General features: G+C 39.7%; 6 protein-coding genes, 1 non-coding gene and 4 pseudogenes across 25 annotated transcripts; 2 read left to right on the top strand and 9 right to left on the bottom strand.

The window, feature by feature from the left end:
* Positions 1–22708: 22708 nt before the first annotated feature.
* Positions 22709–26146, bottom strand: LOC112178866 (annotated as a pseudogene).
* Positions 26147–27017: 871 nt separating this feature from the next.
* On the bottom strand, positions 27018–32771 carry LOC112178865 (disease resistance protein RUN1). Of its 6 annotated transcripts, XR_005803211.1 has the most exons (8): positions 31922–32770; positions 30606–31707; positions 30034–30312; positions 29210–29920; positions 29059–29118; positions 28203–28273; positions 28037–28091; positions 27018–27105 (listed from the first exon to the last, which is right to left on the bottom strand). XR_005803211.1 is itself a non-coding variant. In XM_024317116.2 (6 exons), exons 1-5 carry the CDS (start codon positions 32440–32442, stop codon positions 29095–29097), a joined length of 2637 nt encoding a protein of 878 aa, XP_024172884.1. In that variant the 5' UTR covers positions 32443–32770; the 3' UTR covers positions 28202–28273; positions 29059–29094. The 6 variants fall into 6 exon arrangements, 4 of the variants coding, with proteins under 4 accessions (XP_024172884.1, XP_040366644.1, XP_024172885.1 ...); XR_005803212.1 differs by lacking the exon at positions 28037–28091; XM_024317116.2 differs by lacking the exons at positions 27018–27105; positions 28037–28091 and having other exon boundaries at positions 28202–28273.
* Positions 32772–36540: 3769 nt separating this feature from the next.
* Positions 36541–130795, bottom strand: LOC112176908 (alpha-glucan water dikinase 2). 14 transcript variants are annotated; one of them, XR_005803220.1, is made up of 12 exons: positions 52946–53648; positions 52729–52814; positions 51609–51777; positions 51380–51405; positions 51207–51298; positions 51010–51125; positions 48554–50553; positions 37865–38004; positions 37525–37709; positions 37168–37324; positions 36913–37061; positions 36541–36706 (listed from the first exon to the last, which is right to left on the bottom strand). XR_005803220.1 is itself a non-coding variant. In XM_040510711.1 (8 exons), the coding sequence occupies exons 2-8, from the start codon at positions 53053–53055 to the stop codon at positions 50349–50351; spliced, it is 804 nt and encodes a 267-aa protein (XP_040366645.1). In that variant the 5' UTR covers positions 53056–53095; positions 130673–130795; the 3' UTR covers positions 49188–50348. The 14 variants fall into 14 exon arrangements, 4 of the variants coding, with proteins under 4 accessions (XP_040366645.1, XP_040366647.1, XP_040366646.1 ...); XR_005803217.1 differs by lacking the exons at positions 36541–36706; positions 36913–37061; positions 37168–37324; positions 37525–37709; positions 37865–38004 and having other exon boundaries at positions 49188–49542; positions 49961–50044; positions 50175–50553; XR_005803218.1 differs by lacking the exons at positions 36541–36706; positions 36913–37061; positions 37168–37324; positions 37525–37709; positions 37865–38004 and having other exon boundaries at positions 49188–49542; positions 49961–50044; positions 50298–50553.
* On the bottom strand, positions 60494–61979 carry LOC112176907 (palmitoyl-monogalactosyldiacylglycerol delta-7 desaturase, chloroplastic). The gene is made up of 5 exons (XM_024315042.2): positions 61653–61979; positions 61396–61536; positions 61124–61267; positions 60908–61014; positions 60494–60805 (listed from the first exon to the last, which is right to left on the bottom strand). The coding sequence occupies exons 1-5, from the start codon at positions 61935–61937 to the stop codon at positions 60559–60561; spliced, it is 924 nt and encodes a 307-aa protein (XP_024170810.1). The 5' UTR covers positions 61938–61979; the 3' UTR covers positions 60494–60558.
* Positions 81661–81767, top strand: LOC112181099. Its single transcript, XR_002928704.1, has one exon. It is a non-coding gene; the product is annotated as a small nucleolar RNA R71 (small nucleolar RNA).
* Positions 83736–87911, top strand: LOC112176909 (annotated as a pseudogene).
* On the bottom strand, positions 108490–110038 carry LOC112178277 (annotated as a pseudogene).
* LOC121050686 (disease resistance protein RPV1-like) lies at positions 116441–118851 on the bottom strand. The gene is made up of 4 exons (XM_040511536.1): positions 118506–118851; positions 117934–118176; positions 116676–116758; positions 116441–116587 (listed from the first exon to the last, which is right to left on the bottom strand). The coding sequence occupies exons 1-4, from the start codon at positions 118849–118851 to the stop codon at positions 116441–116443; spliced, it is 819 nt and encodes a 272-aa protein (XP_040367470.1).
* On the bottom strand, positions 123534–124476 carry LOC112178276 (the record flags this gene model as incomplete). Its single annotated transcript, XM_024316441.2, has 3 exons — positions 123534–123815; positions 123900–124217; positions 124318–124476. Coding segments are annotated over 3 exons (585 nt in total), but the record flags the coding sequence as incomplete, so codon positions are not given.
* On the bottom strand, positions 124362–130390 carry LOC121050685. The gene is made up of 2 exons (XM_040511535.1): positions 130152–130390; positions 124362–125034 (listed from the first exon to the last, which is right to left on the bottom strand). The coding sequence occupies exons 1-2, from the start codon at positions 130388–130390 to the stop codon at positions 124893–124895; spliced, it is 381 nt and encodes a 126-aa protein (XP_040367469.1). The 3' UTR covers positions 124362–124892.
* Positions 130796–134341: 3546 nt separating the features above from the next.
* On the bottom strand, positions 134342–135706 carry LOC112178275 (annotated as a pseudogene).
* Between the last annotated feature and the right edge of the window lie 8473 nt (positions 135707–144179).

Genomic DNA, 144179 nt, shown 5'->3' with positions numbered 1-144179 from the left:
TCTGTTGTCCTAAATAAATTCCTCCGATTCCCCCAAATTTCTTTACGTTTTATTTACAGGCTTGTTGGTATAGACATGTTTACTAGATGCATGTATAGTACTGTATGTTATACAATTAGCTTTCCTTCATTCAAGCATGTCACGTTTTGTAGATCCTAGAAGGAGCCTAGAGGGGGGTGAATAGGCTCACAACCAATTTTTTTCGTTCAAAAACTTTCTCAGGGATTGCAACTGGATGATCAATGTTGAGTGCTGATATTGAATAGAATGTATTGAACAATAAACCAATCCAACTAAAGCAATAAAGAACACATATTTTGTTGGCGCAGTAAAACCCTATCAAGGGAAAACATCTGAGTGACCTTTACTCTTGAAAGACCAAAACCAAATTACTAATAAAACCAAATCACAAGATTACAACACAGAGGTTACACTGATCACGGCAACCTTTCTAGATTCACTCACTAGACTGTTTGTACTCAAATCTTGCTAATTCTTTACAGAAGTGAACATCTCAGAAATCTTACTAACACACAAGCTATGAACGCAGCAAGTCCTTCTTGAAGATTTTACCTTTGAAGTTTGCAATACCCAATTGACCTCATGGGATGCAAGAGATGAATATGCATGAATGGTTTTGTGTTTTTCAAATTGTTTTCAACATGGAACAAGACACTTTGAAAAGCAGAAAACCAAAGAGATAAACTCTTGATAAACAAAGGGACTGAAAAAACAAAAGTATTTTCAATACCAAGAATGAACAGAGTAACCAAGTATATATAGGAGGAAGAGGAAAATCAGTTCACTTAACAACCCCTTAAGCTTAGTTGGAGTAGGTAAACTGATACCCATAATTTCAGATTGCACATATATATAAACCTATGCTCCTAATTTCAATTAGGAATACCAATTCTAGAAGCCAAACACTCCAACTCTTTAATAAAAAATGACACCGGAATGAAACCCATGAAAAACCATTGACTTTTGTGAAAGAGATGCCATGTATGAGCTTCCTTGAGCCATGATGAAGAGGGGTCTTCTTTTGATATTCAAGTTTGAAGCTTGATCTTGGACAAGATAGCAAGATGAGATGGGATGGGGAAGCATGACAACAAGGCAGCAAAATGAGATGAGGTTGCAAGTTGCAATTGAACTATTTTTCAAACTTGGTCTTGGTCTTTGACAGCAAGGCAGCCCCCAAAGAGAAGAAGAGGCAAGTTGCAATTGAACTATCATGCTAAGATGGGAAGCTGACAGCAAACTGATCTTCAAGATGGTATTTCGACAGCAATACAACCACAAGGATAAGCATGACTTGGGCTCTCACACTTTGGGCTTAATTAATAAACACATGACTTGGGCTTCATCAGTAGTGTTTTGTTAAAAGAGGGAATGCCAATTATAAACTTATACTAACAATCTCCCCTTTGGCATTCCTAAACAAAACACTACTTTGCAACACAAGACTAGCCTAATACTTAGATAGCAGCTGCAAAACAAACCAACAACAATTGCACAAGAAATACCAAGTGAAGCATGGGCCATTAAGGCACAAGCAAAAACAATGTACCCAAGCATTTTAAGATCTCATGAAGCATTAGCAATAAGGAACAGCTACAAAAGCCACCAAAAACACCCTAACACTTCTTCCCCTTTTTGTGTAGGAATGACAAAGAGAAAACGCTATCAACAACAACAGATAACATCCATTCAAGAGCACAAGTCAGCAGAAAAATGCAAATGGCCAACTTGGATAATATTTTTGAACTAACAACCTTCAATTTTGAAGAACACAAGGAAAACTACATTTATTAATTACTACTCCTCCTCAATATATGCAGCGGATTATTGAGAATTTTAAAGATGCAAGCAAGCAAGAAGAGACATAGTCAATCCCAGATTTATCTTTAACAAGTTAGGCAAAGAGCCACAAAGGAATGCAGACCAGATTTGAATCCCTCCAGATCCCACAAAGAAACTCATGACACTTTGACAGTTCCTTTTTATAAACACAGCTCAAGGAAGACTTGTAGCATTTCATGATTCTTGAATTTTTTTTTAGAAACTTGAGCAAAACCATCCAAGGGAAAGAATTGATACACAAGAGATTATAAAGGAATGAGATGCAATCCTATTTGAGTTTATTGATCCTTATCACTCCAATATTTTTTTTTTAAATTTATTTAGCTCATAATCATTGACTTTGTTAAGCTTGAGCTTTCCGAAGTCATGGGTTCGAGTCACCATGGGGGCAGAAGTGGAACCCTTTGATCCTCTTTCGATAAAAGATAAAAATAAAAAGCTTGAGCTTTCCGAAATAAACCATATTTTTGACCCTTGTAACAAGTCTTATGTCAATGGCTATCAAACTAGTTGGTTTTAAGGCATTAAGTGTGACAAGGACACTCCTAAGGACATATCAACTAGAGTCAAAAAGAGGATATCAAACAAGAAAATACCACCGGGGTGACCAAACCATTTCCTTTTCTTCCCAATTCTCATATCATTCACCATGACCGAGGCCCATTTACTTTAGGAATAGCCTGGCCAAGCTTCTCTAAATATTTTCACGAAGAAGCATAAACTACTCATCTCAAACCATCATAAAAACTGAGCACAATATAAAACCCCACAAGAGATTTAGGTGCAAGAGTTTAAGATAATAGACTTTTCAAACAAAAAAGGATCAGTGAACAATAGAAAGCTGATGCAAAGAGTCTTGAGAACCTTGAGTGACCAAGGAAGAAGAAATTTTGAACGAACTGTTCTCTAATCTTAGGTCAAGACTGTTGGAACTTGTGGGTCCCACATGGAAGAAGGGTTAAAGGCTAATGGCCTTTATAGGGAGCTTCCCATATAAAGAAGTAAATGGATGACATGTATAGAAGTGGGCTTTGTGGGCTTTTCTAGTGGGTTTCCCATTGGATTATGCAAATATATATAAGTCAAAGATGGGCCTTGGGCCTTGGGGCTCTTGGGCTCGGTTTGACTAAATCTGATTTTATTTTTTGCTTAACTGTTCAATTTTCGGATAAAATCTAACAGTTGCAATAGATGGAATCAAACAACGTCAAACAACTGCCGACGCAACTGTTCATCTTGGCTTTTATATAAGGACGACCTTCGGTCGTCATTATCCATCGATTGATCTTCTTCTTCCTTTCCCCAAAAAGTTATTCTGAGAAACATAAAGTAGAATTCGTCAGGGTCAAGTTCTTGTGCAAGAACTTGTACCAGATAGTTGTATCCTCTAGATAGACGTCTGAAACTACAGCACAAGTAGGGGCGAATTTCTGTCTTAGGTCACTGCATTGCAGGCCTCTATCTGATCAAGTTAGTGATTCAATTTCGAATTAAAGTTATTTGATTTCAATTGATTATTATTATTATATATTCAATTTGTGATTTAGATTATATATATATATATATATATATATACGGTTACTGTTCGTATATACTGATTGGTTCTAACATTCTAAGACAGAAATTCATGGATCAATCGGTATCTACTACGAAGAATCATGTGGAGAAACCTGAGAAATTCAAGGGTTCGGATTTCAAACGTTGGCAACAGAAGATGTTGTTCTATTTGACAACTCTTCATGTGGCAGATGTTCTCACAACCGAGGCTCCAAAGGATCTTCCCGAAGGAGATGGAGAGAATGTTCCAACTGATGCTCAAAAGGCCGAAAATCAGAAGGCCATTGTTGCCTGGGCGAGCAATGAGTTTATGTGCAGGAATTATATCCTCAATGCCTTAGACGATTCCTTGTATGATATTTACTCATCATTCAAAACAGCAAAGGAATTATGGGAGTCGTTGGACAACAAATACAAGACTGAAGTTGCTTGTTCAAAGAAGTTTGTCATTGGCAAGTTTCTGAATTACAAGATGGTCGATGCCAAGTCTGTTGTCAAGCAAGTGGAGGAACTCCAAGTCATTGTTCATGAGTTAGATGAAGAAGGTATGGGACTGAACTCGAATTTTCTTGTTGGTTCTGTTATTGAAAAGTTACCTCCTTCATGGAAAGATTTCAAAGTATATCTGAAACATCTAACTGAGGACATGAATTTTGAGCAATTGGTTCTGAAACTTCGTGTTGAAGAGGATCACCGGAAGAATGAAAGGGCTGATGCTACTTCTATGGAGCCAAACGCAAACATGATTGGAGGAAGTCCATCAAAGGCCAAGTTTCAGAAAAACAAAGGCAAGAATGTTGCTGCCAAACCAAGTCTTGCTGCTGCCAAGAAGTCACTCGCCCCACAAAAGACCAAAGTTTTCAAAAAATCACAAATTGGTGGATGTTGGGTGTGTGGCAAACCAGGGCATAGAGCAAAAGAATGTCACTTCAAGAAAGATCAAGGAGGTGGTGGTTCTGGAAATTCCAACAAACAAGCTAACCTTGCTGAAACTGAAAATCAATTCATTGGAGTGGTTTCTGCAGTAAATCTGGTAACTAATACAACTGATTGGTGGATTGATACTGGTGCTTCAATGCACGTATGCTCTGCAAGGGAGATATTCACTTCATACCAGCCAATCAAGGAAGAAGAACCTTTGTTCATGGGGAATGCCACAACTGCCAAAGTTGAAGGAAAAGGGAAGGTGATTCTGAAATTCACTTCTGGAAAAGAACTTGTACTTACTAATGTACTTCATGTACCAGAAATATGTAAGAACCTAGTGTCTGGTCCTGTTCTAAGTAACAAGGGATTCAAACTAGTGTTCGAATCTAACAAATTTGTACTCACCAAGGGTGGGGTGTATGTAGGAAAGGGTTACCTTAGTGAAGGGCTCTTTAAACTTAATGCTGTACCTACTATGGCTGCAGCTATTAATAATAATAATGCAGGCACTAGCGCTGCTTCTATGTACATGGTTGAGTCCTCTTCCTTATGGCATTCTAGACTAGGCCATGTTAATTTTCGTTCTTTACAAAGAATGTTAAATTTAGGCATGCTGCCAAAGAGTTCAATGAATAAAATGACTAAGTGTGAAATCTGCATTGAATCAAAATATGCAGGTCACTCTCACAAATCTGTAGAGAAATCCAATGAAGTTCTTGGTTTAATCCATAGTGATTTGTGTGATTTTAAATCAACTCCAACTCGTGGGGGAAAGAATTATTATATATCATTCATAGATGATTGCAGTAAATATTGTTATGTATATTTGATACATAGCAAAGATGAGGCTTTAAATATGTTCAAAACATATAAAGCTGAAGTTGAAAATCAACTTGGGAAAAGAATAAAAATTCTAAGATCTGATAGAGGTGGAGAATATGAATCCAAAGACTTTGCAGAATTTTGTTCCTCTCATGGCATTGTGCATCAAACTACAGCTCCATATACTCCACAACAAAATGGAGTAGCCGAACGAAAGAATAGAACCTTGAAGAATATGATAAATTCAATGTTAATTAGTTCGGGAGCACCACATAATCTATGGGGAGAGGCTTTGCTTACTGCAAATATGATATTAAATAGGATTCCTCATAAACTAAGTGATCAATCTCCTTATGAACTATGGAAAGGAAGATTGCCTACTTATAAAACTATGAAAGTGTGGGGTTGTCTTGCTAAAGTTCAAGTTCCCTTTCCAAAGAGAACTAAACTTGGACCAAAAACAATAGATTGCATATATATTGGCCATGCCAATAATAGTGCTGCCTATAGATTTTTGGTTTACAAATCCGATATTGCTGATATAAGCATAAACACAATCATAGAATCTGCTGAAGCAGAATTTTTTGAAGACAATTTTCCTTACAAGGATAGAACAAATCCAAGGAAAAGAACGTATGAAGATAATACGCTGCCTCAAAGTGAGTTAAACAAAAGTATTGAAATTGGGGAAAATGATACTTCTACTGTTCAAGAAGAAATTCTAGAACCAAGGAGAAGTAAACGTGGAAAGATTGCTAAAGAGTTTGGACCCGAATTTATGACCTTTAATCTTGAAGGAGAACCTCAAACATATAAGGCTGCCATGGAATCCTCGGAAGCACCTTATTGGAAAGAGGCTATTCAAAATGAAGTGGAATCCATTATACAAAATAATACTTGGACATTGGTTGATTTGCCTCCTGGACATAAACCAATAGGCCATAAATGGATTTTTAAAAGAAAGATGAGACCTGATGGTACCATAGAAAAATATAAAGCTCGTATAGTAGCTAAAGGGTATCGTCAAAAAGAAGGTGTAGATTTTTTCGACACTTATTCGCCGGTGACAAGAATTACGTCCATACGAACTCTAATTGCTATAGCAGCTGTACACAATTTGGAAATACACCAAATGGATGTGAAAACCGCATTTCTAAATGGCGAACTAGATGAAGAAATCTACATGAAACAACCTGAAGGGTTTATTGTTAAAGGTCAAGAAAATAAAGTTTGTAAATTAGTTAAGTCTCTATACGGACTTAAACAAGCTCCCAAGCAATGGCATGAGAAATTTGATAATACACTATTATCAAATGGATTCAACATTAATGAATGTGACAAATGTGTCTATGTCAAAGAATGCAAAAACGCATTTGTCATTGTATGTTTATATGTGGACGACATGCTCATTATGGGAACGAGTAAGGATGTAATAAATCAAACAAAGAAAATGTTGCATTCCTCATTTGATATGAAAGATATGGGAATTGCGGACGTGATTCTTGGTATTCGAATTCAACGGCATTCGGATGGTTACATACTTACTCAATCTCATTATGTAGAAACAGTCCTTAGAAAATTTGGACACTATGATGATAGACCGGTGGTTACTCCATTTGATCCCTCTAGTCATCTTAAGAAAAATCAAGGTGATAGTGTGTCTCAATTGGAGTATACACAAGTTCTTGGAAGTTTAATGTACATAATGAATTGTACAAGACCGGATTTGGCATATAGTGTAAGTCGACTTAGTAGATACTCAAGCAATCCGGGAAAAGAACATTGGATTGCCTTAGTAAGAGTCTTACGATATCTAAAGCATACAATAGACTATGGGTTACATTATACCAAATATCCTCCCGTAATAGAAGGATATTGTGATGCAAATTGGATTTCCAATAATTCGGAAAGTAAGTCCACAAGTGGATACGTATTTACACTTGGAGGTGCAGCCGTATCTTGGAAATCATCAAAACAAACTGTGAATACACGCTCAACTATGGAAGCAGAATTTGTAGCCTTAGACAAAGCCGCCGAAGAAGCGGAATGGCTCAAAAATTTCCTAGAAGGTATTCCATTGTGGCCAAAGCCTGTTACGGCCATTTGCATACATTGTGATAGCATGGCTACTCTTACTAGAGCAAAGAACCAAATCTACAATGGCAAATCGAGGCATATAAGGCGACGTCACAAAACAATTAGAGACTTGCTCAAGAATGGAATTATTTCCATTGACTATGTAAAGTCAAAGGAGAATATAGCGGATCCTTTGACTAAAGGCCTTAATAGAGAGCAAGTCCTATTTACATCGAGGGGAATGGGCTTAAAGCCAATACAATGAGTCAATACTTGGCGGAAACCTAACCTAGCAACATTGGAGATCCCATGGTCTAGATTCAATAGGCAAACTAGTTGGGGAAGACTCAAGATATTTAACACACACATATATGCTCATTCCTAAGATAAAACAAAGTGTGTTTTCCGTTGACGATTGAGGGATGAATATTAATATATATTCTTAATAATGCTAATAGCTTTTAAGTGGGATAGTACGGACTATTCTTAATTGGCATTACCTATATGAGATTGATGTGGGGTCGCATCTATGAGAACCAACATGGCTAAGTTCTCTAAAACTCTCACGAAGTAAGGAGTTGTTCAGGACCAAAATGAACACAACCGTAAGAATTTGGACTATGTCTAGATATGATATGTGTGATACTTGTTGTCTCGGTTTACTACAAAACGTGAATAGTTCAAGACTTGAGTTCACTACTTCACAAAGTAAATCCGATAAGTATTCACTATGAAAGGTTCAAGTCCAAAAGACACCTTTTCCGATGCATATCCTATCAAAGTTCTCCGAAATAAACGATACGTTCCTAATTCGATCTCTTATTTTCTATTCAAATGTGGGGTATTGTTAGGGTTTGAATCGAAAATGTGGGGTATTGTTGGAACTTGTGGGACTTTAGTCCCACATGGAAGAAGGGTTAAAGGCTAATGGCCTTTATAGGGAGCTTCCCATGTAAAGAAGTAAATGGATGACATGTATAGAAGTGGGCTTTGTGGGATTTTCTAGTGGGTTTCCCATTGGATTATGCAAATATATATAAGTCAAAGATGGGCCTTGGGCCTTGGGGCTCTTGGGCTCGGTTTGACTAAATCTGATTTTATTTTTTGCTTAACTGTTCAATTTTCGGATAAAATCTAACAGTTGCAATAGATGGAATCAAACAACGTCAAACAACTGCCGACGCAACTGTTCATCTTGGCTTTTATATAAGGATGACCTTCGGTCGTCATTATCCATCGATTGATCTTCTTCTTCCTTTCCCTAAAAATTTATTCTGAGAAACATAAAGTAGAATTCGTCAGGGTCAAGTTCTTGTGCAAGAACTTGTACCAGATAGTTGTATCCTCTAGATAGACGTCTGAAACTACAGCACAAGTAGGGGCGAATTTCTGTCTTAGGTCACTGCATTGCAGGCCTCTATCTGATCAAGTTAGTGATTCAATTTCGAATTAAAGTTATTTGATTTCAATTGATTATTATTATTATATATTCAATTTGTGATTTAGATTATATATATATATATATATATATATATACGGTTACTGTTCGTATATACTGATTGGTTCTAACAAAGACTTAGTTAGTCCTTACCAGGATTGAAACTATCCATGCAATCCCAAACCAAAATAAAATACTTATTTTTTCACATCCTACACTAAATGCAGCATACATAATATATAACATATAGCCTGCATATATGAGTGAGAATATTCAAACAGTACAGCACACTCCAATAGACTTCCTAAGAGACTCAAAACGAAGGTTGTCTAAAGGTTTTGTAAACAAATTAGCCAATTGATTTTCAGTGGGAATGAATTCCAGCTTAAGGATATTTGTATCAACAAGATCACGAATGAAATGATATCGAATATCAATATGCTTTGTATTATCGTCGTCCTTAAGCCTTGCCGTGAGATCTGAGAAGGTTCTGCAATCTCCGTGAAGCTGTTGATCCTTAGAAGACGAAGATCTTTTGACGTGAAGTCGAGCACTTTTGAGCATACCAGAGTTTCTATCGTTGAGGTTGGTAGCCCCAAATCTCGTTCTTGTTTTATTGGTTTTTTTTGTTTATTTCTGTCGATTTCTGGTTTTCTACTTTCCGAAGTGATTTCTGGCACTCTCCGGTGTCTCTAAGGGTCTAGAGTTGTGTTTGCGGGTGGGTTTTGGGTGTTTGATAGGAGATTGAGGGTTCTTGCCCTGGTAGATGGTCGAATCTGGGTTGGAGTGAGTGCGTTTTGTTCATGTTCTTGGGCGACAACAGATAAGGGTGAGTTTAGATCTTGTTTGAACTGACTGGTTTGGGTTTTAGGGTTTGTGATGGCTACTGTCGTAGAGATCTCAAGCAGTGAGGATTCCGGGTCTGACGTGTCGTTCAGCATGGCAGATAGGGTATTTATATATTCGTTGCGTCCGTCTGCCCTTGCAGGAACCTCACTGTCCGAACCGCTAGACATCGAGCCGCTACAGACCATACCCTGGGAGGTGGCCATAGGTCGTGCCGGTAATGCGGAGAGCTCTAGGTTGGGGGAGGAAGCCGAGGCCCTCCATAGGCACGAAGAGCGGTTAGCGAGTAATAGCGCCGCTAGTGGTTCTGCTGATGGAGGAGAGACTGGCGGGGAGGAGATCGAGTCAGCATGGGTTCTCTGTGATAGTACCCCTATTGATGAGGCGGCGGCGGGGGGGGGGGGCGATGACCGTTTCCACCGTAAACCGGTTGAAGCGAGTGTTTCGACTGCCCGGCGTCATGAAGCTGCGTTCGCCGCTGAAGGACGAGAGATCGTCTATGCTGCCAGCAGGGCATGCCGCCGTTCATGAGGCTATCTTCCGCCAAGGAGTGACTTTTCCCCTCCTACCGAATCTCCAAATTTTGGTATGCGAGTTCGGCCTCGCCTTTGGGCAAATTTTCCCTAACATGTGGCGGTTGTTAATGGCGATCAACTCGTTGTGGCGCTTGTCCGGTTGCGAGGGTCTAACCGTGGCGGAGGTGCTGTACTTCTATGAGTTAGTGTATGTAAAGTGCCAGGGTTGCAGTGGGCAGGTGAACCTGAGTCGCTACCAGGGGCGCCCAAGTTGATCGAGAATCTGAAAGATTCCTTGTCCTACTGGTGGGGGGTCTTTTGTGTTGCCACCGCCGGATGGGAATACCAAGCGGGGTCGAATGAGGGGGAGCCAACGTTCAGGATTAAATCAAAGTTCCAACCTATCCGAGGTTGTCGCTGGACTCCACTGCTGTTGGTTTTGTTTGTATAATGATTCCTTGTGCTAATGAGTTTGGTTTTTTTTTTTTGTAGCGGGCTTGCGCTATAACCTGACTCGTGAGGAAGAGTGCCGCGTGGCAAGGATCCGGGGCTGTTGGTAGAATCGCAATCTGCTAGATCTCCGCCTACTCACTGGGTGGGAACTGTTGGTCGATATGCAGTTGACACGCTCCCTTGGTAAGTAACATCCACTGATCCCTGCCATAGCGTTGGTTTTGCATTATGCTAACCTTTTTTTTTTTTTTTTAGACTCTCTATCGGGTAACAAAGCGAGCCGCGACGCTTTCACCAAAGCAATGGACTGTGTCGAGATAAACAATTTTCTCGAGAGCATGACGCCGCCGGTCTGGCGACCCAGCAGACGGTGGTGGATCCACAGACGCTGGCGGTGAGCCAATCTGAAACCCCAGTGGTGCTGCCGATGCCTCATCACTCTTATCTCGGAGCCGACGGTCTGCTAGTTATTCAAGCTGGGGCTGGCGGTGAGCATCATGTTGCTGGCTGAAGCCAGGCTCCGACTACCCCTGCGCAGCGGAAAGAAAGAGTGCCCCCCACTCGGCGCGGGTCCCAGCCACCAGTTACCATTGAGGGGTTGGAGCCGCAAATGACGAGGCCTGTCGCCGCTGGCACTACCCAGGCGGTTTTGCAGAGGAAACGGTGGCAGAACGACGCCGATGAGGAGGGTGAAGCCACTTGTGCGGAGACCAAAGGGGTCCGCCAGCAGAAGAAGGCAAAAAAGGCTCCGCCCACGGTGACCGCGGCCGCCAGCAGGGAGGTGCAGACGAGCGACCTGGACTCTTTTGCTGCGTATGCTGAATTCCTGGGTGACCCAGAGCAAGAGTTTTTGTTCCACCACTACGAGAGGATGGGATTCGGTGGATTGGATGGGACAGTCCGCCTAACAGTGCTACAGCAGTCACTGTTTAGCTCGGCCTTTGGCCATCTATCCTTTGGGTTGCATGAGCTCTTCCTGGCGGTTTCGAAGCAGCCTGAGGTCGAGCGGCAGTTGCTGGAGGAGCTCGAAGTCATGCTAGGCGAATTGGCGGATGCGTAGGGCAGACTGGCGGATAAGGAGCGGTAGCTGACTAAGGCAGAATGCGATGCCTCGGATGCTCGTGGTAAGCTGAAAATCGCCATCGAGCAAAACCTTGAGCAGAACGATCACATCAACCAGCTCCAGCAGGATATAGTTCAACTGAAAGAGCAGATGGTGACCAAGGTTAAGAGGATTGACATTCTTCAGAAAGACTCTGCCGCTAATCCGCCAAGGTGAAGAGATTAGAGGGTGTGGCTGCCCAGCGAGAGGCTGAGAGGAGCGGTGTTGAGGCCGCCGCTGTGGATGCCTTCAAGCAATCAGTGGCATATAAGCAAGCTTTGAGGGAGGCGGCGAAGGCCGGTGCTGTTGCCAACGTAGAGCTTCTGAATAAGAAGGGCGTCATTGAATGGGCGAAGGCGTCAGAGTCCGCCAGCACACTTATCTAGCCGTCAGCCCTAGGGGGCGGGTCCTCGGCAGTTCAACTTAGCTTGCACTCATGTAGTGGGGAGAGTGGTGATGACCCGGCGGAAGCCTCCCAGCAGACTCCGGTGCCCACCCAGTCCGAGGTCTCTAGGGCCAATGTTCTGGCGACTCGTACCAGGCCGGACGGGACCATTATGACCCCGAGCCCGACTGCGCATGGCTCTGATCAGACAAGTCGCATGGGAGCGCAGCAACCGCCGGCCGAGGGTGAGGAGCAACCGCAGGTCGAGGGTGAATAGGGCGGTGTTGAAAATCGTTGAAGACGTTGCCCTCCACCATACTTTCGTATTGCAATGTCGCTAAGGCTTGCATATGTACTATTTGCTTTTATTTTTGTAATGACTATTTTTGGGCTGGGAGTCCTGACCCTGAATGGACGGAAGTGTGAATTTTTTCAGTGTCGTATGCCTTTCCATTATTTGTTGTTTGAATGTTGCCTTTACCGCCAGAGTTTTGACTTGTGCTTTTGTTAATCATCGAAACAATAAAGGAATTAAAATTATTCCAAGTGCACGATGTAGTGGAAGTGGTCCGCTGAATACTGTTGGCGTTGCCACTTGAACTTGTGCCTGGACTTGGTGACAATGGTTTGAATAATTCCTCGTTTCATTGATTAGCTGACTAATCAGCTTTTACAAAAGCGGGGTTGTACCCGTTGGGTAGCTTCCCTTAGCTAAATATTGGAAAAAAATTTAGCTAAGTCAAGATGCTCTAGGGTAGCGGCATGACTATTTGTAGTAATATCGAAGGTGCTAGGTATTCCAAGGGTGGGTCGTTGGGACGCCGTCCTTGTCCATTAAGTAGAATGTGCCGGGGCTAACGACTTCCACAATTTTGTATGGACCTTCCCAAGTTGGGCAGAGTGCCGTTGGTGGCGGATCGGAATAACTTCCTTTATTACCCAGTCCCCCAGTTGGAGGTTCCGAGCTTTGACTCTGGCATTGTAGAAACGTGATACCCGCTGCTTGTTTTGCAAATTGTGCAAATGGGCCTTGTATCATTTCTCCTCGAGGAGGTCCTTGTCGAGGTTGACGCCTTTACTTGGTCTTGCATCAACGACTCTTTCAATTTAATCTTTACAACCTTGCCACACAAAATATTAAGTACCACAAAAACTTAAAACTCAAGCTAACTAATCTAGCATAACTTTAACAGCTAGCACATCTATGCATCTTTTGATTTTTTCATTGCAACGCAGCATTAGGGTATGATGAGTTTCTACAAAAATGTTAACTGGAGTCCACAGTAGTGTGTCTCTTCCATTTCCTCATTGGAAAACTATAAACAACACACCAAACAATGTGAAACAAGAAAGTAACTTTTGGATTCTCGTCTGACCATAGCTTCAGGGTCGAGCTGATAGTAATGGTTTTCTGTTTTCTTTTGCCAGTGTATATCAGCTCTGTAGAAGTTATAGGTTTGCAATGATATGCAGCGCTACCACTAAAGGTATTTTAACTTTTGTTTAGAATATGCAATTCAAGAATTAATGGTCTTAACTAAAGGTCATTGCTTATCTCTATGTTTTCATTTATTAAAATTCAAGATTATAGTATTGGATGTGACTTGTAGTTGTGCAGATCCATCTTTAGTTCAGGTGCTGCAGTTTGTTTGTTTGATTTTTTTGTTTTTTTTGTTTTTGGTTAATTAAATATTAACTTGTTTACCCAATAATTGTGACTTATATGTTGGTTTATACAGTTCTAGAGGGCGGTAAAGACTCAAAAATCATATAGCCAATAGCGATGAGGTGCGCATTGAAGTGGCTGATTATATACAGACTTTGGTATAGAATTTTGACTACTAAAATGATTGAGTACAGCTAGTTTTTTGCTTTGAGGCAAAGTTTGTTGATAAAACTGATTGTAGCTTGTTATTCATATGTTTCTAGGCTAGCCTTTGTAGGCTTGGAGTTTTATGTTGGATCATGAATTTAGAAAGAAAATTAATGAAATGTCCCATTTTTGGATTATGTGCTTGAGTTAAGATGTTGAGATATGTCAATTTTATTCCAAGCAGCAGCTACAATTAAACTTCTCACATCATGCTCGTCAAAAGGAAGTGATGGATATAAATGTATAACAAAACAATAATGTCAAAGAAAACGATGTCAATTCAAAGATTAGAAATCAGTATCAAAATGAAAATCAATGTCTCATGATTATCGACATATAGAAATGTGACCCCAAAATCGATGTACACAAAATCAATGCACATCGATATCTAAACACCAAACCATAATCTATTGTCAACGTACAAATCAGTTGCTATAAAGTAAACCGATTTACCATGAAATACAGGACATTGATTTTGAAAAACTGAAGTGATGTCTACAACTAAATAACACATCATTCTTAATAGATTAACCGATGTTGCTTAAAGGCACATACATCGTTCTCAAGAGAATAAGGTGGCAAGATGCATGTAAAAATGGACACGAACAAACAAAATTTTTTGGAGACTGATGTCTATGAGAGTATTAGACATCATTTCTGAAATTGTAATCGATTTAAATGTTCACTTAGGTATTGTTCGAGATATACTTTATTAAGCATAAAATGTGAAAATATGAAGAATTAAATATAGTTAACATACAAAATTATGATGATTATAACGATTATACATCGATTTGTGTTTTAGAAGCGATGTTGGTCGTTGTCCGGGACATCGGTTTTTGACGCGTTTATACTGATGCCTGGATCTTTTACATCAGCCACTAAGAGGTCGGTCGAAAATTAGTTTTACATCGGTTCTGGACTGATGTCTAATGACATATTTCTAGTAGTGACATTTTGTGGAATAACTTCCCAATGTTTAAGGAAAACTGAAATTGGGAGAGAATTGAGTTGTCCTTTCATTAATAATAGGGGCCTCTTTATATAGACGATTACAAGACATAGAATCAGAGTTGTACAAGGACAGATAATCGTACAATTAATCGGATATCTATGAATATCTCTGAGAATATCTCTAATTATAAACCCTATTACAACTAGGTCAAGTAACCTAGAGTTTGAGCCAGACACATATTCTGGATTTACTTGAACACTCCCCCTTGTATCGCGCAAACGTGGTGCTCCTCTCGTTGCCTCATTAAAAACCTTGCCAAGTAACAAAAACCTAGTGGGACAAAAATAACCTCGGTCGAAGGGGAAAAAGAGCACAACACACCCTTCACGTTTCGAGACCATACATGTAGACATCTCCCCCTGATGTTTGCATCTCCCCCTGATGACTATGGTCATGGGAGTTCGGATAACTTCCACAAACGATGCTACCAACATGTTCCTCAAAAGTGGAATTTAGGCAATGACTTAGCAAGCAAGCCTGCCCCACTTCCTCAGATTGAACCTAGTTCATTTTGATCTTGAGGAGAGTTTATTGTTGCTGATTATCCTTGGTGTTGTCGCTTTTGATGTAGCCTTGCTTCATTTGTTCAAAACAAGCAGCATTACCCTAAATGCTAGTAGGCTCATCTGTGGTAGACTTCAAACCACAATTGTTCGAACATGCGTAACTATGGATCCAATCCATATACATTCACGAACCACTTCATGAAGAGCAATAATCTCTGCATTGTTCGAAGATATAGCGACTAGGGTCTATTATGTAGACCTCCAAGATATCACGGTCTTTACCTATGGTGAACACTTAACTAGCTTGGGAATGACCTATGTATGGGTCAGGGAGACACCCAATATCAGCAAAACCTTCCAAAACACATGTCGTTTTGGGATGGGGATAGTGGACGCAGGCCACTGTTGGCGGCGTTCCTGGTGTGTGATGGGTCTAAATCCATCATCTTTCTGTAGGGATAGAACAAGCCCATATCAATCGTACATCTCAAGTACTAAAAGATATCTTTCACACCAATCTAATTGCGTCGTGTTGGTGCAGAGCTATACCTTAGCTAACAAGTTTACTGCAAATGAGATGTCCAGTCTTGTGCATTGAGTTAAGTACAATAATGCACCTATTGTACTTAAGTAAGGCACTCCTACCGCTAGCACATCTTTGTCATCATCCTTTGGACGAAGAGGATCCTTTTCAGGATCAAGACTACGGACGATCATGGGGGTGCTTGAAGGTTTGACCTTGTCAAAATGTCTAAGCATCTATTAACACGATGCTCAAGTTTTAAACCGAGACATAATCGTGTTCTTCCAAAATCCTTCATCTCAAACTCGGATTTCAAGTGTTCAGCGGTTTCCCTTAACTTTTTAAGGGCTTCCTACGAAAATCATGTCCAACATGAACCGCGATAGAATCCGAAACTTGTTATGGAAACGCGCGGGCATATCCCTTCCTAATCAAGTAGTCACTTTAGTGAGCGTTTCAACCTTATTGCAAACGCGCTCCGTGGTCTAGAGCCACTTGACTTGGGTAAATGAAGTCCACCATGAACCTTCATGCATATTCTGTATCTAGATCCCCATAGAGATACGTAGTGACCACATTCGTAAGCTGCATGATCAGTTATTCAGAAACTACCAAACTGACAGGGTAGTGGAGTGCAATGACATCCATTACGAGAGAATATGTCTCATCGTAGTCGATTCCAGGGCGTTTTATGAGAAGCCTTGAACCATAAGGCGAGATTGCCATCTCTTTTTCTCATCACGCTTTCTAACGAAGACCCATTAGTCAATAGGTTTTATGTTAGGAGGTGTTGGCATCACTGGCTCAAAGACCTTCCTCTTCGTTAGAGAATCCAACTTAACATGGATCGCATCTTTCCATTTAGGCTAAATTTCTCTATGTTGGCATTCATTCATCAACGGAGCGTAGTTCGATATCTTCTTACTCAACAAACTCATGCGCAACTACATCATCAATTATGATGGAGTTTCTATCCCACGTCTCATGTACACTAGTGCAATTTTCATAGAGCTCTATATTCTCATGAATAGGTTCTGACGTTGAGGCGTCCCCCAACGATAACCATAACCCGGAAGATTCTCATGAGACGGATTTTGAGTCTTGATGATCAAAGGATTGGAATGTGCCATTGTATCATTCGAACCCACTGGCCTCCTACGTATCCTAGCTAGGGCCATGGACTGTAATGCCAGAGTGCCACTTTCTTTGGCGTTGGCGCCATGCCTATCTCCGTGTAAGATGGCACTACGTCTTCCTGTAGGGACGTCTTTCCTTCCAGGCATATTTGCAATAGATATGTGTGATCTCGTCACTTTATTGGGGATAGAGATGAGACATAGTAGGGATAGGCCACGACAATTTCTGTCGTTCCTACTGAACATCCGTGTTCTTATCTCCCCCTAATGATGGGAAGACTGTCTCATCAAAGTAACAACCTGCAAATTTAGCAGTAAGGAGATCGCCTTGCAAGGGCATTAAGTGGCAGACGATTGTTGGAGTCTCAAATCTAATGTAGTTTCACATTCGTCTATAAGGACCCATCATAGAGCACTGTGGCGGCGCAATTGGCATATAAATGGCACACTCAAAGATGCATAAGTACGATACTTGTACCCAGTCACTAGCTGTAACGCAGAGGTAGATTGAGTGGCAGTGGGTCGTAGACGAATTAGCATAACTGCATGCGATATTGCATCACCCCAAGAGGATATAAGGAGATTAGTGCGCATTACCAATGTCTGAGCTACCATCATAGTCGTTTCCGCCAGACCATTGGGCGTGTTCATGGGAATATGATGTCCAACATCAGTCTCAATGTAATAGCCATCGAAAGTCTTTGATGTAAACTCTCTAGCATTGTCAATTCCAATTGACTGAATAGGTTGATCCGGGGAGTGAGCCCGTTGTCATATGATATGTGTTAGGATTGTAGCATAAGCAGCATTACAAGTGGACAATGGCATAACACGTGACCAGCTTGTTTGCATGTCAACCAACATTATGAGATATTTAAACGTCCGCAAGTTGGTTGAATCAGTCCACAGAATCCCCATGGATTCTATGTAAGAACAGAATGAGTATTTTCATATCATTTGCATAAGATGGTCTTAGTACTAATTTCCCTACGGAGCAGGCTTTGTAAAATGAGCGAGGGGCCCTATAAGCAACCAATGAGGATTTTGGTTGGACCTGAGTGTCTGAAACGCTATTTGAAGCAAAGTTGGTGATTGCAGCATCACCTAGGGCGCCATCACCATGATGGCCACCATCCATGGAGTCATGGATAGGGACTGTGCCAGCCCTAGGCTGGTGGTGGACTGCGGCGGCGGTCACACTTAGTCCAGGAATCAACTTTTGATTCATGCTTCGTTTCGCTCGAGAGAAAGGATGTCCATGTGAAGTCTTTAGTAGACGGATCATCATATCATGACTAGGATGACCTATCCTATCGTGACAAAGCCAATATGTGTCTAAATTTAAGAGATCTTCTCTCATAACTTTATTGGATCTAATACCTCGAATAGTGACATAGAGTCCACTAGAGAGACACATAAACTTCTCTAAGATGCGCCTTTGTTCGCAATCGTTAGAGGCATTGCAAAGAAACTCATTTCCGTTCTCTACATGCGTTTTCACATGAAATCCGTTGGCTATTCTTAGGTGCGATTTGCCCTAGGAGTGTAGAGAGTTTTTGTGACAGTAATCAATGTGCCATTTGGGAACTTGGGCTATTTCATGTCCTTGAATTAATACTGATGACCCAGCCATCGTAGTCACAAAGTATTATGCTCAGAATCAAAATTGAGTCACAATGAAAAGAACTCGAAATTTTATTCATAAGCCAATGGAGTACATCATTGTCTCTTAACCATTAAGAGAATCTAATCCAAATGCTACCTAATGCAAAACAAAGGTAGTTGTTTGACTTCTTTCGGTAACTCCAAAATAAATATGACCAGGTGAGTAGAGAGATGTCGGTGGAGTAAAGCTCGCTTATGTACCACTTATCTCAAAACCTTCCTAGACATCATACTCATTTTGGATGAGCCTATGTAAAGAAAAACTAAACCAATGGCATTTACTACAAAGTATATGGCAATTGCCTATTACATCTCTTGGAAAAATAAAAACTTAGACAGAATTGGCGATCTATTGATCCCAGCCAGATTTGTAGTCTTCAACCCTTCACTGTAGATCATCTTCTTGATCTTCTTATTCCACATAGTGAGCATCTCTTGCTTCACAATATGCTTTGTAGGCGGTGACAATTTCTTCACGAGCTCTACAAATGTGTGCCCAATGACCAAATACTTCACATCGAGAACATACATCTCTTTGCTCAGACTCCATTGATTGAGGCACTTGAAAGCGTTATTTAGATGGCTCTTAGTGTTGGTTGGCCACCAACATGGCCAGAGGCGTTGCCTCCCTCTCTCTTTCCACGTTAACCTCTTCGGTTCCGTGATGGCCTATTTTGGCGGTTACCTTCCCAAGTAGAGCAATTATATGGACCAGAACATCCAGAAGTATCCCTAAGATTAGGGTTTTGCTCTTGGCGCCCTCTCTTAGGGGCGCGACTATAATTGGATTCCGGAATGTGCTCTGTTTCCACGGATCTCGAATTATAGTTATTCACAAGGATGTTGTCATGCTTTTCAGCGACATTCATAGCTCCAATGAGCTCATGAAATCTTGTGATCCGTCCTACAATAACATCAATTCGATAGTTCTTAGCAACCATCAATGCAGAGACGGGGAAGGTAGAGAGAGTCTTCTCAATCAGCATAGCATCTGTGATCTCTTTACCACAGAATTCCATTAAGGATTTAATACGAAGTGCTTCCGAGTTGTAGTCAAGAACTGACTTGAAATCACAGAAGCAGAGGCTATGCCATCTCACTTCTAGGTCAGGAAGCAGGGAGTCACGGACGTTGCCAAATCTTTCTTCGAGTGAGACCCACAGCCTTTCAGAGTCTTCTTTATTCATACACTCATACTGGAGCGAATCATCCATATGACGAGTCATTAGGATGATGACTTTCGCCTTATTTGCCTCTAAGGCTACTCTATGTGCTTCCAAAGCTTGCGCTTGCTCAACAGTTAGCACGTCCTAGCTAGGCTTGAGAATCGTATCCAAGATTTCATCGGCCTTGAGATGCTGGTGGAAATCACGAACCCACCTGTGATGTTAAGAGCTAGTTGTTCCCAATCGAGCAAAATCAAATTTGTTCAGGTTACTCATCCTTAAAGAGAACAAGAAAAATGGTTAGTTTCGGAGCGGAAAAAGCTACCACGAAAACATATAAAATTTATGAGCGTAGTCACTTCTAAGAAATTAGAAATTTTTGAGCATAATCGCTTCCAAGAAATTCAATTCCAAGGGGTATTGGATTAGATCGAAACAATGACGTAAGTGGTCGATTATAAATTCTCTACAAACTCTAAGCTTGGAGATCTCAACAAGCTCCAAGCTTGGAGTGAGCACGAACCCCCACAGTTCGGCTTTTGGTCTCCCCTATGAAGAAGAAAAGGGGGGGTAGAAGAATGGAGGTTGCAAGTCCCCGAGAAAAAGAAGAGAAATTGAATTTAAAAACTCTAAAAAACGGGAACTTTTAGTAAAAAAATACCTCGAAATAGGTCGCCGGAAAATTTGACAGGAAAAAATCGCCGGAAATCTGGCAGAAAAGTTGACAGGAAACGATCAACCGGCTTTGATCGTGCTGACGTGGATGCTGACGGCATGCTGATGTCAGTGGCTTGGGCTGCCTTTTTTTTTTTCTCTCTCTGTCGGTTTTTTTGCAGAAGGTTCAGTCGGCCGATTCACTGACTTTTAGGCCGGTTTTCACTGTTTTTCTTCCGGTTCAGGGATCAAATCGCTGCTACTGGAAAATTTTGGTAGCAATTGGAGGTCCAGAAGGTGGTGAACCGGTAGAGTATTTGCTGCGGGTGGTTTGGAGCTTCTGGTGGCCGGTTCGGTACGTTTCCGGCTTGTTCTGGTGGTTCTGCCGCCGGTTCTGGACTCCTGCTGTATAGGGCTTCAAGGTGTGATGTGGAGGTGGAAAATGATTCAAGGTTTTGTATTCGAATTTAGGATTTTTGCTTCTTGAATCAGAATTTGGCTATGAGTTTCAGAGTTAAACCTTCGTGCTGATAACGTGTTTAAGGAAAACTGAAATTTGGAGAGAATTGAATCGTCCTTTCATTGATACTAGGGGCTTCTTTATATAGAGGATTACACGGCATAGAATCAGAGTTGTACAAGGAAAGATAATCGTACAATTAATCGGATATCTATGAATGTCTCTAGAGATATCTAAACCCTATTACAACTAGGTCAAGTAACCTAGAGTTTGGGCCAGACACATATTCTGGATTTACTTGAACAACCAAGTAATTATCCACACCCATAGAAGGTGTGTTTGGAGTCTAGATTCATTTAAAGAAAGGGGGGAAAATTGTAGCTTTAAATTTGCCACGATGCTATCGCCAAACCTTCTGCCTTTGACACCACCACCTAGGGTTTGGATAAGTCGTGGGAACACATGTGTAATGACGTGCAAAGAGTTGATTACTAAATTTTAAAAAATAAAATAAAAGCAAGTGGAAGAGTAGAGGAAAATGGGTAACTATATATTATACAAGGCAATGTTCAAAAGAAAGAAATAAAAAGAGAATACAAGGTATATGTCATGGACCAGTAGCAGGAAGGGGACGCCACATATAAAATGCAATGGAAAATAGTGCCCATCCCAAATATAAGTGCTTTTTCTTCCTATCTCTTGTAGCTTTTCGTTTGTTTTGTATTGGTATTTTCTTGAACCGCTGAAAATTCGAAAAGTACAGCATTGCCAGCCTCCATAGGAAGATTGAAGAACCTGAAACTTTTCTCCACTTAGCCTTGAGAATAGTTGCAAATATTCTCCTCTGGCTTCCTTAAGAGCATTAATGTTTCCTGGCTGCAATTTAAATCATGATGCAATTCCTAAGGATCTTGAAAGTCTGTCTCAAGTAAAATTTTACATCTGCAAAGCAGTAGTTTTTAAAGCCTTTCCATGCCTCACCTGTTGAATAATTGCAAGAATTCATGCGGCCGGAGATTGATTACCAAGTAGTTTGAAGATTGAAGATAGAAGCGGATTACTGCAATATGCATCGGAAAGATTTATGCCAAACTTAACAGAAATGTCTAATATGTGATCCTTGCCCATAATCCGCTAAGAATGATGACCTTTATAATGCACCAAGGTGTTTCTTCTTCGATGCTGATATTTTTGTGTTTCTTCATTTAGTGGGGAAAAAGTCTTTCTAGTTTTGGGTGTGCTTCTCTCCCTATATTTCAACTTCTGCAAAAAGCCTTCTACAGGACTTTAGATTTCATTTTGTTTTCAATTTCATTTCGATTGGAGTTTCTCTATCTCTGGCTCTTTGGTATCATGTTGCTTCCAAAGTCGACGAGGTTAAGGGCTGGGTTAAAGGATATTCTGTGATTTCTATCCATCTACACTAATCCAATTTGTTTACAACAATCTAATCCAAAACCTTAAGAAGCTGTAAAAATCTAACCTAAGCTTTACAAGGAAAGGTTCATAACAGTCTTTGTAAAAACTTTTTTTTTTCTTTTTTTTTTTAATCAATGGTAGTTTTTTCGTAATCACAATTTCAACCAGCTCAATTATTTTAGGACATTTTTCTCCTTCAAATGTGATTATTTCAGTCCCAAGTTACCTACCCTGTAATTTTGGCCTAAATCATTGACCAAGTAAATCTAAAGTTGCTTGTGGCAGGGGATATATTACTAGCCAGCCATTAAATTGAAGAAAATACTATTCTAATCAATATTATGATAGCAAAACGATGTTGCTACTGATTCAGTAATTCTTGTACAATCAATAGACATGAGTCAGTGAACTGTTAGAACTACAAGAGCTGTAATAACCACATATCAGAAGCTGCTGAGAAGCAAAGTAGCTAAAAATGTGCATACCACCATATCCTCCTACTGCCTTAACATATCTTCTCTTCTTGTCAGACAAATCGGGCTGTGTATATACAAATTCAGAGTAAAAGCAGCTGCTCTCTGGTGCTCTAGTTTTGAATCAGCATCAAAACTCACATTTGTGAGAAAAGATCTACCGCCGAATTTTGTACCTCAACTTATCCACAACAAGAACAGGGTTAGTCATATCCAAAAAATAGCAAATCACTGGGTTTAGGTTTTCGATTTCGTTCAGTGACAGGAAACTTGTCTTCAGGTTGCTTTCGCCACATATAATTTGCTGCTTCAAGCAACAGAGGATGGACCAAAAACTTTTTCTGATTTAATGCCCAGTGAGACTTTTCTGTTCCTGCATCTAATGCAACAACATGGGTCACTGATGAATCCACTTCGGTTGAACATATGGCTCCCAGCTGCTCCGCCATCTTCCACAGGTGATGATTATCAGCCAGGACTTTTGAAGGAATTAAACGGCTGAACACAACTTTGCACCCCTTCAAGACTTCCTTCCTAACAGTTTTCAGAACCTACAAGAATACCGATATCCTATTAATATCATTGTCAGAACTGAAAGTAGTAGAGGCAAAGCTCCCCAATAATATATATCAAACATAAGAAAGAAAGGAAAGAGGTGAAGTTTTAGTCAACGCAATATTCACCTGCCTTACATCTCTATCTATAAGATTGCCTCCCAATTCCTACAAGATAGTTCACCAAAAATGGATTAGTACACAACAACACCACATACTTTAATCAATAGAGACAGCAAGATGTACTTACGTAGAAGAAAATCTTGTGGATTCGCTTAAGAAGGTCAAGAACATTTGCAAGAGCTCCTTCAGGCTCACTCTCATCACTCTTCAACTCTAAAAGAGACTCACAAGTGAACCCAAATTGGGAACAATTAAATCTAAAGAAATGATATCTTTCCATCAAAATTAGATTGTCCTTGTGCTTTATCCATGCCTACAATAACAGATAGAAACATCGAGAACCTATCAGAAGATTAACAAATTCACACATCATTAAAATGATAGCTAGTGTATCCAAAACATAATTTACTTGTATAAAATTCATTTTAACATATTCTATCATACGGCTCGAGAAAGAATTGTTTAAGATAAAACATGCAGAGATCATTAATTTGTGACTGTATCCAAACATAAAATCTATCATAAAAAGTTTATTTTCTAAACATTTCTTTTTTGAAAATATATATTGTTATAACTTTAAGAAGTTAAGTTATTTCAACGAGGTAATATGACTAGCTGGGCAACCCATGGGTGGAAGATGCTATTCTGACAATTTCAAACAAAGTTCTTCAAAGGAAATTTTGTTTAAACCACAAAAATTGGCTTCCCTGTAAGAAGGTTAACTGGTTATGAATGCACTTTAAAATTTGCAGTATTAACAAGGAAAAACTTACATTTTCTGTATCATACGGTATCAAAACAGCACTTTCTTGCCCAATAAGTACAATATCTAGACCCTTTTGATGTTTTAGGGTACCATCATCGCGTGATATCACCCTATCACCAAAGTACTCTTTTTTGGGATCAAGCAACTTGGCCGTTTCCAATGCCTAGGCTCGATCACCCATAGTGTACACGTACATTTCAAACATTTCACTGGCTTCCTTCAAAAATGTCCTAATGAAGGGCCTTAACTTGGTCATCATACGCATAAAGTCCAGTCTGAACAGGCTGCCTTTCAACTCATCTGAAAGTATCATATTGCAAGCAAAATCAAAAGATTCAAGTCAATAATCCTTGGGGTAAATATACAAGCATGCACCGAAGCAACCGAGATATGTGTAAACACTGAAAATGAAGCACTAAAGATGCTACAGGAGAAGAAAAACTTCAAAAGACTACATATAATACCTGGCAGAGAATCTGGTGGGCTCATCAAATATTCTTCTTCGGCCGTCATATGATTCAGCTGGGTGGAATTTAGCAGTGTATGATCAAGATCCAGTACCAAATAAAGTTTCTTATTATTTAGCGATTACTTAATGTCTGTGTTGCGTAACCGGTCGATTTCATCATTATTAAGTCTCAATCCCTGCACAAGAAAATGTTTCACACTGTATAACATCCTATATCTAATAATGCAAAATAAAGCTACAATATATGAAAATGGATACATGCTGGATAGGTATCTATTTCTATAGTAAATTTATAAATGCATCAGGCAATTAGTAAACGAATAACAACTTAACAAGTCAGACCTGACTGCGACAAATAATGAATGCATGCAATGGTTATGATTGTTTCCAAACAGTAAGTTTATTTTTTGCATGAGGGCTTCAGTAAATCATGAATTACAGGTGACAGCTAATGTGAAAGAATAGTGCTGTACAGACTAAATTATGGAAAACCACATGCATGTATACTTCCAGTAAACCAAAGCATTCAAACATTTCAAATTTCAACTGGTCATCCAGGGCAGTACCTTGTGTATGTACCCAAATGTCACACCAGACTGCTCAATCAACCTCTGGCCACAAAGAAAACACATATCTCCAAATGACCCAGGATGTGCACACATATCCTCCGTTGCAGATGCTTCTGCACATAATTGCAAGAAAAGTTCAAAAATAGGAGAAGAGTAACTATATTCTTTGAGGTGGAGAAAAGATCATATTTGAAATAATATCCTGGGTTCAAAGCAATTTAAAACTTGGATGTTTATTAGTTATAATATCCTGTGTCCAAAGCAATCAAAACTTGATGGTTATTAGACATGTACTCTCTAGATTTCTCAGCCACTCACACACACACACACACAACCAAACACACTCATTTCTGTGGGGGTTGAATCGCACACTAATACCTGAATACATGGTACATTCACTTTTCCCAAATAATCTGCTTGTCTCTTAGAGAGAAAAAATTACTAGTGGAAAAATTTCCCAATTGGAAAAACTTTTATGTTTTCTTAAACAGGAAAGACGTATCCTCCGGAACACTTTTGCCAGAAAATGAGCATTTCCTTGTTTTTTTTTTCCCCTGGCATTGTTATGAAATACTGTAAAACTTTTTCATCATCTTAACTGAAGCATAGTGAAAATAAAAATGTTCTAAAGTGTAAGTTTCAAAAATCTACCAAACAACATTTTTCATCAAAACAAACATGGCCAACATCAAAGCAGTTCATCAAGTCTTTAGACAAACAACCAATAAACTTGATTCATATTCGAACATCTGTTATACATCTGTTTATATACAGCCCACAATAACTGCACTTAACTTTTCAGCTTTCACCAATTTTTAATAGACAGTAAAATAGACCACTAGGTAGATACACATAACAAAAATGAGAGAATAGGAGCACTGTAGTAAGTCTTTGAACAAAAGCTCACTTACTAAGTAAGTTGGTCTTATGTATGTGTCATCTGAGACAGTTCAGAACACTTTGAACGGTATCAAGAAGTCCTCCAGTGTTTGGGGTTATAAAACAAAACACAACAGAATCCAAAAGATATCAATATGTTACCTGACTTTTGTTCTGGAAGTCCGTGTGAGGCCGACCCATTAGTTTCCTCTACGCTTTCCAAATTATCTCCCTTACGCCTTTTTATCCTGCAATGCAAGTCACAAATCATATCTAAATCACTTCAAATAGAACTTTGACTTATAGTTTTACACAAATTGTAGTATCTAATAGAAACTCCTACTGCATTAAACACAAAACAAAGAAAATCTCCACACTGCTTTCAACATCACTGCCATCACCATCACCATCAGCTTCTTTATCTTCTTCATCTTCTTCCTATGGTGATGACTCTGAAGAACCTTTCTCTAGTTCTCTCTCAAGCGACTCGGAAAAGTCATCACTGCTAGAAGAGTGTACTGGAGACTCGGCCAGACTCATCTAAATTGTACAGGGAATCAAATACCTTAACAAATGTTCACCTCAAAGTCGATGTAAATAGAAGATACACATAAAGTACCTCAAAAAAACACCCCACAGAGAAAGGATCAAGATTTCTACTATATTTAACCCCCCACAAAAAACAAAAGGACATAACTTCTCAACACTTATGGCCGCAAAAATACCAATATTTCTACTCGTAGAAAATAAGAACAATAAAGAATGTAGAAAGGTAGCAACTTACATACTTTCACAGCTGATCAAAGCATTATTGCACAATGCTCGAAGAGCAACTAGGTCATGAACAACCAAATTGGTACCAAACAAAGACCTAACAAGTGATAAGAAGCTAGCAATTAATACTACGAGAATGAAAGAAGTGTAGAAATCGATTTGGGTTAAAGAAAGCAGTACAGCGCGAAGGAAATAAACAAGCCTAGCATTTATTTTATGATTTACGTTGCATTTATTTTACGACACAATCAAATTTAAACAGAGTGATCTCAAATAAAGTTTAATGTCTCAACATACAGCCTGTCATTATCTAATTATTACAAAACTAATACTTTATAAGACATAGTTATTCCAGAGCTAATACTCCCCAGATCTATGCCTCAATTTCTATTTCATAATTGAAGCTGAAGCTGCATCAAAAACACACTTATAGTTATAAATAAGTATACAATACCGATTGTTCTTATATAGGTACAACAATGGTTTTGATAGGGAGGTTATATAAGCAGAGGCTAATTCTCAACTAATAACTGGTTCAGATTCTAGCAAGGCTATTTTAAAGTTCAGGGCTTCAAAAGAAATACTCTTTCAAAAACTTGGAAAACGTGATGCTCCTACTAGGCTAAACAAGACATAAGATCAACAAACAAGAGTTTAATTGAAAATGATCATGGAAGTAACTAATTAAACAGGAACAGTTAGGGAAAGAGCTGCAGAGTAGGAAATCATTGGAAAATGGGGTTTTGGGAAAAACTTGGTATGCATTCTTCCCAATCCCTCACACCTATAACTCCCTTTCCCTCACTCCTCACTCGAACAAAACCGGAAGAATAACAAGAAGAAAATGATTTGTATTGGATCAGCCTGGAATCAATTTCCTCTTGGTGCAGCAAATTTTGTTGAATAAATTCACAGAATTCCCAAATCTAAAAAAATTCTAATCAAATGTACACTTCAACACTAGAAAAAGTTACAAAATTTGCTGGAAATTGAAAATTTCTTTTACATGAAAGAACCCACATACTCACCTATTTATAAGATGAAAATCAAACCCACAAATGAAATGATCTATTGTTGATATTCCTAAAAAAAAAGGCACACAATGAAAAACTAATTAATCTGCAAAAAAAAAAAATTAAAAATTGAAATCTCAAAAACAAAATGTACCAGGAGAACCATGATTGATGAACTTACTGAGTTTTGAATGGCGTGGTGAGTAGTCACCGTTTGAGCTGAAATTTGAGAGTGAGATGAGTCGGCGAGATCTGTCGCGTAGGATATCACGAGAAGAAATGGATGAGAGAGTTGTAATTTTTCTAAGAGACTGAGGCTAGTATCTGGTAATTTTAAAGTCTCATTTAATTTGATTCGCTCCCAATGGCGGATCCGGATTGAAACCTTGGGCAGGCTTGGATTTCTTTTAAAAAAAAAAAATATATATATATATATATATATATATACACTCGAAGGTGCGAGAGAGATTTATAAATTTAAAAATCATTCACTTTGTGTTCGGTGTTCCAGTTCAGTTCCAATTCTCGTTCCCACCTTGTAGTATTTTGACTGATCTAAGCATCTAAGCATATAATGCAGCAGTTCAGTTCAAATTTGAATGGCTTGTTTTTAGTTCATTTTAGATAGGATCTTTTAGTTCTTCAAAGAATAACTCAATGCCTCAACTTAATAAGATAAAAGACTCATTTCCGGATCGAATTCAAAACAGCACCTTAATTATAAAATACAGCAGTTTCTCATAGAAGGTTGTAGCAAACTAAGAAAGACCAATATCCCCAGAAATCCTGGTTAAAGTCATAAATCTATTGAACAAGAAAAAAAAACAAAGGACAAGCATATCAGCCTTATTCTTGTGAAAATGATTTCTGGAAGCATAATAGTAGTACAATATCCTACAGTCAACACTTTTATTGAATTGTGCAATCAGTCAAGCATTAGATAGATACCAAAAACTGCAACACGAATCTTTCTCTTCAACTAAGTATTCAGTATTCACCATTTCAGTCGAAACAGAGAGAGAGAGAATGAGAGTTACCATGGTTGTGGATAGCACAGCAGCAGCTATCCCTCTTCATTCCACGAAATCTTCAATCCACTACAACATACGAAATTGAATTTCACATCAATCCTTAACCCTATAAATTGCCGCAGATTGGATTGATTCAATTAAACAAAATTGAACTTACATTGAATTCATTGCCCCAAATTGAAGAGGGAAAGTCAGAGAAGTAGATACGACTTGATCTCTGAGAGAAGTGGAGAAGGGCAGAGCCGCAGAAGCCGAGAGGAGGAGAGACGATTCTCGAGTTCGAATAGGCCGTAGTCGAGTTCTGGAGTCGGGAGTGGGGAGTACTTCGGGTGGAGCTACTGGGCTTCAATATGGACAATACCAAATACTGAACAACCAAAATAGCAAATTTTAAAAACCACAAACGAAATTTGTATAAAAACCGCCACAAACTCAGCCAAGGGCTTGATGTCTGATCACATCGTTCTAGTCCACTCAGGCCTTGTCGAGATGAAAAGTCCAGGTTCCGAAGGCAATCTACAGAGGATGGTATTTTACTTATGCCTGTACCAAATATAACAAGAGTTCTCAATGAAATCATATTTCCGATATCCTTGCTCAAATTCTCAAATCTCGAACAGCCAGAAAGAACAAGAGTCCTAAGAGAGAGCAACTTGTAAAAATCCTCCGGAAGGTTCTTAAGCATTGTGCAGCCTTTAAGATTTAGCAAGACAAGTCGAGAAAGAAGTCCAATGGACTTGTCAATCTTTGGCAAACTCACACAGTCTTTAAGGATCACATACTGTAGATTTGGGAGTTGCGAAAAGTCTGGTGATTGTCTTAGGTAATGTGAATGACTGAGATTAAGTATCTCCAATTTCCCAAGCCGCTGTTAGACAACACCAAAAGAAAATGAAATATCAAAATCCAAAAAGAAGAAAATCAGAGCGTGATGTAATATATTAAACCAGAGGGAAGATGTTTGAAAGTTTCTTAATGTACCCTGGAATTCTCCCAAACTCGTACGAGATTGCTGTACCGCAGGTCGATAGAAACCAGGTGTGGTTCATTAAGAAACTCATTTCGTATGACTTGTCGAGAGAATCCTCGCAGGCAGAGCCATCTTAACTTTTTCGAGAACTCGTTGCAGTCTCCTGTGAGTTGTACATAGTTGAGATGGAGCAATTTCAATCTCTTCATTTTTCTAAATGCTTCTGTACTGAAACTCATGTTATCAGATCTTTGCAAGTTTAGAGCGAGTCCTTCAGTCTCTTCAGTTCCCTGTTAACAGAAGGCACTAAATTAATAAAAAAAGGATTATTCGCATGTGAGAATATGATTTATCTACAGGCGTGCGGAAGAGCCATGAATGCATTTTAACTTTCTTACTACCACAATGTCACAATGAAATGACTGGATTACGGACACTAGAATATGAAATTAATGAAGCAGTACTATTAGAATTAGAGATAGGATGGCTTTGCGTAATTAAGCACTACTTCTTCACTATTAATTAGTATTAGAGATAGGAATAGGATGCCCATGCTTGTCTTGATTGGGCTGGGAGTACTTACAGATTTATCTTTCATAACTTCTATTACATCTTCCTGACGCCACAATCTACTACGTCTTTCAGGGTGGTTCGGGGATTCTTCACGAACAATTTCTCTGCCCATGTCTCGAAGCAAATCATGCATCATTAGCTTGTCTTTTTCATTAACAGTTACGAGGCAACGTTCAGAGAGGACACTGATTTCTATTTCTGGAGAAAAACTACAGCCCTTGAGTATTTTTATGACATGGTTTTTGTCCATTCCAATGAAGAAACAACATATGTGGAGGAATATGTGCCTCTGCCTCTCCTCAAGTGCATCAAAGCTTATTCTGAGCTTTGACTGAATTGTGCCATCAGGAATTTTTTCCAATTTCTTCAGCGTGCTATTCCAATCTCCTATGCTCCTTCCAAAGAGGAAAGACCCTAAAACTTCAAGAGCCAGCGGTAAACCTCCACAGTAAGTAACCACTCTTCTTGAGAGTTCGATATAGTCTTCCTTAGGAGAATAATTTTGAAAGGCATGCCAACTGAAGAGTTCAAGAGCTTCTTCTTCATTCATTTCTTGTGTCAGATGTATTTTATCCGCTCTCACTTGTTGTAACAAATGTCGATCTCTTGTTGTTATAATAATTATACTTCCCAGACCAAAGGAATCACGGCTTATTGCCAATGCATTCAATTGTTCCAGACGATCGACATTGTCAACGATGACAAGTACCTTTTTGCTTCTAAGTCGTTCTCTGATCACATTGATGCCTTTGGAAACATCACCCACCCTTATCATGGTTGGTTTTAAGACATCAGAAAGAAGTCTTTCTTGCAGTGCAATCTTACCACTTAGGTCCTTTGCTGTTTCCCTAACATCTGCTAGGAAACTTCTACTGTCAAAGTCATGATAAAATTTGTTATAGATGGCTTTGGCAACTGTTGTTTTGCCGATTCCACCCATACCCCAAATTCCAACCATGTAAACAGCATTATCTAATCTAAAACGTAAATATTCACCAATATCTTTAACACGAGAATCTATTCCAACTGGATGGACAGCTAAATTCAAGTATGGGGTGGTCAGCTGTCTGCATATCTCGTCAACAATGCTATTGATAAACTCTGCTTCATGCCTGTCAATTAGATTCAGAAGCAGAACTAAGAAGTATAAAGAAATCACCACATTGACTAAAGTTTAAAGGAGAAAAGAAGGACCAAACTGAAAAGATAGGAAGTAAAATATATATATAAAATCAAATAAAAAGGCAAAAAGAAATATATATATATATATATATATATATATATATATATATAATATATAAAAAAAGGAAAAAAGAAGAGTATTACCTATCAGCAATATCGAAGCCAGCCAAATTCGCCGCTCCTCTAAGAGCAGCTCTCCACCTTGCTATCTTATCTCTACCTTGATGTACTGTGGCTTCATGTCTCTCAAACGCATGAGCAAAGATACCGGTCTGGTTTCTGACATGTGAAGGATCGACATGATAGAATATTGGGAAAACCCGTTGCCTTTGTGTTTTTCTACACTCCATGATCTGCACCAGCTCCTCGAGACACCAACTCGAATCCGCGTAATTTTCTGAGAAGACGATGAGTGAGATCCTACACCCTTGGATTATCTCCACCAAATCCTCCGCTATGTTTTCTCCCCTTCTTAGTCCCTCGGCATCCCTAAACGTCCTGACTCCGGCACGAACTAGTGCCGCGTACAGGTGGTCCGTGAAGGTCCTCCGTGTGTCTTCACCTCTGAAGCTCAAGAACACGTCGTACGTGTAGTCAGGGAACTCCGGTGGCCTTGAGGATGGTGTCCCCGATGGAAGCGATGAGGATGATGACGATGCCTTCATTGGAGTAAAGGGCTATGGATGCAGTGGTTTAGATTTGAGAAATGAAGATGGACAATCGGTAAGAAGAGCAAGTGTTAGAATTTGTCGCTTTGATACCACTTTTGTAATTTGGTGTGGAAGCTTTAGAAGTAGTGGGATAGGACAATGGGTTTAGGACTTCAGTTTTAGGAGCAAGAGTCTGGTAGAAAGAGTATAGTTTGAAAAAGAGGAGATGGTAGAGTAGTTAAAAACAGAGGAGGTGTTTTGTATTAGAACAGAGGAGTTTCTGATAATTGATAGCTCCGGTTAGAATTTGTGGCTCTGATACCACTGTCAGAATTTGTGGCTCTGAAACCACAAATTCTAACAGCAAGCTCAGGTCAGGTCAAGTAAACGGTTTGATTTCTTGTTCGGACGCATCAACAACAAAAACAGACAACAGTGACAGCGACCTTTTTTTCTCCAGTTCTTGTTCATGGCCCCATGTTGGTTTCCACGAACCGACCTTTTCTTTTCTCGTAATGCGTAGAGATGGACACCGGAACCAAGGACTATTATTCTTGGCAATTTCAGACTCCGTTTTCCTTGGTCATTTCCAAGAAGTGACTCGTAGGAAAGGAGGGATTAAACTTAACAGCCACCCAGCCTTTTATGCAGTTAAATTCCAAGTATCCTATCATCAAAAGGAAGGGAGATGCCTTTAGCTCTAGAAAAAGTAGAAAAATGATTAATTACATTTTAGTTTCCTAATTATGGGGTGTTTTCAATTTCATACCAAAATATCAAAATTTTATCATTTACATAGCTTAACTTGACATTGTTTGTTATTTTCAGTAGTTTTAATGATAGCTTAACTTGACTTTATTCGTTATTCAAAACCTCAAATCTGCCTATAAAATAGTCCCGGACAATGTGGCAGTGTCATACGGTGGTCTGGACCAATAATATTACTCGAATTTAATGGAAACCATTGCAAGAGGTGATAGAAGAAAGAAAAAAAAAAACTGAACCAATTAAGATTAAGTGCATGTCATATAAACCAATGATATCAACCTGAACCACCACGTTTATTATAATCCTGGAGATGAACCTCGGCTTTTGGAAAGTTTTTTGTTTTTTTTGAAGTCCAATTTTGCCCTTTTACAAAAAAGAAAGAAGGAGCATTTTCAAATCCATATGGCTTATTCTCATTGTCCCAAAAAAAACAAAAAAGAAAGAAAGAAAGAGGCTTCATCCGTTCTCTTACCCATCTATGTAGATTCTTAGCAAGTCGGATCAAGCTTCAGCCAATTACATAATATAATAGTCATTTCAAGCTTCAACCTTGCGTTCTGACCAAAAAAAAAAAAAAAAGTTTCAACCTTCCGCCTAACAAATCATATATGAAAACAGAACATCATGAAATTTGATCCAAAGATAGAATTCATATAATACATCCCGTGGAAGCATCACCAATCCAGTTTGATTAATAAAAAATCATATATGATAAACAACTTAGATCTCCACTTTTCATAAAAGGACTACACCATCACCATCTATGGTGGAGGAGAAGCCGGAACTTTTTTCTTTTCAAAGAATATAAATATTCTCAGTTTTTTAAGGGACAAAAATGAAATTGAAAATTAAAGTTAAAAAACAGATACTAATTTAGAATGTATGAATAAAACCACCCTAATCCGGGATCATATAATAAATTTTCCCTGTTAGAACCCCTCTCCAACTACAATTCCTCTTAGGGTTTTTTCCCACTTAGATCATGTGGAGAGTCAAAATTTTATGAAATTGAAGTAAATTCATAGACTCCTCACTTTAGAGGAGCTGGATCCACATAACAAAGATCCTTCATTGAAGTTCCAACGCAGACAAGCCATGGATTGACCTTGAAATTAGTTATACATTCCCATTTTGTTTTCTACTTTTCTACAGACCATACACATCAAAATACAAAATTCCAAACTCTGCGTTTGCTTCTCTTCTCAATTCCGTTTTCCTAGCAAACACAGAGAAATTGCACAAGTAAAATAGTCAACAAACAGCACCTATATCCATCCGGAATATAGATATTTTCAGGATCTGACTGGAATATAAATACTTTGCAGTACTTGATCACCAGTTTCCCTGCAGCTTCTCTGATTTTGAGATATAACTCAATTATTGCTTGAATTTCTACCTTAACTTTCAGCTGCTTTTTCTCTTATCTGTACTCATTTCGATACTGGAATTAAACTATTGGGGGAAGAATTATAAACACAACAAACAAAGATGAGAACAAACTATGCGGCAAAAAGCTTGCTGCTGTATGTGATATTACTCAAAGTGCTGATCAGATGACTCATGTCTTGGTCCTGCCTGATTACCAGAATCACTTGGAAAATATTCGTATGGGATAGGCTCACACACAATGGTATTTTCACTAATAAGTTTGGGATCCCATACAAGACTGAACCCAGTTTTCTTCACTCTGAAACTAGATCCAATTGCAACTTCAACCTCCACAAAGTCATCACCTTCCAAATTGAACTCATCATTCAACAAATTTACTCGCCAAATAACTTCATGTGAAGTTATTTCAGTGAGATGAGTTCACTACAAGAAAAATGACTTTTTGCAAGGAATTTTTTCCTTGTAAAAAACTGGAAATTCCTTCCATTAACCCAAATGCAAGGAATATTCCTTGCATTTGGGTCCTTGCAAAGAGGCCCTTGCAAAAGACCAAATACAACAACTTGAAAATTCCTTGCATTTGAGTTCACAAATGCAAGGAATTGTTCATCTCAAATGCAAGGAATTAAATACCTTGGGTTAACTATGGTTAACTGATATACAAGGAGAATTCCTTGCATATCATTCCTTGCATTTTAGTATTAAAAATTAAAAAAAAAATAAAACTGAATAATAGAAATATACCCCAAATGTCATTCCACACTCTTTTCTTTTATTCCTTGAATCAAAAACAATTAGTTCATTTGTACATCAAAAATTGAGGCTACACTAATCTATAACAAGATTAACAAAATCAAGATAAATAGCACATAGGTCCAAGTGTTTCTTGATTTCAGTGCCCTGGAAGTCTCCCTGCAATGAGTGACCACCTGCAGATGCCAGCAGTCTATTAGCACTAATCACAAATTCAATTCATAAAGAAGAGTGCCTTTGAAATAACTAAATATCCCTTTTCTAAGTAAGCAAAACCTTAGACGTTTATACTCTAACTTCTAGAGTCTTAAGACTGAAGTTGCTATATGTATTACGTTAGTCATGATTTATGTATTACACATTTTACCATGTACAATGAGATGCTGGAAGTACAATACACATACTCGCTGCACACAGTTTCTCTCACGTTATGCAAACACAAATAGGCATCCAAAATATTTCTTTTTCTGACACAAACTATTAAAGAAGTACCAGAGCAAAACAATAACCAAAGAGTATGCAAGCTAGTTTTGCATATGCCATGGTAATTTGTAACCTTGATAATTACAACTCTGGCATTCAAAACATGATCATTCTAGCTGCAAATAGGTTTTGGGAATGAGGTAATAATGCCTATACAAGCTATGACGCATATTATCAGACTCTAGACTAAATAATCAAGGCATTCAATCCAGCATAGCTCTATGAGAGGCATACCTCAAGTGGATCAGTCTCTCCTTCCAACTCAACCATCACAGGAGTATTCATACTGCTCATCAAAACATTAAAACTTTTAATGGGTAACTAACATTTTCACTCAGAAAAAAAAAATTATATATATATATATATATAAACAACCTACAGTTTGAAAATAGCTAATCTGCACAGCACGAGTACCCAAGATTCTAGCACTTTCATACTTCGTCATATACCATGATGTCTTATGCTAGCCTGCAATGAAAAAAGCGCAAGGATGAAAATGCTTAATTCCCAATTTATACGGTAAGAGAGATTCAATAGGACACAAAACCAAGCTGTTTACAAAAAAGAGAGAAGAAGTCATACTGTTTGAAGGCATGCAAACTTTCTTCTTTTTCCTTTTCTTTCCTGAAATATACAAACAAAAAACCATTAAATAACCACAACAGCTCTCTATTTGAAAAACAATATACATCCATCCAACTCCTATAAGTCAAGCACAAACCTTGAACTTGGAAAGCACTCCCAGCGTTATCAATGCTACTGTTAACAGACTGCAAGATTCAATTGATGGTATCCCTGAGAGTCTTATTTGGCAGTAGATCATCTGCAAGTGTATTTGTAGCCCCACAGACACACACTGACTTTGAGGCAATGTAATTCCTGATACCTGATTATAAATGTGAGCTAGAGTAAATCCAAACGAAACTGATATGATAAATAAAGAAGCAAAAAACAATTAGATGCTTTAAATGCTAGAATGAGCCAGATGAGGGTAACGACAAATATTTTTTTTGTGAGAAAAGTTGAAGTTCTTCCATTAAAAAGGGAAAACCTAACCTCAAGCGAGGCAATGAAAGTTGCACTATAACTTACACTTATCACAAAAACTCTTAAAGCAACACTTGCTCGTTAAAACAGCATCTTTCATCACTTCCTTGCACAAGGGGCAGTGTAGCTCAGGTGGTAAATCACCAACAGAACGCGTAGACGGTAAACCTTCGATCTCTTTCTCAAAAGCAGCCCTGTGATCATATATCAATTATTATAGTAAGTTTTCATACCAGCAACTGATTACACAGGCAGTCAAGCATAAAAAGTATGAACCTTTAGACCACAAAATAAGCTTACTCATTCGGCCTCAATACAGCTACTGCACCACTCGGCAGTGCATATGAGCCATCTGGGGTTGCTATCACCATGGACTTGGGAATGCCAGTGGGTGGTTTCACTCTTTTGATGTCATAATTTGGATCACCATTTGTAGGGCAGTGCTGAATATAATGACCTGAATACAAAAGTGCCAAATATAAGCACCGTCCTGAAATAACCATTGATCAATAAAACAAGCTATTCTCTTTAAAAAAATGAGGTCAGATGAATATCTTCCTCTGCACCTACATGTTCATTGTTCAACTATTTCTTCAGCAACCTTTTACTCAAAACCAACACAGATAAAAATATACCATAAAAGTAATAAATTCTTACCTCAATAACTGGCCTTCCGCCTCATCACAATTTTATGAAGTATTGATAACTATGAGGCACTCAGAGACAACCCCATATCAATGTCGTTGACATCGTCGTCTGCCATTGTTGACTGGAGAGGAGAACGTGAAGACGACAATGAAGGTCACACGGGAAAAGAGTTTGGAGGAGTGTTAGGATCATCTCTGCACATATATTCGGTCACGTCTTATTAATTGGTGATAAAGCAATGGAGATATGTATATAACAATCAATTGAGCTCCTTATTCATCACTGAATCTGCCCCCCAAAGCTTAAACTATGACAATTACATTTGAGTGTGTAAATATACAATCAAGACCTATTATACAGCTCCGCCCACAATGACAATTGAGGAAAATACTTAATCGAATTAAGTCACAGTAGTCACTCTAACAATTGTGTCTCCAGCAAGTCCAGAAAAGCTTTGCAAGACCTATTGGGAATAACAAAATCCATCACCTGCAAGCAAATAAAGATGATTGAAGATCGAACCTACAAGAATACTTCTCTAATAAACATTGAATAATAGCTAAATTAATAACATGTGCTCCAATCAAAAAAACTAACAGTTCAAAGTTTATCTCAACTCTAGCTGAACTTATGATGATTCCACAAGTTTGAGTAATACGTCAAGCATAGCAAAAGCAAGCTTAAAGACTGCACAGTAAAACTGAAATAAGTGTTGCGAAGTATATAAAGAAACTACTAATGCAAACATGAAAAGAAGTGGATGTATAGATGCATCCAAGTACTGCGTACCAGGCCACATCGGGTTGTTAAAGCAAGTCTTTCTACTAGCCTTATCTGCAATACAAATCAAAAAGAAAATAAAGGGGGCCAAGTCTTTCTACTAACCTGCTTGAACATCCAGCAAGACCATGTATTGTTTTGCTAATGGGAAAGAAAAAAATTGAGTGAGATTATAAGGGAGGAAATTATCGATAATGACCTGTGCGAGACTGGGATTCAAGAAACAACAGTAGAATGGCATATTACCTAACTGTAAAAAGAGATACTACCTAAATCACAAATTAACATGATAAAGAAAAAGATTACAGAAGAAAACCCAAAAATGCTGAAAGAGAGATGTCATACCAAGAGTGAGTAGAGGATAGTAAAGACCCAGATTAGGAAGCAAGGCCTGCTATTACAGGAAAAATTGAACAAATTAACAATACCCACATCAAAACAGAAACCCGGAGAGAAAAAGGAGGTGGGTGTTATCATAGACCGAAATCAAAGAACCCAACAAAACCCAAATCCAAATCGAAGAAAAGAAACCGATTCAAGATATAGGAGAGAAGCATCTGTTCTGGGCTTGGGATTAAGAGGCAATGGAGCGGGATTTGAGCCTGTAAAGGAGAAGGAGATGACGAAAACGGATGGAAGAGGCGAGATTCAGATTTGGGTGTGTGGTGTGTTATTGGATCTGCGCTTGAGAGAGAGAGAGAGAGAGAGAGAGAGAGAGAGAGAGAGAGTAAGTGAATAAAAGATGGAGAGAGAAATAGATTAAATGAATGGAGCGGCAAAGACCCTGCTCAATCGTATGCAAGGAAATGAAAAGTATATACAAGGAGTTTTACATGTTTTTCAATTTGGTAGACCAAATGCAAGGAATTCATGTTTTCCTTACATGTTATGCAAACTAAATGCAAGGAACTATGGTATTCTTTGTATAATACAACCTATTGCAAAGAATTTATCAATCCTTGCATATCAATTCGTTGTATAAACCCAAATTTGTTGTAGTGGTTGGCTTGACAACAAAGCTAATGAGCTTGGTATAACTTGTAACAAAAATGGATATACCACTTGGAGACAGGCCCTCGTCAAAACAAGAAGAAAAAACTACGCAGACAGTGAAAGCTTGTAAATTAGTTTGAGGCACTTGGAAAAAGACTTGGTCACTTTCTCTGACATATGTGAACTTCCTTTGGAAAATAATTTCCCCGCAAACAAATGCCACCATCTCCCGTTGCAGTCAATCCTTATATCATATTAAGCAGATACAATATCAATACGAGAACTGCTTTGGAAAATCATTTCCCACCGTCTCCTGTTGCAGGAGGGAGGGAGGGAGAGGGGGGGGGGGGGGGGGGGGGAGAGAGTTTGAATTTGGAATTATTGCTAGTGCAGTGTAGTGATCTGATTCCAAGTCAGAGAGAGAGAGAGAGAGAGAGAGTTTGAATTTGGAATTATTGCAAGTGCAGTGCAGTGATCTGATTCCAAGTCCTTCGACCTAGTTGGTAAATCTCCACTTGCAGGAAGGTTTGTGCAATTACAGAAACATGGACGTTCAAGGTGGGAAAGGCCACCGGGTTCTGGAAGGTAATGAACATTACTGCTTTCCAATGAGTAGTTCAGGTTTTTCAATCTTCCCATATAGGGTGGTACTCGACTTTTGGCTGTGCCACTTACAACAATAGTTTTCAGTGATGTCATCTCCCTTCTGTCCTTGACAAAATTCTCAAATCTTGAACAGCCAGAAGGAACGAGAGTTTCAATATCTCTCAACTCATAGAAATCCTTTGGAAGGTCCTTGAGCATTTTGCAGTCTTTAAGGTTTTACCAAAGCAAGTCTTTTACCATCGGCAATACTGGTGCATATCTGACAAACTCTTGCAGCTTTTCATGATCAAAAACTCAAGATTTGGGAGTTTTAAAAAGTCTGGTGATTGTGTCGGGTAATGTGAATGACTGAGATCAAGAATCTTCAACTTCTCGAGCACCTGTTAAACAAGACCAATAGAAAACGAAAATCAAAATTCAAAAAGATAAGAAAGAAACAATTCAAAAGTTCGGTTCAGCTTAATCTACCCTGGGATGCTCCCAAACTTGTACGGGATTGCTGTACTGCAGGTCCATAGAAACCAGGTTTCCTTGAGGAAGAAAATCAATTCCTATGAAGTTTAGAGAGAATCCATGCCAGCAGAGCCATCACAAATGTTTAGAAAGATGGTCATAGTCTCCAATCAGCTCTACATAGTTGAGTTGGAGACATTTCAGTTTCATCGTTGTAAATGGTTTTGTTCGGAAACTCTTTTTCGGAGATCTTTGCAGATTTAGAGCAAGCGCTTTAATCTTTTTAGTTCCTTGTTAACAGAAGGCAATAAGTAAGAAAATCTTGTTTGCATGTGAAAACTGATTTATGCTCATGTTGAAGAGTCATGAACGCCGACTGGATTCTGTACAATAATAATGATGTGGAGCATTGAAATGTGATGGAGCGCTATATGCTTTTGCATAAATGAAATTTGCAACTTATCTTTAGTATTGGATATGGGATGCATATGCTTGTCTTGGGTGGGAAGTACTTACAGATATATTGACATCTAGTACATCTTCCTGACGCCACACTCACTACATTTTTCAGGGTGTTTGGGTATACTTCCTGACACCCATGTCACGAAGCAAATTGTGCATTGTGAGTCTGTTTTTTTCACTAACAACTACAAGGCAACACTGAATGAGGACACTGATATCTATTATTGTGTTTAAGGATATGTGTATTGAGAGAATTGATGAGAGAATTGTGTCTTATTATTGAGAATAGGAGCCCTATATATAGGGATTACAAAGTGCTAGTTCTAATGTTACAAGGAATACCAATCCGTGTAGGATTGGGAAATCTAGAACCTTCTCTCCTATTGCTACTCCTAGTTTGATAAGGCACACTAAATCGATATTCCTTCAACACTCCCCCTTGTGCCGCTTCAAACTTGGTGGTGACGCTTCATCCGTTGCCTCGTTAAAAACCTTGCCAGGTAACAAAAACCCTGTGGGACAAAAATAACCCTGGTCGAAGGATAAAAAGAGCACAACACGTCCTTCTCTTTTCGAGATCGAACATGTAGACATCATAACTCCCCCTGATGTCGATATCTCCCCCTGATTGCTACAATCGTGGGAGTTCGGATAACTTTCTCAATCCGATGCTCTTCACATGTTTCTCGAAGGTGGATTTAGGTAGCGACTTAGTGAATAAGTCCGCTACAGTATCCTCTGATCGGATTTGATTCACTTCAATCTTTAGAAGTGATTGTTGTTGCTGATTATAAAAGAACTTAGGCGATATATGCTTGGTGTTGTCGCCCTTGATGAAACCTAACTTCATTTGTTCAATACAAGCTGCATTATCCTCATAAATGCATGTAGGTTCATTTGTGGTAGACTTCAAACCACAACTTCCTTGAATGTGTCGAATTACAGACCTTAGCCATACACATTCACGTACAGCTTCATGTAGAGCAATAATCTCTGCATGATTTGAGGAAGTAGCAACAAGGATCTGTTTTGTAGACCTCCAAGATATCGCAGTGCTTCCCATGGTAAAGACATAACCAGTTTGGGAGCGGCCTTTGTGAGGGTCAGAGAGGTACCCTGCATCAGCAAAACCCATCAAGACATCATTGTCGTTTTGATGGAGGGAGATAGGAGAACGCCGGCCACCATGAGCGGTGGCGGCGCCGGCGGCGGCAACATGGCCGGCGGCCATTCCATGGACGGGGGCGTTTTGGCTTTTGGGGTCCAATCCCAATTTTCCGTCATTCCTTTTCTCTCTGTAGGGATAGAATAGGCCCATATCAATCGTACCTCTTAGGTATCGAAAGATTGTCTTTATACCAATCCAATGGCGGCGTGTTGGCGCAGAGCTATGTCGAGCTAACAAGTTCACTGCGAATGAGATATCCGGTCTTGTGAATTGAGCTAAGTACAATAATGCGCCTATTGCACTCAAATAGGGAACCTCGGCCTCTAATGGTTCTTCGTCCTCATCCCTTGGACGAAACGGATCTTTTCCGGGCTCAAGACTACGGCCGATCATGGGAGTACTCGTAGGCTTTGCTTTATCTTCATTAAAGCGCCTTAGGATTTTCTGAGTATATGCAGACTGATGGATCAAGATTCCATCACTACGGTGCTCGAGTTCTAAACCGAGACAAAACCGTGTTTTCCCAAGATCTTTCATCTCAAATTCGGATTTCAAGTATTTAGCAGTTTCCTTCAACTCATCTAGAGTTCCAATTAGGTTCATGTCATCGACATAAACTGCTACGATTGCAAATCCGGAACTTGTTCTTTTAATGAACACGCATGGGCATATTTCATTGTTAATATATCCCTTCCCAATCAAGTAGTCACTTAGACGGTTATACCACATCCGTCCGGATTGTTTTAATCCATATAGTGAGCGTTTTAATCTTATTGAAAACGCGCTCCGTGGTTTAGAGCCACTTGATTTGGGTAATTGAAGTCCATCTGGAACCTTCATATATATCTCTGAATCTAGATCCCCATAGAGATATGCTGTAACCACATCCATAAGCTGCATGTCAAGTTTTTCGGAAACTACCAAACTGACAAGGTAGCGGAACGTTATAACGTCCGTTACGGGAGAATATGTCTCCTCGTAGTCAATTCCAGGGCGTTGTGAGAAACCTTGCGCCACAAGGCGGGCTTTGTATCTAACAACCTCATTTTTCTCATTACGCTTTCTAACAAAGACCCATTTATGGCCAACAGGCTTTACATTTGGGGGTGTCTGCGTTACAGGCCCAAATACTTGTCTCTTTGTTAGTGAATCCAATTTAACCTGGATCGCATCTTTCCATTTAGGCCAATCCGCTCTTCGTTGACATTCTTCAACAGAGCGAGGTTCGATATCATCATATTCTATAATTCCTTTTGCAATATGATATGCAAATGCATCATCAATCGCCATAGAATTTCTATCCATCATCTCATGTACACTAGTGTAATTTATGGAGATCTCTCTATTCTCTGGAGTTGGTTCTGACATTGGAGCATCCCCCAATGATGTCTCTTGGACATAACCATAATCCGGAATATTCTCATGAGATGGATTATTTACATCGATGATTAGTGGATTATTTTGTGCCGAACTCGCTTTCTTTCTTGGGCGAGAATCCATCGAACCTATGGGCCTCCCGCGTTTCTTGGCGGGAGCCGTGGGCCTAGCCACAACGTCACCATTATTGAGAGATGGGACGTTGGCGCCATGCTCATGCATTCTTGAGTTGGCGTCATGTCCTCTACTTTTAGGGACATCAATCCTTGCAGGCACGTTTGCAGCAGGTATGTGTGATCTCGTCACTTTAGCGATATCAGAAAACGCATCAGGCATCGAATCTGCTACGTTCTGAAGATCGAGAATTCTCCGCACTTCAATTTCTGACTGTGTGGTTCGGGGATCAAGATGAGACAGAGTGGGGACAGACCACGACAATTCCTGTCGTTCCTGTTGAACATTGATGTTCTTATCTCCCCCTAACGACGGGAAGACTGTCTCATCGAAGTGACAATCCGCAAATCTAGCGGTAAAGAGATCGCCTGTCAAGGGTTCTATGTAGCGGATAATCGTTGGAGAATCATATCCAACATAAAGGCCTAATCGTCTTTGAGGACCCATTTTGGTGCGCTGTGGCGGCGCAATAGGCACATAGACTGCACACCCAAATATGCGTAAGTGTGAGACATCAGGCTCATACCCAGTAACCATCTGGGACGCAGAGAAGGGTTGAGTGGCAGTGGTCCTCAGACGAAATAAGCACAGCTGCATGCAATATTGCATAGCCCCAAGCAGAAATAGGGAGATTGGTGCGCATCACCAATGCTCGAGCAACCATTTGTAGTCGTTTAATGGTGGCTTCTGCGAGACCATTTTGGGTATGAACATGAGGAACAGGATGTTCAACATTAATCCCAATGGACATGCAATAATCATCAAAAGTCTTTGATGTAAACTCCCCAGCATTGTCTAATCTTATAGACTTAATGGGATGATCAGGGTGGTGAGCCCGTAACTTAATTATTTGTGCTAGGAGTTTAGCAAATGCAGCGTTCCTTGTGGACAATAGCATGACATGTGACCAGCGTGTCGATGCATCAACCAACACCAAAAAATATCTAAATGGTCCGCATGGTGGTTGAATAGGTCCACAAATATCACCTTGGATTCTTTGCAAGAATGGTATATTTTCTTTGGTGTCCTTTGCATAGGATGGTCTCGATCCTAACTTTGCTAAAGAGCAGGCTTTGCAGAACGAATGATGGGCTTTGGAAACAACCAATGAGGATTTTGGTTGAGCCATGAAGTCACAATGGACCTTAGAAGTAAAAATTGGAGGCAAAGGAGCCTTGGTGGCGTCAATGCCACCCTGAGGCCGCAGGGGGATGGCGGCGTCGGCCAAAGATGGCCGGATTTTGGGGTGAACGGAGCCGTGAGGCGCAGGGGCTCCTTCGGTGTCCAAAAACCGAGTTTGACTTCTTTACGTTCTGAAAAAGGGATGTCCGTGTTAAGTCTTTAAGATACGGATTATCATGTCACGACCTGGGTGTCCCAAACGGTCGTGCCAAAGCCTATATGTGTCGGAATCCCATAAATCATCTCTCATGACATGGTTGGATTCAATGATTCGAATAGTGGTTGCATACAACCCACTAGATCGACACATAAGTTTCTCTAATACTCGTTTATTTCCGTAGTCATTAGAGGTGATGCAAAGGAACTCTTGTCCATTCTCACAATGCGTTTCCGCATGAAAACCATTGGCTCTTATATCTTTAAAATAATAAAGTTCGAAAAACATGTCTACGACATGAGATAAAATAAATCGATACTTTATTAATAATATCCAATGATGACACCAAAGTTTCGTGACCATAATCTAATCCAATATAAAAATCAAATCGTAGACAAATCGTAGTCACTCTATCCGTTCGGTAATTTCAATTTAGTTGTGACCAGGTAAGGTAAGGCGAGATTTTGGTGGAGCGTTGCTCACTTTTAAAACCGTTCTCTCAGATCAAACCTTGCCTAGACATCACAAGTACTCTTGAGTACGCCTAGAGGGAAAGAGTTAATACAATAAGTCATTTTATTGATTTAAGGCATAATTGCCATGACATAATTCTTGGAAAAATAAAAGACTATAAATAAAAATCTGCGGCATTTTGTCTTCATCGCCAGATTTAAAGTCTTTGTGAACTCGAAGTCTTGATCACCATGATGCGACTACCTTCGTAGGTACATTGCAAATTCAGGTCCATTGATCAGACGTTCCATATCAGAAATAGACACCATAAAGAGGATTCTCCCTTGATTGAGGCGCATTGGCGCAATATGCATAGTCCCTAGGACTGGTGGCGTTGGAAAGTGGTGCCCATAGCCAACGTTGGCTCCATGGTTTCCAACCCTATTTCCCTCAAAATCACGCCTCCTACGGTCGTGGGATCGTCGCCTTGAGCGATTACCTTCTTGAGCATTTCGATCGTATGGATCATGACGTCGATGGCGACTTTCTCTAGCCATAGGACGATGCTCTTGATAGCTATCTTGAAGCCTATCAATTTCTCTTTTCACAAGTTCATTGCCATGTCTTTCAGCAGTGGCCATAGCTGCAATAAGCTGTTGGAAACTTGTGATCCGTCTTGCATTTACATGAGTCCGGAATAAGTCAGAGGACCTCATAGCATAGACGGGGAAGGTATTGAGGGTTTTCTCAATCAATTGGTCTTCTGTGATTGTTTTTCCACAGAGACGCATCATTGCTTTGATGCTGAGAGCTTCCGAATAAAATTGCATGACAGTGTCAAATTCAGAGAAGCGAAGATCATTCCATTCTGCTTCTGTATTCGGAAGGATGGAGTCACGAATATTGCCATATCGTTCGCGAAGCGCTTGCCAAAGCTTTATAGCGCTATCCTTATTTATGAACTCAAACTGGAGGTCACTATCCATGTGACGTTTCATAAAGGCAAGTGCCTTGGAATTATCTTTCTCAGTTTGAGGGTCTGGAGCTGTTTCTATAGGACAAAGCTCTTGGATTGTATGCAATAAATCTTGGGCAGTAAGATGGGTCGCAATGTCAATGGCCCAGTATAAATATCCTTTGCCTGCATAATCCAATGGAACAAAATCGAGTTTGTTCGTGTTTGACATCCCGAGAGATGAAACAGGGACAAGTTAGTTTCAGAGCCAATGCTTCCACGACAATTAAATAATAAGATTTCCGAGCTACGCTACCAAGAAATCGATTTCCAAGAATAATTGGATTAGACCGAAACAATGATGTTTATATGGTCGTTAATCGATGCTTACGGACGCTCTTAGTCCGAAGTCTTACGAACGCTCTTAGTTCGTTAATTGCGTGAATCCCCACGATTCCGCTTTTCAATGATCGAACCCACGTTATAAGAAAGGTGGGATGTAGAAGAAGGGAGGTTTTCAAGTCCCCGAGAAAAGAAGAAGAAATATAAATTCCGGATTATAGGAACTTCAAAACTTACTCTTTTGAATACTTACTTGGTGAAAATTCGGAGCAGATTCTGTTCTGAACAGCTTGTACCTTGATTGGTGTACAGATCTCAATATAACTCCGATAAGGCTGAAATTCGGAGGTTAGATGGAAGAGACAGATACGAACAACTTTGATGAAGAAAGTTTTTCGATCTGAGCTTCCGAACTAGACGTTTCGAGGCTTGCAAGAAGACGGATGTGCACAGGAACGGGAAAAAGATGCAGTGGGTGTGCGTTGGCTTGTTTGCGCAGCAGGGATGCTTCGGTGGCAGCAGGATGGAACGCAGGGCTGCAGGGAGGGGGCAGCAGGGGTTTCTGTGCAAGGTTGCAAACGTACGGGCGCTCGGGCTGCAGCCAAGGCTCAGCTAGCTCGGGCTAGGGGCTGCTTTGTGAATGAGTTTTGGTTTTCTGTTTTGTGGTTAGAGTCGTGCTGATAACGTGTTTAAGGATATGTGTATTGAGAGAATTGATGAGAGAATTGTGTCTTATTATTGAGAATAGGAGCCCTATATATAGGGATTACAAAGTGCTAGTTCTAATGTTACAAGGAATACCAATCCGTGTAGGATTGGGAAATCTAGAACCTTCTCTCCTATTGCTACTCCTAGTTTGATAAGGCACACTAAATCGATATTCCTTCAACATATTGCAGAAAGACCACAGCCCTCGAGTATTTTTATGACATAGTTTTTGTCCATTCCAATGAAGAAACAAGATACATAGAGGAATAAGTTCTTCTGGTTCTCACCAATTGCATCAGAACTTATTCTGAGCTTTTTCTGAATATTTTTTGCAATTTCTTCCATGTGTTTTTCCAATCTCTTATGTCCTTCCTTCCAAAGGGAAAAGACCCTAAAATTTCAAGAGCCAGTGGTAAACCTCCAAAGTAGGTAACCACACTTCTTGAGAGTTCCAAAAATTCTGCCTCAGGACAATTATTTTGAAATGCATGCCGACTAAAGCGCTCAAGAGCTTCTTCTTTATTCATTCCTCCAGCAAATGTTGATCTCTTGTAGTTATTATAATTCTACTTCATGGACCAAATGAATCACGCCTTATGGCTAATTCATTTAATTGCTCCACATCATCTACATCATCAACAAGGAACTGGTCATTTTTCTTTCCAAGTCTTTCTTGTATCACAATGATCCCTCCAGGCAGCATCACCTACTTCTATTTTGGTTGATCTTAAGATATCAGAAAGAAGTCTTTCTTGCAAAGAAAACTTGAACCTTCAAAACTACGATAAAATTTGTTGCAGATGGCTTTGGCAACATATGTTTTGCCCATTCCACCCATACCCCAAATTCCAACCATGTGAACATCATCATCTACTCCAACACATAATGATTTACTAATCTCTTCAACGCCAAAATCTATTTCCAACTGGGTCGTTGGCCACATGTAAGTATGTGTGGGTCTCAGCTGTCTACTAATCAGGTCAAAAATGTCATGGAGAAACTTTCCCTCATTCCTGTCGATTAAATCCAGAAATAGAACTAATTATAAGACTCAGTGCGCAACTACAATGCTGAATTGAGTTAATATCTTATTGATAGTGACTACAGATTGCCAGAGGAAATAAAATTTAAATAAAGGGTGAAGCTGTACAGATGCTAACAAAATGGACCAAAAAGAAAAAGGAAATTAAATTTAACAGCTAGCTGTAAAAAAAGGGCAAGTGATTACCTATTAGCAGTAGTACGAAGATGGAAGCCAGACAAATTTGCAGCTATCCACCTGGATACATTCTCTGATATCCATTTGCAGCTTTATAAATTACAAATGCCTCCGCAAAAGTACTACACATCTGATGTCTGACATCTGATGGATCAACATGATAGAATATTGGAAAAACAGCCTGCCCCAATGTTTTTCTACACTCCATGATCTTTACCAGCTCATCAAGACACCATCTTGAACTTGCATAGTTCGCTGAGAAGACTATGAGAGAGATCCTAGACCCTTTGATTGCCCTGATCAATGACAGTGATATATCTTTCCCTCTCCTTAGTTTGTTGTCGATGAAGGTATGGATTCCAGACGCAACTAATTTACTGCAGAAGTGGCTCGTGAAGTAGTTGTGTGTCTTCGCCTCTGAAGCTCAAGAACACGTCGTACCTTTCTGTGAAGGAGGAGGATGAAGCCATTTCTGATTTGCTTCTCCCTCTGAAGCTCAAGAACCCGTTCTACCTTAAGTAATTGCTAATAAGAAATGAATAAAATCCAATGCTCACTCCATCATCTAGAGAGTGAGGTGGAATCTTTTCTTTTCCAGGTAATTCCCATGAATAAACTCATGTAGGACTTCAGTTGACCCGCCTTTTTTTTTTTTACCAGCCTTTTTCTTTTGTTACAACAAACCTTTAGCCTAAATTGATTCTGTGACAAAAAAAAAAAATTAAAAAAAATCTCTATTTTTCTTTTCATACCTATCATTCTGACAAGAACATGCCCATAACAAATACAACACAAGATGTGGTTGCTAAGGCTAGATTTGTGGCCTCGACTGAACTGCATATATCAGTTCATCTTTTACCACACATTCAATGTCCTTAGAACAACCGCAAATGCCTTGTGCAATTCTTGACAAGAGTGAGACTTGGAAGGCTCCATCAATGATCATCCGATCACTCAAGTAGTCCAACACAATATTCTCCTCTTTATCCACGATTACACTGCAAAGTTAAAATACACATTAAATTGCTCTCTTTGGGAAACAGGGCAAGACAAAACACTGCTTTGCATTTATTCTTACATTTCAAATAAATGCCTTTTCACTATGAATGCAGAAACTCAAATGGTCAAATTGACTCTTCGCACCTATACAGTTATACCATGTGACTGTAGTGTTTATTGTGTCGAGAGGCCAACAAAATGAATCTTCACCTACTTTGATTATGGTCATGTTCACAATTCCAGGAAGGTTGACTCAAAGCAACTTGACCCAACAACCGAGCAAGTTGACTCAATTCCAGGAAGGTTGATTCTTGGGAACCAATAATGCAAAAGACAAATTATAAAGTAGTGAAAATTCGAAATAGATGTTGGCTTCATAACCAAAACTAATTGACAATGGACGAAGTTAACCCTTACCTTGGAATCCCTTAAAATAGGTCTCTATTTTCCAACATCGAATTCATATTATCAACACTAATGTTTGCCCATATGATGGTGCAACTGTAAGCGACCCAGATATATCACCAGGCAACCACAAGCTGGTTACTAAATGTTAATTGTTGAAGAAACAAGCTAGTAGAGTAATATATGCTGTTCAAAATGTTGGAAGAGATATAAAATTCAAACTTACCATTCCAAAAAAATAAGAATAAAGGAAAAAGTTCTGAAGGAATATTCTGTACCTATATTAATTCATGCAAATATTTATTAGGCATATGCTTAAACAAAAGTAACTGAACATTCATACGCTTACCTTGAAAATCAATTAGTTTCAGCATAAATAGTAACCTGCGGTCGCTGAAGGCTAGATTTGTGGCCTTGACTGAACTACGTATATCAATCCATCTTTTACCACACCTTCAATGTCCTGAGGACAACCATAAAGGCCTTCTAATATCTTCCCCACGTCTGCAATTCTTGAGAAGAGTGAGACTTGGAAGCCCCTATCAAAGATCATCCGATCGCTTGAGTAATCCCACACAATCTTCTCCTCTTTATCCATAATTACACTGCGAAATTATGACAACCATTAAAAAAGGCAAGACAAAAGAATACTTTGAACACATGCATTCTTCCATTTCCAATAAATGCCCTTTTACTAAGAATGCAGAAACTGAAATGGTCAATTGCCTCTTTGCACCTATACCAAGTGATTGTGGAGAGTTGACTGTCGAGGCCAAACAAAATAAATCTACTTGAACTTCACTAACTCTGATCGATGGCAACGAAATGTTAACCAATGACTGACTGGCTATTTCAATGACTGGATGGTTTTAACGTTTGGCCGCAGCATCATGCCAATTAATTGTGAGATATCCTAGGTTTTTCTTGCCTTACAAACCGTCCAAATGTATCTAAAAAGTACATAAACTTTCTGAAGCTGACTCCTCCAGTCCAAGAGTGAAAAGATGACAGTTCTTCATTCTTTACTTAATTCATATTTAAAATTTAAGTTTAGGACAAACCTGTCATGAAGCCCTGCACCTGCATATCCTTCCAGAACCTCAGCATTCGAGTCTGCTCTGAATGTGACAGACTGCTTGCTATACAGCCATATTGGCTTGCTTGGATAACAATTAACCTGAAAGCCATAATCATGCTTGAGATGTCGATTTGTGAATGAAGCAAATATTGTCATTTGATATATTAAAAGTTTCCTTACGATAGGAGAGTTTAGATTGGCTTTCTGGGTTATGAAGCTCATGGCTCGTCCAGGATATGCACCCACCAAAGTCTCTCCCAAGCCCTTAACTACTGTATTTTATAGAGAAAGAATGATGATCACATTTGATGGGGTGGTGGGGGAGAGATTTCAAACTCAGAGACAAATCATACCTCTCTGTAAATTTCTGCAGTATTCCCTGACATGGGGAATTTTTTGTGTGAATAACAAAGGCATAATCAGCACAGATGATTTCTTGAATTTACAGCCATGCATATGTTCTCATGGTCTAGTTTAGCTTTCTTACGACTAATAAAAGCTCTTTTATTCCACTTTGAAGCCCAAACCAGTTGAATTGGGAAAACAACAGATGTCATAATAGCATCATATGGTGGATCTTACGTCACCAGAGTCTTGTAGTCGTCCACAAATTTCTGCCTGTTAATCTTCCCTCTCTTGAGTATGTACCCAAATGTCACACCAGACTGCTCAATCAACCTCTGGCCACAAACAAAACACAGTTCTCCAAATGACCCAGGATGTGCACACATATCCTCCGTTGCAGATGCTTCTGCACATAATTGCAAGAAAAGTTCAAAAATAGGACAAGAGTAACTATATTCTTTGAGATAGAGAAAAAAAATCATATTTGAAATAATATCCTGTGATCAAAGCAATTAAAATTTGGATGTTTATTACTTATACTATCCTGTGTCCAAAGCAATCAAAACTTGATGGTTATTAGATATGTATATAGCTTTCTCAAGCACACACACACACACACACAAGCAAACACACTCATTTTTGTGGGGGTTGAATTCCACACTAAAACTTGAATACACGGTACATTCACTGTTGGATGGTTTCAAGCCATGTTTTTCCCAAATAATCTGCTTGTCTCTTAGGGAGAAAAAAAAAATTACTAGTGGAAAGGTTTCCCAATTGAAAATACTTTTTTATGTCTTCTTAAACAGGAAAGACGTTTCCTTCAGAAAAGTTTTGCAAGAAAATGAGCATTTCCTTTGTTTTTTCTGGCTTTGTTATGAAATACCATAAAACTTTTTCATCACCATAACTGAAGCATAGTAAAAAATATATGTTCTAAAGTGTAAATTTAAAAATCCGCCAAACAACGTTTTTCATCAAAACAAACAAGGCCAACAGCAAAGCAGTTCATCAAGCAACAAATTTGATTCATATCTGAACATCTTTTATACATCTGTATATATATAGCCCACAATAACTGCACTTAAATTTTTAGCTTTCACCAATTTTTAATAGACATGAAAACAGACCAATAGGTAGATAAACATAACAAAAATGAGAGAATAAGAGCACTGTAGTAAGCCTTTGAACAAAAGCTCCCTGAGTAACCAAGTTGGTTTTCGGTTGTATGTAGCAAACAATTATGCGTCATCTAAGACAGTTCAGAACACTTTGTACAGTATCAAGAAGTCCTCTTCCACTGTTTGGGGTTATAAAAACAAAACCCAACAGAATCCAAAAGATATCAAAATGTTACCTGAGTTTTGTTCTGAAAGTACTTGTAAGGTCGACCCATTAGTTTCCTCTACGCTTTCCAGATTATCTCCCCTACGCCTTTTTATCCTGCAATGCAAGTCACAAATCGTATCTAAATCGCTTCAAATAGAACTTTGACTTATAGTTCTACGAAAACTGTAGTATCTAATAGAAACTCATACTGGATTAAAAACATGAAACAAAGAAAATGTCCACACCTGCTCTCACTTTCAACATCATCAGCTTCTTTATCTTCTTCATCTTCTTCCTCTGGTAATGGCTCGGAAGAACCGGAGTCTAGTTCTCTCTCAAGCAACCCGGAAGTCATCACTGCTAGAAGAGTGTAGTGGAGACTCGGCAAGACTCATCTAAAATGTACATTGGCAATCGAATACACAACAAATGTTCACCTCAAAGTTGACATAATAGAAGATACACACATTTGTGCCTGCAGCAACACCAATATTTCTACTCGTAGAAATCAAGAACAAAGAATGTAGAAGGTAGCAATTCGATAGATTGAACGAGAATGAAAGACGCGTAGAAATCAATTTGGGTGAAAGAAAGCAGTAAAGCGCGAAGGAGATCAAGAAGCACAAGCATTTGTTTTGTGAAAAGGAAGGATGAAATGAAGTAGTGAGTGTACCGTGGTTGCGAAAGACAACAGTGATGGGGGGGGGCTCCTCAAATTTTCAAGCTTTGGAAGAGAAACAGAGAATAGGAAGAAGAGCCTGAAGCCCGGAAGAAACTGAAAGTGGGTTAGAATGGAAAACCAAAAGATGTAGTGTTTCTGTTACAAGAAAACAAAAAAAACAAAAAACAAGAAACCTGTTCAAGTAAACCCTAATTTGTGTTTGACCCAAACTCTAGGTTACTTGACCTAGTGGTAATAGGGTTACATTAGAAGGAGCTAGATTTCTATTCAATGTACGATTACTTTCCTTGTATGATTCGGATACTATGCATTGTAATCCTCTATATAAAGAGACCCCTATTATCAATGAAAGGATATACACAACAATTCTCTCTCAATTACCGTTTCCCTAAAACACGTTATCAGGACGAAACCCTAACCCTGAAACCTTAAAAATCGTAGCTTTCAAAACCCTGCATCGCAACTCAATGCTAACGCTACCTGGTTAGCCTCACTGCCCCTGCAGTGCCCGCGAAGTCTCGCCTGCTCTCACGTTCACGACCCAGCGACACTTTGACCACGCGACCCCGTGACAAATAGACCCCGCGAGCACGCCTTGCATCTGCTGCCCCGCGGCGACCTTGCAGCTGCCCTGCAACAGTCTTCGCGGCATCCCCGCAGTGTCCTCACAACATCGCGGCATCCCCGCAGCGTCCTCGCAACATCAGGCATCCCCGCAGCCTCGCGGCATATCCGCAGCATCCTCGCGGCCTCGCGGCATCCTCACAGCACCTCGACTTCGGGAACCCAAGGCCTCGTGACTTCGCGAACTTGCTACCCCGCGACCTCGAGACCATGACACCGCAATATCGCACGCCAGCGACCCTATCGACCTCCGCAACTCCACACACTTGCGACTCAGCAGTCCCGCTACCCCCGCGACTCCTCATTCCTGCGACTCGCCCTCGACTGCATGACTACTGTGACCCCGCGACCGCCATCTCCCTAGAATGCTCGCCTAGGACTGAAGCTCGTCTGCAATCCTAAGAGGTAGGGGAGACCTAATTAAGCCGAACTGTGGGGGTTCGTGCTCACTCCAAGCTTGGAGCTTGTTGAGATCTCCAAACTTAGAGTTTATAGAGAATTTATGATTGACCACTTATGTCATTGTTTCAATCCAGTCCAATACCTCTTGGAATTGAATTTCTTGGAAGCGATTACGCTAAAAAATTCCAAATTTCTTGGAAGCGGCTATGCTCAGAAATTTTATATGTTTTCGTGGTAGCTTTTTCCGCTCCGAAACTAACCCTTTTTCTTGTTCTCTTTCAGGATGAGTAACCTAAATAAATTGGACTTTGCTCCATTGGGAACAACTGGCTCTAGATATCATAGGTGGGTTCGTGATGTCCGCCAGCATCTCAAGGCTGATGGAATCTTGGATATGATTCTCGAGCCTAGCCAGGACGTGCTAACTATTGACCAAGCTCAAGCTTTGGAAGCAAATAGAGCAGCCTTATAGACAAATAAGGCGAAAGCCACTATCCTAATGACTCGTCATATGGATGATTCGCTCAAGTACGAGTGTATGAATGAAGAAGACCCCAGAAGGCTCTGGGTCTCACTCGAAGAAAGATTTGGCAACGTCCATAACTCCCTGCTTCCTGACCTAGAAGTGAGATGGCATAGCCTCCGCTTCTGTGATTTCAAGTCAGTTCTTGACTACAACTCGGAAGCACTTATTAAATCCTTAATGGAATTCTGTGATAAAGAGATCACAAATGCGATGTTTATTGAGAAGACTCTCTCTAACTTCCCCGTCTCTGCATTGATGGTTGCTAATAACTATCGAATTGATATTACTGCAGGACGGATCACAAGGTTTCATGAGCTCATTGGAGCTATGAATGTCGCTAAAAAGCATGACAACATCCTTGTGAAGAACTATAATTCGAGATCCGTAGAAATATAGCATATTCCAGAATCCAATTATAGTCACGCCCCTACGAGAATGCGCCAAGAGCGAAACCCTAATCTTAGGGATACTTCTAGACGTTCTAGTCCATATAATCGCTCTACTTGGGAAGGTAACCGCCAAAATAGGCAAACACGGAACCGAAGAGGTCAACGTGGAAAGAGAGAGGGAGGCAACGCCTCTGGCCATGTTGGTGGCGCCACCAACACTAAGGGCCATCTGAATGACGCTTTCAAAGCGCCTCAATCAATGGAGTTTGAGCAAAGAGATGTATGTTCTCGATGTGGAGTGTCTGATCATTGGGCACACATTTGTAGAGCTCGTGAAGAAATTATCACCGCCTACAAAGCATATTGTGAAGCAAGAGAAGCTCACTATGTGGAACAAGAAGATCAAGGAGATGATCTAGAGTGAAGGGTTGAAGACTACAAATCTGGCTGGGATCAATAGATCGCCAATTCTGTTTAAGTCTTTATTTTTCCAAGAGATGTAATAGGCAATTGTCATCTACTTTGTCGTAAATGCCATTTTGCATTAGCTAGCATTTGGGTTAGATTGTCCTAATGGTTAAGAGACAATGATGTAACTCCGTTGGCTTATGAATAAAATTTTGAGTTCTTTTCATTATGACTCTATTTTGATTCTGAGCATATGACTTTGTGACTACGATGGCTGGGCCATCAGTATTAATTCAAGGACGTGGAATAGCCCAAGTTCTCTTTGCCAAAATGGCACCTTGATAACTGTCACAGAAAATCTCTACGCTCCTAGGGCAAATCGCACCTATGAATAACCAACGAATTCCATGTGAAAACGCATGTAGAGAACGGAAATGAGTTCCTTTGCAATACCTCTAACGATTGCGAACAAAGGCGCATCTTAGAGAAGTTTATGTGTTTCTCTAGTGGACTCTATGTCACTATTTGAGATATTAAATCCAATGAAGCTATAAGAGAAGATCTTTTGGATTCAGACACATATTGGCTTTATCACGACAGGATAGGTCATCCTAGTCATGATATGATGATCCGTCTACTAAAGACTTCACACGGACATCCTTTCTTTCGAGCAAAACAAAGCATGAATCAAAGGTTGATTCCTGGACTAAGTGAGACTGCTGCCGCTGCCTCCTAAGCTGCCGCCGTCCACCACCAGCCTACGGCTGGCACAGTCCTTATCCATGACGCCATGGATGGCGCCCATCATGGTGATGGCGCCCTAAGTGATGCTACAATCACCAACTTTGCTTCAAATAGCGTTCCAGACGCTCAGGCCCAACCAAAATCCTCATTGGTTGCTTCTAAAGCCTCTCGCTCGTTTTACAAAGCTTGTTCCTTAGGGAAATTAGAACTGAGACCGTCCTATGCAAAGGATATGAAAATACTCATTATGTTCTTACATAGAATCCGTAGGGATTCTGTGGACTAGTTCAATCAACTTGCGGACGTTTAAATATCTCATGAAGTTGGTTGACACGCAAACACGCTGGTCACGTGTTGTGCCATTGTCCACTTGTAATGCTATTTATGCTACACTCCTAGCAAAGATCATATGACAACGGGCTCACTCCTCGGATCATCCTATTCCGTCAATTGGACTTGACGACGCTAGAGAGTATACATCGAAGACTTTCGATGGATATTGCAATGGGATTGATGTTGGACATCATATTCTCATGGACACACCCAAATGGTCTAGCGAAAATGACTACAATGGTAGTCCGGACATTGGTAATGCGCACCAATCTCCTTATATCCTCTTGGGGTGATGCAATATCGCATGTAGCTATGCTAATTCATCTACGACCTATCGCCACTCAATGTATCTCTGCATTACAGCTAGTGACTGGGTACAAGTATTTTGTACTTGCGCACATTTGAGTGAGCCATTTATGTGCCAATTGCGCCGCCACAGTGCTCTATGATGGGTCCTTACAGACGAATGGGCAACTCAGTTGGATTTGAGACTCCAACAATCGTCTGCCACTTCATGCCCTTGCAAGGTGATCTCCTTACAGCTAGATTCGCGGATGTCACTTTGATGAGATAGTCTTCCCGTCGTTAGGGTGAGATAAGAACACGGATGTTCAGCAGGAACGACAGAAATTGTCGTAGTCTGTCCCCACTATGTCTCATCTCGATCCCTACTAAAGTGACGATATCACACATTTGCTGCAAATATGCTTGCAAGGAAGTATGTCCCTACGATAGGATGTAGAGCCACACGAAGGTAGGCATGGCGCCAACGCTAAAGAATGTGGCACTCTGGCATTACAGGCCATGGCCCCAGCTAGGATGCGTGGAAGGCCCGTGCGTTCGAAGGATACTTTGGCACATTTCAATCCTTTGATCATCAAGACTCAAAATCCGTCTCATGAGTATCTTCCAGGTTATGGTTATCGTTGGGGGACGCCTCAACGTCAAATCATATTCCTGAGAATATAGAGCTCTATGAAAATTACACTAGTGTACATGAGATGTGGGATAGAAACTCCATCATAATTGATGATGTAGTTGCGCATTTCATTGTGCATGAGTTCATTGAGTCCGATGATATCAAACCACGCTCCGTTAATGAATGAATGCCAACGTAGAGAAATTTGGCATAAATGGAAAGATGCGATCCAGGTTAAGATGGATTCTCTAACGAAGAGGAAGGTTTTTGAGCCGGTGATGCCAACACCTCCTATCATAAAACCTATTGACTAATGGGTCTTCGTTAGAAAGCGTAGTGAGAAAAAGATATGGAAATCTCGCCTTATGGCGCAAGGCTTCTCACAAAACGCCCTCCAATCGACTACGATGAGACATATTCTCTCGTAATGGATGTCATTGCGCTCCACTACCCTGTCAGTTTGGTAGTTTTCGAATAACTAATCATGCAGCTTACAAATGTGGTCACTACGTATCTCTATGGGGATCTAGATACGGAAGATACATGAAGGTTCATGCAGCTTACAAATGTGGTCACTACGTATACTAGGTTGCTACAAAGATATCTAAACTGAGCATCATTGTTTGTCTGAACAATAAGACCAGAGGTTGCAGTAGAGTTACATGGTGGTGTAACATATCCAATTGTAGATGGAGAGCCATTCATCATGTAAGGTGATTGAGACAGAGTTGTGCCAGTTGACAATTTGCTCAGGCCTGATGTGTTGCTCACAAAGGATGAAGGTATGTAACCAGAGGTATATCCAGATGTAATGTATGGAAAAACTGGTGTATTGCTGCTAGAACTAGCAGAAGGATGCACAAAACTCATAGTAGTACCTCCACCAGATGGATTCACAAAATTGGCTGATGCTTGAGGTGTAGTGTAGTTCATGTGACTCATAGTAGGTACAGTAGCAGCATTACTGTAATTAATAATCAAGCCAGCAGGACCAGTAGATAGTGCACATGATGCTGAAGAAGCACAATTTGCAGACCAAGGAATACTAGTATTAAAAATGGAGCTTCCAGAGTGTATACCAGGACCAGTCATACCAGTGAGACCATTCTGTGCATGCATAGCTGTGAAAGGTGATAGTGGCAGTGCCTTGTGCTCTAACTCAAATTCACTTTCCGCAGAGAGCAACAATGATCTGACTTCTTCAAGATCAACATGAGCTTTGCCTCTAATAATCTGCCTAGTATGGCCATATTCACTAGGCAATCCAGCTAGTATAAGCACCTTAACATCTTGATCAGACATTCTCACACCAAGGACAGCTAGTTGATTCCTTACACTTTTAAATCTCAGCAGGTATTTCTCAATAGAATCACTTCCTTTTTGTATGTTTTGTAGTGTAGATTTTAATTGCATAACATGTGCCTCAGAAACAGTAGCATACCTCTGCTTGAGTGTGAGCCATACCTCCATCGAGGAGCAGCAGCCAATAACAAGTGTAAGTGCCTCAGGAGAAAGAGTATTGGTGATCAATGAGATCAGTAAGCTGTCCTGCTCAAGCCACTTCTCTCGAGCACAGGTGTTAACAGTACGAGTTCCATCCTCAGCCACTAGGAATGGAGGAGGACATGGAAGAGATCCATCCACCAGCTTGAGGAGGCCGTGACCTCTCAAATGATGCTCCATTTGAAACAGCCAGGTAGGATAGTTGCTTTCATCAAGTCTCACAGAGACGACATTGCAAGTTTGTGAGAATGAAGCCATAGATCTGAGATTGAGCTTGAATCGTGAAGAACTTTGAATAGCTTGAAGAGAGAAGATATAGATCTACTAGAAAAAGGTGAAAATCACTGGTAATTGTACAGATTTGCTAAAAAGCACTGGTAATTGTACAGATTTGCAAGTAGATGATGAATTTGCTTCGTAATTTCACAGGTCATAGAGTTTGATTTGGTAATTGAACAATTTGAAACAAAAATCTGAAGAAAATCACTGGTAATTGTACAGATTTGCAAGTAGATGATGAATTTGCTCTGTAATTTCAAAGATCATAGAGTTTGATTTGGTAATTGTACAATTTGAAACCAAAATCAAAGAACTGAGGCTAAGATATTGAAGTAACGCAGCGGAAGAAGAGTGAAAGAGCAATGGTCAGGCCACCATGGCTCTGATACCATGCTAAAATCCATTGCATCATCATATAAGTATGAAGCAAAGCAACAATGGTAAAGTAGTAAACCCTAACCTGAAGAAGACGAAGCTCTGAAAAGAGAGAACTGAGAGAAGCAACTGGTATTTGATATATGAGTAATTGTACAAAAATGATCTCAAAACTACCCAAAAGGACCAGACGCTAGCTTATTTATACTACTCAAGTAAAACAGAATTAACAAACGTAATTAGCAAACTAATTATAACTAATTATTCTGGAAGCTTCAAAGCAGTGAAGGAGATCATGACACTTGGACATCATGTAGCGGTCAGGATCAAATGCACATGCAACAGTCAAGTCATGCATCCCGTGTGAAAGAGCAAGCTGCAACGGTGTTGATGAAGTCATCAATACGTGGACTTGAGCTACCACTAGGTACAGTCTCCTTCTCCTTCTCTTTATGTTCAGTCTCCTTCTCACCATTCATCTTAACATATAGTACTCATCAAAAGGAGATATATTGATTAAACCATATTAAAAATCATATCGATCACAGAGAAACAAAAGCAATCTTGTAATACAATATATATATATATATATATAGAGAGAGAGAGAGAGAGAGCAATGCATGTACTCATATGCTTATATCATACTAAATCTGAGCAACTAGGTTTCCTTTGAATCATTTCACTTTTGTATCTGACCTTCCCTCTTGTTCCATGCTACTGACTTTGTTTGATAAAGCTTTTCGATTCTTCTGAAGCTCAGTCGGGAGCTTAACGTCAGTTGCCAAACCAACAATTTCAAGAAACCTTATCAGATACCAAGTAATATCAATTTGCCACCATTCAAAACCTTGTCGAGCTGAGTACTCAAAAGCATGGTGGTTATTGTGCCAACCTTCTCCATGAGCTAGCAATCCAAATAACCTAAACAACACAATTTATTAAAATTCATTATATAAATCACTGAGAAACATAAACATGAATGATGCACATAGTAAAACTACAATATGTAATACTATTAATTACCAATTGTTTTTGGACAAATCACAAGTATCCCATACTTGGTTTCCCCATATGTGGCAAATCGAATTTATCGAAAAAGTTACATGGAGAAAAAATATTGTTCTCACAGCCTATAAAATTAAAATAAAAACAAAAAGCAAATAAGCAATAGTTAACTATTGGTTAAATAGAAAGGACGATGCATTTAGAAATTAGAAAAGGTAAGAGAAATTCTATTACCAGTGCCCAAACTAAATAGGGCATTCCTCCTATCCGATAGAGTACAACTCCACAAGCAATACAGTGATAAGGGTACGTGTAGTGAAGAAACTTATAGTAGCTTCGTTTTTTCAAATCTCCAACATTGTATAGCCGTCCATCATACTGCACAATTTAAGTTAATGAATATTAAGTACGTTTTAGTTCAACCAAAAAAAAAAAAAACACTCAACTCTTATTTGTACTGGAAACAGTGAGTGAGGAGATCGAACATGCAGGAGACTTATACATACACTTCCAAAACGTTTGCGAAAATCAAAGATCCAACCAATGTGACTAAACCAAAAACCCTTAAGAGGGGTATGAGGGTCGCTCGGGGTGTCTGTAAACTGGTGGTGACTCCTGTGCGAGCTAACCCATTCAAGAGGACTTCCCTATAAAACCGAAAACCAACTCCATAACTTTATAAATTACAGAAAAAGCTTCAGCTTTTCCGATGTGAAATACATAACAATTAAAACAAAAAATGAAATTTAGGGTATGGCTGAACCTGAAGTGAATGAACGGCGCAATAGGCGAAGAAGTATTCGAGCCATTTGGGAATCTTGAAGCTTTTGTGGGCGAGATTTCTATGGAAAGATAGAGTTATTCCCACACCGGTGACATAGTAGAGTACTACCGCCAACCAAAATGCAGACCAAGTGAAGTAAAATGGAGCCAGAAGAGCAAGGAGATGTATAGCAGTAAGGGTGAAAACACTAGCTATGTCGACACCGTTCCATTGCCTCCCCAGAAAATATACCGGCTTCTGCACCACCCAAAGTAGCCTTGCCATCTTCTTCAAGCTAAGCTTATATTAAGCTATTTTGCTTCTCTCTTCTGTAGTTGTGTATGAGTGTGTGCCCATACATATATACAGGCACACGTACATATTATAGCGAATGTAGGTGGAGGCTAATTATGGGAGCTGCTCGTTAGATAGTGATATTAATTGTTCATATTCATCGGAGTATTGGACTGCATGTCTGCATTTACTTTACCATGGTTTGAAGAGGGTTCATTTTTGCCTTAATTAGTCGAACCATGCATCATTTTTTTTGGGCATGATGTCGCTCTTGGGAAGCGACCAATTTAACCCTGAAATGTCATTAGTAGTACGTAATAAATAGGGATCGTTCTATTCCGGGGATTGAGGGTACACCTGTCATTGTCAAACAATTAAACAATTAAAATTAAAACAAAGTATAATATTTACAAAATATAGACATATTTACGAAAAGGGGGGAGTTTTTGGTTTTTGGTTTTAATTTCCGAAAATAAAATCTAAGTTACCTAAATAATTAAAATGCAAAAACATAAAAATACAAATGGAATGCAAGAACAAAGATCAAAGTCGAAACTCATGATTAAAATTAATTCAAGTTCATCATTGTTCATCATAGTCATGCAAGAGGAGTTGATCATGTGAAACGTTCAAAAGCAAACAATTTCCCATATTTTACTTTCAATGCTAATTAACCTAAGTGAAAGCACCTAGATTAATTCTATCAAACATGCAATCAAGCCCTAGAAAGCTAGTCAATCATGTCATGTTTAACGCAATAAACACCTAGAAAGGCTATCAACTCAAATGTGCAACTTAGTATGAAAAAGTCCACCTAATTGCAATCTTCTTTGATTAAATTCGGTTTTTGTACAAAACCTTTACTACTTATCGATTCAAGAACACAAAACCAAAAAGTTGATTCATGTTCTCAAATTCGTAGCAACAATCACATAAGAACCCTAAATGTTTCGAACCATTCAAGATAATCATACAAAAGATTTCTATCATGCAAATTTAATCAAACACTCACACAAAAGCAACCATAAATCGCAATATATGAATCTGAAAATTAACAATTCATCATAAAATTTCAGAAAACAATACTTGTTCATACATATGTGTCAACTAAGGCAAAACCAACGAAAATACAAAGCAAAGGTACAAGGAGAATCGGATTACACCGTGATGAAGATGAGATGAATGAAGTGATGATGTGGTCTCTTGAATTTCGAAAGCAATCTTCAAGGTGGAGGGTGGATGGTGTGCACGGCTTGTCTTCTTCTTCCTTGGCCTTGCTTGCACTTCGTGGTTGCCCTAGAGGATGGAGAGGAGCACGGCTAGTCTAAAGAGTTTTCTGAATTATTTTCTCAAAGTGTAAACGTAAAGAATGGAACTTGGAACTCCTTGACGTTGAAAGAAGAGATGAATATATAGGGGACGGCTTCCTTTGTTCTCCAAGCCTTGTAACCCTAGTAATCTCACGGCACAATGATATAACTCCACATAATTTCCTCCAATGCTTGCTTGCCACATAAGCCCTATGAGGTGGTGCAACCAATCACAAAATTCCATTTAATTCCCTAAATAATTCTTGCCGAAATTCCCTTGATAATATTCTGATTTTTCTCTTTTATTTCGGCCAAAACTCTTTAGGGAATATAGGAATGTATCTAGACTTCTTTTGAGCTTTTCTTGGTCTCCACACATATTTTCTTTCCTTAAAACTCTCTAGATAATATCTTTGCCGAATTCTCTAGGGTTTATCTTTACTTTGCACGGCTCATTCCTTCTTTTCCTCTTGGCTTGGACGGCTAGGAGTCTTCTAGGGTTTATCTTTTGATTTATTTCCATAAAAATAGCCCTAGAAAATCTCCATAGAAAATCTTCTTTATTTTCTGATTTTTTTGGACGCCACCTCCTTGTTTATCTCATGCAATTTCACGGCAAACATATCTTTAGGGCTAGGGTTTGCGTCACAAACCCTAGTGTCATGGGCTTTGATGGGCCATTATCCAATTTGCCGAAAATCCAAAGAGTTCTTGGGCCTCGTTGCTTCATCTTCAAGCCTTCTCATTTTCCAACGCAAAACACATTATTTTTCCATTTCTTTTTCATGGTTGCGTTGGAAACTTGCTAGGGAAGCCTTCCTCCATTTCGTAGGATTTCCTGGTTGGACTAGGAAAGCTTCCTCTCTTCATTTCTGCTCATTTCTGTGGCTCATTGTTCTTCATCTTTGCTCCCCTTGTAGTTCGCAAGCTCCTCTTTCCATTTATGAGTTCATTTCCACTTTCTAGCTCGGAGGTCCTGAAAATAGAAACTAGTAAGAAAAATAGAAACTTTCCTAAAATGAAAAATGGCAACTTTCCTAAACTGAAAATGGAAAACTTTCTAAAAATGGAAAATAGAAACTACCGAAAATGGAAACTTACTAAAAATGATAAATAGAAACTACAAAAATAGAAACTTTCTACAAATAGGAACTTTCCCAATCAAAGAATGGAAACTTTCCTAAACAGAGTTTTATTAAGGAAATAACGCAGAAAATGTAGGGAAATGCAGTTAAAACGCCGCATTAAAATGCTCCTATCAAATTCCCCCACACTTAGCTTTTGCTAGTCCCTTAGCAAAATCACACTAAGACTCAACAGAAATTAAAGACTCTAAACATACAAAGACTCCATAGCCCTTCAACTTTTTGTCTCAGCAATCTCTTACTTTCACAACACCAAGATTAGCACTTCACCAAGAATAAATGTTTAGGCATTCGAGAGTTAATTAAAACACATAAGTTACATATACACAAGTAGGACTTGGTTGTAACAATGGTGATGGGTTCTGTTAAGCATGTTTCAAACAAGTTTGATTCAAATCTCACAAAGTATATCCACTCTTTCTTCTCTCAGAATTCAAGGCAATGCTTAAAAGCTTATACACTCAAGTATATGTGAAAGATAGCAAGTATATCACATAATGTAAGAAACGAAAGCACATGTATAATTTTCTTTAAAGATCTCATGAAGGATACCAACTACTTGCACAGATGGACCCAAGCCATAGGTTCAACTCTTGTAACTCATCTCCACATCAAGGGCTGTCCCATCTTAAGGATCAAGAAGGTCTTTTCAAAGGTTGTAATGGGGCTAGGGCTCAAGGTTTAAAGAAATGAATGGTAAGGATTTATCAAAGTGTCCTAAAAACCTAGCAGAGCATATGTAGATGTAGAGACCTCAAGAAATTCACCAAGGCATTGCAAAAACGTCACTTTCCCTAGAGGTAACATAAAAGGGGCCTAATGTCTTCATGTTGGGCCCAATCTTCATTGTAAACTTCCCGTGAACTCTAGTGAAATGGACAAAGGCCAAATTTTTCTTTAGTGGGCCTTCATTTCAAAGCAGACTCTAAAATCACTAAGTATGGGGGACTAAAATCCATAAATATTTCTTTCTTTTGTTTTCTAGCCGTACACATTTTTTTTCTTTTCACTTTCTTTTCCTCGGCTTTTTCATATATTTTTTTTCTTTTATGGACAAGTCTACCCCCACACTTGAACTTTAACCTCTTCTCAATTTCCATCCTTAGCACCAAACCCATGTAGTATGTCTCAAAAGATAGCTCCACTAAGTTCTTAGAACAAAGGGTAGGGTTGTTACTATACTAAGCTTCATGGTTAAGGATTTTAGGGTGATGAACGAAAAGGCTTAATGTAGGCTCAAAGGGGCTTATCTAGGGGAGTCCCACGACGGGCACAAATGGGGACACAAGTTTATATGGCAATGGTGGTAATTCCTAGGGTGCCTCTATCCCTTCCAGAATCAGGGCCATGTATTGACATACGTCTCAACAAGCACAAGAGTGAATTCTAGCATTCTCTAGTCCATCAAACTTAATCTATGGCAAGCAGTCAATCAAGATGAAAGAATAATGAGATCATCAAAATATCGCCAAGAAATTAAGAATATATTTTTCTTTTATCACTCCAAGAAAAGGGACATGGCTCAAATATCTCACATGGCTTTTATGAATCAAAACTCATCTTAACATGCTCATATTCTGTACCAAAGTTTCGAAATCCATATCCACTACAAGGCACATATTTTTCATATATCTCAATTAACCAAAGAATACCATGTTTAAGTCATCTCAATTTTGTGATCCTCTTTTAGTCATGATTTCAGAGATATAGAATCATCCTAGACAGTTGAAAGGCATCCTAAGACTCAAAACAAAAACAAAAGCAACGAAAATTTTTAAATTTTTGACATTTTTCACTTTTTTTTTTGTATTTTTCAATATATGACTCAAGATAAACGACTAAAAATATAAATCCCTTCCCCCACACTTAAATATTGCATTGTCCTCAATGTAATCAATTAAAATCATGCAATGAAACACTTAAGCATATAAGGATGAAATTTACGAAAATGACTACCAAAATAAAGAAAAATGTGAAGAAATAAAAGGGAGAGATAAAACAAATCTGCGTTGACGACTCCTCCACAGCTACTTCTGAATTGGGTTGCCTCCCAAGCAGCGCTTAATGTTTATAGTCTTTCAGCCTAGACTTGTACCTCCATTTAATCCTCAGGGTTTGGAACGTTTTGGAGGGGTACAACCTCCACTTCATGTTCCACAAATGCCTCATAGTAAGGCTTCAAGCGGTGGCCGTTCACCTTGAACTCGTTGTTTGTATGTTCACTCTTTATCTGCACAGCTCCATGAGGAAACACATGAGTGATAACAAAAGGCCCAATCCAACGAGAACGAAGCTTACCTGGGAAGAGTTTGAGACGAGAATGGAAAAGAAGAACTTTTTGACCCACAACAAAAGTCTTCCTTCGAATCATTTTGTCATGGAATGCCTTAGTCTTGTCCTTGTAAATCTTAGCACTTTCGAAGGCATCATTCCTAATCTCCTCTAACTCTTGCAATTGCAACTTCCTATGAATCCCAGCAGCCACACCATTTTTTTTTTTTTTTTTAACGAAATTAAGTACAAAAATTCACATTCTTTCCTTTCCTTTGTACGAAAATACTTACAAATAATTGTTATTCTTCCTTTTCTTTACAATTATTTTCAACACTTAGGTACGGGAACAAGGAGTCTCGATGTGCAATGGGACTGAAACAGCTACCCTTTTCAAGACTATGTTTAATCCAATATACCTTAGGTGCATCACAACATTTTCTTTTGTTATAAATACCATTGATTTCGAATTAAATTCCAAGCGGTAAATCAAGTGGACGTGCGGCCCAAGTATAATCGTCAAGACACTAAGTCCCTCCTACATCCTTTGGGCAACCTTACTGAAATGGCCAGGTAGGGGAGGACGAACACAAGAGGTAGGATCCATTTTGGCATAGGCTACTCCCTCATTGAGGTTTACGCCCCTTTGTAAGCACTTCTGAATCCAAGAACCAGTCATGAGCGTTGTCCCCTTCCTAGACACCATCCCACATAGGCTATACTTACTTGGATATAAAAGGTCCTAAGTGTGAAGACAGTTCAATGAATGTTAATAAAGGCCGCCCTCAACCTTAAGGGACCTGGACTAGGTACCAATAAGGGGTTTAGGCCAATATTAATAAACACGACTTCACCTATTCCTTCTTTAATTTACAACTTACAATAAAAATTCGTATTCAACAATATAAATAGCAACCTAAGTAAGTAATTAACTAATTAACTAACAAATTATGAACAATTAACAAGTAAGTTTTTTTTTTTTTTTTTTTCTTTTCTTTTCGAACACAACATAAAAACAAAACATATATTCACATATTTAACAAGTGATTTTTCAATCCCCGGCAACGGCGCCAAAAATTGATGTCGCTCTTGGGAAGCGACCAATTTAACCCTGAAATGTCATTAGTAGTACGTAATAAATAGGGATCGTTCTATTCCGGGGATTGAGGGTACACCTGTCATTGTCAAACAATTAAACAATTAAAATTAAAACAAAGTATAATATTTACAAAATATAGACATATTTACGAAAAGGGGGGAGTTTTTGGTTTTTGGTTTTAATTTCCGAAAATAAAATCTAAGTTACCTAAATAATTAAAATGCAAAAACATAAAAATACAAATGGAATGCAAGAACAAAGATCAAAGTCGAAACTCATGATTAAAATTAATTCAAGTTCATCATTGTTCATCATAGTCATGCAAGAGGAGTTGATCATGTGAAACGTTCAAAAGCAAACAATTTCCCATATTTTACTTTCAATGCTAATTAACCTAAGTGAAAGCACCTAGATTAATTCTATCAAACATGCAATCAAGCCCTAGAAAGCTAGTCAATCATGTCATGTTTAACGCAATAAACACCTAGAAAGGCTATCAACTCAAATGTGCAACTTAGTATGAAAAAGTCCACCTAATTGCAATCTTCTTTGATTAAATTCGGTTTTTGTACAAAACCTTTACTACTTATCGATTCAAGAACACAAAACCAAAAAGTTGATTCATGTTCTCAAATTCGTAGCAACAATCACATAAGAACCCTAAATGTTTCGAACCATTCAAGATAATCATACAAAAGATTTCTATCATGCAAATTTAATCAAACACTCACACAAAAGCAACCATAAATCGCAATATATGAATCTGAAAATTAACAATTCATCATAAAATTTCAGAAAACAATACTTGTTCATACATATGTGTCAACTAAGGCAAAACCAACGAAAATACAAAGCAAAGGTACAAGGAGAATCGGATTACACCGTGATGAAGATGAGATGAATGAAGTGATGATGTGGTCTCTTGAATTTCGAAAGCAATCTTCAAGGTGGAGGGTGGATGGTGTGCACGGCTTGTCTTCTTCTTCCTTGGCCTTGCTTGCACTTCGTGGTTGCCCTAGAGGATGGAGAGGAGCACGGCTAGTCTAAAGAGTTTTCTGAATTATTTTCTCAAAGTGTAAACGTAAAGAATGGAACTTGGAACTCCTTGACGTTGAAAGAAGAGATGAATATATAGGGGACGGCTTCCTTTGTTCTCCAAGCCTTGTAACCCTAGTAATCTCACGGCACAATGATATAACTCCACATAATTTCCTCCAATGCTTGCTTGCCACATAAGCCCTATGAGGTGGTGCAACCAATCACAAAATTCCATTTAATTCCCTAAATAATTCTTGCCGAAATTCCCTTGATAATATTCTGATTTTTCTCTTTTATTTCGGCCAAAACTCTTTAGGGAATATAGGAATGTATCTAGACTTCTTTTGAGCTTTTCTTGGTCTCCACACATATTTTCTTTCCTTAAAACTCTCTAGATAATATCTTTGCCGAATTCTCTAGGGTTTATCTTTACTTTGCACGGCTCATTCCTTCTTTTCCTCTTGGCTTGGACGGCTAGGAGTCTTCTAGGGTTTATCTTTTGATTTATTTCCATAAAAATAGCCCTAGAAAATCTCCATAGAAAATCTTCTTTATTTTCTGATTTTTTTGGACGCCACCTCCTTGTTTATCTCATGCAATTTCACGGCAAACATATCTTTAGGGCTAGGGTTTGCGTCACAAACCCTAGTGTCATGGGCTTTGATGGGCCATTATCCAATTTGCCGAAAATCCAAAGAGTTCTTGGGCCTCGTTGCTTCATCTTCAAGCCTTCTCATTTTCCAACGCAAAACACATTATTTTTCCATTTCTTTTTCATGGTTGCGTTGGAAACTTGCTAGGGAAGCCTTCCTCCATTTCGTAGGATTTCCTGGTTGGACTAGGAAAGCTTCCTCTCTTCATTTCTGCTCATTTCTGTGGCTCATTGTTCTTCATCTTTGCTCCCCTTGTAGTTCGCAAGCTCCTCTTTCCATTTATGAGTTCATTTCCACTTTCTAGCTCGGAGGTCCTGAAAATAGAAACTAGTAAGAAAAATAGAAACTTTCCTAAAATGAAAAATGGCAACTTTCCTAAACTGAAAATGGAAAACTTTCTAAAAATGGAAAATAGAAACTACCGAAAATGGAAACTTACTAAAAATGATAAATAGAAACTACAAAAATAGAAACTTTCTACAAATAGGAACTTTCCCAATCAAAGAATGGAAACTTTCCTAAACAGAGTTTTATTAAGGAAATAACGCAGAAAATGTAGGGAAATGCAGTTAAAACGCCGCATTAAAATGCTCCTATCAGGGCATCGACTCAATCTTTCTTTATTTGGTAATTGATACGTACAAAACTATTAAAACGAGTTGAATTTCTGGCAGTGGCCTTCTTTTTCTTCTCGGTTGTGCTTGTGTAGGTGAGGCTAGTATTGGTGTACCGTGTACGTCATTAATTCTTCCAATCTGTACAAGTCCATATCCTTTTCTCTTGGGTTGAATATGTAAACCGTAACGAAGAAAAAGGAAAACTTATTAATTATGTACTTGGAGATTCAATAATTTTGCTGTTACGTTATAAGTATCTAACCTGCAGGTGCCGGGACAAAAACTAAGCATTAATTAACGGCAGCATTTATTGGCCGGTGGCCAAAACCATTGTCAGACTTGGTTATGGTTGGCGGTTGGTCGAGGTACAGATCGATCATTCATAGAGTATCAAGAGTTGCAGCCTATATAGAGAGATCGACTTACATAGTGTAATTATTCTATGGTCACAGATGTCGTGTGGTGATCTGAGTCAATAACATTACTAAATTTAGTGAGGATCGTGCAGCGGGGTGAAAAAAAATTTAACTTGATAGACTAATAAGAAATAAGTACAAATCATTTGGACTAATGACATCAATCCGGACCACTACGTGTACAATGGTCCGAAATCGTATCACAATGTTCCCTACAGAGAGTACTGCAGAAGAAGTAGTTATAATTTTGGGAGAGGATCCTCTCCCGAGCTGCCTGAGCTTTCTTTTAGATCACGACACGTGTCCAACTTACATCTAATGGTCTACAACTCTTCTTTTCCTTCCCTCTATCTTTCTCATAAATTCTCCCTTCTTCTAGAAAATCTCTGGGTTCTGCTCCTGGATTGTTTTAAACGTCCGGTTGAGTGTGTCCCTCACGTAATCCTGCACCGCCGCTGCCTCTCTCCTCCGCCAGCGCCGGGGCTTCCTCGGAATTGTGAAAGGCTGGTTTTTTTTGCTCCACCTTCATTTTCGCCGGCTGCGGTTTTCCCGCACCAGGGTTTTAGCTTGGCTCAGTCCGGGTCTGGTCAGGCTCCGAATAAGGTTTTCTCGAAACGGCGCGGCAAGAAAGGGATTTTGGAGCGCAGGTACAGAGTAGAGAAGGGCCATGCAATATGGGTGGGAGGCAAATTTGAAGGCTCTCCTGTTCCTTTCTCTCACGACCTACACTTCCAGCTTTTGTGCACAATTTTCAGCTGCAACAAGTTCACCGTCGATGCTTCGAAAGGTTTTGGTTTGGGCGATTTCTGGTGTGAGATTCGAAATCCCTCAATTTGTTTGATTACTTTTTGGTTGATTTTATTCTCTTTATCAATGCTTTTCTGGGTCTATCGTTGATGGCTTACAATACAGAGGAATTGGAAGAGTGAGCTTGTTTGGATGAATGATTCATGCTTTTCTGCATTTTGGATTGATCTGCTTCTTTTTCATCACTCGGAACCAATTCATGTTAGTTTGTGAACTTTTTGAATTTAGAGAAGAAAGGAGTGGAGAATACATCTTCTTGATGATGACCATAAGTACTACTAAGGCTCATACTTGCATTTGCTTCTCTAATTTTGAAGCAGCTCAGTTTGAAGAGCTCTTCCAATATGAGTGTTGCGGTTCTGAAGAAATTGAAAGGGTCAGAAGTTGCTGGTGGAGCCAACTAGCCAAGGAAGTATACAGAGAAGGCAACCAAGTTTGTGAGTCCAGAATTCTCAATATCAATGTTTGTTGTACCCAATGAATTATCCATCTGCAACCGATTTCTTATATAGTAACTATAACAATCTGCAATTGACACTTACTAAACTAAAAAAGCACAACCAATACAGCAAACCAATGCAACTACAGATCAATAATCAGACCCAAGAAAAAAAAAAAAACTATAGATACAAAAATTACATTGCTTTGATGCGTTTTTATGGTTTGATATCAATAATGAAGCACTGAATCCCACTTGGTCAATATTAAATACAGAATTCCTAAACTCTAAGACAAAAGAGAACTTTGAAAAGAAAACCAAAAATAAAGGAGTATTGCACTTACCTCTCACAATGGAATGCAGAAGAAAGTGAGATAGAAGACTCAAAGCTAAAGTTTTGAACTTTTGATTAGATCTCCCTGCACATAGCCATTGAATTTAAAGACTGAAGACTTGTGTTTTTTTGTTTCATAGCAGAAGCGGCCCAGAACAAGATGGAGAAAGCGGGCAAACGAAACCAAGAGCGCGGCAACGTAAAACTAAAAAAAAATTGGAGATAGAAAACCTAAATTTATTGTAGGCCATTAGATGTTAAGTTGGACACGTGTCATGATCTGGGAGAAAGCTCAGGCAGCTCAGGTCTTCTAATTTGCTCAGGAGAGGATCCTCTCCCTATAATTTTGGCTCCACAAGCAATGAGCCAATGTGCAATGGGGATACCAATTGTTGGCGTATCAGTCAAACTTATTACATAATTAAGTTCACATTCATATAGTCATTTAATTATTATTGGAATTATTTCAATGGTTTATCAAATACTTATCCATCTTTTGTTTCATTGCAGCAGATAAGGCAAAATGTTTTGGAATTCCGACTTGGTTGGTTTGATATCTTTAAGTATATATGATCTTTGTAGGAACTCAAAATATAAGCAGTTCAAGTTGAGCTTGTATTAATGTATAGTATCCCGAAATAGTATAAGTTTGTACTATGAAGCTTGAGGAGTTAAGGGCTTATGCACTCTATTACAATCACATGCACTTGCAAATTAAAGCAACTAAGCGTGTTCGGTAAAATATGTTGAATCAGAAGTACATTACTCCAAATTAAATGAAAAGGCCAAATAAAAAAAACCAATGTCAAAGTTTTCGATTACGTTTAATGTTAGTGATGTGACTGTACATTTACTCAAATGAAGATAACAACGAAAGTGCGGAAAAACTAGTTGCATAAATATGATGCATCCATGAAACCTTCTATTTAGGTTACTCCAAATTAGGCTTTAGTTTGCATTATTTCACTGCAAGATGAAATAATCTAAACTAAAGCTGATAATATATACGTCCAATAATGGGAGAACCGCGTACTCTACAGTTCACAGAGCGTACTATGCAATATTTTTAATTACAAAAGCTGATAATATATACGTCCAAAGTATTTTCCCATATTCATATCATTAATACTAGACTCCAAACACACCCTATGGGTGTGGATAATTAAGTGGAAAGTTATTCCACAAAATGTGGAGAAAATTGCCCCACATATTTTGTTTTTGATTTTTGTTTTTTTTGTTAATTTTATTTATTTATTTGTGAATTGACCATTTTGTCTTCCTCAAATATTTCAGTTCAAATGTATTTTTTAATATTTGAGGGATATTTTGATAAAACTTTTTTGCTTTCGCTGACACACTATCGAGTCTACATGAATGCCGACGACATACCCTGAACCTCCACCCAAACTGAATGTCGGTTGAGTGGGACCACCTGAATATCATCGATGCCATCATAGTCACCTAACACCACCATCACCGACTTGTAGAACCATGGTTCTGCTTACCAATTGGATCTTTGAATTGATAATGAAACCTTTTATTAGGACATTCCCTTATCGCCACCTTATGAGAAATAGGCCAAATATTGAAAATGGGCAACATGAAACGATTTGGGTCGAGAACCGTTGGTTACTAGTAACCTTGCAACAAGGAACACATCAGTCCCCTCGTCCTTTTCCACCTTGAAGCTTAATCACCCTAGATAGCCAACGTTGCCATTATATGATTTGTGTGCTTGAATGCAACTTACGCGCAATAAGGGCACGGTCATCAAAGAAGTGGGAAATATTTGGACCTGAAATTATCGTACCACAGGGATTGAAAAGCTAACTACAATCCTTGGTTATGCCGATTACTAAGTCACCAACAATTTAACAAACAAAACCTAAAAATAGCACCAAGCTATTTACATGCCCGGCTAGGAACAACCAAGCCTAAAATGGGTCAAGAGAACCACAAATAAATGCGGAAGCTCACAACCAAATGGTATGGACAATGAAAGTGGTTTGTGAAATTTGATTTTTTTAATTACGAAGAAAATAAAATTGACAATTGATAATTAAAATTAAAATTAAAAATAAAGATAATAGAAACTAATCAAGATATAGAAATTAGGTCACTAGGGTATCCTCCTAGCCAAATTTAATGCACAAATATGCTCCGACAATGGTCACTCAATTTATAATGGCATCAAGAGCCGTACCCAAGGCTTTTCAAGGCTCATGGGTCATTAGATTCCTTAAAGGGTATTCCTACTCCGGATCAAGGGTCGTAGAAACTCAATTGGGACAATCTAGAGCCTTGTTAGGGCCTCTAGTTGCACTAAAAGGCGAAGAGTCCTAGAATCAAGGTTCCCAAGCTAGCCAATACGGCAATCGAAATTGGTATTGTAGCTAACCATGTTCTAAACAAGTGTCCTAGCCATAAATTAGAGAAGTGATTAGGTCCCCTAATTTGTTCTAGACATGCTCATCTACACATTCAAGAGTTAATCAAGCTCCTAAGCATGCATCTAAGCCAAATATTATAGAATAGAACATATGCCAAACACGAAATTGAAAACCATTAAACCAAAACATATTTATTACATTAAATCAATGCTAGGGCTCAAACCCTAGCTTCCTAAATAGATTACTCACAACACATCCACAAATCAACAACAATATTCATCAATTAAATAGGTAAAGGTGAAGAAGAGTGAGAAGTAATAAGAACAAGTCACAAATTGCTATGGAGCAATTATGACAATCCTGGATTGATGGCTTCCCACTATACCCAATCTCAAATTTTGATGCCTCTTGAAATCCCTTGAGAAATTGATGAGGATTTGATGGAATTTTGGTGAGGTGAATCTTGTTGAGGTGATGGTGGATCTTGGTGAGGAGGAAAATAAATCTTAGTGAGGAGGAAAATGGATCTTGGTGAGGTGGTGGTGAAAATATGAGGACGAGAAAAATGGTGGTGTGGTGGAGTGTGGTCTGTTGGAGGAGAAGAGAGAAGAAGGGATGGGATGGGTCTGGTGGTGTGTGCGGCAGAATTAGGTTCAGAGGAATAGATGGGGATAATTATGGGTATATATGCTGCGTGTGTTCGAAGAGATCATGACAATTAAGGTGGTGGCTACCGTTTTGAAGAGAGTAGAAGCTGAGGGGATAACGTCACGTGGGAAGACAGAAGAAAAGTGGGTTGTTGCCACGTGCTAGCATATAAGTGGTTCAAATTAATTATACAAAGCTTTGATTAATGCTGCACCGCCTGCACGTGAATATGACTGTGGCTGAACATGATTAATTAATCATGATTTTATTAATTAATCAAATCAAATGAATAACTAATTAATCAAATCATTGATTAATTAATCATGACTCTCTCATTTCATTTTTTTCTTCTTTTTCATTCCTTTTCTCTTCTCCATATACTTCTACTCATACTTTAAGGCATTTGGATTCCGCTCCCTTAATCGGCATTGACCACGGTTGACCCACATTGACAATTTCTTCCTTTTATCGGAAACTTCATTTTGCTCAATTTTCGCGTCATTTTCTTTCGATTTCCGCAACTCCGCTTATTTCCTACAAGTAAATAAAAATGGATTAATTACATTATAATTGACTTGAGGACTAACTAATTTATCATGTTTTAGATACAATTACATGCATAGAAATGCGTGTAATCACACCCCCACACTTGAACTTTGCTTGTCCTCAAGCAATCTAAATGAAATTTAATATGAAAATCTAATAACTCACAAACATAAAGATAGTGTAGTATTAGCCTTTCCAACTATAACCCTCAGAGAACTAATTATGTATATGACCATGAAGTTGACAAAGCACAACATAAGATTTTTGAATTTGTAAGGCAATTGAGATGCACATGTGAGAAATGCTCAAGTATATGCATGTGTTGACCATGTGTCAAATCAATCCACCACAATCAAATAGGCATATAGAAGACCCGATATAACTCACTAAACTCACATAGGTTCACTAAGTATTACCGCTCAAGTGTTTATGGGTTATATGTGTTTCACTCAAAAGCAATTTCACAACATGCGCCGCCATATGCTTGCTCTTTGATCTCATCTCCGCTAGGTAGCTCACAACTTTCAAGATTAAGAGGTCTTTTATTTGGTTGTAATGGGGCTAAGGGTAAGTGGTTAATAGAAATGAAGGATAAGGAAATACAAAGTCCATAGAAATCGATGAAGCAACTCTCTCTTGTAGAGGTATATGACTTTTGCTTTCGAATGCTAAGTCACTCACTCTAATCCCAATGTACAACCCACACTACACTATTCTATAAACAAAATAATACTATCTATTTTTTCATCTTTTTTTTTTTTTTTTTTTTTTTTACACTTTTTCTTTTCTTTCTCTTTCTTTCTCTTTGAACTTTCTTTTTATTTTCACAACTTTCTAAGCACACACTCACCCCCACACTTATTCTTTTGTAACCTCACACTTTGACTTCTTTTTTTTTTTTTTTTTCTTTTCTTTTCTTTTGAAGCACTCAATATAAAGTCATTCTCTCGAATCGCTTCACCAACTACCATGGAAGGGTAGGATAAAAGTGTTTAGGCTAGGTAGGAATTTGTGGTGGAAATGAACAAAAAGGCTAAATATATAAATAGGCTCAAAGTGGCAATCTAGTGGTAAATATTTTTGGGCACATGCTTCTTTGGCCATGGTGGTATATAGTCCTAATGCCTCCATCCTTTCTATCATGTCGCAAGCTAAAAGTAGCCTCGAGAGGTCTCAAGCAAGTTCTAGATACGCAATGTCATGAAATTGTACACACATGAAGAAAAAGTGAATGAACAATACATACACTATAGATATTAGGCTCAAAAGCTCACAATTAAGGCATGCAAGTCAATCAAATCATCTATATGCTTCTCTAATTATGATGAACCAACCTAACCATAGGCTATGTGCACACATATAGTCAAGCATAGATCACATATGCACTCAATTACAAAACAAATTCATAGTCCTAGATCATGCTTAATCTATCCACAATCATAACAAGTTAAGTCCATGGCCCGTCATTGGGGTTGGAAAAGGCATTAACCACTAAAATATAATTACATAAAGCTAATCTAATTTTTTTTTTATAGGCGCCCGAGCCCTCACCCCCACACTTAAAACCAACATTGTCCTCAATGTTGTAAAGTGAGCTCGAAAGCTAAATCCGTGTTGGAGTTAGACATGAGAGTGAAGTCTGGACGAAAGCACAAAAATTAACTACGAAAATAAAAATCTAAATGCGGAGTAAAGTTACGGAAAACCCCCTTTGTAGACCTCCATTGCTCACGACCTTCGGAGAAGACAAATATGAGACACCAACCTCAAGGCACAAGGCCTTGACTTCCTTAACGTATGCTCCAAGCTAGCTCTAGGTGCTCATGAAAGATCAACTCTATTGAGAAATATATAGTGTCCAAACAGCAATGCGTCACAAATAGGCCACCAAAGAATAAGGACAAAGATCCTCCATTAAGCTCATAGGCTTTGGCACCTCCAATACACCAAAAACTGCCCATAGATTATCCTCCAACGATGAAATGAAGTGCGAAGAAGTCCAACCAACCTGAGTGAACAAAACCAGTGAGTGCAGAAAACTTCCAGCAATGAACTTTCTGTCTTTTAATGCCCATATCTCAAAATCGGAAAGTGATAAGTAAGTGCTCTCTGAATTGGAAAGTAGACTGAGAGAGCTTTCTATCCATATAAAGTGAGCCACCTATCTCCAACTGAGATGAAAACTATAGCTGGTCAAAGTTTCCAATCTGTCATGAAGACTCCTGCTGACCCTCAGGCACCAAAACTGTAATATCTGAAGCTCCAGAGGTGCAAAGAGGGTGAGACCAACTGGATACGAAAGTAGACTCATGAATATATCTGAAGGTAAAATTTCACTGAAGTATCATATCTGAGTCAAACATCGTTGGCCTCCAAAGTCACTGATCTGTTCTGCAGTTTCTGCTGTGCCCTATTTCTGACCCCTGTCACTTAGAACACAATATCTGAAGTTTGGAAGGTTCAAATCAAAAACTGTTTCTTCTGTATATAGAGGACATGTGAAGATACATCTCTGAAAAATTTTAGCTCCAAATAGCTTGATATGTAGAGGGTGTAGCTTCTCAAAGTCACTCTACAGTAGCTGTCTCTGTTCTGACCTCCATGCCTTGACCATTAAATAACTTGAGTTCCAGTGACTGAAAGTGGTTCAAATTTTGGCACAAGACAGTAGACACCCAGGGATATATCTCCAGAAAATTTCAGCTGAAATTCACATGTTTATTGAAAGTTATAGTCAACCAAATTCAACTGAACTTTCTGGACAGAAACTACTCACCACTACATTCTTGCTTTCTTCACACTTCCAACTCTAAACATCTCCCATCCTCCCAAAAAGATGGCGAAAAAGCCTTATTGATGCAAAATGAACAAGTAAATTTCAAAACCACATAGGGTTGCCTCCCTAGAAGCGCTTGTTTTTAAAGACCCCAAGCCGGTCTTCTTCACTTTTCTTCCTCAAGGTGGCTCAAAGGATGTCTTCTTACCACCCACAACAATTGTGCTAGCCTCACCATCATTTCCAAAACATCTAGCAATCGAAGAAGCGAGCTTGTAGCTTGGAGGTGGAGGCCAATCATACCTCTTTGGAATTTCCTTCTTCACAACTCCGCAAGTCTCCCTTAATTTCTTGATGGACTCCTCTTGTGCTTCACTCAATGGTGAACTTTTCTTCTTGTGTTGCTCATAAGTCTCAAGAGTAGGGGTTGTTTGCTTTTCAAGCTCAATAGTAGTCTCCAAAGTAGAAGTAGGAACTACATCATCATGCTTCAATGGTGGCTCATGGTCATAGCCCCAAATAGGTGAGAAATGATCTTGTGCACGGATTGTAGGCTTAGAAGGATTCAAAGGTCCAAAGATCCGCTCACTCTTGGCTTCATTACCCTTCACCAAATCAATAGAGAATACCTCCTTCATAATGTCCGGCGGATAGAATGGATTGCATACTTTGATCTTCACTTTGTCACCTAACACCTTGAGTTTGATGGTACCCTTCAATACATTGATCTTCACACCCGCCATTGCCATAAGTGGTCGGCCTAGAATGATAGGTAACTCATTATCAAGGTAGGGGTCTTCACCCATATCCAACACTACAAAGTCGGTCGGTAGAATAAACTTATTTACTCTCACTAGCACATCCTCTACAACTCCCACCAGACGCCTTGTGCTACGATCCGCTAATTGCAATCTAATCGATGTGGGCTTCAACTCACCAATTTGTAGCTTCCGATATATAGCCAAGGGCATCAAATTGACACTCGCCCCTAAGTCCATGAGAGCTCCTTCAAACACTTTCTCTCCTATGGTACACCCTATGGTAAAGCTCCCCGGATCTTGCATCTTTGGTGGTAGTCTTCGTTGGATAATTGCACTTACTTCCTCCTTCAACTCAAATGTCTCATCGGCTTTAAATTTCTTTTTGTTCATGCACAAGCTCTTGAGAAATTGAGCATACACCGGCACTTGATGAATGAGGTCCATCAATGGGATATTGACATCCACTTTCTTAAATATTTCTTGTATCTCCCTCATCAAGCCACTCTTCTTCTTACCCCTCTTTGAGTTATCTCTTCTTGCGGCATTAGGATAAGGAAGTGGTGGCTCCGGTGCATTCAAATCAAGAGGTGGATCAAATGTGAGACTTCCGGTAGCGCCCCTAAGGGTAGTCACGGTCCCACTAGGGTTCTTAGCCCTCAAGGCCTCGCCTAGTGATGAGTAGACCGGACAACTCCTATCCCTAGAGCTACCATGCATATGTAAATCTTCCTCCTTATTCCTCCCCTCATTTTCTCTAGAAATAGATGGCTCAAACTCATGAGTGGTGGGTCTAATGTCATTAAGAACCTTCCTAGAGGTGTTATCGGCCGTAGATGGGTCCCTAGCCTTCATGGCCTCACCATCTAATTTAGGGTCCGAGACATCCTCATCCCTAGAAGTCTTCTTTCTCAACAAAGCTCTTTCCTTGCCACTATCAATCAACCCATATTTGCTTGCATTGTTCTCAAAGGACAAGAAACCATAACCTTTACCAAGAATAGCTTCTCCGGAGGGTACATTTTCTTCCCCTCCGGCTACCTTATCCACCCCCTTATTTCTTCCTTTGGCATTCAAAGACACATCACCCACTCCATATTTACCGGAAGGTACATTTTCTTCCCTTCCGATCCCATCCTCCTTATGATAAAAAGAATCATGATGTGTATGCAATTGATCATCAACAACATGGCCAAGAGGTACATTTTCTTCTCTCTTGGCCCCATATGAATGCAAATCAACATCGTCATCAAATAAAGGATTTGTATGGAAACTAGAAGATGTAGGCATGTAAACATGATTATCATATACCTTTCCCGAACGTAGAGTGGTGATGGCATTGCATTCATGGAGTTTTCCTCTTGGGTTTGGCTCCGGTTGTGAAGGTAAGGCTCCTTTTGGTCTCTCACTCATGTTGGTGGCCATTTGGCCCACTTGTACCTCTAATCTAGCCATGCCTTGTTGTAGAGTTTGATACCCTTGAACTAGTGAAGAGATGCTTTGCTTGGTATCCGCATTAGTAGAAGTTTGAACCTTGAGAAACTCTCCCATCAAATCTTCAAAATTAGGCTTCTTTGGTTCACTTGGAGCTTGAATAGGAATGCCTTGAAGAATAGGAGGGGAATTGTAGTTCTCGTCTTGGTGGGAGCCTTGAAATGAGCTAGGATTTCCTTGAAACTTGCTACCACTATAGCCAACACCTTGTGTAAACCCGGGAGGGGTGTTTTGACCATGAAATCCTTGACTTGAGGTAGATTGACCTTGAGAATTAGACCCATATGCTTGCTGTCCATGTTGACCATATTGTGAAAATTGAGTATTTCCTTGGTGTGCATTGCCATAATTAGCAACATTTGATGAGTCTTGACCTTGGCCACCTCTAAAGCTTTGCTTTCCACCTTGAAACGCACTAGATGAACCTCCTTGGTCTCTCCAAGAAAAATTGGGATGATTCCTCCAACCGGGGTTATAAGTATTAGAGTAAGGATCATTTCTTTGGTTCCTTGGCACAAAATTACCCACTTGGTTCACTTGTTCTTCAATAAAGTCCGGAAACTTGGATGATAAGTGACACTCTTGAGTAGAATGTGCTAGACTCTCACAAAGCAAACATGATGTAGAAGTTGCCATCTTGACTTGGGCTTGAGTAGGATTCCGGTTCACTTGGTTTAGAAATTGGTCAATCTTGCTTTCTAGCCTCTTGAACTCATGCATAGAAGGCCCGGATGATGTTCCTTGAACCTCATAGATTCCATCACGGCTCGATGTGTTCTTCTTGCTAGGTGCTTGTTGTCTCCTTGCATCATGATCGTCCCAATGAAGGGAATTAAGTGAAAGCTCTTCATATGTGTCCCAAGCGGCATCGGGAAGCTTGCTTGCAATAGTTCCACCACTAAAAGTGTCAACTCTTTGTCTTTGGTCCGCCATCAATCCTCTATAGAACTTGTCCACAAGAAACCACTTCTCTAACCCATGGTGAGGACATGACATCTCAAGATCCTTAAAGCGCTCCCAACACTCATGAAAACTTTCTTGAGGGTGTTGTCTAAATGCAATTAGCTCATCTCTAACATTGGAAGTTCTTGAAGGAGGATAGTACTTTCCTAAGAAAGTTTCTTGCATCTCAACCCATGTACGTATTGATCTAGGAGGCAACTTGCTCAACCACTTTCTTGCATGGTTCTTGAGTGTGAAAGGGAATAATCTAAGCTTCAAACCATTAGAAGTGAGACCATTAGGTTGAACGGTAGTACACACTTGCTCAAACTCCGCAATGTGGTCATAAGGATTTTCCAAAGCCATGCCATTAAATGTGGGTAGAATGCTCAATGTAGTTGGCTTGATCTCAAAGTGATGGTCACATGGAGGGAGTACAATGCAAGAAGGGTGATCAACAATAGTGGGGCTAGTATACTCCCTCATAGTCTTGCCTTGGGGAGGATTTTGTGCGTCTCCCATGTTGACTTCTCCTTGTGAACGTCTTAGAGGTACTCTCTCTTGATCAAGAACTCGAGGTGGAGCACTCTCAGTCTCTAATGGCCTTTGAATCCTCCTTCTTGGTCTCCCTCTAGTGTCCTCACTCAATACCCTTCCTCTTCTAAGAGTGATCGGTTGATATGAAGAAGATGCTTCGTTCATACACCTTGGAACAAAAATGAGACCACGTAATAAGTACTAAAGAATTCACAAAATAGGCAATGAGAATCAAATTTCACTTTTTACAATGAATGAGAGGGGTTAAGAAGAGAGAGTAGGATAACAATTAAACAAGAAAATAAAATAACCAAAGCAAAGAAATGGTGAAAACCAACAACTCAAGAAATTAAAGACAAAGTAGGAAACCTAATAAAAAGCTACCAAACAAGTCAAGGCAAGTGACAATCGCTATCGATGCTCATGTCTTACATGTACTACAAAGTAATACAAGGCCCGTCACTTCGATAGAAATAATCACAACGTCTCAACAAACAAACACACAAGTAGGAAATAATCTAAATAAGAAAAGTAAAATAAAGAAACAGTTTTTATTTTTATTTTTTATTTTTAATCTAAACAAACAAAGAAAAATTAATTAAAATTAAGAAAATAATGCAAGTGACCTAACAACCAAAAACCAAGGGATTAAAGCTATTACACTTTAATCCCCGGCAACGGCGCCATTTGATTTGTGTGCTTGAATGCAACTTACGCGCAATAAGGGCACGGTCATCAAAGAAGTGGGAAATATTTGGACCCGAAATTATCGTACCACGGGGATTGAAAAGCTAACTACAATCCTTGGTTATGCCGATTACTAAGTCACCAACAATTTAACAAACAAAACCTAAAAATAGCACCAAGCTATTTACATGCCCGGCTAGGAACAACCAAGCCTAAAATGGGCACTACACCAAAAACCTTATCAGACAACACTTTTTGCACAACGAAAAAAAAAAAAGTGTTGTGTGATGAAGGAAAGTGAATCACACAACGCGTTTACAAAACTTGCGTTGTATAAGGCGGTTAAAATTATGAACTTTTTAGGTAGAAGGTCATCGCACAACAGTTACAAGAATATTGTGTTGTCTGAATGAAACAAAAAATAGTGGCAGATTTCCCTCCTAGCTTGACTCAAATTTGGCCCCAAATTGATACTCTAAAGTACAACAGAATAGTTATATCTGTTGTATGAGTGTAGCTTGCAAAATATCATACAACTGTTTTTTTACTTTCTGTTGTCTGATAAAGGGAGATCTATTGGGAATGTTTGGATGTGTGTAGATTTGCTTCAAAATGGCACTTACTCCCCCTTAAAACCTATAGATTTTGATTAAGATGTATCTAGTAATTGCATACTCCCACAACCAAATTACTTATTTGTGTTGTGTGAATGAGTAATAACTAAACCTAGCACTACTCTACATGCAATCAAAGCATATAGCGAGAAGTTTCCCTCTTTGAAATCTCAATTTAAGTTTTATTTTTATATTATCAGACAACATAACTTGTTTTTTCCGTTGTCTAATTCATAAATACAAAAGAAAAAAGAGCCATCTCGATCTATGGTAGACGAAATGGGTCATTTTCAACACTCGGACAAAATACTGAAATAGTCTTTTGCTCTTTTCTTCGAGCCATCTCCTCAAACAGCCTTTCCCCAATTGTATCGATTTGAAATCTCCAATTGCCAAAAATCCAGACGTCTTCGTAATCCCTTTTTGCTTAGTTTCCTTTCTGTTTCAATTCACATAAATCCGATCAAAGATTACCTCCATGCCCATCTCCAAACCCTAATTTCTCTGAATCCCAGTTTCTTTCTGTTTCGAACCACTCCTTCATCGTTACCAGGCCATCGTCCGACTCCAAACTCTCGCCCAACGATGTCAAGGTAATAACTGGCTGTCAGTCGTCGTTTGCACAATCTTCTTCTTCATCAATGTCATTACAACGAGTTCAGGCCAAAAGAGGGAGAAAGAGCGCCCCTCGCCTCTCTAATCACATAAAGCCCTAATCTTTTCTTAGGGTTAAGAGTTGAGTTGAAGTTTGGAAGTGTTTTGAGTTTCGTTTGATGAAAGAGGGAGGTTGATGTTGGCGAATCCTCGGTCGTGTAATGGTCAGAGGGTGGTGGCGGCGGTTCTGTGTGGAAGTTTGTCATTGTTTGGTGCGTTTCTGGGTCTTAATGGGTTTTTCAGTTTAGTTTTTGGTTTTTCATATGTGATTAGAAATGATGTTCTTCATTGCAATTCTGTGTGGAATCAGAATGGTTAAGTGATTCTGGTTAGTTTGATTTGTATGAGAATTTGTAGAGGACCCTTATTTGACATGAAACTTGTGTTATTGAAATGAGTTTTATGTATGTGTAGGATGACAAGCTGGTGCAAGAAATGCATGTATTTGAAACCGAAATTGGAGAAGTTGGCAGTCGAGTACCATTCAAGATAGTTTTGACACTTGATAGTTACTGAACTTCTATTAATGTTATAAACAATGTCATATGGGAACTGCAGAACACTGATATTTTGCTCTATTGAAGCTGTTCTACTTTGTGAGTTACTATCTTTGTATGCATTAAAAGTAGGTTTTAATTAACTTAGACCTTCATTCTTTTAGTTTGTAAAAACATGAAATGATTGTTGGGGAGCTTAGAATATAGTTTGAAAAAGATGCATGTCTTGATGATATCCAGCCTTGTTGTTTCCAGAATGCCCTTTTGCGGTTCTGATATTGATCCTTGCATTTCTGCAGTATTTGAAAGAACAAAGGCTTCCTCCTCAGACATTCATACCTCTCCAATCTGTTCGTGTAAAGCAAGCAATGGAGAGATTGCATAACTTGGGTGGTACTGCAAAGCTGGTTTTTGATGTTGTCCAATATCCTTTCTTCATGCTATTGATCCAGAATTCTTGATAACAAAAGTTCCATAATTATGTGTTGTTGTTTTCATCTTATGGTACAGTAGAGATTGAAGCATGATGTGTTATTTTCTGCTTCTACCAGTGCCTACATTGGTTTAGTGTGCAAACTTTTATTCTCACAAAGTATGTAGTTAAGAAGATATGCAATCTTGTGTAATCTTGTTGGTGTTTGTCTGCATGTGTAGTGCATATTTTGCAGCCTTTTGTTTGTATGGATAGGAATAGGCAGAGACATTATGTGTCTGCTTGATACACACACACACACACACATTTCATGTTTTCCAGCATATGCAGTATTGGGAGTATCTTTGATCATGTAACCTACCAAGTTTATTTATACTGAATAATTCTTTATTATATTCATTTCTGTTCAGATCATTTTTATGTAGGCCTCTTCCTCTTTTCTGTGTATATATTTACTACCTGTTTAAAGAATAGTCTGCACATTTTTTTCCTCTAAATATGTTCTTTTGCTAAATATCACTTAATGTTGATAAAGCACTTATATGATAGCTATTTGCATCTTGTGATCCAGGTTCTACACATGGATAGGAATGACTATTACGGAGGAGAGTGTGCATCACTTAATCTTATTCAGGTCCTATTCTGCTGCTTAATCTTTAACTTGTGACCAAGTACTAGTTTTATACTTCTATTATGGTGCCTCACTGTTTTAGTTAACCTTTAATTTTGAGTTTTTTTTTTTGGTGATCTTTACACTATTTTCTGGCAGCTCTGGAAGAGGTTCAGGGGAGATGATAAGCCCCCAGCCCAGTTGGGCTCTAGTAGGGATTATAATGTGGACATGGTCCCTAAGGTATGTTTTGTCTGTCATATTCTACATTGCTTTGCCTTGTGCTTTGCTCACAAGCTACGGGTTAGTTTTATTTGTTTTAAGTTTCCCTAACCTGTTTTATTTTCTCTGTGTAGTTTATGATGGCCAATGGAACGCTAGTGCGTGTCCTTATTCATACAGATGTTACCAAGTATTTGTCCTTCAAAGCTGTGGATGGTAGTTTTGTCTATAATAAAGGAAAGGTAAAACTTTTACCGACTTGCGATACTTCTTGATTATTCTTACACATTGATATATTAAATTGATCTCAATCATTATGAGTGGTATATCCATTGCAATAGGTTCACAAGGTTCCAGCAAATGATATGGAGGCACTTAAATCTATGGAGGCACTTAAATCTCCACTCATGGGTCTATTTGAAAAGCGCCGTGCCCGAAAGTTCTTCATAGAGATGATCGCTACCTGGATGAACCTGCACTGGATACTGTGAAAAGGATGAAGGTAAGTACTGGCTGAGATGAGTTGGTTTTTGTATCTAGATCTTTAGTTTTGTGTATCAGATGTTTCGTCATTGTCATGCACTTGAGTTTTCCCTATTGTTTCTGTCATAGCTTTATGTGGAATCTATTGCACGTTTTCAAGGAGGATCTCCATACATTTATCCTTTGTATGGACTAGGAGAGCTTCCTCAGGTCTGTCACTCTGTTTTTATATTCGAGTATAACTATTGTGAAAGTCAATAAGGATATTCATTTCTTTTATGAGTAGGGCTTTATGCAGGCATTTGCACGACTTAGTGCGGTTTATGGTGGTACTTATATGCTTAATAAACCTGAACGCAAGGTACTTCTACTTTCCTTCACATGTTTTATGGATTTAACACTATTTGCAACTATTGCATCACTTTTTTTTTTCTCTACTCTATAATTGGAAAGTGCTGTGCTCATGTTATTTGGTCTAGACACTGAGTTGTCTCGTGCCTGATGCTAGGTGGAGTTCAATGAGGAAGGGAAAGTTATTGGTGTCACATCTGAAGGTGAAACTGCCAAGTGCACTAAAGTTGTCTGTGACCCTTCTTACTTACCCAACAAGGTAAATTGTTATGATTCTTCTGAGTTTGCATAAAATTTGAGGTTCTGGTTATTGCGGTAAATTGTTAAGAAACAATAAATATTTTGAAGAAAGTGCAAATGAGATGGACGAGGAGTCTTCTGGAATTAAACAGAGTGAAGAAACTGCAAATAGGTTGATATAATAATCCCATCTACTGTTTGGAAATGCAGATGCTTCTATTTATTTATAGGCCCCTATATCTTCGCGTTTCTTCTATATCAAACTTTGAAGGGTTAAGAAAAATGTTGTTATCTCGTACTTAAACTGAAGATTCAATGCATTTCAACAGGTCAGAAAGGTTGGTAAGGTTGCAAGGGCTATAGCCATAATGAGCCACCCAATTCCAAACACAAATGATTCTCATTCAGTGCAGGTTATCCTGCCACAAAAGCAGCTGGGTCACAGATCAGATATGTAAGTTTTTCTTTATATTGCAACGAATGCTCTTATGCATTTCATTTCTGTGATATTGTTATTGTTTTATTAAGTAGGAGTAGAACTGGATGTAATATTTTTTTTTTTTTTCATTTCTTTGAGAGGGCCTAATGGTGTTAAAGAGAAATAACTTCTAGTTGATTAGTTGAATATGCTATACAAGTCTGATTAGTTGAGCATCTGGACATATCATGGCTCTGTAAGTCTGGAAACCTTTGAAACTCTGAGTCCTATTTTAGGGTATGTTCACAGTCTGATGTGATTTTCTTCCTACTCAACATGGCTAGTTGGGAAGGTTTTTCTCAGTATATGTGTCTCCATACCCATAAAATTTCGTGAATTGGAAGTTCAGCTGGCATCTAAAGCATATAATTCATAGTATGCTGTATAGACTTGATTAAATATGCTGCTATAATATTTATAGCCTTTGTCGCCTCTAGTTATATTGCTGGTATATAATGTTCTAGCAATTGAAAAGTTTGGTAAGTCTTTGATATCAGGTGCTCTACTGGACTTGAAAGAATGTATAATTCACGGAATAGAAACTATGGTGGCAAGGTATGCAATTTTTCCAGCAAATGTATATATTTTTTTTGTTTCAATTTTTGTTTTTGCTTTTCTGTTACATTGGAGACTATGGTGCTTTACAATTTGTATTTTTTTTCTATCCACATAATTTTTTTGTTCTTCTTTTTTCATATGTGGTGGCAAGGTATGGAACACTTCCCCAGATGAGCAAAACCGCCTCAAAGCTCAAGTCTTTAACAACTCATGTACTCCATTTTCAAAAAGCAAACTTCTTTACTACAACAGTTGTAGATCGTGAAGAAGAATCACGAAACCCAAAGAGACCCAAGTAGATGATACATTTTCGTGCATCATATATGTGTCATGTTTTGGAACAATATAAATACACACTTTTGATGTCCCAAGTAGATGGGCATGTACTAGAATGCTTTTATAGCTAAACGTTGGCATGATTGGGAAATGCACCCTTTTTGCTTTTGAAGTTTAAAACATTGGTTAGATTACTCATTTGATGGTTTGCAATGTTTACATTTGATGAACTACTGTTCATTTGGTAAATGGACCGAATGCACAATTTAATTCAGGAATGGGATGTTCAAATGATCAGACAACAGAATAAATATAATGGCGACTGCACGAATGGCCAAAATTGGGACAAATACACTGCAATCATTCATATCAAACATCGGTTTTTAACAAATTAGTGTCTTCTAATATATACTCACACAACAGAAGCGATTGAACTATGTTGTCTCAAAAGTTAATTAGACAACAGATATAGTCCAAGAACTGAAGTTTGAAGATCAATCAGACAACAGATGAAATAAAAATATGTTGTCTGACAAGCTTAACATACAACAGCTTGAAAACTAGCACTGTTGTCTGAAGACAGTGCCTCAACTGCTGCGCAGCTGCGCTTGGCATCTGCCGAGCTATCACACAACAGTTATACCATATACCTGTTGTCTGTATGTTTATCACACAACTGTGTTCCACCGTTGTCTGATTTTTCATCAGACAACGGCTCACTCTACAACGGTGGGACTCCAAATCCCACATCGGTTTTCTGCCGTTGTCTGATGCGATTTTTGGTGTAGTGGGGTCAAGAGAACCACAAATAAATGCGGAAGCTCACAACCAAATGGTATGGACAATGAAAGTGGTTTGTGAAATTTGATTTTTTAATTGCGAAGAAAATAAAATTGACAATTGATAATTAAAATTAAAATTAAAAATAAAGATAATAGAAACTAATCAAGATATAGAAATTAGGTCACTAGGGTATCCTCCTAGCCAAATTTAATGCACAAATATGCTCCGACAATGGTCACTCAATTTATAATGGCATCAAGAGCCGTACCCAAGGCTTTTCAAGGCTCATGGGTCATTAGATTCCTTAAAGGGTATTCCTACTCCGGATCAAGGGTCGTAGAAACTCAATTGGGACAATCTAGAGCCTTGTTAGGGCCTCTAGTTGCACTAAAAGGCGAAGAGTCCTAGAATCAAGGTTCCCAAGCTAGCCAATACGGCAATCGAAATTGGTGTTGTAGCTAACCATGTTCTAAACAAGTGTCCTAGCCATAAATTAGAGAAGTGATTAGGTCCCCTAATTTGTTCTAGACATGCTCATCTACACATTCAAGAGTTAATCAAGCTCCTAAGCATGCATCTAAGCCAAATATTATAGAATAGAACATATGCCAAACACGAAATTGAAAACCATTAAACCAAAACATATTTATTACATTAAATCAATGCTAGGGCTCAAACCCTAGCTTCCTAAATAGATTACTCACAACACATCCACAAATCAACAACAATATTCATCAATTAAATAGGTAAAGGTGAAGAAGAGTGAGAAGTAACAAGAACAAGTCACAAATTCCTATGGAGCAATTATGACAAGCCTTGATTGATGGCTTCCCACTATACCCAATCTCAAATTTTGATGCCTCTTGAAATCCCTTGAGAAATTGATGAGGATTTGATGGAATTTTGGTGAGGTGAATCTTGTTGAGGTGATGGTGGATCTTGGTGAGGAGGAAAATAAATCTTAGTGAGGAGGAAAATGGATCTTGGTGAGGTGGTGGTGAAAATATGAGGAGGAGAAAAATGGTGGTGTGGTGGAGTGTGGTCTGTTGGAGGAGAAGAGAGAAGAAGGGATGGGATGGGTCTGGTGGTGTGTGCGGCAGAATTAGGTTCAGAGGAATAGATGGGGATAATTATGGGTATATATGCTGTGTGTGTTCGAAGAGATCATGACAATTAAAGTGGTGGCTGCCGTTTTGAAGAGAGTAGAAGCTGAGAGGATAACGTCACGTGGGAAGACAGAAGAAAAGTGGGTTGTTGCCACGTGCTAGCATATAAGTGGTTCAAGTTAATTATACAAAGCTTTGATTAATGCTGCACCGCCTGCACGTGAATATGACTGTGGCTGAACATGATTAATTAATCATGATTTTATTAATTAATCAAATCAAATGAATAACTAATTAATCAAATCATTGATTAATTAATCATGACTCTCTCATTTCATTTTTTTTCTTCTTTTTCATTCCTTTTCTCTTCTCCATATACTTCTACTCATACTTTAAGGCATTTGGATTCCGCTCCCTTAATCGGCATTGACCACGGTTGACCCACATTGACAATTTCTTCCTTTTATCGGAAACTTCATTTTGCTCAATTTTCGCGTCATTTCTTTCGATTTCCGCAACTCCGCTTATTTCCTACAAGTAAATAAAAATGGATTAATTACATTATAATTGACTTGAGGACTAACTAATTTATCGTGTTTTAGATACAATTACATGCATAGAAATGCGTGTAATCATTATACAAGCTGCCATATCATCAATTGCCGCCATTGCAATTTGGATTAACAGGAAAGAGAGACAGATGAAAGAAAACTACTAAGCTAAGAAAGCCTGGTTGGGAAGAAATCATATTGGAAATGAAGATGAAAGGAAATCGGGGAATGAAGAAACAATAATAGAGAAGGAGAGGGAAAGGAGGAAGGTATGATACCTTTCTCATTTTTTTTTTTTAAAAGAACCGTAGCTGTAAATCTGACATAGTGCTACTACAAAACCTTCCGCCTTTGACACCAGAGCCTATTTCCGTTTACCACCTCATTGTACCACATTCATCATCGTAGGATTTGGATATGCAGCGGCAACAAATGTGTAAAGACGTGCAAGGAGTTGATTAATAAATTATAAATTGTTCAAGTAAAACCCTAATTTGTGTTTGACCCAAACTCTAGGTTACTTGACCTAGTGGTAATAGGGTTTAATTAGAAGAATCTAGAGATTATCTTTCCTTGTGTGATTCAGACTCTATGCATTGTAATCCTCTATATTAAGAGGCCCCTATTATCAATGAGAATACACAGCGATTTCCTCTCAATTTCAGTTTCTCTAAAACACGTTATCAGCACGACGTCCTAACCCTGAAACAAATAGCCAAACCCTGATTCAAGAAGCTAAAAACCTTGAATCCAAATACAAAACCTTGAAGCCTTTTCTGCTTCCACCTCACACCTTGAAGAACTCAATCCCAGGAGTCCAGAACCGGCGGCCCCACCCCAAGAACCTGCCGAACCGGAAACCTACCAAACCGGAAACCTACCAATCCCAGGAGTCCAGAACCGGAAACCTACCGAACCGGCCACCGAAAGCTCCATACAACCCGCAACAAATATTCCATCGGTTCACCAACTTCCAGACCTTTAATTTCCAACAAAATTTTGTCACAAGAAGCTCCTACACCTGATGATTTAGGAACCAGAAGAAATATCACAAAAATGGGCCAAAACGTTGCTGAACCGGCTGACTGAAATTCCGGCAAAAAATCAGTAGAAGCAACAGAAAAAGAAAAAGAAAAAAAAGAGAAAGGAAAAGAAGCCCAAGACCAAGCCCACTGACGCAGACCCCACAGGCACGTCAGCATCAGGGGATCACTGCCACTTCAGCATCCGCCACGTCAGCATAAGGGGACCACTGCCATGTCAGCATCAGGTGACCCACTGCCACGTCAACATCCGCCACGTCAGCTTGGTCAGTCCCTGGTCAACGACGGCCAACAGTCAACACCGGTCAACTGGTCAACGCCGGTCAACAACCGCTGGCCACTTTTCCGGTGACTTTTCTGACCACTTTTTCCTGCCAAATTTTCCAGCGACCTATTTCAAGGTATTTTTTACTAAACGTTCCCGTTTTTTAGAGTTTTTAAATTCAATTTCTCTTCTTTTTCAGGGACTTGCAACCTCCGTTCTTCTACCCCCCCTTTCTTCATCATAGGGGAGACCTAATTAAGCCCAACTGTAGGGGTTCGTGCTCACTCCAAGCTTGGAGCTTGTTGAGATCTCCAAACTTAGAGTTTGTAGAGAATTTATGATCGACCACTTACGACATTGTTTCGATCTAATCCAATACCTCTTGGAATTTAATTTCTTGGAAGCAATTACGTTAGAAATTCCTAATTTCTTGAAAGCGATTACGCTCAGGAATTTTATTTGTTTTTGTGGTAGCTTTTTCAGCTCCGAAACTAACCCTAATTTCTTGTTCTCTTTCAGGATGAGTAACCTGAACAAATTAGACTTTGCTCCATTGGGAACAACTGGCTCTGGATATCATAGGTGGGTTCGTGATATCTGCCAGCATCTCAAGGCCGATGGAATCATGGATACGATTCTCAAGCCTAGCCAGGACGTGCTATGAATGAGCAAGCTCAAGCTTTGAAAGCAAATAGAGCAGCCTTAGAGGCAAATAAGGCGAAAGCCATCATCCTAATGACTCGTCATATGGATGATTCGCTCCAGTACGAGTGTATGAATAAATAAGGCCCCAGAAGGCTGTGGGTCTCACTCGAAGATAGATTTGGCAACGTCCGTGACTCCCTGCTTCCTGACCTAGAAGTGAGATGGCATAGCCTCCGCTTCTGTGATTTCAAGTCAGTTCTTGACTACAACTCGGAAGCACTTCGCATTAAATCCTTAATGGAATTTTGTGGTAAAGAGATCACAGATGCGATGTTGATTGGGAAGACTCTCTCTACCTTCCCCGTCTCTGCATTGATGGTTGCTAAGAACTATCGAATTGATGTTGTTTCAGGACGGATCACAAGGTTTCATGAGCTCATTGGAGCTATGAATATCGCTGAAAAGCATGACAACATCCTTGTGAAGAACTATAATTTGAGATCCGTGGAAATAGAGCATATTCCGGAATCCAATTATAGTTGCGCCCCTAAGAGAAAGCGCCAAGAGCGAAACCCTAATCTTAGGGATACTTCTAGACGTTCTGGTCCATATAATCGCTTTACTTGGGAAGGTAATCGCCAAAATAGGTGAACACGGAACCGAATAGGTAAAAGTGGAAAGAGAGAGGGAGGCAACGCCTCTGGCCATATTGGTGGCGCCACCAACACTAAAAGCCATCTAAATGACGCTTTCAAAGCGCCTCAATCAATGAAGTTTGAGCAAAAAAGATGTATGTTCTCGATGTGGAGTGTCTGATCATTGGGCACACATTTGTAGAGCTCGTGAAGAAATTGTCACCGCTTACAAAGCATATTGTGAAGCAAGAGAAGCTTACTATGTGGAACAAGAAGATCAAAAAGATGATCTAGAGTGAAGGGTTGAAGACTACAAATCTGGCTGGGATCAATAGATCGCCAATTCTATTTAAGTCTTCTTTTTCCAAGAGATATAATAGGCAATTGCCATATATTTTTGTAGTAAATTCCAATGGTTTGGTCTTTCTTCAAAGTAGGCTCACCCAAAATAAGTGTGATGTCTAGGGAGGTTCTGAGATTAGTGGTACTTAAGCGAGCCTTGCTCCACCGACATCTCTCTACTCACCTTGTCACATTTATTTTTGAATTACCGAAAGAAGTTAGATGACTATCATTGTTTTGCTTTAGTTAGCATTTTGGATTATATTTTCTTTAGTCAAACAAACAATGATGTAACTCCGTTGGCTTATGAATAAAATTTCGAGTTCTTTTCATTATGACTCCATTTTGATTCTGAGCATATGACTTTGTGACTACGATGGTTGGGCCATCAGTATTAATTCAAGGACATGGAATAGCCCAAGTTCCCCTTTGCGAAATGGCACCTTGATTACTGTCACGGAAACTCTCTACGCTTCTAGGGAAAATCGACCCTATGAATAGCCAATGGATCCCATGCGAAATCGCATGTAGAGAACTGAAATGAGTTCCTTTGCAATACCTCTAATGATTGCAAACAAAGGCGCATTTTAGAGAAGTTTATGTGTCTCTCTAGTGGACTCTATGTCACTATTCGAGCTATTAATCCAATAAAGTTATGAGGGAAGATCTCTTGGATTTAGACACATATTGGCTTTGTCATGACAGGATAAATCATCCTAGTTATGATATGATGATCTGTCTACTAAAGACTTCACATGGACATCATTTTTTTCGAGCGAAATGAAGCATGAATCAAAAGTTGATTTCTGGACTAAGTGTGACCGACGCAGCTGCGTAGGGCACCGCCTTCGTCCACCACCAGCCTAGGGCTGGCGCAGTCCCTATCCATGACGCCATGGATGGCGACCATCATGGTGATGCTGCAATCACCAACTTGCTTGAAAGAGCGTTTCAGACGCTCAGGCCCAACCAAAGTTCTCATTGGTTGCTTCTAAAGCCTCTCGCTCGTTTTACAAAGCCCGTTGTGGATGGAAATAAGGACTGAGACCGTCCTATGCAAAGGATATGAAAATACTCATTATGTTCTTACATAGAATCCGTAGGGATTCTGTGGACTAGTTCAACCAACTTGCGGACATTTAAATATCTCATGATGTTGGTTGACATGCAAACACGCTGGTCACGTGTTGTGCCATTGTCCACTTGTAAAAGCTGCTTATTATACGCTCCTAGCACATACCATATAACAACGGGCTCACTCCCCGGATCATCCTATTCAGTCAATTGGATTTGACATTGCTAGAGAGTTTACATCGAAGACTTTCGATGGTTATTGTATTGGGACTGATGTTGGACATCATATTCCTATGAACACACCCAAATGGTCTAGAGAAAACGACTACGCTAGTAGTCAGGACATTGGTAATGCGCACCAATCTCCTTATATCCGCTTGGGGTAATGCAATATCGCATGCAGCTATGCTAATTCGTCTACGACCCACCGCCACTCAATCTACCTCTGCGTTACAGCTAGTGACTAGGTACAAGTATCGTACTTACGCATATTTGAGTGTGCCTTTATGTGCCAATTGCCCCACCATAGTGCTCTATGATGGATCCTTACAGACGAATGGGCAACTACGTTGGATTTGAGATTCCAACAAATCGTCCGCCACTTAAATGCCCTTGCTAGGGGATCTCCTTACCGCTAGATTTGCGGATCTCACTTTGATGAGACAGTCTTCCCGTCGTTAGGGTGAGATAAGAACAGGAATGTTCAACAAGAACGACAGGAATTGTCGTAGTCTGTCCCCACTATGTCTCATCTCGATCCCTGTTAAAGTGACGAGATCACACAAATATGCTGCAAACTGATAGGAGCATAAATGCGACGAATATAATGTGCAATCCTCTACACTTTTCTTAGCTATTTCCTTTAAAAAGTCTGTTTTAACTTTGTTTTTCTTTTAGGTAGTTCGTGAAGTAGCTCAAGAGAAATAAGAGCTGAAAGGGAGCAAAGAAGCCATGGATAATGAAGTACTGATGCAAAGGACCAAGTTTGAACAACCTTTTGGCCAGAAATTACTAGGGAAGTCCACGAAATTCATTGCGCAAAACAGTTGCTGCAAAGCAGAAAACTGCAGTTTCAGAATCAGCTTTCTGGGAACGGTTTTGAAAAGCAATTCTTGCACCCTTCCAGATGTACCTTTGCAGAAAGGGCCAGCGATCCTTGAAGACATGATGTTATACTTCAACAAGAGCCAAATAACTGGTCAGAAGTGTCAACGAGGCAGCAGGAAATCAAGCACAAACTAAGCTTCCTGATAAGGCAGAAACTGTCAGCTTTTCAAGAAGCTTATTGGGAGATCTTTTCCGGCGATTTAATTGGAGTTTTTCCAGGAAGTTGTTGATAAATCTAGAAGATATGATGTCATAGAACACGTGGGAGTCAAGAACCATCCAGAAACTTGTCAAGACGAAGTCGTCTCTTGTCCAAGAAGGAAGCTTCAGAGTCAGAAATCGAATCCTAGTCGAAACAGGACTGTTTGGCAGAAATCTTTTGTGGACGAATTTTGGGTGCATTTTTGGAAGGTAATTGCTGATGCAAATATGAAGGAGAGTCCTAGAAGGATTCCTCAAGATTTTTAAAAGATTATTAAGGCTTGAAAATCATTTAATTGTGCACCAATTAGAGTAATCCTCAAGCAACTAGGGGAGCCTTTCAAAGCAGAATTGGAAAAGGAAACTTGGGCGGTGTTTCTCATACACATAGGGCTTCTACAAACGTTGAAAATTACGACCCTACAGCGCCATCTTCTGCCATAAAACTTAGCACACAAAGTTTTGAAATTCCCAAGTCCTCCAAGAGCAAAAACCGTGCACCCCATCATCCATCTTCATCAAGCCTTGCCGTGTACCATCTTGAAGGGAGTTCTTGCGTTCACGGCTGCCTAAAGTGAATTCGTGGCTCTCATCTTCTGCCCTTTACGGTTTTTATTTTCTTGTAATTCAAAACATGCTTGCAAGGACGGACATCCCTACGAGAGGACGTAGCGCCACCCTACACAGAGGTAGGCATGGCGCCAACGCCATAGAGAGTGGCACTTTGGTGTTACAGGCTGTGGCCCCAGCTAGGATGCGTGGGAGGCCCGTGGGTTCGAAAGATACTTTGGCACATTCCAAATCCTTTGATCATTAAGACTCAAAATCCGTCTCATGAGAATCTTCCGGATTGTGGTTATCGTTGGGGGACGCCTCAAGGTCAGAACCTATTCCTGAGAATATAGAGCTCTATGAAAATTACACTAGTGTACATGAGACGTGGGATAGAAACTCCATCATAATGATGATGTAGTTGAGCATGCGCATGAGTTTGTTGAGTCCGATGATATCGAACCACACTCCATTGATGAATGAATGCCAACGTAGAGAGATTTGGCCTAAATGGAAAGATGCGATCCAGGTTAAGTTGGATTCTCTAACGAAGATGAAGGTTTTTGAGCCAGTGATGCCAACACCTCCTAATATAAAACCTGTTGACTAATGGGTCTTCGTTAGAAAGCGTGATGAGAAAATGAGATGGCAATCTCGCCTTATGGCACAAGGCTTCTCACAAAACGCCCTGGAATAGACTACAATGAGACATATTCTCTCATAATGGATGTTATTGCACTCCACTACCCTGTCAGTTTGGTAGTTTCCGAATAACTGAACATGCAGCTTACAAATGTGGTCACTATGTATCTCTATGGGAATCTAGATACGGAATATACATGAAGTTTTATGGTGAACTTAATTTACCCAAGTCAAGTGACTCTAAACCACGGAGTGCGTTTACAATAAGATTGAAACGCTTACTAAGATGACTACTTGATTGGGAAGGGATATGCCCGCGCGTTTCCATAACAAGTTTCGGATTCTATCGCGGTTCATGTTGGACATGATCTTCATTGGAAGCCGTTAAAAAGTTAAGGGAAACCGTTGAACACTTGAAATCCGAGTTTGAGATGAAGGGTTTTGGGAGAACACGATTATGTCTCAGTTTGGAACCTGAGCATCGTGTCGATAGATGCTTAGGCATTTTGACAAGGTTAAGCCTTCAAGCACCCCCATGATCGTCCACAGTCTTGATCCTGAAAATGATCCTCTTCGTTGAAAGGATGATGACGAAGATGTGCTAGAGGCAAAAGTGCCTTACTTAGTACAATGGGCGCATTATTGTACTTAGCTAAATGCACAAGACTAGCATCTCATTTGCAGTAAGCTTGTTAGCTAAGATATAGCTCTGTGGCAACGCGACGCCATTAGGATTGGTGTAAAAGATATCTTTCGATACTTGAGTTGTACGATTGATATGGGCTTGTTCTATCCCTACAGAAAGATGATGGATTCGGACTCATCACACACCAGGAACGCCGCCAACACTGGCCTGCGTCCACTATCCCCATCCCAAAACGACATGTGTTTTGGAAGGTTTTGCTAATGTTGGGTATCTCTCTGACCCACACAAAGGTCATTTCCAAAATGGTTAAGTGTTCACCATGGGTAAAGACCGTGATATCTTGGAGGTCTACAGAACAAACCCTAGTTGCTATATCTTTGAACAATGCAGAGATTATTGTTTGGCTCCAGTTTTGTTGCAATTTCGAACTTGTCGACAATATATAGCTTGAGCCACTGACATTGGCTCAATTTCTCCAAGATGTGCCTTGTCAGGCCAAAATGCTCATTTTGGGTCCAAACAATTATTGCTCTTCATGAAATAATTCGTGAATTTATATGGATTGGATCTATAGTTACGCATGTTCGAACAATTGTGGTTTGAAGTCTACCACAGATGAGTCCACGAGTATATAGGATAATGTTGCAAGGCTACATCAAAAGCGACAACACCAAGCATAATCAGCAACAAAAAACTCTTCTCAAGATCAAAGTGAACTAGGTTCGATCTGAGGACAATATGGCAGACTTACTCACTAAGTCATTGCCCAAATTCCACTTTCAGGAAACATTCCGAACTCCAATGACCGTAGTCGGTAGGGGGAGATGCAGACATCAGGGGGAGGTGTCTACATGTATGGTCTCGAAACGTGAAGGGTGTGTTGTGCTCTTTTCCCCCTTCGACCGAGGTTATTTTTGTCCCACTGGGTTTTTGTTACTCGGCAAGGTTTTTAATGAGGCAACGAGAGAAGCACCGTGTTTGGGCAACACAAGGGGGAGTGTTCAAGTAAAACCCTAATTTGTGTTTGGCCCAAACTCTAGGTTACTTGACCTACTGGTAATAGGGTTTAATTAGAAGAATCTAGAGATTATCTTTCCTTGTATGATTCAGACTCTATGCATTGTAATCCTCTATATAAAGAGGCCCCTATTATCAATGAGAATACACAGCGATTTCCTCGCAATTTCAGTTTCTCTAAAACATAAATTAAAATAAAATCAAGGGGAGGATCAGAGGAAAAAGGGTAACTACATATTATACAAGGCCATATTAAAAAAAAAAACAAAAGACAAAAAAGTTGAGGAAATTCTTCCCCAAAAAATTACCCACAAAATAAAAAAAATATAAAAATAGGAACAGTTTTTTCCACCACGTTCTATAAAATAGCTACCCCAATAGTTTTCTCCCATACCTTATCCACACCTATACGATATGTGTTTGGCTTCTAATCTATTCTATTATTAAGAGAAGAGAGTTTGTTAGTCAAAACAGAAAAATTTTACCAAAATATCCCTCAAATATTAAAAAATATTTGAGCTGAAATATTTGAGAAAGACAAAATGGTCAACTACTCACAAATAAAAGAAAAATAAAAGGAATTTAACCAAAGAAATTAAAAATCAAAACAAAATATGTGCAATAATTTTCTCCACGTTTTGTGGAATAACTTCCCAATGTTTAAGGAAAACTAAAATTGGGAGAGAATTGAGTCGTCCTTTCATTGATAATAGGGGCCCTTTTATATAGAGAATTACAAGACATAGAATCAGAGTTGTACAAGGAAAGATAATCGTACAACTAATCGGATATCTATGAATATCTCCGAGAATATATCTAATTCTAAACCCTATTACAAATAAGTCAAGTAACCTAGAGTTTGAGCTAGACACATATTCTAGATTTACTTGAACACTCTCCCTTGTGTCGCCCAAACGTGGTGCTCCTTTCGTTGCCTCATAAAAAACCTTGCCGAGTAACAAAAACCCAGTGGGACAAAAATAACCTCGGTCGAAGGGAAAAAAGAGCACAACATACCCTTCACGTTTCGAGACCATACATGTAGACATCTCCCCCCGATGTCTGCATCTCCCCCTGATGACAATGGTCATGGGAGTTCGGATAACTTCCGCAAACGATGCTACCAACATGTTCCTCTAAAGTGGAATTTAGGCAATGACTTAGTGAGCAAACCTGCTCTACTTCCTCAGATTGAACCTAGTTCATTTTGATCTTGAGGAGAGTTTGTTGTTGCTGATTATCCTTGGTGTTATCGCTTTTGATGTAGCCTTGCTTCATTTGTTCAAAACAAGCAGCATTACCCTAAATGCTCGTAGGCTCATCTGTGGTAAACTTCAAACCACAATTGTTCGAACATGCATAACTATGGATCCAATCCATATACATTCACGAACCACTTCGTGAAGAGCAATAATCTCTGCATTGTCCGAAGATATAGCGACTAGGGTCTATTCTGTAGACCTTTAAGATATCACGGTCTTTACCTATGGTGAACACTTAACTAGTTTGAGAATGACATATGTATGGGTCAGAGAGACACCCAATATCAGCAAAACCTTCCAAAACACATGTCGTTTTGGGTTGAGGATAGTGGACGTAGGCCACTGTTGGCGGCGTTCCTGGTGTGTGATGGGTCTGAATCCATCATCTCTCTGTAGGGATAGAACAAGGCCATATGAATCGTACATCTCAAGTACTGAAAGATATCTTTTACACCAATCCAATGGCGTCGTGTTGGTGCAGAGCTATACCTTAGCTAACAAGTTTACTGCAAATGAGATGTCTGGTCTTGTGCATTGAGTTAAGTACAATAATGGGCCTATTGTACTTAAGTAAGGCACTCGTGCCGCTAGCACATCTTTGTCATCATCCTTTGGACGAAGATGATCCTTTTAAGGATCAAGACTACGGACGATCATGGGGGTGCTTGAAGGTTTGACCTTGTCAAAATGCCTAAGCATTTATTACCACAATGCTCAAGTTTTAAACTGAGACATAATCATGTTCTCCCAAAATCCTTCATCTCAAACTCTGATTTCAAGTGTTCAACGGTTTCCCTTAACTCTTTAAGAGCTTCCTACGAAGATCATGTCCAATATGAACCGCGATAGAATCTAAAACTTGTTATGGAAACGCTCGGGCATATCCCTTCCCAATCAAGTAGTCACTTTAGTGAGCGTTTCAACCTTATTGCAAACGCGCTCCGTGGTCTAGAGCCACTTAACTTGGGTAAATGAAGTTCACCATGAACCTTCATGCATATTCCGTATCTAGATCCCCATAGAGATACGTAGTGAACACATTTGTAAGCATGATCAGTTATTCAGAAACTACTAAACTGACAGGGTAGTGGAGTGCAATGACATCCATTACGAGAGAATATGTCTCATCGTAGTCGATTCCAAGGCGTTTTATGAGAATCCTTGCCCCATAAGGTGAGATTGCCATATCTTTTTCTCATCACGCTTTCTAACGAAGACCCATTAGTCAATAGGTTTTATGTTAGGAGGTGTTGGCATCACTGGCTCAAAGACCTTCCTCTTCGTTAGAGAATCCAACTTAACCTGGATTGCATCTTTCCATTTAGGCCAAATTTCTCTACGTTGGCATTCATTCATCAACAGATCGTGGTTTGATCCGATGGTTTATGGATCACAAAAGTCACTTGCTAAACTAAAAGAAAAATTGTAAAATGGCTAAGTGAGATGCCAAGTCTCACACATGCACAACTTAGGTCTCCCGAAGCCAAAAAGTAGCCAAGAACTCACCAAAATAAATTGGTAGGCTCAAGGCCTCATGGTACTTACAATGAAAAATGTGAGCAAATATTTGGGGGAATTAATTTTTGGTTTTGGAAATTAAAAACTAGGAAATTAAAATTTGCAAAAAAGTAAAGTGCTAAAAATTTAAAGGTTTGGGAAACAATGGACAAAATTTGGGTACTAAAGCATCCACTCTAGCAATCATTTACCGTAACAACATAATTTTGGCACACAACAAAAGGGAAATGGCGCAATCCCTAACTCTAAGCCGGACTAGGGCCTTAGAGTGATAATGCAAATCCGGACTAGGGCATTCACATTCTCATAGTACAAAAATAATGTAAATCCGGGCTAGGGGATTCACATTCTCATCGCACACACATTAAGACCGGACTAGGGCTCCTAACATGCGTAAAATGGCATTAAGTCAATTTTTAGAGACTAACAATTTGCTCACGACAACATGCTCATTCATAAAATCAAGCCACTAATTAAATGAATTTCATGATGAGGATAAGAACTAGTCATAAAATTGGCCAAATTCTATAACAAATTCTCATCGAAAATTACGTAAAATCATGAACAAAAACCACATCACACTTTCATTAAGCACCAAAAATTAATGTCATTACATGGTAAAAATTGCTAGGGCATCAAGCCCTAGACCCAAATAAGAAACTACTCACAATCCATCAACATACCCACAAAGAAATTCATCAATTACAAAAAATTAAAGCAAGAAGAGAGTTAGAAAAGAGAAAGAGACCAAGACTAATCACAACTACACTAGAAAGTGAGCATGACTAGCTTGGAATTATACTCTCTCTTTTACCTAAACCCGGATGCTTGACAAAATGATGGAACTTGATTGAGGAATGGTGAAGAATAGATGAGAGATGAGAGAAAAAATGGGGTGGTCTGGGTGGTAGAGGGTAGGAAGAAGAAGATGGGTCGGCGTTGGTCTCCAAGAGCAAGGAATAGAATTTTTTCCTTTTTGGTCCGTCTCTGGTCGAGAGAAAAAGTGGAGAGGAATAGAATAATAAATGGGTGGCTGGCATTCTCTGTGGGTGATAATGGGATTAAGCTAGGACACGTGTCACTTGATCATTGGTCCAGATGATTAATATTAATCATCAAGCCTTTGCCATTTCTTCATTCTGCTGCTACACATCCCAAGTGCCAACTTGGATTAATTAAACAATCTTAATTAATTAAACATTTGTTTAATTAATTAGACATTTGTCTAATTAATTATTCTTTCCTTCTCAATTTTTTTTTTCTCATCTTCTCAAAATACTTCCGCACAAATTCTCAGAGGCAATTGGATTCAGCTTCCTTGATGGCATTGACCACGGTTAATCCGCATTGACTATTTCGTCCTTTTGTCAAAAAAATCCAATTTGCTCCAATTTCACCTCATTTTATCATGATTTCCGCAACTCCGCTTATTACCTATAAATAATTAAAAATGGATTAATTATATAATAATTGACTTAAAGATTAGCTTAATTCTAATATTTAGAGTGCAATTACGAGCATAGAAATGCGTGTAATCAGCAACAACATCATCAATTATGATGGAGTTTTATCCCACATCTCATGTGCACTAGTGTAATTTTCATAGAGCTCTATATTCTCAAAAATAGGTTATGACGTTGAGGCGTCCCCCAATGATAACCATAACTCGGAAGATTCTCATGAGACGGATTTTGAGTCTTGATGATCAAAGGATTGGAATGTGCCAAAGTATCCTTCGAACCCACTGGCCTCCTACGTATCCTAGCTGGGGCCATGGACTATAATGCCAGAGTGCCACTTTCTTTGGCGTTGGCGCCATGCCTACCTCCGTGTAGGGTGGCGCTACGTCCTCTCGTAGGGACGTCCTTCCTTGCAGGCATATTTGCAGTAGATATGTGTGATCTCGTCACTTTATTGGGGATCGAGATGAGACATAGTGGGGACAGGCCACGACAATTCATGTCGTTCCTGCTGAACATCCTTGTTCTTATCTCCCCCTAACGACGGGAAGACTGTCTCATCAAAGTAACAACCTGCAAATTTAGCAATAAGGAGATCGCCTTGCAAGGGCATTAAGTGGCAGACGATTGTTGGAGTCTCAAATCCAACATAGTTTCCCATTCGTCTATAAGGACTCATCATAGAGCGCTGTGGCGGCACAATTGGCACATAAATGGCACACTCAAAGATGCGTAAGTACGATACTTGTACCCAGTCACTAGCTGTAACGCAGAGGTAGATTGAGCGGCTGTGGGTCATAGACGAATTAGCATAGCTGCATGCGATATTGCATCACCCCAAGCGGATATAAGGAGATTAGTACGCATTACCAATGTCTGGGCTACCATCGTAGTCGTTTCCGCGAGACCATTGGGTTGGGAATATGATGTCCAACATCAGTCCCAATGCAATAGCCATTGAAAGTCTTTGATATAAACTTTCTAGCATTGTCAATTCCAATTGACTAAATAGGATGATCCGGGGAGTGAGCCCGTTGTCATATGATATGTGCTAGGATTGTAGCATAAGCAGCATTACAAGTGGACAATGGCATAACACGTAACCAGCTTGTTTGCATGTCAACCAACATTATGAGATATTTAAACGTCTGCAAGTTGGTTGAATCAGTCCACAGAATCTCCATGGATTCTATGTAAGAACAGAATGAGTATTTTCATATCATTTGCATAGGATGGTCTTAGTCCTAGTTTCTCTACGGAGCAGGCTTTGCAAAATGAGCGAGGGCCTTACAAGCAACCAATGAGGATTTTGGTTGGACCTGAGCGTCTGAAACGCTATTTGAAGCGAAGTTGGAGATTGTAGCATCACCTAGGGTGCCATCACCATGATGGACACCATCCATGACGTCATGGATAGGGACTGTGCCAGCCCTAGGCTGGTGGTGGACTGCTGTGGCGGTCACACTTAGTCTAGGAATCAACTTTTGATTCATGCTTCGTTTCACTCGAGAGAAAGGATGTCCATATGAAGTCTTTAGTAGATAGATCATCATATCATGACTAGGATGACCTATCCTGTCGTGACAAAGCCAATATGTGTCTAAATTCAAGAGATTTTCTCTCATAACTTTATTGGATTTAATACCTCGAATAGTGACATAGAGTCCACTAGACAGAGACATAAACTTCTCTACGATGCGCCTTTGTTCGCAATCATTAGAGGCATTGCAAAGGAACTCATTTCCGTTCTCTACATGCATTTTCGCATAAAATCCGTTGGCTATTCTTAGGTGCGATTTGCCCTAGGAGTGTAGAGAGTTTCTGTGACAGTAATCAATGTGCCATTTGGGAACTTGGGCTATTCCATGTCCTTAAATTAATACTGATGACCCAGCCATCGTAGTCACAAAGTAATATGCTCATAATCAAAATTGAGTCATAATGAAAAGAACTCGAAATTTTATTCATAAGCCAACGGAGTACATCATTGTCTCTTAACCATTAGGAGAATCTAATCCAAATGCTAGCTAATGCAAAATAAAGGTAGTTGTTTGACTTCTTTCAGTAACTCCAAAATAAATATGACCAGGTGAGTAGAGAGATGTCGGTGGAGCAAAGCTCGCTTATGTACCACTTATCTCAAAACCTTCCTAGACATCATAATCATTTTGGATGAGCGTATGTGAAGAAAAACTAAACCAATGGCATTTACTACAAAGTATATGGAAATTGCCTATTACGTCTCTTGGAAAAATAAAGACTTAAACAGAATTGGCGATCTATTGATCCCAGCCAGATTTGTAGTCTTCAACCCTTCACTCTAGATCATCTCCTTGATCTTCTTGTTCCACGTAGTGAGCTTCTCTTGCTTCACAATATGCTTTGTAGGCGGTGACAATTTCTTCACGCGCTCTACAAATGTGTGCCCAATGATCGGATACTCCACATTGAGAACATGCATCTCTTTGCTCAGACTCCATTGATTGAGGTGCTTTGAAAGCGTTATTTAGATGGCTCTTAGTGTTGGTGGCGCCACCAACATGGCCAGAGGCGTTGCCTCCCTCTCTCTTTCCACGTTGACCTCTTCGGTTCCGTGTTCGCCTATTTTGGCAGTTACCTTCCCAAGTAGAGCGATTATATGGATCAGAACGTCCAGAAGTATCCCTACGATTAGGGTTTCGCTCTTGGGGCCCTCTCTTAGAGGCGCGACTATAATTGGATTCCGAAATGTGCTATGTTTCCATGGATCTCAAATTATAGTTCTTCACAAGGATGTTGTCATGCTTTTCAACGACATTTATAGCTCTAACAAGCTCACGAAACCTTGTAATCTGTCCTGCAGTAACATCAATTCGATAGTTCTTAGTAACCATCAATGCAGAGACAGGGAAGGTAGAGAGAGTCTTCTCAATCAACATCGCATTTGTGATCTCTGTACCACAGAATTCCATTAAGGATTTAATGCGAAGTGCTTCTGAGTTGTAGTCAAGAACTGACTTGAAATCACAGAAGCATAGGCTATGCCATCTCACTTCTAGGTCAGGAAGCAGGGAGTCACGGACGTTGCCAAATCTTTCTTCGAGTGAGACCCACAGCCTTCTAGGGTCTTCTTCATTCATACACTCGTACTAGAGCGAATCATCCATATGACGAGTCATTAGGATGGTGGTTTTCGCCTTATTTGCCTCTAAGGATGCTCTATTTTCTTCCAAAGCTTGAGCTTGCTCAATTGTTAGCACGTCTTGACTAGGCTCGAGAATCATATCCAAGATTCCATCGGCCTTGAGATGCTGGCGGACATCACGAACCCACCTGTGATATCCAGAGCCAGTTGTTCCCAATGGAGCGAAGTCCAGTTTGTTCAGGTTATTCATCTTGAAAGAGAACAAGAAATTAGGGTTAGTTTTGGAGCGAAAAAGGCTACCACAAAAAACTATTAAATTTCTAAGTGTAGTTGCTTCCAAGAAATTTAGAGATTTTCTGAGCGTAGTCGCTTCCAAGAAAATCTGATTCCAATAGGGGTTTTGGATTAGATCAAAACAACGATGTATGTGGTCGATCATTGTCTTCTCAACAAACCCTAAGTTTGGAGGACTCTACAAGCTCCAAGCTTGGAGTGAGCATGAACCCCCACAGTTCGGCTTTTGGTATCCCATATGAAGAAGAAAGGGGGGCTAGAAGAAGGGATGTTGGAAGTCCCCGAGAAAAGAAGAAAAGAATGAAAACTTCAAAAATGGGAACTTTTAGAAAAGTTTACCTCTTAGGATTGCAGAGCGAGCTTCAGTCCTAAGCGGACAGACTAGAGAGATGGTGGGGTGGTCGCGGTGTCGCGGGCGTCGTGGATGTGTCGCTGTGTCACAGGGTCGCGGTGTCGCGAGGATGCGGAGCTGCGAAGAAGCGGAGTATCGAGGGCAGGCGAGGGTTCGCGGGAGAAGCGAGCGTGCGCGAGGGTACTAGTCTGATATCTCGCGGAAGTGTCGCTGTGTCGCGTGCGTCACGGGAGTGTTGCGGTTCGCATGCGCCGCGGGAGTGTCGCGGTGTCGCAGGAAAAGCAAACGCGCGCGAAGTCAGAGGGCAAGCAGGGCTTGCGGGCACGAGGACAAGAGGCAAGCGGGGCTTGCAGGTGCTGCAGGGGTAGGGAGGCTAACCTGGTAGGGTTAGCGTTGAGTTGTGACACGGGGACTGCGGGGGTAGTAGTAGTACAGGCGAAGCTAATCCGATTTTAGGCTTATAGATAGGGTTAGGGCTCATGCTGATAACGTGTTTTAGGGAAACGGTAATTGAGAGAGAATTGTTGTGTATGTCCTTTCATTGATAATAGGGGCCTCTTTATATAGAGGATTACAATGCATAGAATCCGAATCATACAAGGAAAGTAATCATACATTGAATAGGAATCTAGATCCTTCTAATGTAACCCTATTACCACTAGGTCAAGTAACCTAGAGTTTGGGCCAAACACAGAATAGAGATTTCCTTAAACACATCTAGCATTATGTTACGAGTTTTAACATCTGCCCTATTATTGTAAACTCAGTAGTAAGGACTATGGGAAATGATCAACCCTCTCAAACCATTTGGCTGCCACTTCTCGATCCATTAGATAACAGAGACCCTTTGTAAACCTTAGTTGTTGCTCCTTCCCAAACAATTCATACAACAAATCACCAAAACCCAACAACTAAATTAAATATATATATATATATATATATATATATATATAGTGAGAGAGAGAGAGAGAGAGAGAGAGAGAGAGAGAGAGAGAGTGGTTTTATTTTTTAGATTGATATGATGATATTAGTATTTTTTTTTGTTTAAAGGAAAAAACAATAGAAAGAGAGGATACAAAAGAGGTTATTGCATTAACTATGGGTAAATTGGGAAGAAATAAAAATTAATTTTCACAGTATTAAATGTATAGGATTGAGTGAAGTTAGAAGACATTTTGCAGACAATAAGTGGAAAATGTTAGAAGGGAAAGGTAGATGGAGAAAGTTGCTAGCATTCCTCATGGGCAGGATTACAGACACTAGAATATGAAATTAATGAAGCACATTAGTGATGGGATGGTTTTGAGTAATTGAGCACTGCTTTGTCACTATTAGTATTAGAGATGGATGTATATGCTCGTCTTGATGGGGTTGGGAGTACTTACAGATTCATCTGTCAATACATCTATTACTTCTTCCTGACGCCACAATCTACTACGTCTTTCAGGGCGGTTCGGGGATTCTTCATGAACAACTTCTCTGCCCATGTCTCGAAGCAAATCATGCATCATGAGCTTGTTTTTTTCACTGATAGTTACAAGACAACGTTGGAGTAGGACACTGATTTCTATTTCTGCTAGAAAACCATAGCTATTGAGGATTTATATGACATAGTTCTTGTCAATTCCGATGAAGAAACAACATATATGGAGGACTATGTTCCTCTGACTCTCAATTGCACCAAAGCTTATTTTGAGCCTTGACTGAATTCTGCCATCAGGAATTTTTTCCAATTTCTTCAGTGTGCTACTCTAATCTCCTATGCTCCTTCCACAGAGGAAAGACCCTAAAACTTCAAGAGCCAGTGGTAAACCTCCACAGTAAGAAACCACTCTTCTTGAGAGTTCGACATAGTCTTCATGAGGAGAAATATTTTGAAAGGCATGCCAACTGACGAGCTCAAGAGCTTCTTCTTCATTCATTTCTTGAGTTAGATGTATTGTATCCACTTTCAGTAGCTCTAGCAAATGTCGATCTCTTGTTGTTATGATAATTCTACTCCCCGGACCAAAGGAATCACGGCTTATATAGCCAATGCATGCAATTGGTCCTCATGTTCTACATCATCAACAATGACAAGTACCTTTTTGCTTCCAAGTTGTTCTTTTATTACATTGATCCCTCTGGAAACATCACCTACCACTATCTTGATTGGTTTTAAGACATCAGAAAGAAGTCTTTCTTGCAGAACAATCTTACCATTTGAGTCCTTTGCAATCTCCCTAACATCTGCTAGGAAGCATCTACTATCAAAGTCATGATAAAATTTGTTATAGATTGATTTGGCAACTGTTGTTTTCCCGATTCCACCCATACCCCAAATTCCAACCATGCGAACATCATCATCTAATCCAACACCTAAACACTTACTAATATCATCAACACGAGAATGTATTGCAACTGGGTAGACAGCTAAATTCAAGTATGTGTTGGCTAGCTGTTTGCATATCTCGTCAATAATGCTATTGATAAACTCTACTTCATGTCTATCAATTAGATTCAGAAGCAGAACTAAGAAGTAGAAAGAAATCACCCCGTTGACTAAAGTTTAAAGGAGAAAAGAAGGACCAAACTGAAAAGATAGGAAGTAAAATATATATATATATATATATATATATATAAGTATTACCTATCAGCAATATCGAAGCCAGCCAAATCCACCGCTCCTCTAAGAGCAGCTCTCCACATTGCTATCTTATCTCTACCTTGATGTACTGTGGCTTCATGTTTCTCAAACGCATGAGCAAAGCTACCAGTCTGGTTTCTGACATGTGAAGGATCGACATGATAGAATATTGGGAAAACCCGTTGCCTTTGTGTTTTTCTACACTCCATGATCTGCAGCAGCTCCTCGAGACACCAACTCGAATCCCCGTACTTTTCTGAGAAGACGATGAGTGAGATCCTACACCCTTGGATTATCTCCACCAAATCCTCAGCTATGTTTTCTCCCCTTCTTAGTCCCTCGGTATCCCTAAACGTCCTGACTCCGGCACGAACTAGTGCCGCGTAGAGGTGGTCTGTGAAGGTCCTCCGTGTGTCTTCACCTATGAAGCTCAAGAACACGTCGTACGTGTAGTCAGGGAACTCCGGTGGCCGTGAGGATGGTGGCCCCGATGGAAGTGATGAGGATGATGACGATGCCTTCATTGGAGTAAGGGGCTATGGATGCAGTGGTTTAGATTTGAGAAATGACGATGGACAAATCGGTAAGAAGAGCAAGTGTTAGAATTTGTGGCTTTGATACCACTATTGTAATTTGGTGCGGAAGCTTTAGAAGTAGTGGGCTAGGACAATGTGTTTAGGACTTTAGTTTTAGGAGCAAGAGTTTGGGAGAAAGAGTTTTAGTAGGACTTTGAAAAAGAGGAGATGGTTGAGTAGTTAAAACAGAGGAGGTGTTTTGTATTAGAACAGAGGAGTTTCTGATAGTTGATAGTTCCTGTTAGAATTTGTGGCTCTGATACCACTGTTAGAATTTGTGGCTTCTCTGAAACCACAAATTCTAGCAGCAACTCAGGTCAGGTCAAGTAAACGGTTTGATTTCTTATTCAGAGGCATCATCAACGCGTTTCTTTCACCCAGTGACAGCGACCTTTTTTCTCCAGTTCTTGTTCATGGCCCCATGTTGGTTTCCACGAACACACCTTTTCTTTTCTCGTAATGCGTAGAGATGGACACCGGATCCAAGAACTATTATTCTTGGCAATTTCAGACTCCGTTTTCCTTGATCATTTCCAAGAATTGACTCGTAGGAAAGGAGGGATTAAATTGAACAGCTACCCCAGCCTTTTAGGCAGTTAAATTCCAAGTATCCTATTATCAAAAGGAAGGGAGATGCCTTTAGCTCTAGAAAAAGTAGAAAAATGATTAATTACATTTTAGTTTCCTAATTATGGGGTGTTTTCAATCTCATACCAAAATATCAAAATTTTATCATTTACCTAGCTTAACTTGACATTGTTTGTTATTTTCAGTAGTTTTAATGATAGTTTTAATGATAGCTTAACTTGACTTTGTTCATTATTCAAAACCTCAAATCTTCCTAGATTACATATCACTATTAATGAATTAGTGAGCATAGAATAGTCCCGGACAACGTGGCAGTGTCATAAGGTGGTCTGGACCAATAATATTACTCGAATTTAGTGGAAACCATTGCAAGAGGTGATAGAAGAAAAAAAAAAAACTGAACCAATTAAGATCAAGTGCATGTCATATAAACCAATGATATCAACCTGAACCACCACGTTTATCATAAGGGGCTGTGACCACTTACCCAATTTCAACTTAAAAATTGCCCACTTGCTCCACTAAGAGTTTTCTAACCTCATTTACCCAATTCAACATCTACTGACAATTTTACCCCTATTAATCAAACTAAAACTCACAGATCTCAATCCTCTCAGACTTTCTCTCCTCCCAGACTCTCTTTCTCTCTCTCTCACTCTCACTCTCTCTCTCTCTCTCTCTCTCTCTCTCTCTCTCTCTCTCCAGCTGGCAGTGGCGACCACGCCTTCAACACCTTCTTCGTCGACCTCGATCCCGGCGCCGGCTAGCACATCCCAAGCCCCATCTTCGTCGACCTTTGCCAATCACCGAATACTGTTCTGGTGCCGACCATCCTCAATCATGGATCACCAATCTGAAGCTCCCATCCCGCTGCGGTGCCTGAACCTCACCAAACTGAGACCGGTCAGAGATGGGCTGCAGGTGAGCGACTGGAGAAGAGGACCTGGGGAAGACGAAGGCGGAGATGGGACCGGTCGGAGATGGACTGTAGGTGAGCTACTGGAGATGGGTTGTGTCGGGGTTGGGACCGGTCGGAGATGGGCTGCAGGTGAGTGACTAGAGAAGAGGACCTAGAGAAGATGAAGGCGGTCCGGTCGGAATCGTGCCGAAATCGGGGTGGAGAAGCATGGGTGTCCACAGGGGAACTTTGGGTGGCCGAAGAAAAATTCTGTTTTTTTTTTTTTTTTTCTGATCTCGATGGGAAGAGCTCCGAGAATGGGGAAGGAAAAAAAGAAAAAAAAAAGTGAACGTTTACAATTGAACATATAAATTGATCAATTGTGTCTGTAGTGTATTCATTTTGGTTCACTTGAGGGCAATAATATGATTATTGGAGGGTAATAATATGATTATTGGGGCAATAATATGAGTATTGGGAGGCAATAATATGATTACTGGGGGACAATAATATGATCAATTGTGACCTATAGTGTATTCATTTTGGTTTTGGGAGTTTATACAATTCACTGGACGGAAATAATATGAATTTGGGAGGCAATAATATGATTACTGGGGGGCAATAATATGGTTACTAGGTATTACTGGGGGGCAATAATATGATCAATTGTGACCTATAGTGTATTCATTTTGGTTTTGGGAGTTTATACAATTCACTGGACGGAAATAATATGAATTTGGGAGGCAATAATATGATTACTGGGGGGCAATAATATGATTACTAGGTATTATTAGGGGGCAATAAATTCAGATGTAGGAATCCGGACACCAGTCCGGTAGTCGGATTCCGGATTCCGGTGACCGGTCGCCGGATTCCGGTCATCGGTGGTAGGATCCCGGTCACTGGTCGCCGGATTCCGGTCACCGGAGTCGGCGCCCGGCCACTGGTTACCGGAGGTCGGCAAGGTGGAGGATGACTTCTCCCTCTAAGTGAAAATGAAGGAGAGGGCAAAAAAGTCTCAAAAAAAATAAAAAAGAATTAATTGGGTATTAGGGAAATAATCCCTTAGAGTGTTTTGGGTAAATGTGGTTAAAAAACAGTTAGTGGAGCAAGTGGGCAATTTTTAAGCTGAAATTGGATAAATGATCATTTTCCCTTATCATAATCCTGGGGATGAACCTCGGCTTTTGGAAAGTTTTTTGTTTTTTTTGAAGTCCAATTTTGCTCTTTTACAAAAAAGAATGAAGGAGCATTTTCAAATCCATATGGCTTATTCTCATTGTCCCAAAAAAAAAAAAAAAAAAAAAAAAAAAAAAAAAGAAAGAAAGAAAGAAAGAGGCTTCATCCGTTCTCTTACCCATCTAGGGAAAAAAATACAAACAGTACCCAACGTATGGGCCACTCTGAATTTCTATACCCAAACTTCCAAAACTATCACAATGGTACCCCAAATATCCCGCCCGACCCAACATATATACCTACCGTCCATGACGGCGTTAACCCGTATGCCACAAGGCGTATTTTTAGGGATATTTTGGTCACTTCATTCACTTAGAATTTTTTTAATATTTTTTTCCTCTCTCAATTTTTTTTCTTCAAACCCAGATATATAACCTCTCTCTCTCAGATATATAACCCAGACATATAACCACCCCCACACCCCCCCCCCTTCTCGTCCTCATTCAAACCCAGACAACCCATGCTCTCTCTCTCTCTCTCTCTCTCTCTCTCTCTCTCTCTCTCTCTCTCTCTCTCTCTCGTCCCCATTCAAATCCAGAAACCCAGAAACAATCAACAATGGTGAAGCCTACCATAAACCCATTAACGATGGTGAAATGGTGAATTAATAGCAAAAATCACTTTCTGACACCCAAAGAAGTAGCAATCAGCAGTGGTGGAGTCTAAGCTCCAACAGAGCCAATCGAGAGACCTCGACAACCTCTTTTCTGTTTTCCTCTAATTTTTCTCACAATCACTTTCTTCACACTTAATCCCCTTTTGTTTTCTGCTCTTGTTTTCGTCGTTGTGTGTAAAAAACGGGTTTGCAAGAAGAAATCTGGGGGAAGATAGTGTTTTTATTAGCTCTGATTGTTTGCTTTGGGGCTGATCGTTTTTGGGTCGGTTGATTTTAGGGGAGATATGAAGTGGGTTGTGAGAAATTTTGGGCTTTGATCAGCTTAAAGGTGGAAGTTTGAGAGGTGCCGATTTCGGCCTCAATTGCGAACACCAGAAGGTCCTCATTCCAAAGCTATAAATTCAAGCGGCATGGAGGAAGGTGTTCCTCCAACTGATGGCAGTGGTGCTCAAGGTTTGAGAGCTGAGCATACGGACCCAAAAGAGAGAGGGTAGGTATGTTGAAATCATCAGAAGAACACAAAAATTGAGAGAGGATTCTGGATTTCATTCTTTTGGCAATGGTCTGGAGAAGATGATGGGAGAGTTGGGAGGAAGAAGAAAATGAAGAGAGCTAGAGGAAGAAGAAGAAATCTAGTGAAAGGACGAGAATATCCCTCAAAGTTTAACAGTCGACTAATTCCGTAACGGCTAACAGTGTTCTAGGTACTAAAGTTGGGTCGGGGTCCGAACTTCAAGTACCAAAATGATAGTTTTGGAAACTTGGGTACAGAAATTCGGAGTCGGTCATAGTTTGGGTATTGTTTGTATTTTTTTCCCTACCCATCTATGTAGATTCTTAGCAAGTCGGATCAAGCTTCAACCAATTACATAATATAATAGTCATTTCAAGCTTCAACCTTGCGTTCTGACCAAAAAAAAAAAAAAGTTTCAACCTTCAGCCTAACAAATCATATATGAAAACAGAACATCATGAAATTTGATCCAAAGATAGAATTCATATAATACATCCCGTGGAAGCATCACCAATCCAGTTTGATTAATAAAAAATCATATATGATAAACAACTTAGATCTCCAACTTTTCATAAAAGGACTACACCATCACCATCTATGGTGGAGGAGAAGCCGGAACTTTTTTCTTTTCAAAGAATAATTTATTCTCAGTTTTTTTAAGGGTCAAAAATGAAATTGAAAATTAAAGTTAAAAAACAGATACTAATTTAGAATGTATGAATAAAACCACCCTAATCCGGGATCATATAATATAATAAATTTTCCCTGTTAGAACCCCTCTCCAACTACAATTCCTCTTAGGGTTTTTTCCTATTTAGATCATGTGGAGAGTCAAAATTATATGAAATTTAAGTAAATTCACAGACTCCTCACTTTAGAGGAGCTGGATCCACATAACAAAAATCCTTCATCGAAGTTCCAACGCATACAAGCCATGGATTGACCTTGAAGTTGGGAACTATTTTGTTTTCTACTTTTCTACAGACCATACACATCAAAATACAAAATTCCAAACTCTGCGTTTGCTTCTCTTCTCAATTCCGTTTTCCTAGCAAACACACAGAAATTGCACAAGTAAAATAGTCAACAAACAGCACCTATATCCATCCGGAATATAGATATTTTCAGGATCTGACTGGAATATAAATACTTTGCAGTACTTGATCACCAGTTTCCCTGCAGCTTCTCTGATTTTGAGATTTAACTCAATTATTGCTTGAATTTCTACCTTAACTTTCAGCTGCTTTTTCTCTTATCTGTACTCATTTCGATACTGGAATTAAACTATTGGGGGAAGAATTATAAACACAACAAACAAAGATGAGAACAAACTATGCGGCAAAAAGCTTGCTGCTGTATGTGATATTACTCAAAGTGCTGATCAGATGACTCATGTCTTGGTCCTGCCTGATTACCAGCATCACTTGGAAAATATTCGTATGGGATAGGCTCACACTCAATGGTATTTTCACTGATAAGTTTGGGATCCCATACAAGACTGAACCCAGTTTTCTTCACTCTGAAACCAGATCCAATTGCAACTTCAACCTCCACAAAGTCATCACCTTCCAAATTGAACTCATCATTCAACAAATTTACTCGCCAAATAACTTCATGTGAAGTTATTTCAGTGAGATGAGTTGGCTTGACAACAAAGCTAATGAGCTTGGTATAACTTGTAACAAAAATGGATATACCACTTGGAGACATGCCCTCGTCAAAACAAGAAGAAAAAACTACGCAGACAGTGAAAGCTTGTAAATTAGTTTGAGGCACTTGGAAAAAGACTTGGTCACTTTCTCTGACATATGTGAACTGCCTTTGGAAAATAATTTCCCCCCAAACAAATGCCACCGTCTCCCGTTGCAGTCAATCCTTATATCATATCAAGCAGATACAATATCAATACGTGAACTGCTTTGGAAAATCATTTCCCACCGTCTCCTGTTGCAGGAGGGAGGGAGGGAGGGAGGGAGAGGGGAGGGGGGAGAGAGTTTGAATTTGGAATTATTGCAAGTGCAGTGCAGTGATCTGATTCCAAGTCACAGAGAGAGAGAGAGAGAGAGAGAGAGAGAGAGAGAGAGAGAGAGAGTTTGAATTTGAATTTGGAATTATTGCCAGTGCAGTGCAGTAATATGATTCCAAGTCTTTCGACCTAGTTGGTAAATCTCCACTTGCAGGAAGGTTTGTGCAATTACAGAAACATGGACGTTCAAGGTGGGAAAGGCCACTGGGTTCTGGAAGGTTATGAACATTACTGCTTTCCAATGAGTAGTTCAGGTTTTTCAATCTTCCCATATAGGGTGGTACTCGACTTTTGGCTGTGCCACTTACAACAATAGTTTTCAGTGATGTCATCTCCCTTATGTCCTTGACAAAATTCTCAATCTTGAACAGCCAGAAAGAACGAGAGTTTCAATATCTCTCAACTCAGAAAAATCCTTTGGAAGGTCCTGAGCATTTTGCAGTCTTTAAGGTTTTACCAAAGCAAGTCTTTTACCATCGGCAATACTGGTGCATCTCTGACAAACTCTTGCAGCCTTTCATGATCAAATACTCAAGATTTGGGAGTTTTAAAAAGTCTGGTGATTGTGTCGGGTAATGTGAATGACTGAGATCAAGAATCTTCAACTTCTCGAGCACCTGTTAAACAAGACCAATAGAAAACGAAAATCAAAATTCAACAAGATAAGAAAGAAACAGTTCAAAAGTTCGGTTCAGCTTAATCTACCCTGGGACGCTCCCAAACTTGTACGGGATTGCTGTACTGCAGGTCCATAGAAACCAGGTTTCCTTGAGGAAGAAAATCAATTCCTATGAAGTTTAGAGAGAATCCATGCCAGCAGAGCCATCACAAATGTTTAGAAAGATGGTCATAGTCTCCAATCAGCTCTACATAGTTGAGTTGGAGAAATTTCAGTTTCATCGTTGTAAATGGTTTTGTTCGGAAACTCTTTTTCGGAGATCTTTGCAGATTTAGAGCAAGCGCTTTAATCTTTTTAGTTCCCTGTTAATAGAAGGCAATAAGTAAGAAAATCTTGTTTGCATGTGAAAACTGATTTATGCTCATGTCAAAGAGTCATGAATGCTGACTGGATTCTGTACAATAATAATGATGTGGAGCACTGAAATGCGATGGAGCGCTATATGCTTTTGCATAAATGAAATTTGCAACTTATCTTTAGTATTGGATATGGGATGCATATGCTTGTCTTGAGTGGGAAGTACTTACAGATATATTGACATCTAGTACATCTTCCTGACGCCACACTCACTACATTTTTCAGGGTCTTTGGGGTATACTTCCTGACGCCCATGTCACGAAGCAAATTGTGCACTGTGAGTTTGTTTTTTTCACTAACAACTACAAGGCAACACTGAATGAGGACACTGACATCTATTATTGCAGAAAGACCACAGCCCTCGAGTATTTTTATGACATAGTTTTTGTCCATTCCAATGAAGAAACAAGATACATAGAGGAATAAGTTCTTCTGGTTCTCACCAATTGCATCAGAACTTATTCGGAGCTTTTTCTGAATATTTTTTGCAATTTCTTCCATGTGTTTTTCCAATCTCTTATGTCCTTCCTTCCAAAGGGAAAAGACCCTAAAATTTCAAGAGCCAGTGGTAAACCTCCAAAGTAGGTAACCACACTTCTTGAGAGTTCCAAAAATTCTGCCTCAGGACAATTATTTTGAAATGCATGCCGACAAAAGAGCTCAAGAGCTTCTTCTTTATTCATTCATCCAGCAAATGTTGATCTCTTGTAGCTATTATAATTCTACTTCATGGACCAAACGAATCACGCCTTATGGCTAATTCATTTAATTGCTCCACATCATCTACATCATCAACAAGGAACTGGTCATTTTTCTTTCCAAGTCTTTCTTGTATCACAATGATCCCTCCAGGCAGCATCACCTACTTCTATTTTGGTTGATCTTAAGATATCAGAAAGAAGTCTTTCTTGCAAAGAAAACTTGTACCTTCAAAACTACGATAAAATTTGTTGTAGATGGCTTTGGCAACAGATGTTTTGCCCATTCCACCCATACCCCAAATTCCAACCATGTGAACATCATCATCTACTCCAACACATAATGATTTACTAATCTCTTCAACGCCAAAATCTATTTCCAACTGGGTCGTTGGCCACATGTAAGTATGTGTGGGTCTCAGCTGTCTACTAATCAGGTCAAAAAATGTCATGGAGAAACTTTCCCTCATTCCTGTCGATTAAATCCAGAAATAGAACTAATTATAAGACTCAGTGCGCAACTACAATGCTGAATTGAGTTAATATCTTATTGATAGTGACTACAGATTGCCAGAGGAAATAAAATTTAAATAAAGGATGAAGGTGTACAGATGCTAACAAAATGGACCAAAAAGAAAAAGGAAATTAAATTTAACAGCTGGCAGTAAAAAAAGGCAAAGTGATTACCTATTAGCAGTAGTACGAAGATGGAAGCCAGACAAATTTGCAGCTATCCACCTGGATACATTCTCTGATATCTATTTGCAGCTTTATAAATTACAAATGCCTTCGCAAAACTACCCGTCTGATGCCTGACATCTGAAGGATCAACATGATAGAATATTGGAAAAACAGCTTGCTCCAATGTTTTTCTACACTCCATGATCTTCACCAGCTCATCAAGACACCATGTTGAACTTGCATAGTTCGCTGAGAAGCCTATGAGAGAGATCCTAGACCCTTCGATTGCCCTGATCAATGACAGTGATATATCTTCCCCTCTCCTTAGTTTGTTGTCGAAGAAGGTATGGATTCCAGACGCCACTAATTTACTGTTGAAGTGGCTCGTGAAGTAGTTGTGTGTGTCTGCACCTCTGAAGCTCAAGAACACGTCGTACCTTTCTGTGAAGGAGAAGGATGAAGCCATTTCTGATTTGCTTCTCCCTCTGAAGCTCAAGAACCCGTTCTACCTTAAGTAATTGCTAATAAGAAATGAATAAAATCCAATGCTCACTCCATCATCTAGAGAGTGAGGTGGAATGTTTTCTTTTCCGGGTAATTCCCATGAATAAACTCATGTAGGACTTCAGTTGACTAGCGCTTTTTTTTTTTTACCAGTTTTTTCTTTTGTTACAACAAACCTTTAGCCTAAATTGATTCTGTGACCAAAAAAAAAAAAAAATCTCTATTTTTCTTTTCATACCTATCCTTCTGACAAGAACATGCACATAACAAATGCAACACAAGATGCGGTTGCTAAGGCTAGATTTGTGGCCTCGATTGAACTACATATATCAGTCCATCTTTTACCACACATTCATGTCCTTAGAACAACCGCAAATGCCTTGTGCAATTCTTGACAAGAGTAGACTTGGAAGGCTCCATCAATGATCATCCGACCACTCAAGTAGTCCAACACAATATTCTCCTCTTTACCCACGATTACACTGCAAAGTTAAAATGCACATTAAATGGCTCTCTTTGGGAAACAGGGCAAGACAAAACAATGCTTTGCATTTATTCTTACTGTAGATACCTCTACTAGTGACACTAGTTTGCTATCTCACCAAGCATAATTAACACCCTCTTTGGGACACCCACGAGGCATGGTGAGGCCCAACCGCTACTTGCATCTTGTAGCCCTATGTTCAAGCTACGCTACGGTATCCGGAAGTCGCAAATCCGTCGCCAGGAAGCCACCTTTCCGGCCTTGCCAAGTTGCCTCCACACTAGGCATTTCTATACTAGAATAGTTGTTACTTGTCCCACATCGAAAACAATGTAAAGGAGATGGCTTCCTTCACCTATAAAAGGAACCCTCCTCCCACGATTCCAGGTGAACTCCATTACACACTTTGTAATACACTTGGGCCGCAAGGCTCGACACACTAGTATAAGCTTTCAAGTGGACGTAGTTTCCCGCTAAGGCGGGAAACGAACCACTATACATTTCGTGTCAATCTCTCTCTCTCTCTTACTTATCGTTAATTAGATCCCCACGGATCCAAGCATTAACATTGGCGCCTTCTGTGGGAAGCCAACACAAAGGCTTCGTCACCTACCACGAACTTCGACCCGAAAATATCGAGTCAACGCTCATTCAACATCAAATAGGGGCCGGTCAACGCCCGGCGGATCGGTCAACGCCCGGCGGAGGCGGTCAACGCCCATAGGATCCGGTCAACGTCTGGTCAACGCTGAACCTTAAAAAAAAAAACAAAAAAACAAAAAAAAAAACAATGGGCGGCAAAAATTCTCTGGACACCCAGAAAACTTCTCTGGGCACCCCTCCAATTTTCAAATTTCCCGCCAGTCACTACCAATTGCAGCTCCGTCCACCTTCGACCTGGAACTCGTGGTCTCCATCAGGCTCCGCTCCGCCGAACCTAGTCAGCGGCACCGCCGAACTCTTCCTCCGCCAACCGCCAGGATCCTCCGCCAACCTCCAGGTCACCGCCGAGCTCTTCCGCCGAGCATCTCCGCTGAACTCGAGCTCGGAGCCTCGGCTCTAGTTTGCAGCTCCGCCGGACCCAACTGCCGCTCCCTCCGCTAGGCACTGCCAGCGGTAAGCACCTCTGCTAGTATCTTCCGCTAGCCATTCATCAGCGACACCGCTAGCCACCCAGCGGTAGCCGGCCCAACGCCGGCACAGCATCGCCAGTATACGCACAGCAACAATTTGCAGGCTCTCCGCTGGCAACTTCCGCCGGCCATGGACAAAGCTCCGCTGACCCACTAGGAGCTCCAAGTGTCGAACCTCCGCCGGACTGCACCACCGTGCAACTTCCGCTGAACTTCACCACCGGAGAGGCTCCGCCGGACTGTACACCGCTGACCTGAGCTTCTACTAACCCGCGCTTCTGCCACTAGCCAACCTCAGCGGCCTCACCGGCGGAACCGCTAGCCTCAAACCAGAGGAACCGGCCTCCTCCGCCAGCTGTCAGGCTATCCTCCTCCGCTGACCGCTAGCCATCCTCTGCCGGAAAACCACCCGCTGGCCACAACTCACCCAAGACTAACGCTCCACTTGCTCATTACCGCCAAGCACCATCCGCTAACAATCTTGATGCACCGCCGGTGTACTCATCTCGGAAAACCGCCAGAAGTTCTTGGCCACACACCAACATCTTCTCTTCACACCCAGAAATTCTACCGGCACACCCAAAACTCTTGGACACTGAGCTTGACTGTGCAGCGTTCACCATGTCTTCTCTCTGCGCACGAGCACAATGCCCGCCGTCACCGGCATCGTTCATCTCTGGCCTTTCACGAAAACTTCAACAGAAGCCATCAATTGCCAGTAATCAGCCATGCATCGGCGTCATCCGTGATGACTGGGTTGGGCTCATCTTCTTCTTCCACCGCCTACTTTGAATTTCTCTGGGTTTAAGTTTTGAGCGCCTACCTACTTCGAAGTTTTGAAGTTCTGCAGCAAGGACAGCCATAAGATAAGTCTTGCTATCCTTTTCTGTGCTACACACGTGCCTTTGCAGAGGCATGGCTTATAATTTAAACGCTACTAATAGCTATACCACTATCTGACAGGCACCCTATTTATTATAAGGCATGGCCCATATGCTCCTGATACCAATACTTTTGGTATTAGTGCAAACAACATTTGCATCACAGCCTCACATATATATATTTACTATATTTATGATGCCATGATTCAAACTCATCACCGTCCATATATTAATATAAATATGCTAGCAATGCCATATTATACCCAAATAACATTTGTTTATTGGCATGTCTATTGATATCGATGGCAGTTCACTCTCGACACATACACATATAATTATATATAGTTGAGATGATGATATGCATGCTCTAAGTGGAAAATGCCACAGACTAGCTCAGTAGCTCACATGTGCAATATACCAGTTCGAATTAAAGTATGGCTACCACAACGTGGGATCCGGCTTCTCTGCTAGAAAAGAAGTTGCTAAGATCTGCTTGGATATCATTGTGAGCTCGCCACGTCAGCCTAACTCGATCTAATGGCTATTAAATTGACAACACAAAAAGCCATACACCACACAAACGTCGACGTTAGTACTTTAACGTCAACACTGGTTCGATTCAGATCTCGAGTCTCCTCGCATCTCCCTCTCTCTCTTCGCCCAATTTCCTCCTTCCCCTCACCATCTAGTCGTGAACTGAATCGAACAAGATCATGGTGGAAGTCGTCGGAGCTGAAGAAGCCGGTGTCACGGTCATGGTGGAAGTACTGCTCGACGGGAACCGGAACAGGAACGTAATCGTAGACTTGGGCATGTATTTCAATTTAATTGATTTGGGTGTATTTCAATTTATTGGATTTGGGCGTGTTTTGTCGGGAGGTTGTAGGAATGAATTCTAAATTGTTTTGTTGATGCAGTAGATCGAATTTCAAGATTTTATTCATGGAGCTGATAGCTTCAAATGATACACTTTTGTTTGATAGAATGTCTGTGCAAAATCTTAATCTCGAATTCTGTCTTTTGTAAGGAGGAGGTTTTCCAAGTTGGTTGGAAGGAGGAAGTTGGGACGAGTCTGAAAGAATTGTCTGATATCTCACATTCGGAACAAAGATCCCAACCATCTTCATTGACTGTCGACAAGCCTAATGATGACGGTTACAATTGGCGGAAATATGGGCAGAAGCAGGTGAAGGGGAGTGAGTTTCCTAGAAGCTATTTCTAGTTTCTATTGCCCTTTTCCATTTATGTGAAGATTTCATAGATTTTAGCATGTTCGGTGTGGAATTTTCTGAGTCGTCTTACTCATCTGCAGGAGCTATTATAAATGCACATTCCAGGGATGCAATGTACGTTAGCACGTAGAGAGAGCAGCAACAGATCCTAAAGCCGTCATTACAACATATGAGGGCAAACATAATCATGATGTACCTGCTTCTAAATCTGGCAGCCTCTACACAGCCAACAACAATGCATCAAATCTAAGATCAGGCAACCCGGGAACTGAAAAGCATGCCTCAGTTAGCAAGATGGATCCTCGAAACAATGACCAACAGCCCGTAGCGCGTCTACGTTTAAAAGAAGAACAAATAACATAGTTCTGTGTGTTTCAGTCAACCAAATTTGATATTTCCACGATCAAGTGAAATCTCTCAAGTGATTTTGTCTGAATCTGTTTTTCACTTGTGGCCGTAGTTTTGATCAAGGCCAAGTACCCCAATGCTGATGTATAAAGAGAAGGGGTAATACGAAAGAAAGGAAGAAGTCTGGTTCAAATGTAAACTAGCTTACAAGCATATTGTATTGAGATTCATAACTTATGGTCTTATGTGCATTCTTTTGTATATGGAAATGCAGTAATGTTGTTTTATATGGTTATTATTGTATTGATGTTTGAATATCAGGAAAATGTTTCTACATTTGGCTTGGCGATTCCTGCTATACTGTGTACATTCTGTTCTGACTTGGTATCTATTCTGTTCTGAGAACCTTAAATAAGACTCCATTCTTCTGAGGTTTGTCACCATGATTACGACTATGTATGCTCAAGGATGATAACAGAGGAAAGTTGGCAAATGAGTTGTAATAAAGCATAACTGGTAAAATATGTACAAAATTTTGATGCCATTTTGCAAATTAATAATCCATTTGCTTCTCATTTTTCTTTATTCCCTCCTTTGCACCATTGAATATGTATTAACGATCTAATGTTTACAAAAAAGAAAAAGAAAAAAAGAACAAAAAATACATCTTCTGATCAATTTCTCCGCCGGACTAATAAACTATTGCAAACCCTCTAGGACGCCACTGGTGCTTGTCCAACTCAGTCATTCATGGTAACAAGAGTAGGTATTTGACCATGGTTTACAAAATCAATCTTATTCAAGCGCATACAACACAAGACTTGCTCTGGTAGTTCTTGTTTTTGTGCCTGAAATGTTGTTTAAACACACTTAGTTTTGATTGTTCAACTAGTGTAGATGTAACATTGTGCTAAAATAGCGAATTAATGTACCTGGATTGTTAATCCCACATGAAGTACCCCATTCTTCAATCTGTCTCTGAATGATTCAAGCCCTTTCCTGGAGATGTAGCTGAACCTGTGTATGTCTAGATCAATTTCAAAGTAATTAGGCCCCCTGAAGAAATTGTGTTGAGGGCGCGAAAGCACTGGTTTATCATTATAAGCACTTATCAGCTTCTTCCCAGCAGAACTCAGTTGGAGCTCGTCTGGATTCACCAATCCAGCCAAAATTTTTAGCCTTTCCCTGAAAGGAACCAATGACTCCTTTGTGAACCCCTTAACCATTTCGGTATCATCCTCAACAAATCTCTGTGACACTAAACAAAGAATGAACACAAAAATTACACTCTATGCACCACCAAAAATAGAAAATGTGAATAGTGAAAGATCAGCGAAGATATTCAAATACCTTGATAAATTCTTGAAACTGAGGAGATATGTCTGTGTCAAAATTTTCACTAACTTTAAAGTATAATACAAGACTCATGCCTTCACCATCACTTTCACCAAGGAACATTGTAGTTGGATATGTAGGCAACTGCAACAACAATAATACCAGAAGTCTTTGTTAGCTTGATAAACAAATTCAAAAACAGTGCACTAGATGTTCTCCTTTTCCATTTCTTCCACTCATAAACCCTAAATGGTTTGACAATGATGTCCTCATCAATGAACCAGCATCCTAACCCCCAACTGGAACCAACAGTCTAGCTTTTTTCTACTTATCAAAGTATTCTAACCACATTCATAATAAGACGCAACAATTTTTATTTTTCTTTTGTGAACATATCTCCCTCTTAAAACACAGTTCACTTGATCTGGCTGTCCAGACCAATCATTGTTCTTACCATCTGGGCTACCAACCAAACCACTAAATGCTATAGATTCACAACCCTACATACATGCATGAAATCAGGAAATTGTTTTGTAAAAAAACAGGCACTTAAAATGTTTTGATATCTAGTATAACAGCAAACGATAACGTCAATATCTCCTCTTCCTATCATTAGGCTTGTCGACAGTCAATGAAGATGGTTGGGATCTTTGTTCCGAATGTGAGATATCAGACAATTCTTTCAGACTCGTCCCAACTTCCTCCTTCCAACCAACTTGGAAAACCTCCTCCCTACAAAAGACAGAATTCGAGATTAAGATTTTGCACAGACATTCTATCAAACAAAAGTGTATCATTTGAAGCTATCAGCTCCATGAATAAAATCTTGAAATTCGATCTACTGCATCAACAAAACAATTTAGAATTCATTCCTACAACCTCCCGACAAAACACGCCCAAATCCAATAAATTGAAATACACCCAAATCAATTAAATTGAAATACACGCCCAAGTCTACGATTACGTTCCTGTTCCGGTTCCCGTCGAGCAGTACTTCCACCATGACCGTGACACCGGCTTCTTCAGCTCCGACGACTTCCACCATGATCTTGTTCGATTCAGTTCACGACTAGATGGTGAGGGGAAGGAGGAAATTGGGCGAAGAGAGAGAGGGAGATGCGAGGAGACTCGAGATCTGAATCGAACCAGTGTTGACGTTAAAGTACTAACGTCGACGTTTGTGTGGTGTATGGCTTTTTGTGTTGTCAATTTAATAGCCATTAGATCGAGTTAGGCTGACGTGGCGAGCTCACAATGATATCCAAGCAGATCTTAGCAACTTCTTTTCTAGCAGAGAAGCCGGATCCCACAAGGTGATGCTCGCTAAGCCCAGGCGGCGTTGGCATAGTCAACATGTTTCAATTACTATGCTAGTTCAAATTTATGCATGTGCCATGCATATAATCCTCCAAACATGTGTACCGAAGTTACTATTCAGCATGACATCAATTAAATGCTCTCTTCAAATATTCAAATGTCTCAATCAATATCCCTACCAAATTCTACATTACTATGAGTTTATGGTCAGTGGCGGTAGCTCACAATCTGAAAATGCATTTTGCATGGCTTCATTACCTTGTGACAATATGATTATATTTATGGGCTAGCAATCTAACAACAAGTACTCATTCATACTTTGACACATTGTTCTTCGTGTGTAAATGACATTTATGCCTATCTAAGTTCAATATCTCATGTCAACTTATACACTTTGCTTACAACTTTATCAAAGGACATATGCAAGCTATTGGTGTTGATTTTACAAATCCACATATTAATCATATATTTTGTTTCAAGGAAATTCAATTATTTCTATCGAGCATTCAACCTCAACTACGAGTTGACATACATTCTCGGAGCACTTTATCCACCAAGGCAATGGACCGTCATGCTCGGCCAACTCCGCTAGCCTCCAACTTGGCATAAGATAAGTCGCTATATCTTATCTTTTACGCTCTTTCAAATTGAGCTAATGCCATGCCAATCACATGCTTTTACTACTTCTTAGCATGCTTATAGAATATCACACTTGATATGCTTTTACATGCTTCCATAAACTTTTGAGCATGCCAACAACATTTCGTAGATTTGGCAACACTTTCTAGATCTCACGTACTAGATATGCCATGCTTCACATACCGATCTCAATGATCCATTAGCATATCTACAAAAATGCAAAAATGATATTAGCATCCACATTACAAGTACATGCTATACACATATACCATGCTTCTCTTTTAATTGCAAAAATTAAATAAGTATGGGACACTCAAACAAAATTTTATTACTTGCTCTATGTGTTTATCATTTTTCAAACAACCGCCAGGCGGTAAGGCAACGCCTCATAATGACAATGACCGCTACGCGGCATTGCAGTCAAGTTTCTCCTTCGAGAAAACAGCTAGGGACTAGTTAACACAGCCCACGGCAGCCATTGATCCGGCAGTTAACCCCGACGCTTGGGTACCTAAGATTGGGCTCGCTACCCAACACCCTCTGCTCCGCGCAGCTCCCCTCATCAAACAATTTTCCGACCATCCGGAGGTCTATAGCCAGGAGTGGGGGACTCCTCGCAGGGCCTAGCAGGGGCCCACCCGAAAGGGCAAAAGCGTTCGCTCTAACAATTCTAGATGGACGACGCACTCGCACTAATTATGCTTGATATACGGCACAAAGCTACGCTTTGGTATCAACCCGCAAGAACACCCTCCTTGACTGGGGACTTCGGAGACTTGTACATACAGCCCAACATAATTAGCAACGGTCACGCTCATGCCTCAGGGCATCACCGTCGAGCTACCCGTTAATGCCTTCCCGGCACCCCGAGCTTCCCGCTCATGCCTTCCCGGCACCCTGAGCTTCCGCTCATGCCTTCGCGGCACCCCGAGCTTCCGCTCATGCCTTCCCGGCACCCACGAGCTTCCGCTCACGAGCTTCCCGCTCATGCCTTCCCGGCACCCCGAGCTTCCGCTCATGCCTTCCTGGCAACCCTTGAGCTTCCGCTCACGAGCTTCCCGCTCATGCCTTCGCGGCACCCCGAGCTTCCGCTCATGCCTTCGCGGCACCCCGAGCTTCCGCTCATGCCTTCGCGGCACCCCGAGCTTCCGCTCATGCCTTCGCGGCACCCCGAGCTTCCGCTCATGCCTTCGCGGCACCCCGAGCTTCCGCTCATGCCTTCCCGGCACCCCCGAGCTTCCGCTCATGCCTCCCCTGCACCCCCGAGCTTCCGCTCATGCCTTCCCGGCACCCCCGAGCTTCCGCTCATGCCTTCCCGGCACCCCCGAGCTTCCGCTCATGCCTTCCCGGCACCCCCGAGCTTTCCGCTCATGCCTTCCCGGCACCCCGAGCTTTCCGCTCATGCCTTCCCGGCACCCCCGAGCTTACCGCTCATGCCTTCCCGGCAATCCTCGAGCTTTACACTCATGTCTACTCGACACACTACACGTTAATGGAACATTGAATTTTTCTACCATTTGTCGTTTATCGATTGCGACAAATCAAAATTCTTTTCGCGTTCCATTAATACGAGAGACAACCAAACAAACACAACCGTACTCGCGATCATCGTTCATGAGTTACAAATGCATACCTCCGCGGCGCTCATGCAACTTGCATCTCGCGAGCATAACCCCGTCAAACTCGACCTCGTTCGTCTCCTTGCGCGTGTCACGCATTTATCATATGCAATTCATTTTCTCACACGACCATATGCGCACTATTACGCTCATATATGCCAACGCATATCAGTGCAACTCACATTTGTTGCCCAATGCAACGAACATTCTACATATGCTTGTTTTTTGTCTTTGTTGTGCAGGTTTACGAGTCCCTTCTTGCTTACGGAGTTCGGGGACTTGTAGGGGCTCCGTACCGCCCGGTTACTTATGCTTGGTGACATCATGTGTATAACTCCCCAACCAAGAAGCTCCTCTTACTTGGGGACTTCGGGGACTTGTAGATACCTCTACTAGTGACACTAGTTTGCTATCTCACCAAGCATAATTAACACCCTCTTTGGGACACCCACAAGGCATGGTGAGGCCCAACCGCTACTTGCATCTTGTAGCCCTATGTTCAAGCTACGCTACGGTATCCGGAAGTCGCAAATCCGTCGCCAGGAAGCCACCTTTCCGGCCTTGCCAAGTTGCCTCCACACTAGGCATTTCTATACTAGAATAGTTGTTACTTGTCCCACATCGAAAACAATGTAAAGGAGATGGCTTCCTTCACCTATAAAAGGAACCCTCCTCCCACGATTCCAGGTGAACTCCATTACACACTTTGTAATACACTTGGGCCGCAAGGCTCGACACACTAGTATAAGCTTTCAAGTGGACGTAGTTTCCCGCCTTAGCGGGAAACGAACCACTATACATTTCGTGTCAATCTCTCTCTCTCTCTTACTTATCGTTAATTAGATCCCCACGGATCCAAGCATTAACACTTACATTTCAAATAAATGCCTTTTCACTATGAATATGCAGAAACTCAAATGGTCAAATTGACTCTTTGCACCTATACCATGTGACTGTAGTGTTTACTGTGTCGAGAGGCCAACAAAATGAATCTTCATCTACTTTGATTATGGTCATGTTCACAATTCCAGGAAGGTTGACTCAAAGCAACTTGACCCAACAACCGAGCAAGTTGACTCAATTCCAGGAAGGTTGATTCTTGGGAACCAATAATGCAAAAGACAAATTATAAAGTAGTGAAAATTCAAAATAGATGTTGGCTTCATAACCAAAACTAATTGACAATGGACGAAGTTAACTCTTACCTTGGAATCCCTTAAAATAGGTCTCTATTTTCCAACATGGAATTCATATTATCAACACTAATGTTTGCCCATACGATGGTGCAACTGTAAGTGACCCAGATATACCACCAGGCAACCACAAGCTGGTTACTAACCAAATGTTAATTGTTGAAGAAGCAAGCTAGTAGAGTAATATATGCCATTCAAAATGTTGGAAGAGATTTAAAATTCAAACTTCCCGTTCCAAAAAAATAAGAATAAAGGAAAAAAGTTCTGAAGGAATATTCTGTAACTATATTAATTCATGCAAATATTTATTAGGCATATGCTTAAACAAAAGTAACTGAACATTCATATGCTTACCTTGAAAATCAATTAGTTTCAGCATAAATAATAACCTGCGGTCGCTAAAGGCTAGATTTGTGGCCTTGACTGAACTACGTATATCAATCCATCTTTTACCACACCTTCAATGTCCTGAGGACAACCATAAAGGCCTTCTAATATCTTCCCCACGTCTGCAATTCTTGAGAAGAGTGAGACTTGGAAGCCCCTATCAAAGATCATCCCATATCAAAGATCATCCGATCACTTGAGTAATCCCAGACAATCTTCTCGTCTTTATCCATAATTACATTGCGACATTATGACAACCATTAAAGAAGGCAAGACAAAAGAATACTTTGAACGCATGCATTCTTCCATTTCCAATAAATGCCCTTTTACTAAGAATGCAGAAATTGAAATGGTCAATTGCCTCTTTGCACCTATACCAAGTGATTGTGGAGAGTTGACTGTCAAGGCCAAACAAAATAAATCTACTTGAACTTCACTAATTCTGATCGATGGCAAAGAAATGTAACCAATGACTGACTGGCGATTTCAAAGACTGGATAGTTTTAACTTTTGGCCGCAGCATCATGCCAATTAATTGTGAGATATCCTAGGTTTTTCTTGCCTTACAAACCGTCCAAATGTATCTAAAAAGTACATAACTTTCTGAAGCTGACTCCTCCAGTCAAGGAGTGAAAAGATGAAAGTTCTTCATTCTTTACTTAATTCATATTTAAAATTTAAGTTTAGGACAAACCTGTCATGAAGCCCAGCACCTGCATATCCTTCCAGAACCTTAGCATGCGAGTCTGTTCTGAATATGACAGACTGCTTGGTATACAGCCCTATTGGCTTGCTTGGATAACAATTAACCTGAAAGCCATAATCATGCTTGAGATGTCGATTTGTGAATGAAGCAAATATTGTCATCTGATATATTAAAAGTTTCCTTACAATAGGAGAGTTTAGATTGGCTTTCTGGGTTATGAAGCTCATGGCTCGTCCAGGATATGCACCCACCAAAGTCTCTCCCAAGCCCTTAACTATCTGTATTTTATAAAGAAAGAATGATGATCACATTTGATGGGGTGGTGGGGGAGAGATTTCAAACTCAGAGACAAATCATACCTCTCTGTAAATATCTGCAGTATTCCCTGACAAGGGGATTTTTTGTGTGAATAACAAAGGCATAATTTTTTGTGTGAATAACAAAGGAAATCAAGAAGCACAAGCATTTGTTTTATGAAAAGGAAGGATGAAATGAAGTAGTGAGTGTACCGTGGTTGCGAAAGACAACAGTGATGGGGGGGCTCCTCAAATTTTCAAGCTTTGGAAGAGAAACAGAGAAAAGGAAGAAGAGCCCTGAAGCCCGGAAGAAACTGAAAGCGGGTTAGAATGGAAAACCAAAACGATGTCGTGTTTACAGTTTACGTTACAAGAGGGAAAATACGTTCAGGGAAAAAAAAAAAAAAAAAAAAGACAAGGCTGAGCCTAAGCTAGTATATATCTGAATAAAAATGTCATCAAATTAGTTTATTCAATGTCTAGATACGGTATATTTACATATTGTAGACGAATTCCATTGTAGTAACTTTCATGTGGGTTATGGTATAAGAGCATCTTTAGCAATGATAGCCATTTTTGAGTCAAATTTTAGCCATAGTAGCTAAAAAGTCATTTTGGCTAGCCACTTTAGAAATACGTCTGCATCAATACTATCTATTATAACTAGTTTTGAATTCATATTATTTTTTAAAGGAAGGTTAAATAGTTTAAATGTATTTAAAAATTACATAAAATAACTAAAAAGGAATGTTATAAATTATAGAGAGCCTCATCTTGCTCTCTATATTTAGGATCGAAATAGGTAAAAGTTATAATGGAGAGCCACTTAGGAGTCTTGTGCAGCTGTTAAAATATATAAAAAGCTGTAAACACAACTTTGTTCAATGAATTCTATTAATTCTAGTTTATTCGATTTCCATTTTTTTGGGTTTACTATAACATGTTATCCATGTAGAAATTCCTTCTATCGAAATGAATGTTGTACTGGTTGTTCTGTAAACAAAATTCTAGGCTGAAGAAGAGATTGCACATTGTGCAAATGCACTTTTGCATCTTTTTGAATTGTGTTTAGCAATGTCATCTTTCCTCTTTTGGAATCTAGAACCCCAATGAATTAAAATCGATATTCGATTTAGTTTAATATGTGGGTGTAGTTTGTTAGACTCCATGGGTGCTTAATTAATTTGAAACGAATGTTGTGCTCATCATGATTCTTTGTTGCTATAGCGGAACAGAAATGAGACACGATTGTTGGGTATCCTGTATTTGGTGCATCTCGGAAGGTGTTATTCGAAGGTTGTTTTGGATGGTGCTCGTTTTCTAGCTGTGGTAACAGCTCATTTCGTACGAGTGGAAGGTCAGCAATGACCTCGGACAACCATTTTGATAAAATTTACTGAAGAGGTGACTGTTCACTTTTTCTGAATTAGAATTTCATACACTGGAAATTATTCTATGCACCGACGGTGTAAGTGACCCAACTCTTATAAAATAATCTCAGCCCTTGATATTTATTATCAACTTTATTTTTAATAAACAAAAAGTGTATTTAATGCAATCTAACCATTCATTTATGTTGGTGCAAATGCTCTGAATAATCTCTCTTCATACACAACATTGGAGTTTCAACTGCATGGGCAGTTGGATGCATTTCAGTTAGATTTGATTGGAGTGGACGTGCCAAATTGCCAATTTACGTGCACTGACCCTGTGCATTTGAAAGTCCATCAATTTTCACTCGCCAAACATATTTAGTACAGTGCTATAGGTCATCGGGAGCTCACTGAACTTACGAGCCTCAACACCCTTGTCATTGTTCTTGTTGAAAGCCAAAATCGAAATCCACCCATATGTGGAAAACCTAGCGGAAATCAAAAAGTGCGAGAAGTGACCTGAATAATCAACGGCTTGGGGTTTGGTGATTGTGTTGAAGGAGATTTGAGGGTTTTGGTTGGAACAGAGAGATCGTCTAAATATAAAAAGTGTTTTGCCGTTTTGGGATAAAGCGCTCTAAAAGCCGCTCCTTGCTTTCATTGTATTATTGTAACAGCAAGGAATGACTAGTAGTGAGGTAAAGGGTAGAGAGTTGGTGTTTATGCATGCCCTTACTTGATATATCTTAACCATTTTGCCCTTCTTTTTTTGTATTTCCATTTTCTCTATTTTATTTGTTTTTGGTACTAAGAGTCTCGCTTTATTCAAACGTGGAATCTCTTCCAACAAAAAGAAGATTAAAAGTAAAAGCAAACACTCTCCCGGAGCCGAGGGTTTTTTATTGGAGCGAATTGACCATGTAGGTATTTTGTTTCCTTCTTGAGAGGGGAAGCAACATTTCATTTTCGATTTCTTTGAGATGGGAAGTAGTTGACTATCTAACATAAACTATTATTAAATTACGCTTTTACATATCTTAAAGATTTCTAAATATACTGAAAATTTGCAGAATTGATCGATGTCTATAGTGTAAAACTTGAGTGATTTAGATCAATAAAATGTAATTGAAAAGTAGTTCCCCTATGTAGATGCCCTAAACTATTAAAAAATAAATAAATAAATAAATAAATCCTTTAGTGAAAAGTCATTGCATTCTTCATCAGCTTATAGAGATATTGTGAATACCACTCCAAAAGAAAGAGAAGCTATTCAAGTATTCAAAGTAGGAGAGTTTTAAGGGATTGTCTACAGTATATTAATGTACCGATACATCAAGTAGATTAGTTCAATACAGAGGTAGACTAGCTCAGTACATAAGTAGACATGCATGGAGTTAGTCTACCCTTGTATCGAGCTAGTCTACCTCTGTATTGAACTTAGTCTACTTGATGTATCGGTACATTAATGTATTGAAGTATTTTCCGAGTTTTAAATCCAGATTTTGACGTCTTACTCTATGCTATAACGTACATGAAATCATTTTGGAGGTACGTGCATAAATACAAGATCGAAGATATGCATACTGCCCAAATGTTGTCAATTCTATTCCAGAACTTACCGTTCTAACTAAGATGAATATAAATTAACCTTTGATTGAGGAGCAGAAGTTAGTAATTCATCTCTGATAACGTACACCAATCAATGCATTTCTGGCAAAGAAGCTTATTAGTTAGTTACTGCATTGGCATAGGGATATGAACAATAAAAAAATAAAGCCAGTGTGGGCATGTACAACACAATGTATTTGTAGGAGATTTTTAGATATGCGTATGAATCCTCCCCCTATAATGGAAATTATTCTCTGTACCAACAGTGAATGCTAGTAACCAATTCAGAAGATAAATAAATATCACACGCATGCTGTGATAGTCACCTACAATGTGAACTGAGATTGAATCTAATCTATATATCTTTACCGAAGAAAAAAAAAATTAATGGGAGCTGACTAAATCATGAGAGCAATAAACTTGATCAATATTAATTTGCAGGCTGGTATTCACTTAGTATATAGTACTCATCAAAAGGAGATATATTGATAAAACGATATCGATCACAGAGAAACAAAAGCAATGTTGTAATCCAATATATACATATACATATATATATATATATATATATATATATATAGAGAGAGAGAGAGAGAGAGAGAGCACAATGCATGTACTCATATGCTTATATCGATCATACTAAATCTGAGCAACTAGGTTTCCTTTGAATCATTTCACTTTTGTATCTGACCTTCCCTCTTGTTCCATGCTACTGACTTAATTTGTTTATATATATATATATATATATATATATATATATATATATATATATATATATAGAGAGAGAGAGAGAGAGAGAGCAATGCATGTACTCATATGCTTATATCGATCATACTAAATCTGAGCAACTATTCCTTTAAATCATTTCACTTTTGTATCTGACCTTCCCTCTTGTTCCATGCTACTGACTTAATTTGTTTGATAAAGCTTTTCGATTCTTCTGAAACTCAGTCGGGAGCTTAACGTCAGTTGCCAAACCAACAATTTCAAGAAACCTTATCAGATACTAAGTAATATCAATTTGCCACCATTCAAAACCTTGTCAAGCTGAGTACTCAAAAGCATGGTGGTTATTGTGCCAACCTTCTCCATGAGCTAGCAATCCAAATAACCTAAACAACACAATTTATTTAAATTCATTATATAAATCACCGAGAAACATATACATGAACGATGTACATAGTAAAACTACAATATGTAATACTATTAATTACCAATTGTTTTTGGACAAATCAACAGTATCCCATACTTGGTTTCCCCATATGTGGCAAATCGAATTTATCGAAAAAGTTACATGGAGAAAAAATACCGTTCTCACAGCCTATAAAATTATGATAAAAACAAATAAGTAATAGTTAACTATTGGTTAAATGGAAAGGACGATGCATTTAGAAATTAAAAAAGGAAAGAGAAATTCTATTACCAGTGCCCAAACTAAGTAAGGCATTCCTCCTGTGCGATAGAGTACAACTCCACAAGCAATACAGTGATAAGGGTAGGTGTAGTGAAGAAACTTATAGTAGTTTTTTTTTTTCAAATCTCCAACATTGTATAGCCGTCCATCATACTGCACAATTTAAGTTGATGAATATTAAATACGTACGTGTTAGTTCAACAAAAAAAAAAAAACAACTCAACTCTTATTTGTACTGGAAACAGTGAGTGAGGAGATCGAACAGGAGACTTATACATACACTTCCAAAACGTTTACGAAAATCAAATATCCAACCAATGTGACTAAACCAGAAACCCTTAAGAGGGGTATGAGGGTCGCTCGGGGTGTCCGTAAACTGGTGGTGAGTCCTGTGTGAGCTAACCCATTCAAGAGGACTTCCCTATAAAACCAAAAACCAACTCCATAACTTTATAAATTATAGAAAAAGCTTCAGCTTTTCCAATGTGAAATTCGTAACTATTAAAACAAAAAATGAAATTTAAGGTATGGCTGAACCTGAAGTGAATGAACGGCACAATAGGCGAAGAAGTATTCGAGCCATTTGGGAAGCTTGAAACTTTTGTGGGCGAGATTTCTATGGAAAGATAGAGTTATTCCCACACCGGTGACATAGTAGAGTACTATCGCCAACCAAAATGCAGACCAAGTGAAGTAAAATGGAGCCAGAAGAGCAAGGAGATGTATAGCAGTAAGGGTGAAAACACTAGCTATGTCGACACCGTTCCATTGCCTCCCCAGAAAATATACCGGCTTCTGCACCACCCAAAGTAGCCTTGCCATCTTCTTCAAGCTAAGCTTATATTAAGCTATGTTGCTTCTCGCTTCTGTAGTTGTGTATGAGTGTGTGCCCATATATATATACACACGCACACGTACACGAACATATTATAGCGAATATAGGTGGAAGCTAATTATGGGAGCTGCTCGTTAGATTGCGATATTAATTGTTCATATTCATTACAGTATTGGACTGCATGTCTGCATTTACTTTTCCATGGTTTGAAGGGGGTTCCCTTTTGCCTTAATTAGTCGAACCATGCATCATTTTTTCTGGGCATCGACTCATTAACTTCTTTCTTTGTTTGGTAATTGATTGGAAATTATTCTATGCACCGACGGTGTAAGTGACCCAACCCTTATAAAATAATCTCAACCCTTGATATTTATTATCAACTTTATTTTTAATAAACAAAAAGTGTATTTAATGCAATCTAACAAAACTATTAAAACGTACGAGTTGAATTTCTGGCAGTGGCCTTCCTTTTCTTATCGGGTGTGCTTGTGTAGGTGAGGCTAGTATTGATGTACCGTGTACGTCATTAATTCTTCCAATCTGTACAAGTCCATATCCTTTTCTCTTGGGTTGAATATGTAAACCGTAACGAAGAAAAAGGAAAACTTATTAATTATGTACTTGGAGATTCAATAATTTTGCTGTTACGTTATAAGTATCTAACCTGCAGATGCCGGGAGAAAAACTAAGCATTAATTAACGGCAGCATCTATTGGCCGGTGGCCAAAACCATTGTCAGACTTGGTTATGGTTGATGGTTGGTCGAGGTACAGATCGATCATTCATAGAGTATCAAGAGTTGCAGCCTATATAGAGATATCGACTTACATAGTGTAATTATTCTATGGTGGTAGATGTCATGTGGTGGTCTGAGTTAATAATATTATTGAATTTAGTGAGAATCATGCAGCGGGGTGAAAAAAAATGTAACTTAATAGACTAATAAGAAATAAGTACAAATCATATGGACCAATGACATCAATTTGGACCACCACATGTATAATGGTCCGGGATCGTATTACAATGTCCCCTATAGAGAGTACTGCAGAAGAAGTAGTTATTTTTTTGGCTCCACGAGCAATAGGGATACCAATTGCTAGCGTATCAGTCAAACTTATTACATAATTAAGTTCACATTCATATAGTCATTTAATTATTATTGGAATTATTTCAAGGGGCCGTGACCACATACCCAATTTTAACCTAAAAATTGCCCACTTACTCTACTAAGAGTTTTTTTAACCCCATTTACCCAATCCAACAGTGTTTGACAGTATTGTCCTCATACTCTCTCTCTCTCTCTCTCTCTCTCTCTCTCTCTCTCTCTCTCTCTCTCTCTCTCTCTCTCTCTCTCTCTCCCCAGCTGAACTGCCAGATGCTGAGCAACGACGCCCTCAACACCTCTTTCTCTGAGACCGACACCGGCAAGCACATCCCAAGCCCAATCTTCGTCGACCTCCAGCCCACCATCCCAGTCGTTGTTGCTCGCGCTAGTATTGGCCAACAAACCCTCGTTCTGGAAGCTCCCGGAGACGCTGGTCCCGATGTGGGAATTCGGGTCGGATAGGAACCTGTCGAGCGCTTCCGAAATCACAATTGGAGACGACGACGTAGATGGTGTCGTAAATGGGAGCAAGGAGTCGTCTCGGTCTCAACCTCCAAGCGCCGCCATCACCCAAACCACCAATCCAACGATCCAAGACCCATTGCGACAACTCAGCCCCAACGCCGATCCGACTCTGATCCCAGCCCGATTCGACTCCGCTCCCCTTACACAACCATGCCCCGACTACTCCTGCACCGGCCTCACACTCCGGTGGGTGCCCATAGCACTTTTTTTTTTTTTTTTGGTATACTGTGAGCTCTAATAATGGGGAAGGAAAAAAAGAAAAAAAAAGTTAATCAATTGTGTCTATAGTGTAATCATTTTGGTTTTGGGAGTTTATGCAATTCACTTGAGGGCAATAATATGATTATTGGAGGGTAATAATATGATTATTGGTGGCAATAATATGATTATTGGTGGCAATAATATGATTATTAGGAGGCAATAATATGATTATTGGGAGGCAATAATATGATTATTGGGGGGCAATAATATAGTTATTGGGTATTATTAGGGGGCAATAAATTTAGACGCCGGAATCCGGTCACCAGTCCGGTAACCAGATTGGGGATTCCGGTGACCGATCTCCAAATTCCGGTCACCGGTCGCCGGAGTTCGTCAACGAAGTCCGCGGCCGGTCACTGGTCACCGGCGGTGGCGGATGACTTCTCTCTCTAAGTGACAAAGAAGGAGAGGGCAAAATTGTCTCAAACATAAGTAAAAAGGAATAAAAATAATACTTAATTGGGTATTAGGGAAATAATCTCTTAGAGTATTTGGGTAAGTGGGCAATCTCTTAGAGTGTTTGGGTAAGTGGGGTTAATTAACCAAAAAATTGGGTAAATGATAATTTTCCCTTATTTCAATGGTTTATGAAATACTTATCCATCTTTTTGTTTCATCGCAGCAGATAAAGCAAAATGTTTTCGAATTCAGACTTGGTTGGTTTGATATCTTTAAGTATATATGATCTTTGTAGGAACTCAAAATATAAGCCGGAAATTCATAATTATTTTCTGAGGATTTTTCCAGAATTAATTTTATAACTATTGGACGGTTTCGTGGCTCGTGGATGGAGCGGAAGTGTTTCGGGCGAATAATTAATTGAAGAATATGGTTTTAGGGGGGTTGCCAAAGGTTGACTTTTTATTCGTTGGGATTCTCCGAAAACTTCCTTCACGAAAGTTGTAGAGCGCGTCGATACGAGTTCGTGGACATGTGGATCGCGAGAATCGGAGTTCGTATGAGGAAGTTATGGCTATTGGAAAAAGTTTCCATTTTAGTATATATAGGAAAAATCAGAAATATATTTTCATTTCCTCATTTCCTTTTCCGGAAGCCTTTTTTTTTCTCTCTCTCTTCTCTCTCGTCCGCTCCCTCAGTATCGAAGAAAACCGCCTGACCCGACCCGACTTTTCCGGCCAACTGCGGCGGTCTCCGGCCTTGAAACTTGGCCAGCAGGGTCGTCTCCTCCGTCTGGTCGTCCCTCTGGTATTCTCTTACGGCGATTCTCCGTCTCGGTGGCAGTTCAAGGCGGTGCAGACTGGAGAAATCGGACCCGACCGGAAAACACAGTTCCGACGTCGGCACGGCTTCGATTTTCTTGGGTTGAGTTCAGAACAAGCTCGCCGATCGATCCTTGGTGGTTGTTTGGATCGATTCACGTGAAACTTCGATCAACTCGGATTGGATCACTGTTCACGGCTTGTGAGGTAGTTTTCGATCCCTTAGGCTTGTTTTCTGACTTCGATCCAGTTATGAGAATTCACAAGCATGCTTAGATGAAGCTTTTTGATGTTGGGAGTTTTGTGAAATAATGAGTTTTTGGCCGGCGGCGGTGCACCACCGTCTGTGGCGGTGTTCCGGCAGTGTTCCGGCCACTTAAGGAACTGTTTTTGGTATTATATATGTTCTACTCGTTGATACGAGCGTTTCGATATATAATATGCAAATTTTGGAGTTCGTATGGAATTGTTATGATTTTTGCAATTTCATACCGATCGATTATTCTATCCGTGAGGATTTGAGCGTCCGATCGACTTGTGGTTTGGTCACATCGATCGTGGACGTATTCCAGAGACTTCGGGAGGTCTCGGATGTGGTTTTGCCTCGATTGGCGCCACTTTGGGGGATTTTAGTTCAAAACAGGGGTTTCGGACTTAAAATTGGTTATGAATCGTTACTGATTTGAGATCATTGGTGAATAGGTGCTTCTAGAAGGTGAATTGGACGAGTTGTTGGTGATAGTGTACTAGTTCGGTTCTGTATAGAAGACGCAGCGGGATTCAGAGGTGAGTAATCTCACGAAGTTCATTTCACGAACGGGAATACCCTTATTATTTTGAGAGTTATTTAGTTAACTGCAAACTATAGATGGTATTAGTGGCACTTTAGAGTAGATGATTACATGTGTGTATATATATATTATGGGATGTATATATATACATACGTATTCATGTATTAGTAGATATATGTTTACGTGAAATATATATGTTTTGGTGGTTTGTGGATTTATGAAAACAATGTGCATGAAATGATGCTTTTTATTGTTTTGGGGTGTGGCTTTTGGAAAACAAATGATTTGTGGAAATGATTGATTTCGATTTGTTTTGAAAAGCGTTGAGATTTGAGAAAAGTGTTGAGATTTGGGTATGAAAACAATAGGCATGAATTGATGCTTTTTATTGTTTTGTGTTATGGCTTTTTCGGAAAACAATAATTATGGAAATGTTGATTTCGATTGTTTTCAAAAGCGTTGTGATTTGTGTAACATTTTGGGTCCAATGCGACTCCTTTAATGTTTTGCTCCAAGGGACATTGCGGCCCGAGGATCGAAGGTCTGAGACCTTGGGCAGAATACCAGGTGACCACGTCTTTGGCCGGACGAGTGGTTACGTTTTTCAGTTAGAGCTCTAATCTGTCTGCCATATAGGTAATTCATGGGGTAACGGGAATTGGTTATTTACAACTCATGACATTACGTATTTTTAGGGAACAAGGTGTGAGTTGCTTCCTTATTAATGGTTTTTAAGGGGACAAGGTGTGAGTTGTTTTCCTTATTAACGTTTTGATAGAAATCAAGGTGTGAGTTGCTTTCTATGGTACGATAATGGTACATTTGATAGGAAACAAGGTGTGAGTTGTTTTCTATGTTTTACTGATAGAAATCAAGGAGTGAGTTGCTTTCTATGTTTTACTGATAGAAATCAAGGTGTGAGTTGCTTTCTAGGGTACGCTTATGGTACAACTGATAGAATTCAAGGTGTGCGTTGTTTTCTATGTTTTATTGATAGAATTCAAGTGTGGGTTGTTTTCTATGTTTCGTTTTAAAAGGAAACAAGGTGTGAGTTGCTTTCTTTTATTTCGATTTGAAAGGAAATTAAAGTGTGAGTTATTCTCCTTTATTTCGTGTTTTAAGGAATCAAAGCGTGAGTTGTTTTCCTTATTTTTGGCGTGAGTTGTGTGTGGTTTGAGTTACTCATACGGGCTTGCAAAAGCTTACCGGGTTTGTTGTGTGGCAACCCGGTACACTATTCAAACGGTGTAGGGGTTAATCCTGCAGGTTAGGATAATCGGGGCTGAAGCGGAGGTAGCGCCTTTGCGGTTTTACGGTAGGATGCCATTTTTGTAACTTTACCGTTGATTAAGGACTTCCGTTGTATAGTTACTCTGAGCTGCATTTACGTTTTATTTTGTTGTTGACAATCTATTTCGTAAGCATTGTAATATATAACTCTATGGAGCGAGTTTATATTAACTTTGAGGGTTCAGGGCATCAATATCTGTGTAAGTTAAAGGGAAAAAGATTCCAGGTATTTTGTATTGATGACTGGACGTTCACGCATATATAATTATGGGGTTATATATATCGATTTTCATGTGTGTAAAATCAGGGGCGTGACATAAGCGGTTCAAGTTGAGCTTGTATTAATGTATAATGTCCCGAAATAGTATAAGTTTGTACCATGAGCATGAGGACTTAAGGGCTCATGCACTCTATTACAATCACACGCACTTGCAAATTAAAGCAACTAAGCGTGTTCGGTAAAATATGTTGAATCCGAAGTATATTACTCCAAATTAAATAAAAAGGCCAAAAAAAAAAAAACCAATGTCAAAGTTTTGGATTACGTTTAATGTTAGTGATGTATGTGACTGTACATTTACTGAAATGAAGATAACAGCGAAAGTGCAGAAAAACTAGTTGCATAAATATGATGCATTCATGAAACCTTCTATTTAGGTTACTCCAAATTATGCTTTAGTTTGGATTATTTCACTACAAGATGGACTCTCTTACCGATCCAACAATGGGAGAACCGCATACTCTACAGTTCAGAGAACGTATTATACAATATATATATATATATATATATATATATTTATTTTTGATAAAGGGCTAGTGCGGCTGCCCTCAAGATTAATGAAACCGTCGAATACAAAGGGGGGACATTAAGCCTAAATCCCTAATTACAATAGGCACCTAGAGTACATCCTGAAATAATATTATGAGTCTCTACCAAACAATTGTATTCAAATACACACCAACTAGCAAAGAACTCGCTCCAGACGGTTCTATTTGCTTCCCAGCGGTGACACAACGGAAAGATAACTCGATCTGCAACTTGAATATAGCATAGCATAATATCCATTCTCACAGCTTTCCCATCATGTTGCCACTAGAACATATATCTAGTGACACCAAGTTTCACCCTGCCACTAGGGGTAGCGACCATTTGACAAAGCAAGGAACTCACCGCCTACCTAGAGCAGACAAGGCACATTGAGGGCACACACAGGCAATAAGCCCTACTAACCCTACAAGACTAATGTAGGGACTTATTACTCGCATAAAGTGCAATAAAACGAAACAACAAAGATAAATAACAAACTTAAATAAACAAACAGCCTGGGCAAGGCCCAAGAAATGGGCCCAAACCCAAGTAAGGAGATCACAGCCACCAGCCCAAGCCCAGCCCAACTTTGGTTCAACCACCGACAATCCACCATCCCTGTCGCACCTGTGTCGATGAGCCACCGCTAGTGTAGCATCAACCTTGGAAGACTGCTCCACCGCTAGAGCTCTGTCAGCCCGATCACTCCACTGTTGACGCTTCCCAGCCCGTGCTCCACCAGTCCAGGCGTCCCCTCTCCCCAGATCGGATCTGGGTATACCCATGACTCCAGCCCATAAACACTCCCCCAAGCACCTCCAACTCAGCTCTCGCTGGACCCCAACCCGTGACCCAGACCGACGATTAGAAGAACCGAGATTTTCAAGCGACAACACCAACCCCGCCATCGCGCAAACAGCGACCAAACCAGCCAATTAAAGTCGAACCTCCACCGGACGGCAACCACAATCTCCTCACCCACCTCCCTCTAATCACTGCGGTCCAGATCGAACCCCTACAAGCTACAGATCCCAATGGCCGTCTGATGACAACATATTTTTAATTACAAAAGCTGATAATATTTTTAATTACAAAAGCTGATAATATATATGTCCAAAGTATTTTCCCGTATTCAAATCATTAATATAAGGTTGTAGGAAACTATACAATATTTTTCATGAATGATTGCTTTTAATAACAATTAAGTAATTAAGGATCTCTTATGAAGTGTTTGGATTCAATTACAATGGACCAGGTACTCCTGGTAAATGAATTTTAATGAATTGCAACTATTTCTTGTCGGTCTATTTGCCAACTTCTATTCAATCAGTTGAAGCCTGGAGTCATAGTAAATGGCAGCTTGCTGAAACCCATGTCTAGTTACATCATATAAGAACTACACAAAACAAATATTTAACTCCATCTCTTGAGTAACTATATTGCAGTACTATCACGTGATAATTTCATGCGATAATTTGGACTAATAAATGCTGATAAATATACAATTCAAAAGGGGGTAAAAACAAATATTATCTTAAAACAATTAATCAGTATCAAGTTCATTTTATATAGCCTACTCATATTAGACCAGATCATCAAATGTACAATAATCTGAAACTACATAATAATTTTCCACCTCTCTTTGATACTTAAAGCTCAAGTATATTATCAAGATTATCCTTATGAGCAGAAAAACAATTATTATACCTCTCGGTGAAGGGTTGGCACCCGGGCAGGTGCTAACACGCCCCATAGTGGGCTCGTCTTGATAGACTTGCCCCCCTGGATTAACGAGTTGCGGCCCATTGACGCGGTCTGTTAATACTATGATGACTGGTGGAGGAAAGTATCTATCAATTACTGGGCTCTTCCTGACGACGAGATATTAGCCTTTCGCCCAGATCTTTCGCTCACTTGCCAATCTTGGCGCAGAAGACAGACAAGTGCTCCCTCGATTCCCTGCTCACGGGTAGCGACCTATGCAATCTACACTAGTGATTCGAGATAAGCCTCCCCCAGTGGTAGGTTTCCTTATTTATCCTTGCTGTTTCTGAATGTTTTAATCACTCAAATATGATTTTAACCACCACTTTTACAGTGAATTGGCATCAGGAGCAGAGATGACTGCCTGGCGGGAGACAAGGTGGTCCTTCGACAGTGGCCACTGGTCAAGTAGCGAAACAGAAAGCCATAGCAGAGGAGTCCATTGGCGAGGATTCATCTGATGATAATGATGTAAAGTTTTAAGCTTTTTTGCAAACTTTAGACTTAGTATCTTTCAATTTTTTCGGAATCTGATTGGTCTGCCTCACAAGCCCAGAAAAGAAGCAGGCCTGACCCTATTGGAGAGAGTTGGGAGGATGACGAACTAGTTGATTTGCCACTAGTAAGTCATAAACTTGGAGCTGTTATGTCTGTTAAATGGCCTTTATTTGGATAACATTTAACTCATTTTGTTGCACAGATTTGCCGGAGGACTGCTGGCTCATC

This window comes from Rosa chinensis, chromosome 7, assembly GCF_002994745.2.
Source record: "Rosa chinensis cultivar Old Blush chromosome 7, RchiOBHm-V2, whole genome shotgun sequence".
NCBI lineage: Eukaryota > Viridiplantae > Streptophyta > Magnoliopsida > Rosales > Rosaceae > Rosa > Rosa chinensis.
This window is presented reverse-complemented; position numbering and strand designations above follow the sequence as displayed.

What these genes read in the sequence shown, in the direction of transcription:
- LOC112176907 (XM_024315042.2), bottom strand. Translation starts at nt 61,937, where the DNA reads ATGGCAAGGCTACTTTGGGTGGTGCAGAAGCCGGTATATTTTCTGGGG. An exon ending in GCGCCGTTCATTCACTTCAG is followed by an intron (nt 61,537 to 61,652) that starts GTTCAGCCATAC and finishes TCGGTTTTATAG; the next exon opens with GGAAGTCCTCTTGAATGGGT. An exon ending in CCTATTTAGTTTGGGCACTG is followed by an intron (nt 61,015 to 61,123) that starts GTAATAGAATTT and finishes TTAATTTTATAG; the next exon opens with GCTGTGAGAACAATATTTTT.
- LOC121050685 (XM_040511535.1), bottom strand. Translation starts at nt 130,390, where the DNA reads ATGAGCTTCATAACCCAGAAAGCCAATCTAAACTCTCCTATTGTAAGG. An exon ending in GGTGCTGGGCTTCATGACAG is followed by an intron (nt 125,035 to 130,151) that starts GTTTGTCCTAAA and finishes TGTCTTTTGTAG; the next exon opens with GGAGGAGGTTTTCCAAGTTG.
- LOC112176908 (XM_040510711.1), bottom strand. Translation starts at nt 53,055, where the DNA reads ATGACTTCCGGGTTGCTTGAGAGAGAACTAGACTCCGGTTCTTCCGAG. An exon ending in GACTACAAGACTCTGGTGAC is followed by an intron (nt 51,406 to 51,608) that starts GTAAGATCCACC and finishes TCCCCATGTCAG; the next exon opens with GGAATACTGCAGAAATTTAC. An exon ending in CCAATCTAAACTCTCCTATC is followed by an intron (nt 51,126 to 51,206) that starts GTAAGGAAACTT and finishes TATGGCTTTCAG; the next exon opens with GTTAATTGTTATCCAAGCAA.
- LOC112178865 (XM_024317116.2), bottom strand. Translation starts at nt 32,442, where the DNA reads ATGAAGGCATCGTCATCATCCTCATCGCTTCCATCGGGGACACCATCC. An exon ending in GGCTTCGATATTGCTGATAG is followed by an intron (nt 31,708 to 31,921) that starts GTAATACTCTTC and finishes TCTAATTGACAG; the next exon opens with GCATGAAGCAGAGTTTATCA. An exon ending in GAGTTTGGGAGAATTCCAGG is followed by an intron (nt 29,921 to 30,033) that starts GTACATTAAGAA and finishes GTTGTCTAACAG; the next exon opens with CGGCTTGGGAAATTGGAGAT.
- LOC121050686 (XM_040511536.1), bottom strand. Translation starts at nt 118,851, where the DNA reads ATGGCTTCATCCTTCTCCTTCACAGAAAGGTACGACGTGTTCTTGAGC. An exon ending in ATTTTATCGTAGTTTTGAAG is followed by an intron (nt 116,759 to 117,933) that starts GTACAAGTTTTC and finishes TAAACTTCATAG; the next exon opens with GAATTGATTTTCTTCCTCAA. An exon ending in AAGTTTGGGAGCGTCCCAGG is followed by an intron (nt 116,588 to 116,675) that starts GTAGATTAAGCT and finishes CTTGTTTAACAG; the next exon opens with GTGCTCGAGAAGTTGAAGAT.